This window comes from Bos mutus, chromosome 4 (genome assembly GCF_027580195.1).
Source record: "Bos mutus isolate GX-2022 chromosome 4, NWIPB_WYAK_1.1, whole genome shotgun sequence".
NCBI lineage: Eukaryota > Metazoa > Chordata > Mammalia > Artiodactyla > Bovidae > Bos > Bos mutus.
In genome coordinates, this window is record NC_091620.1 from 18,496,063 (window position 1) to 18,603,969 (window position 107,907).

The 107,907-nt window shown below is 40.4% G+C and overlaps 1 protein-coding gene across 1 annotated transcript; it reads right to left on the bottom strand.

Annotated features, from left to right (window-relative positions):
* Window positions 1-3,512: 3,512 nt before the first annotated feature.
* MGAM2 (maltase-glucoamylase 2 (putative)) lies at window positions 3,513-100,686 on the bottom strand. Its single transcript, XM_070368840.1, has 50 exons — window positions 100,581-100,686; window positions 97,966-98,045; window positions 85,204-85,327; window positions 84,990-85,099; window positions 84,529-84,683; window positions 83,547-83,718; window positions 80,590-80,689; window positions 78,921-79,033; window positions 77,369-77,494; window positions 76,506-76,637; window positions 76,316-76,414; window positions 74,730-74,843; window positions 74,065-74,149; window positions 70,723-70,840; window positions 66,585-66,756; window positions 65,694-65,810; window positions 61,448-61,605; window positions 61,218-61,302; window positions 60,281-60,337; window positions 59,716-59,840; window positions 58,798-58,886; window positions 57,201-57,250; window positions 52,585-52,752; window positions 50,093-50,248; window positions 48,712-48,804; window positions 48,523-48,645; window positions 45,809-45,963; window positions 44,074-44,242; window positions 43,428-43,524; window positions 42,852-42,964; window positions 42,267-42,392; window positions 40,583-40,711; window positions 38,784-38,891; window positions 35,333-35,395; window positions 34,380-34,514; window positions 32,523-32,607; window positions 31,125-31,263; window positions 29,674-29,807; window positions 29,361-29,395; window positions 29,140-29,256; window positions 27,834-27,982; window positions 27,644-27,728; window positions 26,854-26,910; window positions 26,326-26,450; window positions 25,172-25,260; window positions 20,314-20,363; window positions 8,076-8,249; window positions 7,418-7,730; window positions 6,489-7,297; window positions 3,513-3,530 (listed from the first exon to the last, which is right to left on the bottom strand). The coding sequence occupies exons 1-50, from the start codon at window positions 100,684-100,686 to the stop codon at window positions 3,513-3,515; spliced, it is 6,501 nt and encodes a 2,166-aa protein (XP_070224941.1).
* Window positions 100,687-107,907: the final 7,221 nt, after the last annotated feature.

Here is a 107,907-nt window from a genome sequence, read left to right on the forward strand (position 1 = left end):
GTCTTGATAACTGTGGCTTTGTAGTAGAGCCTGAAGTCAGGTAGGTTGATTCCTCCAGTTCCATTTTTCTTTCTCAAGATCGCTTTGGCTATTCGAGGTTTTTTGTATTTCCATACAAATTGTGAAATTATTTGTTCTAGCTCTGTGAAGAATACTGTTGGTAGCTTGATAGGGATTGCATTGAATCTATAAATTGCTTTGGGTAGTATACTCATTTTCACTATATTGATTCTTCCAATCCATGAACAAGAGCTAGACTTTTAATTGCTAGATTGTGAGGGCGTATGGGGATCTCAGAGAAGGGGTGCATGTGGGGGACTCAGGGAAGTGGCTACTTACTAAACATCACTCAAAAAATAAATAGCACTGAAACATGTATACTATCATATGTGAAACAGATCACCAGCCCAGGTTCGATGCATGAGACAGGGTGCTCAGGGCTGGTGCACTGGGATGACCCTGAGGGATGAGATGAGGAGGGAGGTGGGAGGGGGGTTCAGGATGGGGAATACATGTATACCCATGGCTGATTCATGTCAATGTATGGCAAAAACCACTACAGTGTTGTAAAGTAATTAGCCTCCAATTAAAATAAATAAATTAATTAAAAAAATAAATAGCAAAGAAAGAAGAGCCCTTATAATGCCAAGTAACAAATACAGAAAAAAATGTGAAGTTAGAAAATCACCATTTAATAAATTCATAGTAATAATTGAATCAGATAAGAATCATCAATAGATGGTGATAAAAACTACTAGAAGAGGAACCAGATAGCTACATAGCCTCAAAGTATCTCCACATAATATAGCTATTCATTATGATGAGAAAAAGTTGTAACTTTCCCATGGAGAGGACTGAGAGTCACCACTTCCACCAAGTCAGCCAGCTGGCATCACCAATCATGGACAAACATCACTTACCTCCTGACAGGAATACCAGCAAGGACATAACATCAATCCTATGTTATATCTGTCCAAGAAATATACAACCTCAATATAATCATGAGAAAGTATTAGACAAACCCCCAGTGAGGAATATTCTACAAAGATCTGACTTGTAATCATCAAAATCAAAGAAGAAAAAGAGGGGCTGATGAATAGTTCCACAGTAGAGAAGACTGAAAAACAAAAAAAATTCTATTAGGCAAATGCAACATGTGTGCCTTGTCATTATTCTTGTTTAGGTTTTTTTCCTTTCTTTTTCAAAATGTTTTTGGCTGTGCCACAAGACATGCAGGATCTTAGTTTCCCAACCAGGGATTGAACCCATGTCCACGTCAGTGGACACCCACTGGACCGCCAGGGAAGTCCGTGTGTAGTGTTCTTTATAAAGAACATTATTGGGGTGATTGGCAAAATTTGACTAATGTCTCTGCATCATATGGTGGCACTGTATGAATATCAACCTTCTGACTTGTCTGATTGTATTGTGATTATGTGAGAATATGTCCTTGTGTTTTAGGAAATTTATACCAAAGCATTTTGTGATGTTGAGACATTGTGTCTACAACTCTCAAATTACACAGGTGTGTGTGTGTCTAAGTATGTGTGTGTGTGAGAGAGAGTAAACATGGTACATAATTTACAATTTGTGGATGATATTTGGGAAAACCGGGTGAAGAGGATAGTGAAGGTCTTTAGCTATTTTTGCAACTTTTCTCCAAGCTTATTTCAAAACAAAAATGTTAATTTTTAAAAAAAGAAATAAGCATGAGATCTACACAAAGAGAGTATGAAAATGGAGCAAAAGAAAATTTTAAAGACACATAAAGCGTTAGCTAGAAAAAAATTCAATTTAGAAAAATGCCAGCTTTTCTAAGCAAGAGATTTTGACTACTGTGAGAAAAAGTTTAAATAGATATAAGAAGACTCAAGGGATTATATAATCATCATAATAAAACTTTGTATAGTGTGTTACAGAATGAAAATGCATTTCCAATGTTGACTCAACCTTGTAGATGAGGAAACTGAGACAAGTAAAAGACAGTGGTGTCCACCTGAAGCAGTCGTCCCTGGACCAGTCTGTACAGGTGGTGTTTCTAGAACTGGTCCAATGAAGGGTTCCGTGCATTTTAGAAGTAAGCATAGGTGTCATCTTAAGACCATGACGACTAAGGCGTCGTCAAAGCCTAAGGCTCAGAAGCAGCAAGCTAATGCCTTTTCACCCCTTGCGTCTCCCAGCTTTCTGAACCTGGTTCCAGGACCACATCTTGTACATGGACTGGAGTTTCAATTCTCAAGTTTCTTCAAATGTCTGAAGTAAGGCCAGATTGTCTTTTTTTTTTTTTTTTTTGTTTTTTGTTGTTGTTGCTTATGTGATCATGATTTTTTATTTTATTAAAAACTTTATTTTTTATTGGAGTCTAGTTGATTAACAATAGTATGTTAATTTCCAGTATAGTGCAAAGTGATTCAATTATACATATGCATGTATCTATTCTTTTTAAAATTCTTTTCCCATTCAGGTTATTAAAGAATATTGAGCAGAGTTCCCTTTGCTGTACAGTAGGACTTGTTGGTTGTCTGTTCTAAATATAGCTCTGTATTTGTTGGTTTTGGCTGTTGTTCTTTTTTCAGGAGCACTTACCTTTTCAAAATTCCATGTTTATAATTACAATCCATTTATATACACAATGGGATTGAAGTCCAGTAACTAGAGAACTATGGTTGTTTGAACAAATTCCTCTTTCAAGTCCCAAGGGCTTCAAAAAAAAAAGTGAGGCCTTTGGCCAATGAATCTGCCCCGTGTGGCAGCCTGGCCATAGGGTCCTGTATGCCATGGGACACAGAGCTCTTTGTCCAGGATCAGGTTTCATGGTGCCAACAAGAGAAATGTCTTGGAGCTCCCTCAATAAACATACACGTGAGGGAGCCTGGGAGCAAATCCCTTGACACAGTTTAGAATGATGAGTTTTGCTTGGTTTTGTTTTCACACTATGTGTGACCAGGACCCGACAGTGAAGCTGGGACACTATTGTCCTAGAGAAGTGATTCTCAAACTTCTTGGTCTCAGGATCTCTTTACTTTCAAATTTAGTGAAGACCCTGTGCTTTGTTTGGGTGGATTATATCTCCAAACATTTGCTGCATTAAGAAAAATGGAGTCATTTGTAAAATGTTTTGTGAAATATTTATTTCTTCATTCATTAAAAATAACAATATATCAAATACATGTTGACATAAATAATATATTTTTAATGAAAGACCACTATATTTTCCAAAGCAAAAACAGTTAGTGAGAAGAATGACATTGTTGTATAATTTGTAAATCTGTTTAATGTCTGGCTTAATAGAAGACAGCTGGATTCCTGCATCAGTTTCCGTATTCATCTATTGTGACACCACAGAGCACAGTCTCTGGAAAGTGGCACTGTATATCAATGAGAGGATGAGTGAAAATGTCAAAAACAACAGAGTATTTATGTGAGAAGAGGCTTGACCTTGTAGACCCCAGAAAGAGTTCTGGGGTCTCCCCTGGTTCCCCAAACTACATTTTCAAAATACTGTCCTAGGGTTAAGCCTTCAATAGCACCTAAATGGCAATATTTGGTTATGACCATGAGCCTATGCACAGGGGTGATCTTAGAAAATAATAGACCAGGAATAAATGGTGATTGTGGGTATGAAAGTCCAAGAACATGCTGAAAGTCTTAGCACACTGAAGGAGAGTCTAGATAGTAAAACAAGAAGGGAAAAGCTGGTAAGAAGAAGACAAAGCAAACAAAACTATGAACTCTGATCCCAGGGTAGAGATTGTCTCCCCTATGTCATATCTTTACACACTTATCTCTGTCTGGGTGATTTCTGGTCTGTAGAAGAGTTAGCACTTTGTAAGTTAATTCAACCATTAGAGGGAACAGCAACAATCTAGTATTATCTCATAAATAAGTACTAATAGCATCAGTACTTGGAGAAGAAAGAGTACTCATCAGGAATTATATTACCATTGCTGGCAGCCCCCCTACATACAGAAAAAAAGTAGTCACAGGAGAAGGAGTATTAGTGCAAACGGCAAGAGTTTATGAAGGGTAAGTAGTCATTGTAGAAAAAGCATTACTAGTACTATTGTCCCCAGATGTTGTAGGGGAAGGATAATTTGTAATCAGAGCATCATTACCAAGGCTGGCAGTTGGAGAAGTGGTTACTGTAGGAGGAGAGGTTACTGTAGCAAAAGTAGTGTTCTTATCATAAATACTTTCAGAGAAACTAGTCACAATAGAAAACTATTGCTAGTAGTATCAGCAGCAGTATCTGTAGGAATACAGTGGTAATGGGTGAGTGTTATTAGTGCTAGTAGCAGTAGTATTTGTTGAAGAATGAGTAGTGGTAATAAGAGAGTAGTACCAGTGCTAGTATCAGTAGTACTTGTGGGAAAGAAGTAGCTGTGATAGAAAGAGTAGCACTAGTTCTAGCAGTAGTAGTATTTGCAGGGAAAGGCACAGTAGAATTAGGAACATTAGTGTTAATAACTTCAATAGCACTTGCTGGGAAAGGCATGATTGTGACAGGAAGAAAACTATTAGTGCTAGACAGTACTGTTTGTAGGGGAAGATACAGTAGTATTAGAGACAGCAGTACTAGTTGAAACTTCAGTACTACTTGTTGGGAAAGGCATGGTTGTGACCGGAAGAGTAACATTAGTGCTATCAATAGTAGTATTTATAGTGGAAGATATAGTGGTATTATTAGAGGCAGTAGTACTAGCTGAAACTTGAGTAGCACTTGTGTATGGCGTGTCTGTGATAGGAAGAGTGATGTCAGTGCTATCCATAGAAGCATTTATAGGGGAAGACATAGTAGCATTAGGGAAAGTAGTAGTAGTTGAAACTTCAGCAGTACTTGTTGTATAAGGCATGGTTGTGACTGGAAGAGTAACATTAGTGCTATCAGTAGTAGTATTTATAGGGGAAGATATAGTGGCATTAGGGACAGTAGTACTAGTTGAAATTTGAGTAGCACTTGTTGTGTATGGCGTGTCCGTGATAGGAAGAGTAATATCAGTGGTATCAGTAGTAGTATTTATAGGGGAAGATATAGTGGCATTAGGGACAGTAGTACTTGTTGAAACTTGAGAAGCAGTTGTTGTGTATGGCGTGTCCGTGATAGGAAAAGTAATATCAGTGGTACCAGTAGTAGTATTTATAGGGGAAGATATAGTGGCATTAGGGACAGTAGTACTTGTTGAAACTTGAGAAGCACTTGTTGTGTATAGCATGTCTGTGACTGGAAGAGTAACATTAGTGCCATCAGTAGTAGTATTTATAGGGGAAGATATAGTGGCATTAGGGACAGTAGTACTAGTTGAAACTTCAGTAGCACTTGTTGGGTAAAGCATGGTTGTGACAGAAAGAGTAAGAATAGTGCTATCGGTCGTAGTATTAATAGGGGAAGATATAGTGGCATTAAGGACAGTAGTACTAGCTGAAACTTGAGTAGCACTTGTTGTGTATGGCATGTCTGTGATAGGAAGAGTAATATCTGTGCTATCCATAGTAGTATTTATAGGGGAAGATATAGTGGCATTAGGGACAGTAGTACTAGTTGAAACTTGAGTAGCACTTGTTGTGTATGGCGTGTCCGTGATAGGAAGAGTAATATCAGTGGTATCAGTAGTAGTATTTATAGGGGAAGATATAGTGGCATTAGGGACAGTAGTACTTGTTGAAACTTGAGAAGCAGTTGTTGTGTATGGCGTGTCCGTGATAGGAAAAGTAATATCAGTGGTACCAGTAGCAGTATTTATAGGGGAAGATATAGTGGCATTAGGGACAGTAGTACTTGTTGAAACTTGAGAAGCACTTGTTGTGTATAGCATGTCTGTGACTGGAAGAGTAACATTAGTGCCATCAGTAGTAGTATTTATAGGGGAAGATATAGTGGCATTAGGGACAGTAGTACTAGTTGAAACTTCAGTAGCACTTGTTGGGTAAAGCATGGTTGTGACAGAAAGAGTAAGAATAGTGCTATCGGTCGTAGTATTAATAGGGGAAGATATAGTGGCATTAAGGACAGTAGTACTAGCTGAAACTTGAGTAGCACTTGTTGTGTATGGCATGTCCGTGATAGGAAGAGTAATATCTGTGCTATCCATAGAAGTATTTATAGGGGAAGATATAGTGGCATTAGGGACAGTAGTACTAGTTGAAACTTGAGTAGCACTTGTTGTGTATGGGGTGTCCGTGATATGAAGAGTAACATTAGTGCTATCCAGAGTAGTATAAATAGGAGAAGATATAGTGGCATTAAGGAAAGTAGTAGTAGTTGAAACTTCAGCAGTACTTGTTGTATAAGGCATGGTTGTGACTGGAAGAGTAACATTAGTGCTATCAGCAGTAGTATTTATAGGGGAAGATACAGTGGCATTAGGGACAGTAGTACTAGTTGAAACTTCAGCAGTAGTTGTTATGTAAGGCATGGTTGTGACTGGAAGAGTAACATTAGTGCTATGAGTAGTAGTATTTATAGGGGAAGATATAGTGGCATTAGGGACAGTAGTACTCATTGAAACTTCAGCAGTAGTTGTTATGTAAGGCATGGTTGTGACTGGAAGAGTAACATTAGTGCTATGAGTAGTAGTATTTATAGGGGAAGATATAGTGGCATTAGGGACAGTAGTACTCGTTGAAACTTCAGCAGTAGTTGTTATGTAAGACATGGTTGTGACTGGAAGAGTAACATTAGTGCTATGAGTAGTAGTATTTATAGGGGAAGATATAGTGGCATTAGGGACAGTAGTACTCATTGAAACTTCAGCAGTAGTTGTTATGTAAGGCATGGTTGTGACTGGAAGAGTAACATTAGTGCTATGAGTAGTAGTATTTATAGGGGAAGATATAGTGGCATTAGGGACAGTAGTACTCGTTGAAACTTCAGCAGTAGTTGTTATGTAAGACATGGTTGTGACTGGAAGAGTAACATTAGTGCTATCAGTAGTAGTATTTATAGGGGAAGATATAGTGGCATTAGGGACAGTAGTACTCGTTGAAACTTCAGCAGTACTTGTTAGGTAAGGCATGGTTGTGACTGGAAGAGTAACATTAGTGCTATGAGTAGTAGTATTTATAGGGGAAGATATAGTGGCATTAGGGACAGTAGTACTCGTTGAAACTTCAGCAGTACTTGTTAGGTAAGGCATGGTTGTGACTGGAAGAGTAACATTAGTGCTATGAGTAGTAGTATTTATAGGGGAAGATATAGTGGCATTAGGGACAGTAGTACTAGTTGAAACTTGAGTAGCACTTGTTGTGTATGGCGTGTCTGTGATAGGAAGAGTACTATCAGTGCTATCCAGAGTCGTATGTATAGGGGAAGATATAGTGGTATTAGGGACAGTAACACTAGTTGAAACTTCAGTAGCACTTGTCGGGTAATGCATGGTTGTGATGGGAAGAATAACACTAGTGCTATCAGTAGCAGTATTTGTAGGGAAAGATGTACTGGTATTGGGAACGGTAGTACCAGTTGAAACCTCAGTGGCACTTGTTGGAAAAGAAGTGGTTGTCATAGGAAGAGCAGCACTACTGCTATCAGTAGTACTAGTGCTACTTGGAGTAGAAGAACTAGTGGTAACAGAAGTAGCAGCAGTAGTAGAAGTTGTAGGAGGATGTAAAGAACTCATTGGGAAGGTACTCGTCATAGTTGTAGTAGAAACTATAGGACCACCGTGAATCCAAGTAATCTCAGTTAACTTTTCCAGGCTGATAATCTTGTCAGTCAGTTGAATATTTAGTGTCTGCCAGAAAAGAAGAGATGAAGTTGGTATTTTAGAATTTGTTAAATATCACATTCAAGTTAAACCTCACATTACAGTATAACAACTGTGCAATGCAACTTATTAAGACCAATCTAACACACAGCACAGTCTCTTTGGGAAACATATGGAGAGGATTCCATCAGATCATTGAGCATTGATCCCTGGACTCTCCTGAAAGGATCACTAATGTGCACTGTACAATATGAGTCAACATTTGCAAATGTATATAACCTTTCAAGTATATGTAAATATAACAATAGTGCTAATAACTTTACAGAAAAATAAAATTACTGTATGATATGATAACATTCCTTTAAGACATACCTGATTGTAAGGGTCACTCTTGAAATTCATCACCATGAATTGTTGATTGTCATAGGAGACAGTCACTTGTATTATATCAGTAGAGTTTATGCCCCAGATTCTAATATATCCAACTTTCAGTGAATTAGTGTCACTCAAATAATTATTATGTATCATTTGGATTTGCAGTACACTCTGCAAAGAATGTATAAAGAGGAAAAGATACATAATACATCTGGTAATAGACTAAATTCTATATTACAATGTTAACAAAAATGCTGGTTTTATTCTTAAATACTTCATGAAGACATACTTCCTGAGTACTTAAGACAATAAATTTGAGGTGCTCAAAACAGGTTTGTGTGTCAACATTATGAAAGTTTTTTTACCTACATTATTACTAATTCTTACAATGATTTTGAAAAGAAAGAATCCCTATGTCTGTTTCTCAGATGAGAAAACTGAGGCTCTGGGAGAGAAAATGAGAAGGTCAAGGTCATATAGCTTAAAGGCATTTATATGGTTGGAATCATGATGAACTTATGTGCATAGCACTGTATGACTTAGCACAGTAAGAATAAACGATTATGGCAACTTGTCCCTAGGCTAAGGATCAGTCATTCAATTCACTCACTCACTCGTGTCCGACTCTTTGTAACCCCATAGACTGCAGCATGCCAGGCTTCCCTGTCCATCACCAACTCCCAGAGCTTGTTAAAACTCATGTCCTTTGAGTCAGTGATGCCATCCAACCATCTCATCCTCTGTCACCCCCTTCTCCCCCTTCCTTCAATCTTTCCTAGCATCAGGGTCTTTTCCAGTGAGTTGGCTCTTGGCATCAGGTGGTCAAAGTATTAGAGCTTCAATTTGAGCATCAGTCCTTCCAATGATTATTCAGGACTGATTTCCTTTAGGATGGAATGGTTTGATCTCCTTGTTGTCCAAGGGACTCCCAAGAGTCTTTTCCAACACCACAATTCAAAAGCATCAATTCTTCGGTGCTCAGCTTTCTTTATATTCCAATTTCCACATCCATACCTGACTACTGGAAAAACCATAGCTCTGACTAGATGGACCTTTGTTGGCAAAGTAATGTCCCTGCTTTTTAGTATGTTGTCTAGGTTTGTTATAGCTTTTCTTCCAAGGAGCAAGCATCTTTTAATTTCTTGGCTGCAGTCATCATCTGCAGTGATTTTGGAGCCCAAAACTATAAAGTCTGTCACTGTTTCCATTGTTTCCCCATCTATTTGGCATGAAGTGATGGGACCGGATGGCATGATCTTAGTTTTCTGAATGTTCAGTTTTAAGCCAGCTGTTTCCCTCTCCTCTGTCATTTTCATCAAGAGGCTCCTTAGTTCTTCTTCTTTTTCTGCCATAAGGGTGGTGTCATCTGCATATCTGAGGTTATTGATATTTCCCCCAGCAATCTTGATTCCAGTTTGAGCTTCATCCAGCCCTGCATTTAGCATGATGTACTCTGCACATACTTTGCCAACAAATCCTGAAAGATGATGCTGTGAAAGTGCTGCACTCAATATGCCAGCAAATTTGGAAAACTCAGCAGTGGCCACAGGACTAGAAAAGGTCAGTTTTCATTCCAATCCCAAAGAAAGGCAATGCCAAAGAATGCTCAAACTACTGCACAATTGCACTCATCTCACACACTAGTAAAGTAATGCTCAAAATTCTCCAAGCCAGGCTTCAGCAATATGTGAACCGTGAGCTTCCTGATGTTCAAGCTGGTTTTAGAAAAGGCAGAGGAACCAGAGATCAAATTGCCAATATCCGCTGGATCGTGGAAAAAGCAATAGAGTTCCAGAAAAACATCTATTTCTGCTTTATTGACTATGCCAAAGCCTTTGACTGTGTGGATCACAATAAACTGTGGAAAATTCTGAAAGAGATGGGAATACCAGACCACCTGATCTGCCTCTTGAGAAATTTGTATGCAGGTCAGGAAGCAACAGTTTGAACTGGACATGGAACAACAGACTGGTTCCAAATAGGAAAAGGAGTACGTCAAGGCTGTATATTGTCATCCTGTTTATTTAACTTATATGCAGAGTACATCATGAGAAACGCTGGACTGGAAGAAGCACAAGCTGGAATCAAGGTTGCCGGGAAAAATATCAATAACCTCAGATATGCAGATGACACCACCCTTATGGCAGAAAGTGAAGAGGAACTCAAAAGCCTCTTGATGAAAGTGAAAGTGGAGAATGAAAAAGTTGGCTTAAAGCTCAACATTCAGAAAAGGAAGATCATGGCATCCGGTCCCATCACTTCATGGGAAATAGATGGGGAAACAGTGGAAACAGTGTCAGACTTTATTTTTCTGGGCTCCAAAATCACTGCAGATGGTGACTGCAGCCATGAAATTAAAAGACGCTTACTCCTTGGAAGGAAAGTTATGACCAACCTAGATAGCATATTCAAAAGCAGAGACATTACTTTGCCAACAAAGGTTCGTCTAGTCAAGGCTATGGTTTTTCCTGTGGTCATGTACGGATGTGAGAGTTGGACTGTGAAGAAGGCTGAGCGCCGAAGAATTGATGCTTTTGAACTGTGGTGTTGGAGAAGACTCTTTTTTTTTTTTTTTAGTGGAGTGCGGTTTATTACACCGGCGGGCCCAAGGCAGAGTCTCCTCTTAGCCAAGGACCCCAACCAGTTTTTGTGAAAACCTTATATACCCTAATTGTACTTGCTCAAATCCACCTCCCCAAATTCCTTGAAACTAGTCTGGACAGGGTGAAAGAGAGATATGATCAAAGGTAACCCATGATTCATGTGTCACAAGACTAGATGAACAGTGGACATTTATCAATACGCCTGTGGTCATATCCCGATGAACATAATGGAATTTACCACTTTGTTCTGTTACAGAGTTAATTAGCATATTCTTTTAGGCAACAGAGAGTCCAAGTACAAGTCCTGACACTCTTTTATGGGGGGGTCTGGTTTTCCACTGGTATGCCACTTCTATAGACACGGGGCACAAAGTTCAGAGTCCTTTGGGAGGGTGACCATGCGTGTAGCCTAATGGTCGCAGCCTGGCCTAAGATGGAGTCCAGCTCTGTCTGTTTCCTCCTTCAGAATGAAGTGTGTTTCTTTTTTTTTTTTTTGAGGTTTAATTTAATTTTTTTAAATTTAATTTTATTTTATTTTTAAACTTTACATAATTGTATTAGTTTTGCCAAATATCAAAATGAATCTGCCACAGGTACACATGTGTTCCCCATCCTGAACCCTCCTCCTTCCTCCCTCCCCATACCATACCTCTGGGTCATCCCAGTGCACTAGCCCCAAGCATCCAGTATTGTGCATCGAACCTGGACTGGCATCTTGTTTCATACATGATATTTTACATGTTTCAATGCCATTCTCCCAAATCTTCCCACCCTCTCCCTCTCCCACAGAGTCCATAAGACTGATCTATACATCAGTGTCTCTTTTGCTGTCTCCTACACAGGGTTATTGTTTCCATCTTTCTAAATTCCATATATATGTGTTATTATACTGTATTGGTGTTTTTTCTTCTGGCTTACTTCACTCTGTATAATAGGCTCCAGTTTCATCCACCTCATTAGAACTGATTCAAATGTTTTCTTTTTAATGGCTGAGTAGTACTCCATTGTGTATATGTACCACAGCTTTCTTATCCATTCATCTGCTGATGGACATCTAGGTTGCTTCCATGTCCTGGCTATTATAAACAGTGCTGCGATGAACATTGGGGTACACGTGTCTCTTTCCCTTCTGGTTTCCTCAGTGTGTATGCCCAGCAGTGGGATTGCTGGATCATAAGGCAGTTCTATTTCCAGTTTTTTAAGGAATCTCCACACTGTTCTCCAGAGTGGCTGTACTAGTTTGCATTCCCACCAACAGTGTAAGAGGGTTCCCTTTTCTCCACACCCTCTCCAGCATTTATTATTTGTAGACTTTTGGATCTCAGCCATTCTGACTGGTGTGAAATGGTACCTCATAGTAGTTTTGATTTGCATTTCTCTGATAATGAGTGACGTTGAGCATCTTTTCATGTGTTTGTTAGCCCTCTGTATGTCTTCTTTGGAGAAATGTCTATTTAGTTCTTTGGCCCATTTTTTGATTGGGTCATTTATTTTTCTGGAGTTGAGCTGTAGGAGTTGCTTGTATATTTTTGAGATTAGTTGTTTGTCGGTTGCTTCATTTGCTATTATTTTCTCCCATTCTGAAGGCTGTCTTTTCACCTTGCTAATAGTTTCCTTTGATGTGCAGAAGCTTTTAAGGTTAATTAGGTCCCATTTGTTTATTTTTGCTTTTATTTCCAATATTCTGGGAGGTGGGTCATAGAGGATCCTGCTGTGACGTATGTCAGAGAGTGTCTTGCCTATGTTCTCCTCTAGGAGTTTTATAGTTTCTGGTCTTATGTTGAGATCTTTAATCCATTTTGAGTTTATTTTTGTATATGGTGTTAGAAAGTGTTCTAGTTTCATTCTTTTACAAGTGGTTGACCAGATTTCCCAGCACCACTTGTTAAAGAGATTGTCTTTAATCCATTGTATATTCTTGTTTCCTTTGTCAAAGATAAGGTGTCCATATGTGCGTGGATTTATCTCTGGGCTTTCTATTTTGTTCCATTGATCTATATTTCTGTCTTTGTGCCAGTACTATACTGTCTTGATAACTGTGGCTTTGTAGTAGAGCCTGAAGTCAGGTAGGTTGATTCCTCCAGTTCCATTCTTCTTTCTCAAGATTGCTTTGGCTATTCGAGGTTTTTTGTATTTCCATACAAATTGTGAAATTATTTGTTCTAGCTCTGTGAAGAATACTGTTGGTAGCTTGATAGGGATTGCATTGAATCTATAAATTGCTTTGGGTAGTATACTCATTTTCACTATATTGATTCTTCCAATCCATGAACATGGTATATTTCTCCATCTATTAGTGTCCTCTTTGATTTCTTTCACCAGTGTTTTATAGTTTTCTATATATAGGTCTTTAGTTTCTTTAGGTAGATATATTCCTAAGTATTTTATTCTTTTCGTTGCAATGGTGAATGGAATTGTTTCTTTAATTTCTTTCTGTTTTCTCATTATTAGTGTATAGGAATGCAAGGGATTTCTGTGTGTTGATTTTATATCCTGCAACTTTACTATAGTCATTGATTAGTTCTAGTAATTTTCTGGTGGAGTCTTTAGGGTTTTCTATGTAGAGGATCATGTCATCTGCAAATAGTGAGAGTTTTACTTCTTCTTTTCCAACTTGGATTCCTTTTATTTCTTTTTCTGCTCTGATTGCTGTGGCCAAAACTTCCAAGTCCCTTGGACTGCAAGGAGATCCAACCAGTCCATTCTAAAGGAGATCAGCCCTGGGATTTCTTTGGAAGGAATGATGCTAAAGCTGAAACTCCAGTACTTTGGCCACCTCAGGTGAAGAGTTGACTCATTGGAAAAGACTCTGATGCTGGGAAGGATTGGGGGCAAGAGGAGAAGGGGATGACAGAGGATGAGATGGCTGGATGGCATCACTGACTCGATGGACGTGAGTCTGAGTGAACTCTGGGAGTTGGTGATGGACAGGGAGGCCTGGCGTGCTGCAATTCATGGGGTCACAAAGAGTCGGACACGACTGAGCGACTGATCTGATCTGATCTGATCTGACTCTGCACATAAGTTAAATAAGCAGGGTGACAGTATACAGCCTTGACATACTCCTTTCCCAATTTGGAACCAGTCTGTTGTTCCATGCCTGGTTCTAACTGTTGCTTCTTGACCTGCATACAGATTTCTCAAGAGGCAGGTCAGGTGGTCTGGTATTCCCAAGTCTTAAAGAATTTTCCCATAGTTTGTTATGATCCACACAGTCAAAGACTTTAGCATAGACTAAGGACGGTTTGCAACAAATCTAAATTATGAACTATTTTAAGTATCAACACAAGGGTTACAATAATATTAGTGAGTGAAGTCATGCGATGTTGGAAGATTAAAGCCTAAATGAAAATCATTATGAATATTTGTTATGGGTGTTAAAAGAAAAAAAGAATCACCATGGGAATAGGGTTGTCAAGAAAGGACTTAGGAAAGACGTGGAATGTGAGAAGTCCTGGGAGGATGGATAGAGCTGATGAAGACAAAATGAACAGGAAAGGGAATGGGGTGGAGGGAGGCAGAGATACTCCTGACAAAGGCAGAGAACAAAGGCGCTGAGTTCATTGGCTTCTGTAGCTGGCACTAAGCAGAGAAATTACTGGTTAAGTACGTAAGATGATGACTTGATGCAATCAGTTAAGGAGACAGCTGCAGTAGAGTGAAACTATAAACTCCTAGACTCTGATAGCAACAGTAGAAAGAAAATGATGTTCAGTTGGCATTATGGAGAATTAACCAGACTTTTGTGACTGATTGAGCAACAAGAATCAAGAGAAAATTAAGAAAAAGGAATATAACATGAAGTAAATGGATGTTTTGGAGCTAACTCTTATGATTTAGGAGAGCCTATTTTTAAGTTGTCTGGGATTTTGAAAGCCAGTTGATAGCTTGAAATTGACTAACGTGATGGGAGATTTCGCACACAGAAATTAACAAATGCTGCAAATCAGCCACCAACCCCCATAACCTCATACCAGCCAGAACACCACTGATAAAAATTACTCCCAGGGGAAGCTCTCTTTCATGTCAAAGCACTGATCCTTAGGAAAAACTGCATCAAACATCACATAGAAATAAGAATCCATTTATCACTACCTTGGAATAACAGAAGAATGGAATTTTAACATTAGAAGATATTAACATTTATGAGAAACCTAGTATGTTATAATCAAGAAACAGGAGAACTATCTTCCCTAGCTTAAATAACTATTTAGCAGTAGGAAGAGAACTAAAATCCAGGACTTCTGGATGAACAGCTTCATTAAAAAGCAATATTTTCAGTCTGTATGTGTCCCCTGTTTTGAGGTGGGTCTCCTGTAGACAACATATGTAGGGGTCTTGTTTTTGTATCCATTCAGCCAGTCTTTGTCTTTTGGTTGGGGCATTCAACCCATTTACGTTTAAGGTAATTACTGATAAGTATGATCCCATTGCCATTTACTTTATTGTTTGGGGTTCGAATTTATACACCATTTTTGTGTTTCCTGTCTAGAGAATATCCTTTAGTATTTGTTGGAGAGCTGTTTTGGTGGTGCAGAATTCTCTCAGCTTTTGCTTGTCTGAGAAGCTTTTGATTTCTCCTTCATACTTGAATGAAATCCTTGCTGGGTACAATAATCTGGGCTGTAGGTTATTTTCTTTCATCATTTTAAGTATGTCTTGCCATTCCCTCCTGGCTTGAAGAGTTTCTATTGAAAGATCAGCTGTTATCCTTATGGGAATTCCCTTGTGTGTTATTTGTTGTTTTTCCCTTGCTGCTTTTAATATTTGTTCTTTGTGTTTGATCTTTGTTAATTTGATTAATATGTGTCTTGGGGTGTTTCGCCTTGGGTTTATCCTGTCTGGGATTCTCTGGGTTTCTTGGACTTGGGTGATTATTTCCTTCCCCAGTTTAGGGAAGTTTTCCACTATTATCTCCTCAAGTATTTTCTCATGGTCTTTCTTTTTGTCTTCTTCTTCTGGAACCCCTATGATTCGAATGTTGTAGCGTTTAATATTGTCCTGGAGGTCTCTGAGATTGTCCTCATTTCTTTTAATTCGTTTTTCTTTTATTCTCTCTGATTCATTTATTTCTACCATTCTATCTTCTAATTCACTAACCCTATCTTCTGCCTCTGTTAGGCCACCATCACCCTAATACCAAAACCTGACAAAGATCCTACAAAAAAAGAAAACTACAGGCCAATATCACTGATGAACATAGATGCAAAAATCCTAAACAAAATTCTAGCAATCAGAATTCAACAACATATTAAAAAGATCATACACCATGACCAAGTGGGCTTTATCCCAGGGATGCAAGGATTCTTCAATATCCGCAAATCAATCAATGTAATACACCACATTAACAAATTGAAAAATAAAAACCATATGATTATCTCAATAGATGCAGAGAAAGCCTTTGACAAAATTCAACACCCATTTATGATAAAAACTCTCCAGAAAGCAGGAATAGAAGGAACATACCTCAACATAATAAAAGCTATATATGACAAACCCACAGCAAACATTATCCTCAATAGTGAAAAATTGAAAGCATCTCCTCTAAAGTCAGGAACAAGACAAGGGTGCCCACTTTCACCATTACTATTCAACATCGTTTTGGAAGTTTTGGCCACAGCAATCAGAGCAGAAAAAGAAATAAAAGGAATCCAAATTGGAAAAGAAGAAGTAAAACTCTCACTATTTGCAGATGACATGATCCTCTACATAGAAAACCCTAAAGACTCCACCAGAAAATTACTAGAATTAATCAATGATTATAGTAAAGTTGCAGGATATAAAATCAACACACAGAAATCCCTTGCATTCCTATACACTAATAATGAGAAAACAGAAAGAGAAATTAAGGAAACAATTCCATTCACCATTGCAACGAAAAGAATAAAATACTTAGGAATATATCTACCTAAAGAAACTAAAGACCTATATATAGAAAACTATAAAACACTGGTGAAAGAAATCAAAGAGGACACTAATAGATGGAGAAATATACCATGTTCATGGATTGGAAGAATCAATATAGTGAAAATGAGTATACTACCCAAAGCAATTTATAGATTCAATGCAATCCCTATCAAGCTACCAACAGTATTCTTCACAGAGCTAGAACAAATAATTTCACAATTTGTATGGAAATACAAAAAACCTCGAATAGCCAAAGCGATCTTGAGAAAGAAAAATGGAACTGGAGGAATCAACCTACCTGACTTCAGGCTCTACTACAAAGCCACAGTTATCAAGACAGTATAGTACTGGCACAAAGACAGAAATATAGATCAATGGAACAAAATAGAAAGCCCAGAGATAAATCCACGCACATGTGGACACCTTATCTTTGACAAAGGAGGCAAGAATATACAATGGATTAAAGACAATCTCTTTAACAAGTGGTGCTGGGAAATCTGGTCAACCACTTGTAAAAGAATGAAACTAGAACACTTTCTAACACCATATACAAAAATAAACTCAAAATGGATTAAAGATCTCAACGTAAGACCAGAAACTATAAAACTCCTAGAGGAGAACATAGGCAAAACACTCTCTGACATACGTCACAGCAGGATCCTCTATGACCCACCTCCCAGAATATTGGAAATAAAAGCAAAAATAAACAAATGGGACCTAATTAACCTTAAAAGCTTCTGCACATCAAAGGAAACTATTAGCAAGGTGAAAAGACAGCCTTCAGAATGGGAGAAAATAATAGCAAATGAAGCAACCGACAAACAACTAATCTCAAAAATATACAAGCAACTCCTCCAGCTCAACTCCAGAAAAATAAATGACCCAATCAAAAATGGGCCAAAGATCTAAATAGACATTTCTCCAAAGAAGACATACAGATGGCTAACAAACACATGAAAAGATGCTCAACATCACTCATTATCAGAGAAATGCAAATCAAAACCACTATGAGATACCATTTCACACCAGTCAGAATGGCTTCGATCCAAAAGTCTACAAATAATAAATGCTGGAGAGGGTGTGGAGAAAAGGGAACCCTCTTACACTGTTGGTGGGAATGCAAACTAGTACAGCCACTATGGAGAACAGTGTGAGATTCCTTAAAACTGGAAATAGAACTGCCTTATGATCCAGCAATCCCACTGCTGGGCATACACACTGAGGAAACCAGAAGGGAAAGAGACACGTGTACCCCAATGTTCATCGCAGCACTGTTTATAATAGCCAGGACATGGAAGCAACCTAGATGTCCATCAGCAGATGAATGGATAAGAAAGCTGTGGTACATATACACAATGGAGTATTACTCAGCCATTAAAAAGAATACATTTGAATCAGTTCTAATGAGGTGGATGAAACTGGAGCCTATTATACAGAGTGAAGTAAGCCAGAAGGACAAACACCAATACAGTATACTAATGCATATATATGGAATTTAGAAAGATGGTAACGATAACCCTGTATACGAGACAGCAAAAGAGACACTGATGTATAGAACAGGCTTATGGACTCTGTGGGAGAGGGAGAGGGTGGCAAGATTTGGGAGAATGGCATTGAAACATGTGAAATGTCATGTATGAAACGAGATGCCAGTCCAGGTTCAATGCACGATGCTGGATGCTTGGGACTGATGCACTGGGACGACCCAGAGGGATGGTATGGGGAGGGAGGAGGGAGGAGGGTTCAGGATGGATTTTCTTTTAAAAAAAGAAAAAAAAAATTGAAATGGAAAAAAAAAAAGCAATATTTTCAGAGGAAAATGATATAATCTTTTCTTAAACTAAGAACAGAGAAGTTACATGCTTAATTAGTATACAAAGTCTTGCATTTTGTTTCAGAAGGGCAAACACAGGATGTCAACACCATGACCCAATAACAATGTCTATGAAGATAATTTGATACATGTGTTTAAAAAAATACATAGTGTGATGCAATAACAGTAAGAAAACAGTTTAGCTAAAAGGAGCTAAGAGTTAGGTAATGAACTAAATAAGTATTTATTGTTGCATACCACTAAGGTTTTGAGTTTTTTATTTTGTTTTTTTTTTGGAATAGAAAGTCCATGCTGTCTTATAGACTATAATGCAAACCACATATGTAATTTAACAAGAGAAAAAGGAAAAAATGCTTTGATGATGTTTTCTTTAACCCAATACATCCAAAATAGTGGGCTTCCCTGGTGGCTCAGATGGTAAAGAATATGCCTGTAATGAGGGAGACCCAGGTATGATCCCTGGGTCAGGAAGATTCCCTGGAGGAGGGAATGATTACCCATTCCAGTATTATTGCCTGGGAAATCCCATGGACAGAGGAGCCTGGCAAGCTACCGTCCATGGGGTCACAGAGATTTGGACATGACTGAGTGACTAACACACATTTAAAGCATTATTATTTTAACATACATTTAACATAAAATATTAATGTGACATTTTATAATCTTTTTAAATATTTAAAATTAAGATAGCCATATTTCAAATGCTTGATTGCCACATGAGACTAGTGACTATCATTGCATACTAGAGTGCAGCTCTAAGATAATCTCTCAATCCTGGGACCACGCTTTAAGAGAAATCTAGACTAATTGTAGTCCAAAGAGAATAAGCTTATCTGGAAACCAGTGTAGGCACAAAACAGAGGAAGTATGACGTTAGCCTGGAGATATATAATTCCAAGAAGACAGAAGGAATATGTGACAGATACCTTCAAACACTTGAAGCACTGTTATGTAGAAAAAACACAATAGACTTATGTTATACTATTCCTTAGTTAAGTCCACAAGTAAAAATTAGAGAGAAGCAGATTATAGGTTTGATAGAGAATGATCCTCCTACTGTAATTAAAACTATGTGGATTATCCATGGAATCATTTAACATGCCTAGTAGATTGATTGTCTTATGACCTCCAGTCTATACTCTTTTCCATGCAATTGTGCAATGACCTCCCTCTCTGGATGAGGCATTGTATCCCACCTCTGTGGGGGTTAGCCATATGACTTTGCCTATTGACAACTTAATACAAATGGAGATTTCAGAAAGCCCTCACACAGGTTTTTCCACCTCTATTTTTGCCCTCTTTCATAATCATGGAAATGTCATGCCCAGACCTGCCTGTAAGACCATCTTAGATCATCCAAGAGCAGCTGACCTCCAACATGTGACCACCCCCTCCAGATATGTGATCACCGGAGCAAACTGACATTCCCATGACTGATTGTAGATGAATGTGAGCCAGCCAAGATCAGCCAAGCCCAGCTTAGATCACCTAAGCACTGCAAAGTTATAAGCTAAATAAGCATTAATTACTACATGCTGCTGAAGTTATGAGGTTGTTTTTTATGCACCATTTTTGTGCAACAGATAGCCATCTAGGATTTATCCTTCAAATTTTTATCAGCCAGAAAGTGTCTCATTTCCTATAAATATGTCATATATTCAAGGACTCATTTTTTTCCCCATTAAAAAAATGAATAACAATTTTTTTAATAGAGTGATGGTATACTGGGCAATTGTCAAAATAAGAACTGTTTCTTCCTTATTTTAATGTCAGTAGATCTGATTTATAAATGTAAAGGCAGGAAGATGTGGGATATGTTACGGTTCACTGATTACATTTACTCTGTAGCTAACTGGGAAAGGATTTATAAAATTCAATAAAACTGTCTTACCTGAGCTGCTGTAAAGTTTACCAAGAAATAGTTTCCATTTTCAAAGGTATCTGCAAGCAAGAAAAAAAGAATAAGCAACTGCTCATTGTTTCAACAATAACAGATAATCTTTCATGCAGTCAGAAAATATTTCATTGGGATCACAAGTACTGATCCATAAATCGTGACCTCTGTAGAGCAGCACTAAAGATAGTAGCTGAGGGAATATTTCGCCCCAGGTTAGTGTGGGGATGTACTTATGGAAGAGGGTATTTTTGAGGTGAGCATCAGGAGATTGCAAATACAAGAGAATCTGGTTAATAGACACCATAGGTGAAAAAGCATGGAGGCTACTGATTGCAACAGCAAAGAATCTGCCTGCAGTACAGGAGACCTGGCTTTGATCCCTGGGTAAGGAAGATCCCCTGGGGAAGGGAATGGCTACCCACTCCCCAGAATTCTTGCCTGGACAGAGGAGCTTGGCAGGCTACAGTCCATGCAGTCGCAAAGAGTGGGACACGACTGAGCAACTAACGCACAGCAAGCACATAGCCATGAGAATTCACATGGCTGTGATGATAAAGGCTTAGAGTTGGGGAGATTGGTTAGGAATTTGTGCTCTCAAGTGAAATTGACATAGATTCAAATTTCCACTTTTGTATTATTGTGAAAACTCTGGCAAATTACTTAACATTTCATCATCTGTAGACTGGAGATGCTAATAATACCCAGCTCAAGGCAATGAGGTCTACAACATGCCACTTGTGTTGATAAGTGCTCAAAATTTGTTGTTTACAATCATCATCGAAGTCATCATCATCTCTACCTTCCTAGTTCCTCTCTCCCTACTCTTAGCTCATCCTTCCACAGTGTTCCAGATCCTAAGGCCTCCGGCCTCAGCTTGTTACATCTGTGTGTTCAACTCGTAATTCAACCGTATATCCACCACTCTTCAGCTCCTGTGTTTCTTTTGTTTTCCCCCACTGAATCTAGTCCTTTCAAAATCACCAGTGATAAAGTATATTAAATTTCAATATCTCATCATGATGTTCAAGATTTTTAGCCTCTTTAGTTGATATCTGCTTTACTCATTCTCCTTATGTGGCTAAACGCCTGTTTCGTAAAAGTCAGTTTCATTTCATGTTTTATTCTTGGCCCTAGTCAACATTTCATCTCTAATTAATATGCCAACATAGTCTCTCCCTGAACCCAATAATAGTCTTTGTTTTTTAAATTAACTCCACTCTTGTGGAAATGAACACTTGTAAACCCGTATTTTAAAACTGAACTTTGGCTAGAAAGTGAGCATAAGAAAACACCATAGCCTATTTTAGCAGTTTTAATATAAAATTTTTAAAGAATGAGATTCTGTTCATATAAGCTATTTAAGATTAACTTTGAGCTAACTATTGAATCTCCTTAAATCTAAGTAAATTTTTAAAAATAATTACAAACAGTTAAGAGAAAAATTAAATTAAATCTATACTTGTATCTTCATATTTTAAATTTTAATTTCTAGGGCTGGCAAAAAAGGGAAAAGTGCTTCTGCATAGACCTTAAACAGTGTAAAAAGTTTAAAACTTGCTGGGAGTATTAATTTTTAACTTTAGGGCTAGAATATATTTGTTGTAGGAACCTAAAGCTTTATTGGAGAAGGACATGGCAACCCACTCCAGTATTCTTGCCCGGGAAATCCCATGGACAGAGGAGCCTGGCGGGCTACAGCCCATAGAGTCACAAAAAGTGTCAGACGTGACTTAGCGACTAAACAACAACAAAGTTTTATATAAAATTGTTTTTTCCCTCCTATTTTGGAAACATATTGCTCATAGTAAGCTGATTTTACATACTAACTTTGGTGCTATAAACCCAATATGATATTAATCATCTAGTCTTAATCAGCTCAAGCGGTATAAAAGGATTCTTGTTGTTTAGTTGCTAAGTCATGTCCGACTCTTTTGCAACCTCGTGGATGGTAGCCTGCCAGGCTCTTCTGTCCACGGGATTTTCCAGGCAAGAATTCTAGAGTGGGTTGCCATGTCCTTCCCAATCCAGGAATCAAGCCCGTGTCTCCTGCACCGGCAGGAGGATTATTTACCACTGAGCCATCAGGGAAGCTGGAAAGGATTCCAGATTCGCTTAAAACATTGGTTCTCAACCAGCAGCAATTCTGCTGGTGAAACATGTAGCAATTATCTAGAGACCCATTGGTTGTTACATTTTGGAGTTGCAAACAGTGTTTTAGCATCTAGTGGGTAAAGGGTGGGGGTGTATCAGATCAGATCAGATCAGTCGCTCAATCACTCAGTCGTGTCCGACTCTTCGCGACCCCATGAATCGCAGCACGCCAGGCCTCCCTGTCCATCACCAACTCCAGGAGTTCACTCAGACTCACGTCCATCGAGTCAGTGATGCCATCCAGCCATCTCATCCTCTGTCATCCCCTTCTTCTCCTGCCCCCAATCCCTCCCAGCATCAGAGTCTTTTCCAATGAGTCAACTCTTCGCATGAGGTGGCCAAAGTACTGAAGTTTCAGCTTTAGCATCATTCCTTCCAAAGAAATCCCAGGGCTGATCTCCTTTCAGAATGGACTGGTTGGATCTCCTTGCAGTCCAAGGGACTCTCAAGAGTCTTCTCCAACACCACAGTTCAAAAGCATCAATTCTTTGGCACTCAGCCTTCTTCACAGTCCAACTCTCACATCCATACATGACCACAGGAAAAACCATAGCCTTGACTAGACGAACCTTTGTTGGCAAAGTAATGTCTCTGCTTTTGAATATGCTATGGCAGGTTATAGGTAATAGTAAAAGATATGAAACAACTAATATGTTTATCAGTAAGTAAATGGATAAATTGTGGTACTCCCACAAGGTGATTATTCAGGAGTCAAAAGTAATGAACTCTTATATGCAATAAAATGGATGAATCCTTAAAAATATTTTGCTAGGTGGGAGAGGCTAAACACAAAGAGGACAAACTGTGGGATTCTATTTATATAAAACCTAGAAAAGACAAATCTAATTCATAACGTCAGAAAGCAGATCAGCGGTTGTCAGAGACTGGAAATATAAACTGGGAGTGGGGGGCAGTTTTCTGGAAAGAAGTAGAAGGGCTTTGTGTTTACGAAAATATTCTACATATTTATTGTGATAGTAGCAAACCACAATTGTATACATTTGTCAAAACATGTATTAATAGAACTGTAAAATGGATACGCTGTGTGTAGGTGTATCAAGTTAATTAGAAAGCAATAATTTTACTTTTAGGAATCTACCCTATGGAACTAATCTGAACTACAAACAAATGTTAATATTCAATTCTGTTATTTTATAACAATAAAAACTGAAAACATCCTGCACAGGGAATAACTACAGAAAGATAAATTATGGAATATCCTTTCAATGCAATGTGATAATCATAAGGTGTGATATTGATAAGGTATATAAAATAATATCTAGACATATTTGTGTCATTATTTTTAAGTGCAAAGAAACAGGATTCACAAATTAAATATGGCAACCCACTCTAGTACTCCTGCCTGTAAAATCCTATGAATGGAGGATCCTGATAGGCTACAGTCCACAGGGTCGCAAAGAGCTGGACACGACTGACCGACTTCACTTCACTTCACTTCACTTCATGTTTTCAACCAGAGGAGGAAATGACAACCCACCCCAGAATTAATGCCTGGAGAATCCCATGGACTGAGGAGTTATGGTCCATAGGGTTGCAAAGAGTTGGATACGACTGAAGCGACTGAGCATGCATAGTTTCAGCATTACTGAAGTTAACCATTATTTTAAGTAAAATGAAAGCAAAAGGTGCTACTGCAAAAATATTAACTGGTTTTAATTTTTTTCTAATTTTTAATCTCTAAAATGTTTTCTTTAATAATAATATGTAATGAATAAAATCAAAAGGAGGAAACCTTTAGAAATATTTTACTTTGTAAATAAAGAAAAAATGTTTTATTTTATTGAAAAAAAAAAACAACTATAAATTCAGTAACTGCTACCTGTTACAAGATTAGAATGTTCTGGTCCACAGTAATAAAGTATTGGAAAACGGACATCAGTTGGTGAGAGATTGTAAATCTACAACAATGCCTGAGGAAGAGGGTATTCCAGTTATAGTGGCAAGCACCAATTATCTAAGATAGAACTATTGTGTTCCTAGACTGGGAAGAAAAAGTACACAAAGCAATATTTCATTGACATAATTATTCTTTTGACAACTTTAATTCCCAAATTCTGAGACACTAAGAAATTTTCTAAGCTCTAATATGTTTCCTGAGTGGGCCTGTGTTAAAAAAGTGTTAGTCACTCAGTCATGTCTGTCTCTTTGAAACCCTGGACTGTAGCCTGCCAGGCTCCTCTGTCTATGGGATTTCCCAGGCAAGGATACTAGAGTGGGTTGCCATTTCCTTCTCCAGGAGGTCTTCCCAACCAAGGGATCAAACCCAGTCTCGTGCATTGCAGGTAGATTCTTTACTGTTTGAGCCACCACTTTGGAGGCAAAGGGTGCCTGGTTCTAGATGTTTGGCCCAAATAGAGGCAGATCTATGAGAGTGGATGGTCAGCTTGATATTTGCAGTAACACTCTTATCAGAGCGAGAAAGTTATAGGGAGATTAAGTCCCCCAGCTGAATCTATAATATCAAATTTATGATCTTACAAAGCTGGGGACCCTATACCCTTCTATTACAATTACAGCATAATATATATGAGAAACAAAAGTTGCAAAAATCCTCCCAACACCACCGCTTTATTAATAGTAGTAATAGAAACAGGTTTTCAGTTCATGCCAATTATATCCTGAGCCTCCATGTATGGCTTTCCTGAATGCTGTATGTGGACCCAGGAAAGTTCCTACTCACCAATGCTTTGTCCATCATCCCAGAACAGCTGACCTTCAGCTCTCCCATTATCATCCAAAGCAACAATCAATCCCATATATTTCTGTCGGCTATTAAAAGAGAAGTTATTTTTCTATAGACTGCAGGTTGTAAGGATGAAGATAGCTTCTTTTGAAAATTTATAGTCATCCAGAAAAAAAGTAAATGCATTAAAAATACACCTAAAATTCTAAAAACAGATGAGATCAAATAAAATATATTTAAAAGCTAACAGAATAAAATGTTTATATTTTAATGAAACATTCAATACAACTTTAATCTCCAAAAATCAAATACATACATGTTACTTACATACATATTATAAGTAATATAAGAAGCTTCTCCCCCCACAGAAAAACAATCATTTAGTAGCTTCCAGATTGCTGTAGAAAACAATGCAGTGCACTTCTCCTGCATTCACAACTTTCCATGGCCTGATACTAACCAGCTTGATTTTTATTTACTTTATCTTCTTTATCAGTGCTCCAGTTAAACTCAGCATGAATGGTTTACTGTCCTCCAAATTAAGCTCATTTTTCACCTTTAGTTCTTTAATCCTCCCAGTATATCCCTTTCTCTTGTTTTCATACATTCAAATTCTATTATTCAAGACTCAGCCCAGAGCTGAAACCATGATTTTTATAGCACAAGAGTGAAAGCTAACTTCCCTCTCTGAGTGGTTACTACTCTTGTTATGTACGTCTCCCTTGACATAACATGTTCTATTTTGTGTAGTGTGTATGTGTGTGTGTGTGTGTGTGTATAATTTCTCTTGAGTTCACCAAAGTAGACCTCAGGGTAAGTACTAAAACTCTGGGTAGACATCACAAATCAAAGAGCTCACTCCTATTCCCGAATTTTTAAATACTGTGGAGAAAGGTACATGATGCTACCCTCGGGAAAACATACCTTAAACCTTTGACACAGAAGCTCTGTAGTTTCTGTAACAGATAAAAGTTCTCCCCAAGACTGACTTCATGAACTCATTCTCCCCCAGATCCCTCTTGGAAGGTACTCTCAGAATCAGATTAATGAAACTGTTCATATTTAGTTTATCCTCCGTTGAGGTGGGCCACTTCCTAAAAGGCTGCCTCATTATGGGAAAGTGAGGCCAACAAACACCACCTCTCCCTTACCTGGAGTAAGTGTTCATCGCAGGTTCTTGCCAAGGCAGGATGTAGCCTCCTCTGATATGAAGGTTGATATGGTCCAGGGGAGCCTCCAGGACTTTCCACTCACCTGTTGATTCATTGCCAGATCCCTAGAAGGGAGAAAATAGGCAAGGAATGATGACCAGAAAAATAGATGAAATCAGTGCCTGCTTTATCACAAATCCTTCCTTTCCAAGAAAATCAGCAAAATACTGCAAATCGAAGCAGGAAATCTCTGGTTTTCAGCTTTGCTAAAACCTCTAAAAATCTAGCCTTTTTCTCTGTATTGTCCAGAAAAGGTAGGTGGTTGGGGAGGAGTCAGTGTAACATAGGCATCAGATTTTCTACTATTTATGGTTTTATGGATACTTTTATTTAAGCAAACTTTGCATGGCTGAAAGACTGAAACTTACTGCCTTAGAAAATATGTGCTTGGAAGTCAGGAGAAAGTTCCAGGCCCCTCTCTCTGCCTGCAGGGACTAACCCAGGTCCAGAAATAACATTAGTTCTTACCGTGCTATAGTCATACCAACGGGCTCTGGGAAAGTAAGCCTGGACCTGAAAAGTATTCTGAAACACAAAATCAACATGTCGTTACGAATATGCCAATAATTTACTTTTAATTTTTAAAATTATCTCTGTAGAAATAAGATTAAAAAGGGAACTTGATTAATGACTTTAAGAGTTGGAAAGGTTTTATTGAGAAAGATCCTAGGAAATTCTTCTTTAAACACAAAGAAACATAACATTTATGAAAAGGTAGATTTTGCAAGGATGCAACATGACAAGACACCAAAATGAGAATCCTTCGTGGGGGTAAAGTTTCCATTAATGGAGATCTTGAAAAACAATCAAGATCTCCCTTAGACGTTCTAGAAATGCATTTGCCTGAAAACAGTGAGCTGGATAAGACAACCTGTAGGGCTACCCTGTGGCTCAGGGATAAGGAATCCAATCCATCTGACAATGCAGGAGACACCGGTTCAATGCCTGGTCAGGGAAGATCCCACTTGCCACTAAGCACAGAGGAACTCAGTCTGTGCGCCACAGCTACTGAGCCCGTGCTCTGGAGCCCAGCTACTAAGCCCACGTGTCCTAAAGCCCGTGCTCCACAAGAGAGGCCAGCACAATGAGAAACCCTCACAGCACAGCTGGAGAGTGGGCGCCGCTCACAACTAGAGAAAAGCCCACATAACAACAATGACCTAGCACAGCCAAAAAAACCCAGAAAGATCATAAAACGCCCTTCCTGTTCTTTAGATGATATGATTGGAGGGTATCTGAGCCACAGTGGAAAACTTACATTTTCCAGCACGGGGCTAATTAAGACGGCAGGGCCCAGCATGAACTGATGGTCTATATCCCATGTTGTACGTTCCTCTGTAAACCTTAGGAAAAAATGTGAAAAGTACGCCTGTTTTGTTATGACGGTTGCAGAGGGTTATTCCCAAGACATCCCAGACTTGTCACTTGGGGAAGCCAGCTCTACTCACTCATGGAGAAGGGGTCGGACCACAGTGCTGCCCTCAGCGTGAGCCTTATGCATCAGAGTATAGAGGTAGGGCAGCAGAGTATATCTGGTCTGGAGAACTTTTCTTGAGAACATCTCAAAGTCTGAGTCCCAGGCCACAGGATCTTGTCTCTAAAAGGGTAAAGGAGCAGGTGGAAGGTTACCTCCTCCTTCCTAGCAGTATGAGAAAAGGACCAGCACACACATATGGGCTTTCCTGGTGGCTCAGTGGTGAAGAATCCCCCTGCCAATACAGGAGACATGAGTTTGATCGCTAATCTGGGAGTAACCCCTGGAGAAGGAAATGGCAACTTACTCCAGTATTCTTGCCTGGGAAATCCCATGGACAGAGAAGCCTGGCAGGCTACAGTCTATGGGCTCATAAAGAGTCAGATTTAGTGACTAAGCATGCACTCACAGGCACATATCCCATATGTAGGTTACACATCCTTTTTCCTCTAACTTCTAGCTTCCTCTTTCCCTCCATCTGCCATCTTTATAAACTGGAGTTTCTTGCTTCCTTTTTTTTTTTCATGAACCCTTCAGGATGGGGTCTAGCCTTGGCCCTGCACATGTGTAGAGAGAAATGGGTCTCCATGCAGCACTGACATAACTCAGTGAGATTTAAGTAAAATACAAACCCATCATTTCTAAAAGCAAAGGGAGCCTCTTTTTATTTCGGTTCCATAGGGAGCCATAAACATTTCTCCTCATAGGCATTAATAACCCAAGAGATGGGAACAAGTATATTCTTGAAAAATGGTTGGTACTCTGGGCTTTTGAACTCTGTGGATTTTCCAAGCAATGGAGTTGCTGGTGATTTTATAATTTTTCATCATACAAATAAGTACGATGTTCTTGAGCATTAAGAAGTGGTGGGGTTTCCCTGATGGTTCAGTGGTAAAGAATCTACATGCCAGTTTGGGAGACACAATTCAATCCCTGATCTGGGAAGATCCCATATGCTGCAGAGCATCTGTGCCGGTGCACCACAGCTATTGAGCCCGTGCTCTAGAGCCCGGGAGCCAAGACTTCACAGGCCAAGCTGCTGCACCCACTAATGCCCACAAGCCCTAGAGCCCGTGCTCCACAACAACAGAAGCCACCGCAATGAGAAGCCTGCACACGGCAACTAGAGACTAGGCCCTCCTCGCCGCAACTAGAGGAAAAGTCCACACGGCAATGAGGGCCCAGTACAGCCAAAAATAAACAAATACACAAATAAAATTATAAGAGGAAGTTGTGATGTGAGGACACGAAACACCCACACCGTAACCCGCTTCCCTCACCCTGGTCCCGAATGTGTTGTGGTTCCTGGAAAATGGATAAAATGCCCCCAGCTGCATCCAGCGAACACACATCTCATACTCAGCATCTCCAAAGAATCCACAGATGTCTGCTCCTGTCTGAGAAGATGCAAAATCAGAGCATATTTTAGGTGGGACTTTGTGGGTTTCAGACACACTGAAATCTGAACTAGGGGATTCATCATAGCCTCAGTAGGACTTACATAAGAGATTCCAAAGAGACTGAATTCCATCATGCCTGTAGGGAGAAGATACAGCTGCATTGGACACAGGAGAGCAGACCGTGGGAAGGGTAGGTTTGACCTGTCTCTTCTGTTCCACATTTGGAAGCTCTGAGCCCCTCGTGGTGAAAACGTCAAAAGACGGGTGTGCATTAAAACTCACACACACAGAGAGCACTCAGCTCCCGTGGCTTTCACTGACTGCATGGACGATGATTAGACATGACCAACCCCACTGAAGAGCACTCCAGTCCCCTCCCCACCTGGAGAGGCCCCAGGATGAGAGCCCACACACCAATGATTGACTTCTTCAGCTGGTCCCATGCGGCCCTGTTGTCGCCCAGCCAGTGTCCTCCCCAGCGGCCAGAAGAAGGGAAAGTGGAGCGAGTGATGACGATCCCTCGCTGTCCCGTCACCTCCTGCACAGCTCTGCTCAGAGAGGGACAAGGGGGTGAGCTGAGGGTGAATTTGAGGCTGGACAGTTGAGGAACTTTAGCATAAAGAGTAGCTGCAGCCTGGAGTGTAAGGCAGCAGAGTGCTGCTCCATTTTGAACCAGAAAGCATCTGCTATTTAAGTAATGCTGAGTCCCAATCAACTTCCCAGCAGAACAACTGCAGATAGAGCGTCAACTAAAATATGGATTCCTTTTTCTTTTAAAAAAATTTTTTAATTAAAAAATGTTATCTTATTTTGGAATATAGTTGATTAACAATATGTGGATTTCTTTTCTTTAAAAAAATTAATTAGCTGTCTATTTCTAGGTATGAGGAGGGCTGGGGTGTAAGGTATTCATAGAACAATTACTCTACCCCAGGTATTGTACCGGTCATGTTCACGTGTGCAGTCTCACAACCCTGGCCTCCTTTTACTGTCAGGAAACTGAGACTCAAAGAAGAGAGATAATTTGTCAGTCATTTAAAGAGCAAAGAGGTAGATCTGGCACCCAAATAAAAGTATATACAACTACAGCTCCCTTTGGTAATATGCTGTCTACTAGGCTAATCCTCAAAACGCAAGAAAAACTTTGCATAGAGGGACAAATACACATAAAAGATGTTTAAATATTTATCAATGGAAGGTCAGTCTTCTGTAAAATGCTTTAGCCCAAAAATGAAAACAAGGTATGAGAGAAAAATCAGTGGAACAAAAGAGAAAATCTATTGATAGATGCTGATGTGTGATGTAATCCAAATATTTGCTAAAGAAAGCATCACATCAATAGGCAGAGATAAAGTATTCAGTAAGTGATGCCAGGAAAAGAAGCTAGCTATAGGGGAAACGAATCCATTTAGGTTACTGCCAATATTTCACACGAGTCCAAAAGTGGACAGGGATGTGTGGGCATGCATGGGCACACACACACACACACACACACCCCAGTGAGAGGTAATGAAGGCAAGAAATAAGGCAGGGGTATCCCCAGTGGCTCAGTGGTAAAGAATCCTCCTGCAATGCAGGAGTCATAGAAGATGCAGGTTCTATGAAGATCCCGGGGAGGGGGACATGGCAACCACTCCAGTCTTCCTGCCTGGAGAATCCCCATGGACAGAGGAGCCTGGCAGGCTACAGTCCATAGGGTTGCAGAGTCGGACATGACTGAGGTGACTTAGCACATACACATAGAATAAGGGTGGATGCCCGAGATGCAAAGAACTTTGTCTCTGACTGTGTCAGAACTCTAGACATTTACAGCCATGGGAAGAAATGAAAATTGTCTTGCTGGCCAATGACAGAAGCACACTCACTCGTACGTGGGTCTGGTCTGGGCCCAGCCATAAAGGCTGTGCACATCGTAGTGGCGCACCGGTGAGCCATCGGGCAGCACCTGCTGGCTCTCCATGCACAGGGTCCTGCTGCTCAGGCCCCGGTCCCGGGACTCCAAGTCTGGGAGGAAATGCAGAGTTAATTCTTACAAAACCTGATTTGCACATTCACCAGAAATGCCCATCATCTTCATATTTCTCGACTTCAGCCAACAACCTTGTTACCAATAACAGCTCCAGTTTTAAGAATTTTTTGTTATCAGGGTCCTGTGGCTGCTTAATTAATGAAAGGTAAGGACAGGGTATGGAGCCAGGAAGGGCACTCTTCTGTTCGCTCCGACTCCAATAGCTACAGGGGGCTGCCATAGCCCAGTTAGGACACAATAAACCCCTCTGTGGTTATGATCGTCTCTTCCACTAGATGGTAATGTTCTCAAGGGAACAGATCCTATTTCATCACTGCACTAATACGGCTAAAGCTTTCTGATTTGTCATCACTTATCTGATACACAGATACTAAATTAAGGAAAGAAGGAGAAAAAGGCAGAAAGGAAGAAAGGAGAAAAGAAGGGAGGGAGGGAGAGAGGAAGGAAGGAAGGAGCTAGTGAGCCATAGGAAGCCTAGCAGTGACCCACAATTCAGGAAATGTGGAGTCCACGAATTACTGGGACAGTGCTCATGTCCCAATAAAGTGAGTCACTTCCTCCCCTAGGCAAGAGTTCAAGTAAGGTACGAGTTCAAGGTAAGCAAAGAGTTCAACCTGTAAGGTGTTCAACTCCTAAGACACCTTTAAACCCAAGGTCCATTGATATTCTGTTTCTGGTTTTACCACGGGACAAACAAGGAATATCTTTCATGTAGGTTCTGTGAACACGGGCAGAAGGAGTGACAGAACTAGATTTCCATCATCTAATCAAAAGAGGGAAGTGTGTATGTCGGGTGTGTGTGTGTGTGTGTGTGGTATGTGTATATGTGTGTCTTTGCGGTGTATGTGTAGTATGTTGCAGTGTGTGTGATGTGCGTGGTGTGTGACATGTCTGTATGTGTGCATGTGTGGTGTGTGTGCAGTGTAATGTGTGGTATGTATGTATGGTGTGTGTGGTGTGCAGGGGGTGATTTGGAGTTTCAGTTACCAGTTCATATTCATCACTATAATCAGATGCACATCATTGCTTGGTTTTTTTCATACCACATCATGCTATTATTGCTATGCTTGATTAGTTGTTTATTTGCACTTATTCAAAGTTATTCTATTTGGGATTTTATGTCAGATTTAAAAGTGTTTTCTTGCCAAAATTAGGCTTTACTTTGACAATAACAGGAAAATTTGCAAGGCTTTTGAGCAGAGAAGTAATTTGGTGAAGACATCATTTTACATACATGGCACATAGGGTGGATTATTAAGAATTTCATCACTGCAGCCCCTGACAGATCCATTTACAAAGTTCGATGGTTCATTCATGTTCTGCAATGAGATAGCAAAAAAAAAAAAAAAATTCTGTGGGTCAGAGGCAGCATGGACCTTCCTACAGATGACACTGACCTCACGGAGACGAGGTCAAATTTACGACAGCTAGTTGCATCACTGACTCTGTGTAATCCCAACCCAAAAGGATTCTAAGAAATCATTTTTGTTTAAGAAGAGTGTTAAACCTCTTGTTTACTTGGCATTTTTAGACTTGTGAGGATTGCCTTATAGTGACAAAATACTGAAATTGGGCTGGAATCATGACCTAAGTAAATCTCCTTTTGATTCATCTCCCCACACAAGCCCATCTTTTCTATGTGTGGATGACTCACTTTTTATCCATGGCTAATGGTTATCATAATCTCCTCATTATCAATAGTTTAGATTATTGATTCTGACATCAGCATAGACCTAAAACCAGGAGAAAGCTCTAACTTTCTACAGTAGATACCGTCCTAAAAAGTTAACTCAGAAACAAATCTAGAAATCAAATAATACTTGTAGGGATCTATTACTTAAATGCAAGAAATAGCAGTTCCGGAGGTGAATATTCACAGCCTACATTACCAATGGAAAACTTAAAATATTGTATATTAGGTGATCTTAAGTGAAAGTGAAAATGAAGTCGTGTCCGACTCTTTGTGACCCCATGGACTGTAGCCCACCAGGCTCCTCCATCCATGGGATTTTCCAGGCAAGAGTACTGGAGTGGGTTGCCATTTCCTTCTCCAGGGGATCTTCCTGACCCAGGGATCGAACCCAGGTCTCCACATTGCAGGCAGACACTTTTACTGTCTGAGCCACCAGGGAAGCCCCTGGTGATCTTAAGTAGGACACACTAAAATGCAAAGGCAAGCTGTTTGGGAGGACTCTTGGCTACTGGAGTTATTCAGCTACACCTTTCTCGCAGTGGAACAAATACCACACAGCTGTTGGGATCTGTGTTCCTCAGGGCTCCCCCCATCTCTTCACAGTTTAGGTTAATCTGTGTCCTTTTGTGCACCTGCTCTGGGTCTGCCTATCCTGGTGGTGGCCAGGGAAGCCCCAGGGCCACCAGTGGGCTGAGAGGTTTGTCTCTGGGTCAATGGCAAACTTCTTTCAGCCTGGCTCAGACTGGAGAAGCTCTGCTCCAGGTCACCTCCAGCTCCAGAGATGACCTGGAATATGCACAGTGGAGGAGGAAACTGGGGCACTGATATGCTTCCCACTCCTAGAAAAATACCAATAGAGGAGCCTTTGAATGTGTGTCCCAGAGACATCTCAGGAAGCCCTGCTCTTAAGCCCAACCAACAAGCATAGCAAGCATTGGAATGGACCTTTGAAGCCAGAGTTTTCCCAGCCCTGTGATGAATATCTGTTGCCTCTGATCCATGCCTTGCCCACCCCTGGCCCTGCCCTGTATCACATGATGGGCTCTTGGGCTCCTTTAGCACTGGCCTCTGTGTAGGTCTGGCCAATGGAAAGCACTGGCAAGAGGTTAGAGGGTGGGAGCTAAGAGAAGTCAGGTATGTGTCCCTCTTTCTTTTTCAGGCAGCAACTTGAGCGGTGGCTCATTGCCTTCAGGGACTCCAACTTCCACCAGGCAGGATGTCCCTGGGCAGACGTACAATTCTCTCTGCTCTTCCTGGTGGTCCCAGCACCTCAGCTCTGTAGCAGCATCCCTCTCCTCCACTCCTCCAGCCCTAGCTTGCTGCTTTAGTAGGTTCTGAGTTATCTCCCTGTGTTTTGACTGCTAATATTTTCAAAGAAAGGCATGAAAGATGACTTACAATCCACAGTCCATCAAACTTCAAGCTCTTCTCTGGCTCTCGAGGGTTTCTGTAGAGCTCTTCTATTTCCCTCTTCCACCAGGCAGCAGTGCTCTTCCGCAAGAAGTCAGGAAAGGCAACGTGGGCTTTGTACAACTGTAAGGATGACACGTGCTCTTATGGGGGGTCTCAGCCTGTCTGGGAAGGGGGGTCCACGAGGACCGGGAAGGGGAGACAAGCAGGTATTTGTGCAAGGCTTTGCTCACTCGGTGTTCCCCCTAATCTCATATCAGTGGCTGCAGCTGCACCGAGTTTACTGTGGACACACACACACCAGGGAAGGTGACTCCATTCTCTCTTTTCCTAGTAGGTTAAATAGTCTTTAAGTCCCATTTTAAACATGGGATTCGCTTTACGATTAGGCATGTCATCATACAAACAGGAAAATTAACCGTCAGTGTCTAAAGAGTCAAACTTCAGAGCACAGTGCTTTTTCCCCATTGGTCAAATCAAGGAGATCAGCCATGCAGGGAAGTGTGAGCTGCAGTGTGGATGGGATGCTGGAAGCCCAAGACTGATGCGGCATCAAGTGCTGAGTCAAGGCCATTGCTCCTTTCAACCGGCCAGCACTTTCTTCTATATGTAGACGATTCGTTAAAACCCAATCTGTTCATAACCTTGCCAGTGGAAAGATTCCAGACTTTCCTTCATTATTTTTCAAGCAACACTAAGTTCAAACAAAATACAACCCGTTGAAGGTGCACATGTAAAGGTATTTTCATACATGATTCCCTTCTATACAATTCCAGTTTAGCTACCTGTTGGGTTTTCCATTTGGGGAAAATTTTGCTTCCAGAAAATTACCTGTTGACAAGTATACTCAACTCAGAGCTACTTAACCAAACAACAAGGTAAAACTCATAAGTTTCCAGATGTTTAGAACCATGTAGACAAAAATCCATGTGTTACTGTACCTTAACCTGAGTTTCGTGATCAAGGGACCCATCCACATTCACGTTGGGCAGATCTGGCCAAACCTAGAAAAAAAAAGAAAAAGAAAAATTAAAACCTTTAAAAGGCATTGCACACAGACCATGAGATGTTTCATATGTTAGACTCTAATGACATGCTCCTGCTGCTGCTGCTAAGTCACGTCAGTTGTGTCCAACTCTGTGCGACCCCATAGACAGTAGCCCACCAGGCTCCTCCGTCCCTGGGATTCTCCAGGCAAGAACACTGGAGTGGGTTGCCATTTCCTTCTCCAATGCATGAAAGTGAAAAGTGAAAGTGAAGTCACTCAGTCGTGTCCGACTCTCAGCGACCCCATGGACTGTAGCCTACCAGGCTCCTCCATCCATGGGATTTCCCAGGCAAGAGTACTGGAGTGGGGTGCCATTGCCTTCTCCCTAATGACACGCAGCTCCATATAATTCTGGGGGATATTTGCCATTAATTAAATTGCAAAGTCTGAATATATGAAATTTTGTTAGGTGAATATAGGTTGGGATCTCTTGATTCATTCCATCAGTTTTCAAAATTTTACTTTTGAATGTTATTAACTAAATCCCTTCTAAGCACATCCTCTGTACAATCACTTTGCAAATGATGATTTTTTTCGCTGATCTGCCTATCACAGGCTTACAACAAATTTCCCCTTATAAAAAATACATATTAAGTGTATGTACTCTAAAGGAATAAGATTGATTTCTGTTCACAACCCATACGCTTAGCCTCAATGCTTTTAAGCAGTATCACAACTTACTAGGGATCCCAAGTATACACAGCATTAAAAAATTCATAGTATCAACCAATTTCATCCATAATTAGAAGGACATTAACTATATACAGTTTGGACTTCCTTAATGGCTCAAATGATAAAGCGTCAGCCTACAATGAGGGAGACCCAGGTTCAATCCCTGGGTCGGGAAGATATCCTGGGGAAGGAAATGGCAACTCACTCCAGTATTCTTGCCTGAAATATCCCATGGACAGAGGAACCTGATAGGCTCTAGTCCATGGTGTCACGAAGAGTCAAACACAACTGAGTGACTTCACTTTCACTTTTCAACTATATACATTGATTCATTCATTCCACAAATACTGAACATTTACTATATGCCAGGCTCACTTCTATAATCTGTATCTGCTGAGCCTTAAGTAAGAAACAGTCCTTGTTTTCTCCAAGTTCACAGATGGAACATAAGCACTAGGTTGTATGTTACACTTCCTGAGAGTTGCAATATAGAAAAGGGAGAACAAAGCTGGTCTTTGAATGCTTCCTAAGAGTGAATATTTAAGTTGGCCTTGAAGTGCAGGTATTATTTGGGTAAGTTAGGAAGGAAACATTCAAAGGCACTTGAACAGGGCATTAACCCAGAGCAGGAGTGTTGCAGCAAAACAGAAACAAGTGAACAGCCTTTGGCACATACCAGCCAAACAGGCCTACAATCGTTTTGGTTATTCTTTAGCCGTTACTACTAACAGACTCTCGAGAAACCTGTACGCAGATCAGGAAGCAATAGTTAGAATTGGACATGGAACAACAGACTGGCTCCAAATAGGGAAAGGAGTATGTCAAGGCTGTATATTGTCACCCTGTTTATTTAACTTAAATGCAGAGTACATCATGAGAAACGCTGGACTGGATGAAGCACAAGCTGAAATCAAGATTGCTGGGAGAAATATCAGTAACCTCAGATGCAGATGACACTACACTTATGGCAGAAAGTGAAGAAGAACTAAAGAGCCTCATGATGAAAGTGAAAGAGGAGAATGAAAAAGTTGGCTTAAAACTCAACATTCAGAAAACTAAGATCATGGCATCTGGTCCCATCACTTCATGACAAACAGATGGGGAAACAATGGAAACTGATAGACTTTACTTTAGGGGGCTCCAAAATCACTGCAGATGGTGACTGCAGCCATGAAATTAAAAGACACTTACTCCTTGCAAGAAAAGTTATGACCAACCTAGACAGCATATTAAAAAGCAGAGACCTTACTTTGCCAACAAAGGTCTGTCTAGTCAAAGCTATGGTTTTTCCAGTAGTCATGTATGGATGTGAGAGTTGGACTATAAAGAAAGCTGAGCACTGAAAAATTGATGCTTTTGAACTGTGGTGTTGGAGAAGACTCCTGAGAGTCCCTTGGACTGCAATGAGATCCAACCAGTCCATCCTAAAGGAAACCAGTCCTGAATAGTCATTGGCAGGACTGATGCTGAAGCTGAAATGCCAATACTTTGGCCACCTGATGTGAAGAACTGACTCATTGGAAAAGACCCTGATGCTGGGAAAGATTGAAAGCAGGAGGACAAGGGGACGACAGAGGATGAGATGGTTGGATGGCATCACCAACTCAATGGACATGCATTTGAGTAAACCCTGGGAGTTGGTGATGGACAGAGAGGCCTGGTGTGCTGCAGTCCATGGGGTTGCAGAGTCAGATACAACTGAGAGACTGAACTGAACTGAACTAACAGACACTTGTAGCTGGACTTGTCCTTCACAAAGCTAATTACTCTCTGACTCCATATAGATTATACACTTGGCATTCTTCTCCTCCAAAACTCCCTGTAGCATTCTCCATTTCAGAAAGAAGGTCCTGGGCTGATAACTTCAGGGACACCAGACTTGGCTGCTGAGTTGCCTGATGCCAGCTGTGGCCATTTTGAAACTTTGCAGCAGAAAAAAAAAAAAATTTAAGACATTCAAGAAGATATAAAACCTCTCCCTATTCCTAAGAGAGCAGGGCACAATTGTTGAGTCACTGGTCCGCTGTTTTTCCCTTTTGCCTGGTAAAAATAATAAAGCTAATCTTTTCTATTTCCTCCAAATGTTGTCTCTGTATTTCTATTCAGCATCGGTAGACAAGGAGCCAAGATTTTGGCAACAAGATGAAGCAGCATGGGATATTTACAGAGCAACCCTGGCTAAGAGCTACTGTCATCCAGAGTCAGGAAGTCCACTTAAAATCTTGTTGCTAAGAATCGAACAATGAGTTTGAGGATTGAGGCCACAAAAGGGAATGAAAGGAGATAAGAGAAGGAGATTAATTCATAGCATTCAGTGATTTATTTAGATACAGATTAAGCATCCTGGGTCAAAGATGAGAGTGGGTGACTGAGAGACAGATTTCAAAGTCCTTTTCAAAGGGATTCTTTATCTTTGTTAAACGACCAGTTGGCATATATAAGGGGTGGGTCATTGGAATACTTCCAGACAATAAAACAAGGCTCACTGATATTTTAGAGGATTAGACCTGAAACCTCAGCCTTATTAATGTTTATTGAGCTAATCAGTATCAGACAGATTTCTACTCATTCATAATTTATAAATTACCCAATATATTTTTCCAAGAGTTATTGCATCTCTCTTAATCAATTGTGATACTGATTAATTACAGGCACCTTATCCAAAATCTTACCTTTCCCCAGACAATATCGCTGTTGTCTGGCCATTTGATGAACACATCACTTTCCTTCCCTCTGGTGAATGTGAGATACTGGGTCTCATTGCCAGAAATGGCTGGGTCCTGCAGCGAAAGGGTTCAAAACAGCAGACATGAGAAAAACATCACCAAGAAATCTCCTCTCTAAATTTTTAGCAATTCACAGTACAGAAAGAAATGGTGAGAAATACAACACACCACACACACACACAGACACACACACACACAGACACACACACACAGACACACACACACACAGACACACACACACACACATCCCATGGATAATTGAGAGCAAAAAACTATATTGATGTTTCTCTATAACATTATTCTGTTATTTTTTTGGCTGGCATGTGGGATCTTAGTTCTCCAACCAGGGATCAAACCCATGCCCCCTGCATTGAAGTGTGGAGTCTTAACCACTGGACCACCAGTGGTCCCTCTCTATAACATTCTTGAGGAAAAAAGTATGCTAAAGTTTGAAAACCATTCCTGGAGATAAACCAGGCTAATAAAACATTACTCTCAAGTGGAGAAGTCTAACTGTGTTTCCACGATGTAATGGCAATAGTCCTTAAGAACATGAAATTCCTTTCTTCTATTCTGTGACCCAGCTTGTCTATCTCAAGTTCCCTTCCCAGTTCAATCTATCTCATACCTGCCTCAACTGCTCTCTAAATAGCATCATATTTCACAACTGTCATAGAAATTGTCACTACCTATCGGAAACTATCTTTTTTTTAATGTTTATTTATTGGGGGTCTCCCTCCAAAAGAATAAAATCTCTGTAAGAAAAAGGACATCTTATTCGCTTAGATTATAAATACATTTTTTAGTAGAGTGATTTTCAAAGACCCAATGTTTAGTCAATACTTGAATGAATGAATGAACAAAAGTCAGAAAATAAAGCTGTAATTTCTGGAAGCTAGAAGGAAGGATCATTTGTAGGTAACTAGTTCTGTGTTTGACAAGATACAGCTTGCAATGTAAAATGTGTGCTCACTTGCTCAGTCAAGCCCAACTCTTTGTGACCCCAGGGACTGTAGCCTTCCAGGCTCCTTCTGCCCATGGGATTTCCCAGGCAAGAATACTGGAGTGAGTTGCCGTTTCCTCTTCCAGGGGATCTTCCCAATCCAGGGATCAAATCATTGCCTCTTGTCTCCTGCATTAGCAGGCAGATTCTTTATCACTGTACCACCTGGTAAGCCCCCAATATGAAATAATAAACTGATATTCTGGATCTTAAATCAGTTGTTTGTGAATTTAATTAAGAAGAAATAAGTCCCTTAAATCTCACCATTGTTGAGTATTGGTAATGGTAACTTAAAAGGTTTTTGAGCACCTAAGGGAAAAATGAAATTAAGATACAGCTATTTTCTCTGAGGCATAGTCTGAAACAGTGAGACACACTCTCTTTCTTCTTTACTTTTTTTTTTTTTTTTTTGGAGGCTATATCTAGTGTTACACACTCTATTGTATTTTTGGCTATTAACTAGTATTTCAGTTTTCTAACTCTACCAAAAGAATGTAATAATAAATTACCTCCCAATAACACAGTTATGAAAAATAAATATTGCAATCCATCACCTTTAAAAGCCATTGTCATTCATTCTGCCTTTGCTTATTTGCTTTTTAATACTTTAAAAAATTATAGATTCATAAGTTACAAAAAATGTTTAGGGAAGTCTTCTGTATTTTTCATCCAGATTCCCTCAACGGTACTAGTTTTGAACTATAGAAGCAGAAAACAGGATCTAATCTTTCTAAACACCTACCAGAACAAGAACAAATCTTGTGCCATTTTTCTTCATTTGCTCAATCAGGAGGCCAAGATGTTGAAAGCTGGGGCTGAGAGTGAAGTCCAGCTTCCGGTCCATGTAGTCGATGTCGACATGCTGGACATCCTGTAGAAGGAAGCAAGCAGGATACTTGGGCCCGTGCAGCAGGAGCTCCTCAGGGGACACAAACTGCTTGGCCAGGCTCTGGCCCTGCTGCCTGCAGACTCCAGACCAGGCCTCCATGAAATCTTTCTCTGTTACTCTCCTAGACTGACTTTTCAATTCTGCTGATTGAAATTGCTTTCTGATCCCTACATCCAGCTCACCGGTCCCCATTCTTTCTCATTCTGCTCCTCCAACTGTATTTCCTCCCTCTCCTTCCCTCAATTTATGTCTTTTCCAGTCTTCAGATCTCAAACTCAGTGAGACTATTAAACAAAATGCTGGTTGAATGTTCAAGGGTAGAAAGCCATACTTGCCTGAGAAACATATCTGTGTCTTTCCCCCTCCCCTCCAGTAAACTTGACTGAATTTATTCACATTTAGAACTACATTATTTTCTAGTTTTCTAGAATGTATTTATTTCTGCCACTTTCATTTGACTGGATGAGCCTTGGAGTGAGAACCTTGTCTTCTCTCTTCTCTATAAAGCGCCAACTCAGGTTTCGGCACATGAAATTGACTTAATCCTTGATTGTTGGATAATGATGTCAAGTGGTTAATATTCAGTTCCTGGTGGGGAGATGAAAGTGATAACCACCTGTATTGCCTTAAGACTTTAAGTAAAACTTCTTCAAGGGAGGAGAGATTTTTTTCATAGGCCAAAACTCAGAAAGAATGAATCAATACATTATTAACATTAATTGTCTCTGTGAGGTAAATCCATGGATTTTTAAAAATCTTTTAATTTTCCCATCTTTTCTAATTTATGTTTAATAAGTATCTAAAATAGCAGTCTATAAAAAGAAAAATTAAGCCTGGATGAATGTTTCAAATTATCTTTGATGAGAATATCGTAATGCTTTATTTTATTCTCAGCTGCCAATCATTAATTGTCCTCCAAAACCTTAGGAGGTGAATTGAGAGCAAAACAACTGCGTGATGAGAAACTGATCATTACAAGAGGATAAAGAGCACGCTATTTATGGAATTCTGCCTGTTGACAGCAAATGACTACACTTCCAGAGTTTTATCTAGGGGGTAGATTGTAGTTGTAGGATATGCTTATGTGTATGTGTGTGTTTAAGAAAAAGTGAACGCTTAGTATTAACTGGTTTCATTCACATTGTCCTTTTATATCCACTCTCTCCAAGAATAGCCCCAGTACAATTTCCTAAAATGGCTATAATCTTGAGATGATTTTCAGGTCCCAAAAGTCATGTCTCAAAGCCCAGCCATGGCTACTGCAGGATATTCCTGGCAAGAGGCAGGAACAGTATCCCCCAAGCATCCCTCAAACTGCTGAAGGATTTATGCAACTCTGAGTTTGCAACCCTTGATTTTAAAGGGTTGCCTGAAATGAATTTAAAAGGTAATGTTTTCTAGCTCCACAGCTACATTTTTTCTTCATGCTAAAGTAGTCATCACTACTTGAATGAATTTCTATGAAGATTTTCCAATCTATACTTAGCCACAAATTCCCACCACTAATTAAACCACAGACTGAATGAGGGTATCATACGTAGGGAATCTGAGCAGCCATCATTGCAACATACAAACTGGAGATTTCATAATCATCCTGGTATCCATAGCGACTCAGTTGGAATCCCAAGGCCCAGTAGGGAATCATTGCTGGCCGACCAATCAACTAAAATAAAAAAGAAAAATAGACTCAAGTACATTTCTTTGGGAAGAAAAGATGATTGGCTTCTACTTGAAGCAACTTGAGCTCTTCTATGAAGCTATCTCATCTAAGAGGCCTCACTCAAGAAAAATAAGAAAGTCAAATAAATATGGATTAACCATAGAGATGCAGAATGATAGAAAGTCTCTCTGTAAACAGTATCCACTCTAGGAAACCTGAGAACTCAGTGATTATCACTGATTTGAAATTCTCAGAAAGGCAAATAGTTAAGAGAAGTATGGCATATCAATATGTCTGTAGAGCCCCTAAACACTAAATCCTGACTTTCAGAAAAGACAGCAATAATGTACTAGGGACATCTAAGAGTCTTAAGTGGGGGGAAATGGCCTTTCTCAGTGCTAAGAACATGGCAATACCCAGCAAACATTGGATGATATATTGATGGGTAGAATAACTTCCAACCTCAGTGTATTGCTGAGTTACAAGCTCAGGGGTTGGCCCCAAAACCATATAAAAGTCCAAAATGCCTCCTGTGGTGCGGTATGTCAGGGCAGGAGTAGGCTGGAATGTCACATCTGTTAAAAAGAAAGAAAAAAGAAGATGAGGAGTATCCTGGAACTATAAATCACCCAGTCAGGGACTCTGCCCTACATTTTGCTATTTTCACTTTCTTATGTTCTTATTTTAATGCCCACCTCCTCTAATAAGCTGTTTCCCATGCAGTGGAATCAGAGAGGGATACTCAGGTACCTCAAACATAATCTCAGTCTCAACATCTTACATCACTTTGTGAAAAAGAGCTAAAGTGTACAGTAAAACAAGGTCATACAAGATAGGCCCTGTGTTTAGTAAAAATTGTACCCCTTAAACCTGGCCTAGTGCTCTTAGTAAAACTTGAATAAATGAATGAATGGTAGATGAGTTTATCTGTCTCATTTCTCTTGCCCTTGACTTTCCTTATTTCTGTTGATATTCCAGATCACCACAAGTGGTCACAGATGTTTCTGGTGGTACACAGGGATTGTGTATCTGTCTTACCCATGGCATTGCTGTTCAGCAGGAGCACTCCATGGGCACTGCCATCCTCCTCCAGTGCCATATAGTAGGGGTGGACACCATAGGAGTTCTTCTTATACTAGGAGAGTTGTGGGAAGAGCAGGTGGATAATCAAGAAGAGAAAATCCAAGAAATCATTTTCACATCATAACCCAAACAGCAAACTCCTGCGCAGTATTGAAGATTCAGTACAATGTCATGTCTCTTGTGAAGACTTCCTTGACCCTTCCTTCCATCCCAAGTGAAAACCCAAGTGCCCTCTCCTCCTCTGCCTTCCTTGTTTATTACTATACAAACCTATTGTAGCACTGGTTACACTGCATTACCATTGTTTCTGCCTCTCTCTCTTTCTCTCTTTTACTAGTTTATAAGCATCTGGAGAAAAAGACAGTATCTTAATAAGACACTGTCTCATTCTATGTGTGCCTGACATGTAGAACATACTAAATAAAAGTTTATGAAATACAAAAAATCCATAGTCCACAGGAAATATATATAAATAGGTAGTTTAGACAGAGAAAGGAAAGAAAACCTTAAATATGGTGTATTTCATTTGAGAGCAGAATATACAGGGATTAAACTAAATTTATATACAGTAAAAATATTGATGATCTTAGTCTGTGCTTACCGCTGGTGGCTCATCTCGGGCAAACATTCCCCATGTGTGCCAGCTTATGTTTCTTCTGAAAGTTGTGTGCTCAGTTTCCCCAAAGCCATAGAGGTACTGAGAGGGGAGGCGTGTGGAGATGGAAAGGAACATGTCCCTGAAGGTGAAGCCAGGGAGCTGAGAGTCCCAACTGCAACATGAGAGCAGACCTTGGTTCAGAGTTGGACACAGGCCAGCACAAACACGAGCTCCATGGGGATCAATTCTGAAGCCTCCTGAGTGGCTGAATATCTGGATCCATGTTCAAATACTGTGAGACGACTCAGGTGATAACAAGGGCCATAATTTGCTTCCAAGCTTCTGTGCTGGCATGTTTATTTGTTATCTGTCTTTTGCAAGGCTGAGAATTCCTTTACTTGGTCCTGAGTTCCTGGACAACAAGGACCACATCCCCCTCCTCTCTGTATTTCTACTTCTCCTTGCCCAACATATCAGCTTGAATAAATGCATGAATGAATGGATAAGATAGAAGCACATTTTTCTGCAGAAAATGTGAACTCTTAGAATGGTTTTCTGGATTGGCCAAAGAACTTCTTACTGTTAAGTAGTTAGAATAGGAAACACGAGTCCAAAATGGTGGTGGCTAAAAGACAAGGAAGGGAAAAGCCAGCAAAAATAGAACAAAGGAAGGTCAAAGGAAGGTCCGAGGACCAGAGTGAGGACTTCAGGGAGAACAAACAGCACTTCTGGCTAGCCCAATTTGCATAGGGCAGGCCCAGGGGGAGGAAAAAACATATAAAAAGAGGAGCCAAAGGGCTCTCTCTCTCTCTCTCTTCCTCCTGCGTGCTGGGGCGTTCTTCTCTTCACGTCTTTGGGTCAACATGCCTTTACGCCTCGAAGATGGATTTTCCTGCTATTATTTAATTAAAATAGAGCTGTAACACGGAGCTGTAACACTGATTTGTCTAAGAGCTATAACACAGTCCGTTTGAGACCTGAGAGCTGTAACCCGGTCTGTCCAAGACCCAAGAGCTGTGACATGCTGAGGGCTTTAACGTCTGTCACTCCAAATCTTTGTTGTGGACGAGACAGAAACCGAGGAGCATACACTCGCCTGACATTACCAAATAAGGGAACAGACATAAAGTCAGACATACAGAGAGAGCTGAAAGAACACGTGCACACCCAGGTCACAGTTTCTACATGGATGGGGAACCTCAGCCCCAGGCAAAATCTAGACCTTCACTCCATTCCACTCAGCAGCAGGGCAAGGGATGAGAGACGACAACTCCTTTCATGCTTAACACTGTGAAGAGGCTTTGAGTCTCAAGTGTCAATAGAGGCAAAGACTGTAAGAAGCCATTTTGCCCTCCACAGTAACCTTTGTCCTTCTCTCCTGACTCTTCTGTTATTTCTTAATGAGGGTATATAGAACTGATTTCTATCACAGGTTATGCCATACTTATTAAATAGAGTTTCCCGTCCTACTTAACAGGAACAAAAAATAGAACATGTATTTTCCTTTCTCTAAAAGCAAGCACCACTTAATTAGCTTTTGCAAACCTTTGGTTGATTCATTTTTCTTGTTAAGGTCTAGTGGAAAATAAAATCCTTATTGAAGTAGGGGCAATAGATACATTCTTCATTGAACATATTGACATAGAGTCTCTAAAATTAATATTTCACTTGCATTCATGAGAGCCACTACAATTAGATCTAGAACCACTCTAATTAGAACCAAATAAAGAGTGCTTACATCACAGTGCTGGAGCTCTTTCTTCGAATCTGGATCCCAAAAGGATTGTTCTGAATCTTGACATCATACAGACAGTTTTCAGGGGAGCCCACTGGAGACGAAGGGGTGTTCAGAGGCACTGGGACCTCGTACCTTTTATTAGTGGGATCATAGATCTGCCAAGAAGAGAGAAGGAAGCTTCTTCATGGAATCTCGGGCCTACAATTCCTTGTGCCAGCTTATATCAAATACAATTCAGTTTCCATATTTTCTGGCTGGTCTGAATCATATCAGGAGGCATCAAATATCCTGAAACAAACAGCTGTGAGGCCTACACACCTACTGTGCCCAAGAGGGAGCCTGAACTCCAAAAATGCCTCAATATGACCTATTCAAAGCCAGCAAGGGCACTTCTAAAAAATTTGTGATATAAGGATATAGAATCTCATGGACAGAATGTGTGTGTGTGTGTGTGTGTGTATTTATGAGGGTGTGGTATGGGAACATGCATGTGTATACAGTACCTTATGTGTGAGCACATGAATATATGTTAGAAATTAGAGAATTGAATTTACTTATGGACACTGAGGACTTCTTACTGGTGGAACTTCCAGATGTTGTACAGTTTTTCCATCCCTAAGATGGCTCTCTTGTACTCACTGCTTGTTCCTATCTACCTGACAGGTAGGAAAATCAGAGAAATATGTGTGGGAAAAATGAGAGAAGGGAAGAGTGTTGTTGGAAGCCCTGGAGTATTGCCAGGATGAGCAAGCATCCTCTTCCTTATCATATTATTAGTCAACTTTTTACACTTCAGACAAGTCTCTTTTCTTGATAGGTAAGAAGTGGATTTATTTAGAGAGAAACACACTTTACAGACAGAGTGTGGGCCACCTCAGAAGGCAAGAACCACCTCAAAATATGGCATGGTTAGTTTTTATGGGCTGGGTAATTTCATAGGTTAATGAGTGGGAGGATTATTCCAACTATTTCAGGGAATGGGCAGGGATTTCCATGAATTGAGCCACCGCCCACTTTTCAGCCCTTTATAGTCAGCCTCAGAATTGTCATGGTGCCTGTGGGTGTCATTTAGCTTGCTGATGTGTTACAAGGGTCCTATATTGAGGCTCAAAGTCTAGTGGAAATTGCCTTGTCTGCCATTTTGGACCCATTTGGATCTAATCAGTTTATGTCCTGTCCGAAGGTTTTGTTATTGTCTTATGCCCTGTCCTCTTCCCTCCTGTTTCAGACAAGTTTTCTCTAAAGCTTTGCTTCTCAATATTGTGTTTGTCAAGCCAAAAGCAGCTTTCACAATGTTTCACAATGTTAAACGGGATCACCAGGGAACTTGTTAAGACCACAGAATCTCAGCCTCACCCCAGACTTTCTGAATCTGGCTCTTCATTTTTGTAAGATCTCTGAGGTGACTCATCAAACACTAAAGTGTGAAAAGCAACATATAGAGCTGACCTGTCCAAGGCGGTACCCACCACATGTGGCCTTGAAGCACTTGAATGTGCTGTCTGAATTGAGACTCACTATGAGTACAAAACACACAGCAAATTTTGAAGACGTAATGTGGTTAAAATGTATTTGGAGTACATGGTGATGTGATAATATTTTAGTATATTGGTTAAATAAAATGTCACTAAAATAAATTTCATTAATTTTTTTCCAAATATATTTTTAAAACTATAGTTATTAGAAAACATGTGGGGACTTCCCTGGTGGTCCAGTGGTTAAGAATCTGCCTTGCAATGCAGGGGATGTGGGTTCCTTCCTTGGTCATGGAACCAAGCCCCTGTACCACAACTAGAGAGTCCATGTACTACAACAAAAGACCCCACATGTGGCAATGAAGACCCGTGGTTCAGACTGCATTTCTATTAGAGCAGAGAGAAGGCTCTTGAGAGTCTCTTGGACTGCAAGGAGATCAAACCAGTCAATCCTAAAGGAGATCAACCCTGAATATTCATTGGAAGGACTGATGTTAAAGCTGAAGTTCCAATACTTTGGCCACCTGATTCGAAGAACTGACTCATTGGAAAAGAGCCTGATGCTGGGAAAGATTGAAGGCAGGAGAAGGGGATCACAGAGGATGACATGGCTGGATGGCATTACCAGCTAATGGACATGAGTTTGAGCAAGCTCCAGGAGTTGGTGATGGACAGGGAAGCCTGGCATGCTGCAGTCCATGGGGTCACAAAGAGTTAGACATGACTGAGCAACTGAACTGAGCTGAGTAGGTCTCCAAGAGTGGCCTCTTAACTTACAGCATCAGCACCACCTGGAAACTTGCTAGCAGTGCAGATCCTCAGGTTGGAAACTCTGGGGGGTCAGGCCAGCCATCTTTTAACAAGATCTGCAGGTGATTCTGATATAGGTACAGGTGCTAAAGCTTAAGAACCACAGCTAGAGAAATAACTCTGATGTCAGAAGAGGGTTGTTGCCACTTATATGACTTACCACACAGCAGACACACTTTTCTCAGGGCTAAAGAAGGACTCTTTAAGGATGTTCATGACTTAGAGTACTCACTGTTATAAGAAATTACCACCCCCAGTGATCTAAGGTTACATCCCACCCCAACTCTCTCCTAACTTTCTGATCTTCACTTCTTGGGGCCTCAGCAGCCCCACTTGTAGAATGAGGGATTTGGATTAAAGATGTTTCAATGTCTTCCAACTGCATGGAGCTGTCAGCTAAGAATTCCAACCATGGAGACATAGGATTACCTTGAACTGCAGCATGTTCTCTGTGTGGTAGGTCACGCTCAGGCGGAGAAAGCCGATGGTTGCAGAGAGAGTGTCAGAGGCAGAGGCGGCCTTCGCTGCGGCTGCAGGTGGGGATAGCTTGTCCTGTAATGATGGTGCTGGCACCATAGCTTGTCCAGCTTCTGAGGCTGTCAGGTGGGTGAGGTCTACAGTGATGCCCGTAGGCAGGTACTGAATGTTGCTGGCAGCATAATTAGGGATGGTGTCATAGAAACAGGTGGGCACCCCAGGAACAGTCGTTGGCTGGAACAAGAGGAGGACTTCAAGGTCAGCCTCTGACACCACGCTTTGAGACTCTAATTACAGAAGAAAGTGGTTAAACCAGACTCAGTCTCTTACCCTATGTCCATTGCTATGAGTTGAACTATATTCCCCAAAGACATGGTAAGGCCTAACCCCTGGTACCTGTGAACAAGGTACCTGGTGCCTTGTTTGGAACTAGGATCTTTGCAGGTGATCAAGTTCAATGAGGTCATTGGGACGGAGCTAGCCAATATGACTAGTGTCCTTAGTAAAAGGGGAAACTGAACACAGACATGCACCTGGGGAGAACATCATGTGAAGATGAAGAGGTCAGGGTGATGTTTGTACAAACCAAAGAACACTGCAGATTGCCAGCAAACCACCAGAGCCCAGGAAAGGGACACAAAACAGATTTTCCCTCTTGGCCCCTAGAAAGCACCAACTCTGTAGACAGTTTGATATCAGACTTCCAGCTCCCAGATGCTGAGATAATAAATATCTGTTGTTCTAAGTCACCCAGTTTGTTGTACTTGGCTATGGCAGCCCTAGCAAATGAATATATCCATTTAAACATACACAGGGACTTCCTTGGTAGTCCAGTGGCTAAGACTCCAAGCGCCCAATACAGGGGGCCTGGGTTTGATCCCTGGTCAGAGAAACTGATCCCACATGCCACAGCTAAAAGTCCCACGGGCCACGACTAAGACCCGGCACAACCAAATAAACAAATAAAAATAAAGAAAATAAACACATACACACACACACAGGCCTCATCTAATGGTGAAGGGCTGGCATGAGACCTATCTGGAAACTGAGTCCTAAGGCAGGGCTCTGTTCCCCATGTCCTTACTGTCCCTTATTGTGATCTCGAGGAAATCAATGATTTTCTCTGGCCTTCATTCTCTCTATTTCTCAAAGGGAGAGAAACAGCATTACCTTACCTTTCTGCTTGGACTCTCCAATAGATGGGGGGAAAATCACTTAAAATACTCAGTGCATTCCCACTGCATTACAGCCATGTTCAGAACAAAGTGGGATTTGAAATGCTGTGATTGTAGGAAAGAGTCAGTGAGTTGATCCTTATTCAGATCTCTGAATGAAACACTGATCGCCTATCACATGTAACTGATAAAAACACCTCATCAGCTGCCATAGCATCATTTGCTTCCTGAAGATGATTACAGTTTAATCTATGGACATTTGGAAAGTGTTTCCTGGGTGCCCAATTACCCGTGGGACACTTTTTACAGCTTCCTGCTCACTGAGGCAGTCTGCTCCTGGTTCTTACCTCCCAAAGGCACCCCCGCTCCCTGCAACTCTCCTCGGAGACAGCAGGCTGCTCAGGAAAGCAGTTGAACTTCTGCAGGTCACTGACTGGAAGATCCCACTGAATGGAGAATGCTTGTCCCAGTACCAGTCCCTCAAGGTCAGTGATGTTCACCACCTGAGGAAAGAGAAAGGGCCATGATGACACACGAGAGGAGGTGCAGCTGCCTGGATAATGTCATTCTCTGATGGTCATGTAGTTAGGACAGGGGAAACCAGCCCTTTGACTAACACCACTTTGATGTGAAAAATTCGTAATCCTCTTTTTTCTCCTCTGGGTCTTTCGACCTCTCTGTCAGGAAAATGAATCTGACTTCCTCCAGACCTTTCTGATCTCATGGAGCCAATGTGGGATATTGAATTGAAAGAGCTTCAGTCATGTTAAGGAACACATATCACAGGCAGGGCGGGCATTTCAGATTCATTGCCCCCTGAGTACGGTGCTCAGACATTTTACTAACAATGGCAGTAATAACCAGAGCTAAACTTTACTGAGTCTGTCAAGCACTATGATAACCACTTCATATGCATTATCTCTATGAGTCCTGTAAAACAATCCTATGCTATGAATAATAATATATTTGACTATATATATTATAGTCAGTACTATATATATAATATATATAATATATATATTATATATACTATTATAATATACAAATAATAATATATTATATATACTATTATATATATTCAATATAATACAACTATCTCAGTTTTACAAATCAGAACACTGAAGTTCAGAGAGGTTTACTGTTTTCCTCAAGATCTCACAGCTAGGGCTCAGCAGAGCTAGGATTAGAACCCTGTTCTGCCTAATCCTAAAAAGCAAGCTGTTGTCCCTTTCTATATGTGTTGTCAAAGTGGAAGGGGGCAGGGAGTTCCCTGGTGGTCCAGTGGTTAGATTCTGCACTCCCAATGCAGGGGGCAAGGGTTTGATCCCCCATCAAGGAACTAAGATCATGCATGCTACACTGTGCGGCCAAAAGAAGTTTTAAAAAATAAAATTAAGAGGGTTCCCTTTTCTCCACACCCTCTCCAGCATTTATTATTTGTAGACTTTTGGATTGCAGCCATTCTGACTGGTGTGAAATGGGAATGCAAACTAGTACAGCCACTATGGAGAACAGTGTGGAGATTCCTTAAAAAACTGGAAATAGAACTGCCTTATGATCCAGCAACCCCACTGCTGGGCATACATACTGAGGAAACCAGAAGGGAAAGAGACACGTGTACCCCAATGTTCATCGCAGCACTGTTTATAATAGCCAAGACATGGAAGCAACCTAGATGTCCATCAGCAGATGAATGGATAAGAAAGCTGTGGTACATATACACAATGGAGTATTACTCAGCCATTAAAAAGAATACATTTGAATCAGTTCTAATGAGGTGGATGAAACTGGAGCCTATTATACAGAGTGAAGTAAGCCAGAAGGAAAAACATAAATACAGTATACTAACGCACATATATGGAATTTAGAAAGATGGTAACAATTACCCGTGTGTACGAGACAGCAAAAGAGACACTGATGTATAGAACAGTCTTATGGGCTCTGTGGGAGAGGAGAGGGTGGGAAGATTTGAGAGAATGGCAATGAAACATGTAAAATATCATGTAGGAAACGAGTTGCCAGTCCAGGTTCGATGCATGATGCTGGATGCTTGGGGCTGGTGCACTGGGACGGCCCAGAGGGATGGTATGGGGAGGGAGGAGGGAGGGGGTTCGGGATGGGAACACATGTATACCTGTATGGGATTCATTTTGATATTTGGCAAAACTAATACAATTATGTAAAGTTTAAAAATAAAATAAAATTGGAAGAATAAAAAAAAAAAAAAACAAACAAAAATAAATAAATAAAATTAAAAAAGGTCTGCCATAAGGAACAGTGAATTTCCCAGTGCTTGAAATATTAGCTAATGATTGGGACTTTTCTTTTTCAAAGATTATCGTGTAAGGGAAGCATTCCATAAGAACAAAAGCATAAGAACAAAAAGAATAAAAACTCCTTGTGTTTAAGTTATCATTTTCTGAAATGGTATAAAAATAGTTTAGAATAGGAAGGAAAAATAGCAACTGTCTCAAAGAAAGTCCTTAATGTGAATGAGAGAACACAGATGTCAATATTCTCCAGAACGAGGCCAATGCATTGAATCATATTTTCTCTATCACATCTGACATTAGCACAACTACTTTTAAATAGCCCAGAGAAGAACTGCCTTCTTCAAGGGTATCAACTCCTACCACCTGCCTCAGAATCCCAATGCAAGCAAAACTCCAGGGTCCATATCGAGCATGCACAGATTTCTCCTTCTACATTCTCCCCATGGTTCCCCAGCAAGCCAGTTGTCTCTGTGCCCACCCAAAGTCAACAGAGCAAGAACAAGCTGGCTATCAGAAGCTCAGGCGAGGGCTGTTGACGGGCACCACAGCAAGGAACAATATCCCACCTTTGTTGATTCTGTGTAGACAACATTTGAAATGGAGGTGGTCACATCATTTAGGGAGACAGTAAAATTAGTAGGTTCCTTGTCCATTCCCAAGATCATGATATCTGTAAATGTGAGTTTGTCAGGGTCTGTATAATTAGCATGTATAATCGTTGCCTGTAGACGGTTCTGTGGGGAAAAGAAGTCAGTTTAGAGAGCAGGTATATCTCATTCTGATTGTGTCCAAATACCGTTCCATATCTTTCTGAGATCCCAAGAGATCCCTTACCTCTGAGGTTCTAAATGGTGCCAGGTGGTCATCCCCAGGGAATTTTTCAAGTAAGACTCGTAACAGTCTTTAAGTAATCTTTTAGTAATATTATGTATTTGTTTTAGTTTACTGGTTCTTTATTGATTCTATTGCTCAGAAAATATGTTGCTGACACCATGGAATTCTCAAACAGACAAGATGACACACGTACAAAAGGAGACCCATAGTCACGCAAAGATATACACATTCATACACATACAAAATAATGCCCAAATAATTATTTTTTCTTTTAATGATAATGATGATAGCTAAAATTTATGAATGTTCACTGTGTGCCAGACCTTGTGCTAAGCATTTTACAGGTATCATCTCATTTAATTCTCACAGCAAACTATGAGGGTGAGGCTCGAATGATCCCCGCTCTTCAGATGAGGAGCCTAAAGCCAGGATCATGTAGAAAACCTATCCAGGGAACCACAGTTCAAAAGTGACAAAGTTGAGCTATGACAAAGAAGGTAGAACCGATGACTGAAGAAAAAAAGGGACACTTTGATGTTTAAAAAAATTAAGCATCCCACAGATTCATGTCCAAATGATTTTTTACAAAAGCAATGTAATGGAGAAAGGACAGGCTTTTCAACAGATGATGCTGGTGCAATTGGACATCCATAGGCAAAACGTGAAATTCAACCTAAACCTCATGTCTCATATAAAAATTACCTCAAAATTTGCAATTCCTGGGGGTCTAGTGGTTAGGACTTGGCACTTTCACTGTCATGGCCTGGATTCAGTCCCTGATCAGGGAACTAAAGTCCTGCAAGACCTGCAGTGTGGCCCAAAGTTTTCTTTTAAATTTAATCTAAAAAATTACCTCAAAATAGGTAATAAACTTAAATATAAAGGGCAGAACTACAAAAATTTTAGGAAAAAATGGAAGTATTGAAGAACTATAAAGAGTTCTTATACTAGACACCAAAAACACGATCTACAAATGGAAAAAATGATAAATTAGGACCTTTGAAAATTAAAAATTTTTCCTCTGAGAAAGACTGTTAAGAAGATGAAAAGAGCAGCCTACAGACTGAAAGAAAAAAAAATTTTGCAAACCATGTAGCCAAGAAGGGAACTCTCAAAGCTGAATAGAAAAATAAGTTAAACAAGCCAATTAGAAAATAGGCAAAAGAACTGAAACATTTTATCTTAGAGAGTATACAGTTGGCTAATGAAAAGATACATGAAAAGATGGTCAACATCATTAAATGCCAGAGAAAAACAAATTGAAACCATAATGAGCTATCACTGCTGCTGCTACTAAGTTGCTTCAGTCGTGTCCGACTCTGGGCAACCCCATAGACGGCAGCCCACCAGGCTCACCCGTCCCTGGGATTCTCCAGGCAAGAACACTGGAGTGGGTTGCCATTTCCTTCTCCAATGCATGAAAGTGAAAAGTGAAAGTGAAGTTGCTCAGTTGTGTCCAACTCTTAGCAACCTCATGGACTGCAGCCCACCAGGCTCCTCCGTCCATGGGATTTTCCAGGCAAGAGTGCTGGAGTGGGGTGCCATTGCCTTCTCCAGAGCTATCACTACACCTTTATCAAAATGGCTATTTTTTTTTTTTTAATGTGACAACATCAAATGCTGGTTACAATGCAGAGGAACTGGGTGACATACATCGGTGGTGGAAATGTAAAATAGTATAGCCATTCTGAAAAAGAATTTGGCAGTTTATTATAAAACTAAACATATACTTACATAATACCCAGCAACTGCACTCTTGAGCATTTATCCCAGACAATTGAAAACTTGTGTTCACATAAAAATCTGTTCCTAGCAGCTTTATCTGTAATAACCCATGACTGGAAACACTCCCAGATGCCCTTACTTAAGGGCATAGTTAAACATATCTTGGAATGCTGCTCAGCAATAAAAACAAACTGACCTTTGACATGGAAAAGCTTGGATGAATTTCGAGGAAATTATGTTGAATTTAAAAAGCCAGTCCCCAAGGCTGCATGCTGTATGATTACATTTACATAATATTTTTGAAAGGACAAAATTATAGAAATAGAGAGCAAATTAGTGGTTTCCAAGAACTAAGGATGAGGTTGAGGCTTGGGGCAAGTGGAGTCAAGGAGATTGGACAACAGGAGGGATCCTCCTGGCCATGGAAATATTCTGCATCTTGATAGTGAGAGGGTAACATGCATGAAGGCTAGGGGTCTCCAAAGGGAGGAAATAGGCTGCAAGTGTCAGATGTTTTTTTCTCTCTATATATACAAAATTAAAAGGAGGTGTCTCTTAAAATTCTGTGTTGCCATGACAACACCTGGTTCCACCTGAAGTTGACTTTTCTCAAACCTTGAGGTAACCAATGAGGTTTTTCTTATGGAAATGTTTTTCTTAAGCTATGTTAATGAACTACGTATGTACCCTAGACTCTGTCTTTCTTCAAGTTGGTTCTGCCTAAGACTCAACCGACTTGACAAACCAGTGTGTTTTACTCATGCAAATGTTGTCTTAAGTTATGTTAATGAGACTATGTATTTGCTTGAAAACCTGACTTTCTTCAAGATTCATGTTAATCATTTTATGGCCTGGGATGACTCACCTGTGCCAATGTTATCTCAAAATACATGTTGTGGGTGAGGGGCCTGGTGCCATTCTCTTGAGTTTTGAGACATTTCTTTTCTCTAATTAGCAGACTGCTAGTAGCTGGCACCCCACTCCAGTACTCTTGCCTGGAAAATCCCATGGACGGAGGAGCCTGGTGGGCTCAGTCCATGGGGTCACTAAGAGTCGGACACGACTCAGTGACTTCCCTTTCACTTTTCACTTTCATGCACTGGAGAAGGAAATGGCAACCCACTGCAGTGTTCTTGCCTGGAGAATCCCAGGGACGGGGAAGCCTGGTTGGCTGCCCTCTATGGGGTTGCACAGAGTCGGACACGACTGAAGCGACTTAGCAGCAGCAGCAGTAGCTATATAACTCCTTGCTAAAGACTATCGGGGGGGGAACTCTTTCTGCCCCCTTCTGATATCTATGTCAGAAGCTTTCTGTATATCTTTCATACTTTTATAAAACTTTAATACACAAAAGCTCTAAGTGATCAAGCCTCGAATTGGCCCCAGATTGAATTCCTTTCCTCTGGAGGCCAAGAATCCCGGCATCTTTCACAGCTCAGCAACAATCTTGCAATAATATAGACGTCAATATTCTTGTTGTAAAATTGTACTATAGTCTTATAAGATGTTCCAATTAGGGAAACTTGGTAAAGAGTACAAGAGAACTCTGTATTATTTCTTATAAAATGGGGCTCTATAATTATGTCAACATAAAAAGTATCATTTAAAAAGCAATATGGAACTTCCCAGACTTCCCTGGTGGCTCAGATGGTAAAGAATCCACCTGCAATGCAGGAGACCTGGGTTCGATCCCTGAGTTGGGAAGATCCCCTGGTGGAGGGCATGGCAACCCACTCCAGTATTCTCACCTGGAGAATCTCCATGGAGAGAGGAGTCTGGTGGGCTAGAGTCCATGGGGTCACAAAGAGTCAGACAGGACTGAGTAACTCAGCACGTGGGACTTCCCTGGTGGTCCAGTTATTAAGAATCTGTTTTGCAATGCAAGGGATGAGGGCTTGATTCCTGGTCAGGGAACCAAGATCCCACATGCCATGGAGCAACTAAGCCCATGCATGGCAACTAGGGCCAAATGCAGCCAAATAAATAAACATTTAAAAAATAAAAGGCAATATGAATTTAAAAGAAAGAAGAAATAAGGGTGCGAGAGTCCCACACAAGAAAGTTCTGCCCATGCACAAACAGACATCTAAGAAAACCAATTCAGGGTTCTCCCATCCCCTTCCAGCCTTACTGCCATTCTTCCTCTTGGTCCCCTTGGGAAGCAGACACCAGGCAAGTAATGCACTGCATCTCCCAATCTCTCAAAACCACCACTTAATACCTGTGCCCAAGGCCAAGCTTTAGGGGCTAGAAAGGAAGTTCCTTGATGGAACAACTTCAAAAAGGCTCTACATACCTCATCACCCCCCATCCACACCCCCACCCACTTGTACTCTCTCAAATAAGGACACATCTTGGAAGCCCAGACTCATCATATAAAACTCAAAAACAGTGATTTTTTTTTCCCCAGAAAAACAGACAATTTCTTCACCAAACTCATGCTGATTTTCTATTGGTTAATGTTTCTAACACAGATTAAAAATTTTCATTTTAATGCTAATCCTTTCTGGGCTGTGGCAATGAGGCACTGCCCACAAAAGCAAGCAACTCAGAAAACCCAAAACTCAAAAAAGCAGTCACAAAAAAGAGCATGCACTGTGGGTTCCCCCCAAACAGTACTTACAGAGGTGATGGAAAACTTATACAGAATAGAATTATTTCCAGTTACAGCATCTGAAAGAGAAAGATGGAGGAGGGACAGTTACTACAGGAAGCAGAACAGTTGGGTATCCTCTTCTCTCCACTGGGAACACCTCTGCCAACTAGCTCTGCTCACCCAAGTTCTACCTGGTTTTTTGCAGACTCCACAGAGGTCTCCTGGACCACTCCAACCGCCAGTAACTACTCCCTCCTCTGAACTCCATGGCATAGGTGGAAACATTTTGTCAGGTTTAAAGCATTTGGGGGGCTTCTCTGGTGGTTCAGTGGTAAAGAATCTGCTTGCCAGTGCAGGAGATCCGGGTTCAATCCTTGGTCCCAGAAGACCCCACATGCCATGGGGCAACTAAGCCCATGCACCACAACTGCTAAGCCTGTGCTCTAGAGCCTGGGAGCCACAACTACTGAAGCCCACGTGCCCTAGAGCCTGTGCTCCCCCGCCATGAGAAGCCCATGCACCGCAACTAGAGAGTAACCCTCGTTTGTCACAAGAGAAAAAGCCCACACAGCAATGATGACCCAGCACAGCCAAAAATAAACAGTACAATAAATAAACAAATAATTAAAAAAAAAAAAACATTTGACTTGTATCTGTAGTTATCTACATGCCCTCCCTCTCTCTGGACCAGGACTTCCTCAAGGGCAATGGCTATGTCTTGTGTGCTAAGTCATTTCAGTCGTGTCTGACTCTGTGACCCCATGGATTGTAGCCCACCAGGCGCCTCTGTCCATAGGGATACTCTGGGTAAGAATATTAGAGTGGGTTGCCATGCCCTCCTCCAGGGGATCTTCTCGACCCAGGGATTGCACCTGCATCACGTATATCTCCTGGATTTGCAGGTGGGATCTTTACCCACTGAGTCACCTGGAAGTTTAGGCCCTGCACACAGTGCAATAATAAATAGCCAAGAACTATTAATAAATGCTAATTCTATGTAGGGCATATTTTTATATAATGAGACCCAAAGCTTATGTGAGATACTCATATGTGAAAAAACACCACACAAATTAGATACTTGCCTCTCAATAGCAACCAAGGCAATATTTTACAATCTATTAATAAATTGTAGCTTCCTAGGTGGTGCTAGTGGTAAAAAATCTGCCTGCCAGTGCAGGAGACACCAGAGCCGCAGGTTTGATCCCTGGGTCAGGAAGATCCCCTGGAGTAGGAAATGGCAACCTGTGCCAGTATTCTTGCCTGGGAAATTCTATGGACAGGGGAGCCTGGCAGGCTACAGGCCATGGGGTCACAAAGAGTCAGATGCAACTGAGCACATATACACATTAATGTAATGTATAATTTTGACATTAATAATGACATCCAGAGAAAGGAAGAAACTAAATCCAATCATATCTTTTGTTTTGGTAGAGTCAATAACACACAAGTCGCTCATTTGAAGTCTATTTTAATGTATGTGCTTGGCTAGTGGAACTTTAAGAATGCATTGATTCTAAGCTACAGAAATGAGCATCAGTGATAACAAAGCTCGTGCCATACTGGGCAGTCTGCCGAGATGAACTGCCATGGAGAAGCGCAGTGATGGTACCATAAGGAAGTCTACCTTTAGAGACACCATCATCCCAGTACAGCTCTCCCTTTGCTTCTCGCTTAGAGTCCAAGGCAATGATGAGTCCCAGAGAGTTCTTCCGGCTGTAAAGGAGCAATTCTCAGTTTCAGAGAATGAAGAAAAGATAGAATGGTCTTAAGCCAGCCCCCTTCGTGCCCCAGGGACAGACCATTTTGGAGTCAATCTCAGATATTAAGTAAATACTGATGCTGTCTGAAAACACGAAAGCAGGGTGTGGGTAGACAGCAGAGGCGAGTAGTGAATGAGCTTAAGAAGAACAGTAGATGGAGGCAGTTCCTGCTGAGAACCGCACTTGTGATAATACTAACAATTAGTACTTACTGGATGCTCTCCACATGGCAGGCAATCTTCTAAGCATCCTATATGCCTTAAACCATATCTATTATTTCATCTGAGCCTCTTAATAACTCTAAGAAGTTGAAGTACCATCATCTCCAGTTTACTAATGATGAGCAGAGATGCACAAAGTAAGTTGCCTGTGGTAACGCTTCTTGTATGTAGCAGAGCTGAGGCTCGAACCCAAATTTTCTGGCTCTTGACCTTAAACCTATGTTGACTTTCATATGGTATCTCTTACCTTCCATTAACCTGCATTGTCTCATGCCTAAGGAAATCTACTTGAGGATACTTTCTGACCTGGGGAATCCTCATGAGTGATTATTTTGACCATCCTTACAATTTGATGCAATTTACAAGTGAAAGACAATGGGAACGTAAAGGAACTGAGGCTACAGCTATCCCCTGCTAAATGAAGATGCCAATTTTGGGCTGACCTTGAGAGGAAGTGAGAAAGATGAGTTACTGAAGCTATTTTCCCTTAGTTGATACACTTTCAGTTCCAATTTTTCTTTCCTGTAACACTCTGCACCCTCAGAAGAGTGAGGAGCTTACCTGGTCTCTGTGGTCGTGTTTGGCTGCTGGATGGGAAAGATGTAGCCCCCTCGGAGGTGAAGTCCTATCCTATCACCTGGCAGCAGCATCTCCACAAATTGTTTCCTCCATTCTATGGCTACTTGCTAGCCAACAAAAGGGGAAAAGACCAGAAAATACGTTGTTTGGGCTACAAGTGACATTGGAATTATCTAGTTCCGTTGCTTCATTTTAAGCCCCGCCACCACACCTCCCAAAGTGAAGTGACTTCCCCAAAGCACATAGGAAATAGCAGAGCCAAGACTCCAGCCTATCCTATTTCCTTATACTACACTATGCTGTGTGTGATTTCCCACTCGGGTTTTAATTCTATAGATCATCACAACCTAAGGCCCACTACTAGTCCACATAGCTGCAGAATAGCCAGTCAAATCGACTGAAAATTTCCATAAACCTACTCTAGTTATTCAAATTATTTCATTGTACCCCAGGAAAGGCCTTCTTCCCAGGAACATACCTATAAGCAACAAAATGTAAAACTTTGTTTTATTAGCCTACCCCAAGCACCCAGGACTCACTCACTCACCGTTTCATAGTCGTACCAGATGGCGTCGGGTATGTATGCTCTTGCATAGTTCAAACCCTGGGGAAACATAACGGTGAGCAACACTGGCACAACCCTTTACAGTTTACACAACACCCTCACCCATGGTGGCACGTCCTCATCGCAACACTCCTGAGAGAAAGCTGCCTCAGAAAAACTGGGCAGATTAACCAAAACAGAGCTGTTCCTAGAAGTGAAGATTGTTTTGCTTGGAGACTGCTGAGAAAAGCAGAGAAAGTGTATTCCCTGAGTCCCTTGTGTAATCTGATAGGAGGAGAAGGAAGCAGCTAGGCCCTCCGAAGAGCTTTGCAGGAGGACTACTTGTGAGCCAGCAGGACCTACCATGAGATGCTGGGGCTAAAATGTCAGCTCCAAGGGCCTTTGACTTGAGTCCATGAGCCATCTCTCATGTTTATAAACAGATCAGCATAATCCTGACCCCTCTCCTATTCTTCCCTACTCACCCCTGCCCTTGATTCTACTTGGTCCTTCCTACAGGGACTCTAGAATAACACTGTCCCCGTACCCAGCACCCCTCTCTCCCTCCACACTCCTCTCCCCACCTTTTCTCTTCCCCCACCCTGACTTTAAGAAACACACCCCCTGTGGTGAACAGGAAGCACAGACAGATGATCGGCCTGAACTCTCAGATATTCAAAGCCCCCATCAGTACCAAGGCCACATGCTTAAGGAAACAAGCTTTAAGGTAATTTTGCAAAATGGAGATTGTTTGGCTTGGCAAATTGAGGGTGAGATCAATAATTACTATTTTTCTAATTTCCAAATTTTTGTGCTCTCTCCCTCCTATTTGTAGTCGGATTTATCTTTAAACACAGACACTCGGGCCCCAGCTTATTCAGCTGTAAATCCACGAGAACAAGTGGGAGAGTCCACCCCATTGTTCAGATTATAAACACACTTCATATAAAACAGGCGTGATGAGGAGTCCAGGCCCCCAGAGGAACTGCTCGTGCACCTCCCAGGTGGCTGGGTCCTGGTAGAACCTGGAAAACAGAGAAGGCAGGTAAAGCCTGAATACAAAGCAGCCGCACATGGTGGGGCAGCAGGGTCCTAGCTGACCTTGCTGCTACTAGCAAGGCCAGTGACGCTATGATCCGAAGGGGAGTCTTTGCAGGTCAGGGGGCTTACTCGTGGACGAGGGGCCTTGCTACGGTCTCCCCCAGGGTATGAGCTCGGTAGAAAAGGGTGTAGAGATAGGGCAGCAGGGTGTAGCGGATGTTCAGATAGTATCTGGAGGATTCCAACAGCATAGCGTTGTTTTCACTGAAGGCAGCAGGATCCTGGTCCTAGAAGGAAATGTAAGCAATTACTAAATATTTCCATCAAATCTCTGAAGCGCTCTTGGGATAAGAAGCTTTCTCAAGTGAAAGTAGTCATGTTTCCCAATTCAGAGGATGTCAAAGCATTTCTAGAACTGCAAGGATCTTGGTTCTCCTTCTTCATTTTATAGATGGAAAAATAGAATCAACGATTACATGACTTCCCCAATGTCAAATTGTAAGCGAGTGGCAGAGTTTAAATTTGATAGATCTGCCAATCTATGACGCATCTGCAGCCTCAGGGTAATCGAGAGGTCCTCAAAGTGGCCATGGAGATAAAGGGGCTATAGTGGGCCCTGCTCCCCTAGAGCTGTTGCTCTAATGTATGTTATTTATTAAGGTTTCTGATAATACTTCATTTGGCATATAATGCAATAAAGTTGTGAAAAGTGAAAGTGTAGTTGCTCAGTCATGACTGACTCTTTGTGACCCCATGGACTATAGCCTGCCAGGCTGATCAGTCCATGGAGTTTTCCAGGCAAGAATACTGGAGTGGATTGCCATTCTCTTTTCCAGAAGATCTTCCCAACCCAGGGATTGAACCCAAGTCCCCCACATTGCAGGTAGATTCTTTCCCATCTGAGCCACTCCTACTAAAATACTATTTGAAACCAACGGCCTTAAGCCACACTGCCTACCACCATGATGTGCAATCCTTCTCTCCCCTTCCTTACAGTTTTAGAAATTTGCAATTTTAAACTTTATGCCTGGTTTTGTCTGTAATGTTTTCACCATCAAAATATGTTTTATTTTCTCTATTCCAAAGACAGTGACCTCTGTTTGTTCTTCAATATACAATGTGTTAAAAAAAAATCATGAGTACAGCTTTTACTAGATATTGTTGTCTTTTAGTCACTAAGTCATGTCCAACTCTTCATGATCCCATGGACTGAAGCCTGCCAGGCTCCTGTCCATGGGATTTCTCAGGCAAGAGCAATGGAGTAGGTTGCCATTTCCTTCTCCAGGGATCTTCCAGACCCAGGGATCGAACCCATGTCTCCTGCTGAGCAGGCGAGCTCATTGAGCCACCTGGGAAGCCCCTAGTAGATTTTATCCAAGAACAGACCAAAAAAAAAAAACCAAAAACAAAAAACCCTTTAGATGAAAAATCTAATTTGCTTCCCAGAAACAGAAATTTTCCATTAATGATGAGCAGTCGTTATGTTCATTCTCACTATAACTAGAAAGATGTGAAAGATATGAGTGCCATATTTAGATCAGTCATCTTGCTTTAGAGAAAATTGTTTAAATTTTTTCTTTTGTCCCTAAGATGCCCATTTCACTCCTTCCGCATAGAACTATTCCGTGAGACCTCTGTGTGGTTGCCCCAGTGTGTGACTCATGAAAATCCTAAGGCGAAACACCAAAGAAAACAACACTCCATAGCCTCTATCAGTTTGGTCTCCAACAGAGAAAGTCCAGAGCTGCACCATCCACTATGGTGGCTACATGGTACATGGGGCTACTCCACACTTGCGATGTGGTTAGTAAGACTGAGGAATAGAACTTTTCATTTTATTTTATTTTAACCCATTTAAATATAAACCTAAAAATGGAATCAACATAAAATATTTTTTCCATTAAACATTATTATTTTGGTAGGATTATGCTTAACTCCAACTACTGAAAAGTTAGCATCCTAATTGATATGCACTGTCAAATGTAAAATGCACACTTAAATTTGAAGACTTAGTAGAAAAAAAAGAATATAAAATAGCTCATTAATATTATGTGTCAAATCCAGATTGAAATTATGATGTTAGGGATATATTGAATTATATAAAATATATTAAGAATAATTGACCCTATTTCTTCTCATTTAAAAAAAATTTACACTTAAAGGTAGCTGTATGGCTCTCATTATTATTCTATGGAACAGCACTAGTTGAGAGGAAAGGAAAAAGGCTCTGGAACCCATAAACCTAAGAGCTCTGAGTGCACTTGTCTGTATTAAGTGCTTCCAGGCCATCTCTTCAGAAAGTGAGCCCACCCTACCTGCTCCCAGCCCCTTACTTAGAAGTCCAGAAATAGTCTATCTCTCTATGGATCACCAATAGCTAGGAAAGGCCAGGGATAAAATACTTGGCTGTGAGTCTTTCCCAGGTTAGAGACATGTCATTGGATAAAATAGAGAATGGAAACTAAAGTGACCATCAATACGTTACTCTAATTAGTCTATTAAGAGCTAACCCACTCAAATGAAAACTGCGGATGAGGTCATTAAAAGAAAGAGCATCCCACAGTACTCATCCTTAGCATCACCAAAGACATCTCCTTAAGGGGCACTTGGAGTAATGTCCATCGACAGAGCAGTGGATAAAGATGTGGTGCATATACACAGTAGAATATTACTCAGCCATGAAACAGAGCAAAATGAAATAATGCCATTTGGAGCAATATGGATGGACCTAGGGATTGTCACAGGGAATGAAGTGCATCAGAAAGAGAAAGACAAATATATGATACTGCTTATATGTAGATTCTAAGCAAATGGTACCAGAGAATGTATTTACAAAACAGAAATAGAGTCACAGATGTAGAAAACAAACTTATGATTATGAGAGGGGAAGGGGTGGGGACAGGGATAAGCTGGGAGATTGGAACTGACATATACACATCACTGTATATAAAATAGACAACTAGTAAGGACCTCCTGAGGAGAAGGCTATGGCACCCCACTCCAGCACGCCTGCCTGGAAAATCCCATGGATGGAGGAGCCTGGTAGCCTGCAGTCCATGGGGTTGCTGAGGGTCGGACTCGACTGAGTGACTTCACTTTCACTTTTCACTTTCATGCATTGGAGAAGGAAATGGCAACCCACTCCAGTGTTCTTGCCTGGAGAATCCCAGGGATGGGGGAGCCTGGTGGGCTGCCGTCTATGGGGTCGCACAGAGTTGGACACGACTGAAGTGACTTAGCAGCAGCAGCAGCAGCAGCAAGGACCTCCTGTATAGCACGGGAAACTCTACTCAATACTCTGTAATGACCTATATGGGAAAAGATTCTAGAAAGAGTGGGTATATGAATATGTATAATAGATCCACTTTGCTGGGCACCTGAAACTAATACCACATCGTAAATCAAATGTACTCCACCTTTAAAAAAGACAAAAGTGGAATGTAGGGGGAAAGGAGACACACTACTAGGTGAAATGTCAATTTTACAGTCATTCCGGAAAACAGTCTAGCAACATATAATGGCAACATATAATAATAATAATATATAATGATATTATATTATATTATTTATAATAATATTATATTATAAAATTTAATATACTTTTAAAAAAGGACTTCAAACCTATAGCTATACTTGCCCATCAAAAATAGGACCTTATATAGAAGAGGCTAAAATTATGATGAGTCATGAGAAGCAGTGGGGGTGGTCTCACGAACCATTCGTAGAAAGACAGAATGTATAACAAGGTGAAAACAAAGTTCAAGTCCCTGGCCTGTCCTTCCCTAAATCCTTCCTCCCCAGTGTCCCTTATCTTGGAGGAGTTTCCCTTGTATTAACGAAGAAAAACCCAGTGGACTCTGTCTCAACTTATATAAGGTAGTAACAGAAGCAATAGGGCTTCCCTGGTGGCTCAGGGGTAAAGAATCTGCAGGCCAATGTAGGAGATGTGGGTTTGATCCCTGGGTCTGAAAAATCCTCTGGAGAAGGAAATGGCAACTCACTCCAGTATTCTTGCCTGGGAAATCCCACGGACCGAAGAGCCTGGAGGGCTACAGCCTATGGGGTCGAAAGAGAGTCAGACGAGACTTAGAGACAAAACAGCAACAAACAGCAGAAGCAATAGAAGCGCCATGGACACGTTCACGATGCTTCTCACCTTACTGGTGAGTCTCCAGCAATGGAACCATTTAGTTACATACATTCTATTCCCCACATACCCTCATCCCCACACCCTGTTTTTGAAGCCTATTACCTAAGGTTTATCTATTCTGCCTCTGCATGTAGGGCCACCCTGTAGGATTTTCTTCAATCTCTCTTTGAGTATAAGTAGATCATAAAATTCAAGAAGTCTCCATCATTTCTCTTGGAACCTTACCCTGAACCCAGGCCCGTTGTGATTCCTCGACAGTGGATAAAATGCTCCCAGCTGCATCCACCGTCTGCAAAGCTCCTCTGTGACATTCTCTCTATAACCACAGATGTTGGCACCTACCTGGAGAATTAACACACACACAAGCACATGGTCAGTGAGAGAAGAGAGAGCATTGGCTGGGTACCTATATGATAGGGAAAAATAGCATCTCTTATTTCCATCCTTCCATGCATAAGGAAGTCCCATTTGGCTCCAGCCAAATGGGAGAAAGAAACAAGTATGCATGGCAAATCTACTAACAAGAAGAAACTGTCTTATTAAGGGCTCTTCCTCAACATTCAGCTTTCACTTTCAAGGTTTGGCATTCATAGATGCTCTGCTGATGGGATTTTCTGTGACACTAATATGTGTTACGTTTACCATTCTACCTTCCGAAGACAGCTCACAAGGCACATAAAAATTGGTTTTCCCAGGCTTCCCTGGTGGTCTAGTGGTTAAGAATCTGCCTGCCAATGCAGGAGACGTGGGTTTGCTCCCTGGTCCAGGAAGATCGCACATGCCGTGGAGCAATGAAGCCTGTGCGCCACAGCTATTGAGCCTGAAAGCCACAAATACCGAAGCCTGCGGGCCTAGAGTCTGTGCTCTGCAATGAGAAACCACTGAGATGAGAAGCCCGAGCACCGCAACTAGAGAGTAGCCTCTACTCATGGCAACTAGAGAAAGCCCATACACAGCAATGAAGAGGCAGCACAGCCAAAAAACAAATTGATTTTTCCCAATACATATGACAGTGAAATACATGCTCCTTGGTTTTCAGACACCCTCAAAGTCTGGCGATGAAAACAATGTCAAAGGACAAATGGTGAAAGCTCCTTGTTTCAGAATGGAACTCACCATGGGGATGCCGAATAGGTTGAACTCCAGGATACCAGGGATAGACCATCGGAGATCGTCCCATCTGGCTGCATTGTCCCCCAACCAATGAGCAGCAAATTTGCCAGATCCCGCAAAAGTAGAACGTGATAAGATGAAGCGTCTCTTATTGCGGAAGATATTCTCCATGGCCCTTAAAAGGAATACAGGTAAGTAAACTGGAATGACTAGGACTCCCCTACCCCCAGGGCAGTAATGGGCTTTCCAATCAAACTCAGAAAAACACCAAAGTGTCAGGAATCAGGAAAGCAAACTAGTTTAGTGTGTTTAAGAGCTTCTTTCTCTCTTCTGGATAAAGTTTCAGATCTCACATGACATTACAAACCTCTACAGATCAGCCCCCCACCAAGGAATTTCTCTAAGCTCCTATCCTCTTGATTATGTTTTCTCTATCTTGTTGGAACTCATTGTGCTCTGCCTTTTGGGTCAAAACTACCCTGGCGCCATGTTTGGGGTTCTTGGCCCTATCTCCTCCCTCTAGACAAGGTTTCTTCAGTGTTCCTTGGCCCCATGCCTTGCTGCCCATCAGTAATCCTGTTCAGGACAACACCAGCTCAGGCTGGAACCCTGTACCCACTGCTGGCCCAAGAAGAGAGTGTGTACACCAGCTGGGGTCCAAGCACCTGGTTCCTCTGAAGCTTCACAACTTATCATTAGCAATGTCCAGTACAAGAAATTTGTAATCTATACAAAATAATAATTGAAACAAAATAATAATTGAAACAAAATAATAATTGAAACAAATGAACTGACAAGTGAAATGATATATGGCACTCTTTATAACGTTAAAAACAACTAAAATATAAAGTATTTTCCTTGTATTACACATAAACTATTACATATCAAATAAAGCTATATAGAAAAGAGAGCAAAGGAATTAAAAACAGAATTCAGAAAGATAATTGCATATAGTTAATATTATTAACTATATATTATCCCACCCTAAATCCTGAAGCTATTATCTTTGAATTCTGTTTTTAATTCCTTTGCTGTCTTTTCTATATAGTTTCATTTGATATGTAATATTTTATTACATGTTTTATATGTAATACAAGGAAAATATTTATATATTTTTTAGATGTAGGCTATTTTCTTAGCTTCTATTCCGCATACTTTCTTACGTAGGTGCTTTACTAAAAGGCCTCTGCCATCTTTCTTCTTTCACACTAAATAGTTCACACCTTCCTTTAGACTCCAAAAAGGAACAATAATACAACTGTAAGACAGTAACACTTGATAGAAACACAATTGCTGCTAACTCTTTGCAGGCCAGTTCTTTTATCTTTCCTTTCAACACATGGTCCGAGAAAAAGTTATCACCAGGCATCAAGTAATTCCTCATAGACACCAACACAACCACCAATGCTTCCTTACTTCACATTCCTAAGGATTTTATGGAGAGTCTCTACATGCAGAATGACTTATAATGACAACAGGAGGAAAATTCTGAATTAGGAGGCTGATTCATGAAAAAGACGTGTTCCATCCTGACAATTCAATGACCAAAAGATGGGAGTAGGTTGGAGGAGAGGACACACTCTTCAATTCTCGTCCTTGTCTCTCTTTTGATCTAGATTGGCGGACACTTTGCCCTTATTGCTGTTGGTCAGAGGGATTATTGCCTTCTGCAGTCATCAGTCATGAAAGAAACACATTCAGCTTTATAGAGTGAAACTCAAACAGGGATGACATTATCTGCAGTTAGTTTACTTAAGCTGGGCCATTAAGGTAACACAGAGGAGATAACTGTTTTTTCCCAGCTCAGAGATCTTTTCATTTCTCTTTCCCACCATTCAAGTTTGACTTATTTATGATCAGGTTCTGATCTCTGAGAGAATCTGGTCTTCTGCTTTCAGCCTATATGGAAGTGAATTTCCTCCTTTGGGTATATCAGCAAACACATTCCCCAGACTGGACTGCCAGCTAAGATGGAGCCAAATACTCATTATATCTAAGACTTAGTGTGGAAGTCAAAGTGTTAGTCGCTTAGTTGTATCCAACTCTTTGTGACCCCATGGACTGCAGCCCACCAGGCTCCTCTGTCCATGGAATTCTCCAGGCAAGAGTACTGGAGTGGGTAGCCATTCCCTTTTCCAGCGGATCTTCCCAACTCAGGGATCTAACTCAGGTCTCCTGCACTGCAGGCAGATTCTTTACCTTCTGAGCCACCAGGGAAGCCACAAGACTTAAGTTCTCCTGATGCCCAGATCCCATTTGTTTTCCAGACATCTCTGCCCCCAACCTGAAGGCTAAGTTACGGTTATTTCCACAGTTCTCTGGAAATTTAGGTCATTCTGCCTGACATAGGGAAGTTAGAAGGGTGCTTACTCCTTACTCAGTCATAGTTACCTTTTAACTCTCAACCACAGCTAGTAGAATGTTTTAATCAACCCCATCATGATGTTAAAGCACTTTGTCACATGGAGACACTAACAATAATGCAACTTAAAGTCTCTTTCCTTCCTACTACCCTTCCTTACTCTTCCTTTTTGCCCTGGCCATTTATGCCCTCTCCCTCTTGCCTTCCATCCTTAGATTGGCACATCTAAGTGTACAGATAAACTAGGAAGGTGCTATAGGAAACATGGGCTTCCCTGGTGGCTCAGACAGTAAATAAAGAATCTGCCTGAAATGCCGAAGACTCAGGTTCAATCCCTGGGTCTAGAAGATCTCCTGGAGGAGGAAATGGCAACCCCCTCCAATATTCTTGCCTAGAGAATTCTTTGCACAGAGGAGCTTGGTGTGCTGCAGTCCATGGGGTCGCAAAGAGTCGGACATGACTGAGTGACTAACACTATTGCTGCTACAGAAAACATTGATCCAAGTCTCTCATTTCAAAGATGGGGAAACTGAGTCTTATTCATCTAGTTTATTTCTCATGAAAGGTAGAGAAAGAGAAAAAGAAGCCAGAAAAGACAAGACAGAAAATCAGAAATATGTGTCCTTCTTGAAGCGTATCTTTCATTGAAATAAACACTTTTTCATTTACTAGACAAGGATCTACTCTGATCTGGATGATTCAGCATTAATAAAAAGTCATGATGGCAAAATGGTGCTGGAAGACAAAGTCAACACAGACTCTGCCTCTAGAATTGGGTCCCTCAGGGGCCCATCCTGATCTTCTCTTCCTCAGGCCCAGCATTTATTCATTCAACAAATATGTTTTTAGTTTGTACACTAGGGATACATGGGCACCTTTAATCTTAAAAACTGACAGTCCAGCAAGAAAAATATATATATATATAAATAATAAGATTTTGGCACATTAAGCATATTGTAAACCTATGGTTTTTCTAGTAGTCTTGTTCAGATGTAAGAGCTGGACCGTAAAGAAGGCTGAGTGCTGAAGAATTGATACTTTTGAACTGTGTTGCTGGAGAAGACTCTTGAGAGTCCCTTGCAGTCAATCCTAAAGGAAATCAACCCTGAATATTCACTGAAAAGACTGATGGTGAAGCTGAAGCTCCAATACTTTGGCCACCTGATGTGAAGAGTCACTCACTGGAGAAGACCCTGACGTTGGGAAAAATTGAGAGCAGGAAGAGAAGGGATGACAGAAGATGAGATGGTTGGATGGCATCACAGACTCAATGGACATGAGTCTGAGCAAACTCTGGGAGATGGTGAAGAACAGGGAAGCCTGGTGTGCTGTAGTCCATGGGGTCACAGAATCAGAAACGACTGAGCAACTGAATAATAATAACAACAAGTGCAGATTTAACTGGGTAGCCTGTATTTTTATTGGCTGAATCAGGCAACCTTAGAGTGGTGATCTTAGTACATTCAGTAATAGGACCAAAGAAAGTACTAATGTCCAACTGGGACCTCTAAATACCTTGTATGTTATTGCCTTTGAGTGTCTTCAAAATAATGAAGTTCCTGAAATAATGAAGCCAATCTTTGAAATAATGAAGCCAATCAAAAGAAATCCTGCATAAAAACCTGGGATTATGAGGAAAACCTCTTAAGTGTACTGTAAGATCTGAGTTTCCATATGCCTATAACCACAAAAATATTTGAAATATACAATGATGAAAGACAAGAGAAACCCTTCACCTCCCACCTCCCCAGATGGAATTAGGAGGAAACCCATGCTTACGAGTCTGTGGCTTTTGCCATGGTGTAGCCATACAAGCTGTGGACATCGTAGTGAAAGCCCCCATGAAACTCTGTGTCCATGCAGAGGGTTCTTGCGAAAAGCAAGTGATCCAGAACTCCTGTGGGAAAACACCCATCTGTGAGGCATATCCCTGTCCACCAACTGTAACAAAAGAGCTACCCAACCACTTGTTTCCTGGTTACTGACCTTCCCTGACAGTCTCCACCTGAGAAAATCCTTTCCAGATTTTAAATATCCTAAATGGTACTTCCTACCTGGGGCCTGGGCTTCCTAGGTGACTTGGTGCTAAAGAACCTGCCTGCCAGTGCCAGAGACACCAAAGATGTGGGTTCGATCCCTGGGTAAGGAAGATCCTCTGGAGTAGGAAATGGCAACCCACTCCAGTATTCTTGCCTAGAGAATCCCATGGACAGAGGAGCCTGGTGGGCTGCAGTCCATGGGGTCACAGAGTCAGGCACGACTGAGCATACATGCACCGGAGGCCTACCCTGAGCTAGATCATTAAAATTAATCTGCATTTCCATCAGCTCACAAAGAATGCTACTTAGGCAAGTGAGAAAACATGTTCAGAGCAATGGTTCATCTGAGTTTAAATACAAACAAAGCACTTGCATTTATCAACATGTATTTTGTCAAGAAGAATAGAGAACAGGTATGACAGTGTGAACATTTTCACTTTTATATTGTAGACATTCACACCCCAGTTAGATTTTCTTTTAAAAGTGAGATAAGATAGTGGAGTGGTTTCATGAATAAATATTTAGATCTTGCCTCTAGAAACCACTACTATTTCTGTATTTTCCCTTTCTCATGCCTAAGATACTCAGTATTTTCTGCCTTATCTGCAATTGCCTTTTTAAAAAATTTTTCTTTATTAGCTTTTATTGAATATAGTTGATTTATGATGTTGTATTCATTTCTAGTACACAGCAAAGTGATTCAGATATATATATGTGTATATGTGTGTATATATATATGTATGTATATGTGTGTATATATATATTCCTTTCCATTATGGTTTATTACAAGATATTGAATCTAACTCCCCGTTATTCAGTAGGACTTTGTTGGCTACCTATTTTATACAAAGTAATTTGTATCTGCTAATCCCAAACTCCTAATTTATGCACCTGCTTCTTTTCCCTTCTCCTTGAAGACTGATGACTGGGGACCCTCCTTCATGAAGCCTTGTCTGCACATAGGACCTCAATATGAGGCACAGTTTCAGAAAGTTTTTTTCAGAAATAAAGAAAATTCTGTTTCTGGCACAGTTCAGATCGTGGAATGAGATTCACGACGACTTCAATTATAAAAAACGACCCTAAAATTTTCCCAGGGTCAAAGTTAATTTACCTAAATCTTTATCACACTAATATATACTGTCCAGTCCTGAAAATCCAAGAAGCAAACCAGCTATGAGACAAAGCAGCTGGTTATACACATAGGGCGACTAAGCTCCAGCCGGTAGAGAACGCGGTGCTCAACAGAAGCAGGTAGAAGGCGATAGGACTGCCATTTCCTGTAGAGGAAAACACTCGGTTTTGGCCAAGAAAAAAATTAAGAGATTAAAAGGGAAACATGATAAGCTGATTCAGAGTGGGAAGAAAAATTGAGGGAACATAGACTGAGCAAAGTAGGATGAAGATGAGATTAGGGAGAAGTGAGACTTCCCGGGTGGTCCAGTGGTTAAGAATCTGCCTGCCAATGCAGAGGACGCAGGTTTGATCCCTGGTCTGGGGAGACCTCACTTACTTAGTGTGGCAACCAAGCCTGTACGCCACAGCTCCTGCACCCACACCCTACAACTACTGAAGCCCGCCTGCCTGGAGCCCCTGCTCTGCAACAGGAGAAGCATCACAATGAGAAACCCATTGAAAGGCACTCAACAGTAGACCCCACTCACCGCACCTAGAGAAAGCCCGAGAGCAGCAATGCAGACCCAGCATGGCTAAAAAAATTTTTAATTAAGGAAAAATAATAAGTGAGAGAAGCAAACAGTAGATTTTACAAAAAGTTAAATGGTTGAAAGTCAAGACTCTGCCTGAAAACTTCTCCACTCCTGCAGTGACCAAAAGGGACTAACGAAACGGCTAAACCCTGGTGCGAGGGTGCACACGAAGTGGACAAATCAGAATCAAGTGGCAGAAGTTGGCCAGCGGCTCAGCAGGCCTGCATTCTCTTCCTGGGAGAATATTTCACGCTTTCACTTGACATTAAGCTGAGACTATGTTATTGGAGTCTGGCCAAAGGAATGTGAGCATATTAAATACACCCCACTTCCAGGAGTGTCCATAAGAGTCCCTCTACCCTCTCTTTCACCCAGTAAGTTGGAAGCAAAGGACCCTGGGATGGGAGACAGACTGTGGAAATAACTAGATCCCTGAACCATTGCTGGATGAGAGTCACACGTCCCACATGAGAGTATTACGTGAATAAACTTGTGTTTATCCACTGAGATGTTCACTTGTTTCCAGATTCCAGCATAATCTGTTAAACACTGTTTCTCCCTCTTCATCTCTCTCACACACTTACACTCTTTCAAAATCAGAGATTGGAAAACTCATTAGGAAAAGGCCTTAAAAATAGGAAGGACCTAAAAGGAATCATACTCTAAACTGTTGCTAATGAGCTTTTTTTTTTTTTTTTTAAAGGCTTTCCTGGTAGCTCAGTGGTAAAGAATCTGTCTGCCAACGTAGGAGACAAGGATTCAGTTCCTAGTCCAAGAAGCTCCCACATACAATGGGGCAACTGAGCCCAGTGTGCCACAGCTACCGAGCCTGAACTCATAGAGCCTGAGTTCTGCAAGAAGGGTAACCACAGCGATTGAAAGCCCATGCACCACAACTGGAGAGCAGCCTCTGCTCCCACAACTAGAGAAAACCCGCACGCAGCGGTGAAGACCAAAAATAAATAAACAACTTTTAAAAAAAGAAAAAAGTTAACAAAATAAAGATTTACTTTAATGGCAGTTAATCTGTACCTTAATGTATTCTGATATTCTCTGATTATAAAGTTTAACATTGAACCACTTGCATGAAGGGTTTGGAGACAATGAACAGGGTGGAAGTATGCAAAACTCTACAACTACAGGAGGTATGGCTTCCACCGTGTGCTTGCCCTTGGATTATGGCAATGAAAAGGTAATCAGAGACCAAACAATGAAGTAAGGTCCCCAGCAAAAGAGTGGTCAGGGTGGTCAGGGTGTTTGGATGGGGAGTCCCTTGAACAGGAAGTAGATTGCTCTTGGCCACACCAAGTACTATTGAGGTTCTTTTAAACACCTCTCATCCCTCCATCACTAGGAAACAAGTTGAAACTTACGAGGTTTGAAAGGAGGAAAGTTGAAGTTGTTTACTTCACAGTCTTGATCAGAACTTTGTAGAAAGCTAGATACTTCATCCATTTCCTACAAAAACACAAAATACACAAAATGGAAAAGGTTACTGATGCACAGTTAGCTGTTGAGTAATGCTTACTGAATTAGAAGCTCCAAATTTTCTATCTACTTCTTTAAATATGGACTAAAAGTAGGTGATGCCTGATTTTATAAACAGTTAATTTTTTATATTTCAAAGAACTATCCCCACCAGCTATCCCCACCTAAAAAATAAAAGATGCTCGTGAAATAATTCTCTAATAATTAATTTTAAATTTTAATGAATCAGTGTGACAATAATTATATTAATAGCTTCTCATAAAACAGTATTTTTTAAGTTAAAATACAGTTAATGGAGGTAAAAGCTGAAGCCACGAGAAAACAAAGGACTTTCTCAAAAAGAAATAACCAGTTAGTGGCAGATCCAGAGTTAAACTTCCCAGAGTTTTGAGGAGTCTAACTTACTGCATATAAATTCAGCATTAAGTAAAAGGATTTTAAATACCACTAGGTCAAGCAAACTATTTTATTACAGATCAGAGTCAAAGTTTATCTCACAATTTGGAATATTTGTTCCCAAAATAAGTTTGATCCTGAAATAACAACTTACAATCCACACTCCATCAAACTCCAGAGTTTTATAAAATTCACTGAACTGCTCTTTCCACCACTCAGTACAATCTGGATTAGTAAAATCAGGAAAAACTGTCCAGCCAGGATATGCCTAGAGAAGAAAGAAGGCTGTGGCAATTAGTCTGTTCAATGGTTCACTTTGGATTTATTTCTGGCTACCATTTCTTCTACAAGAAGCCCATGCATCTTATCACTTAAGAATCAAAATTTGTGACTCTCTTCCTAAAATTTAATAGTAAAATAGGAGCAAAGAGCCAAGGAAAGAAAAAAGAAAAGGAAAAATAAGTCATTAAATAGATAAGAAGCCATCAAATGTCTTTTTCCTATTAAAAAAAAAGGTAAAATTTCATTATGTCAGGCCAGTTGGGAGAAAAACTGTTTAAAATACTGGAAATCTAACTAGACAATATTTTAGGAGAGAATGATTAAATTTCTCTAATGTGTTATTAATACACTGGTTTCAGCATATAAGCAATCTTTTTTAAGTGGTTAAGTGAACTTCATGCTTCTTACTCAGGCCCAGTTATTTCTCACCCTATCTTCTCTTCCTATCTATTCCTATCAAAGTGTAGCTTTGAACCTTTTCTACAAGTAGCACAAAGATACAGCTATAGCCAAATTATTGTAAATTATGAATTTATGAGATATAAGCTTTTGTGCATACTTTCTTGCTCATTTCCCCAGCAAATGTATAGATTGTAATTTAGGGACAATTTTATGCTCAAGTAATATAATGTATACAATTAATATATATTTATAATGCAGAAGCTTCTTAAAACTCAAGATAAGAGCTTGAAGTCCTTCCTTTAAGTGGACTGAACTCCTGGTCCTTTGTTTTAGGTGATGACAGCAGATCATAATTAGAGATAATTTTGGACCTCAGGGGACAGACATGAGGCAAAGAAGTCTCTTGCAGCAACATTCCACCCAGAGCAGGGCCAGCAATCTTTATTCTAACTGAATGCCTTTATAATGAACCCAACCACCCCCACTATGACTACCTCTGCCAACATCCTAGATCAAATGATTCGTGTTATTTGTTGGTCAGTGGAAGTCACACCGCAACAAAGAGTAGCCCCAACTCACTGCAACTAAAGTCTGTGCAAAGCTACGAAGACTCACCACAGCCAAAAAATAGAATAAACAAATAAATCCTAAAAAGTATTTCTTCTCAATCATCTGTAGTATTGGAGAGTCAGGATATAGCTTTTTAATTAAACTAGCTCTGCTTTTCCCACCACAATAAAAAAATCATAATATATGAAGTGATAGAAATACTAATTATTACTACAACAGCAGTCACATTGCACTATATAAATGGATCAAATCAACCTGTTATATACTTTAAACTTATACATATTATTTATATATATATATTTCAACTAAAAAATCCTTCAGAATGTTAATCATTCTATTATTCCATCTACTGATCTAAAAGTAATAATAAAAAAACCACTAAAACAGTAATGATACTGTAACTTGTTTTCTATCTACTCATCTTCATACCAAAAGTACAAACTTCCCAAAATGATTATAATTACTCCAATTTTCTTGAGAAATTACCTGCCCAACAACAAAGCCTTTGTCCCCCAAGATCCACACTCTCTTTCTGCTTCCATTCACATAAGGCTGGTAGTCAGAGTTATTTAAGATGCCAGGATTCTAATAAGTGAATATAATAACAAGTACTGTTTAGTAACTTTTTCCACTTTGAAAGGAAAAATTAGGCAACAGAATAAGTGTTTGAACGTACCATAATAATTACATATTTCAGTCCATTTTCATGTAACTTTTTGGCAAAATCTGAGAGACCATGGAAAGCCACTCCATCAATAGTGAAATCCTTCTTTTCATCCATGTAGTCTATGTCAGAGTACTGGACATCCTGAAAGACAGGGCTGGCCAACTGAGAAATAGGATCATGCTGATGGAAGATATTATAGCTCTGGTTCTTGATGATTAAAACTGAAGCCATAGTTCTTAACGATTCCAGAACTGTCCAGACTTGGCTATATTCTAGGAGTAAAGAAACTCTTTCTGAAAGATTACCAGCACTCTCAGATTGCAGGTTTGCCTTTTCATACCAATAGAAGCGTGTCATGAGGAATTGAGAAGAACTTGAGGTAGGGACTGGGTCTTGTTCATCCTTGTAACTTGAGAACTTGGATGCTTGACATAAAACAAGTTCTCTTTAAAGTGTGTTTGAATGAGTATATTAGTAATGTTATAACCATGTTCTAACTTGGAGCCTAAACATAGAACTAGAATAGATGATAAGAGGAGAAACTGGTCTTCTTGCCCTAAAACTGCCAGAGTAATAATTAACAAAGATAAATAACAAAAGCATAGAACTTTAATTAACCAAACTCTCATGCGTGTGTATGTTTTGTGTTTGCATACCATCCTATGAGAAATAGGTGTTATTCTTAATGAGAAGATTGAAATGTGAAGGGGTTAAGTGACATTTCCCAAAGTCATGGGTGCATGAGCCTGTGGGGGTCGACTGGGGCTTTGTTGATAGGCTCTTGGATTCCAGATGCTATTTTTTCTCCAACCTACTACATACTCCAAAACATATGAAGTTCTTCTAAGTTGATAAGAGAAGTTCCAACTTACATAAGGGATCTCAGCTTCACGAGTTCGGTTTACAACATTTTTCAATCCATCAATACCACCATAATTCCTGCGACTAAGCTGGAACCCAAGACTCCAGTAGGGAGGCAAGAATGGTCGTCCAACAAGCTGCAAAGATAAATAAAGAAGTGTCTAAGCATTTAGAATACACACTGTAGCACCACATCTGACACAGAAAATACTCCCTTCACTTCATTTTCTCTTAAGCCCTCAGATCTAAAAATGTTGAAGCCAAGAGTAACCTCCTAGGGCAATTTGCAAAATTCTACAGCTCACCTAACTGCCTAAATGTATTCCTGACAACAGCAACATCAGAAAACAGTGGGATTTGCAGGTAATGCTTGAATCACAGTATAATATTGGGGGAAAGAAAGAAGCAACATTTATTCACTCAGTGAATCTTTTCTAAGTGTTGATATTGTGGCAAAGGATTGACAAGGCACTTGGGATATAGTGGCATACAGCAAAAGTGATTCCTGCTCTCACATCAGTGTCTAATTTCAGACAGCGATAAGTGCTAGGCATAAAGCATCAGGACTAATATTGAATGGGATGGATGAAGAAATAATGGACTGTGTTTAAAATCCAATTCTGTAAGTTGCTCAAGCCAACATTCTGAGAAGATCTCACATACAGCTCTGTCTTAAATGTTCCCTGAGAGCCACTGTCTTGTCCTTCCTTATGAGAGTCACCTCAGCAGGGAGGCTCTCTCACGCTGAGTCCCCATGCAGTGTATATGCATCTTATTAGTAGCACTAATTATAAGGTGTTTCCTATTACTATTATTTCAGCCTTTGTTATATTTCTCCTCTGTTATTATAAATTGTGCCGTTTTGAACAAATCACTTCATTTTTCTGTACCTGATGCTTTTTGTCTGTAGCATAGAAAGTTTAGGCTAAATGGTGTCTAAAGTTCCTTCCTGCCCTACAGTTTGAACCAAAAGTAAGTAGCACAGTTCCTTTTACACAGTTTCTTTTCACTAATTTTTTTTTATTTGTTGAATGAATGAATAGATTTTGCTGATCTGTGGCCTTAGATCTTATCTTTGGAATGATTCATCATACAAAGATGGACTCTGAGCTCCTTGAAAACAGGAACAGGATGGCAGCTAACTTAGTTTTGCATTTCTCAAGGCTTGCACAGTGCCTCTTCAGCATGTAGAAGGCACTCAATAAATGTGCATCAAAATAAATGAAGAGCTGGGACTTTCCCGGTGATCCCACGGCTAAGACGCTGAGCTCCCAGTGCAGAAGACCCAAGCTCAACCCCTGGTCAGGGACCTAGATTCCACATTACACAACTGAGATCTGGTACAGCCAAACAAATGAACATGCTTCCATCTAATGAAAGACTCGCAGTCCCAGCTTTCGAAATCCATAATTCACTCACAATTTTAATTGTTCTCCTGTTAATTTATAATGAATGTATGAGATAACAGCAATAAAGATTGTGCGTGCATGTGGGCGTGCTATGTTGCTGCAGTCGTGTCCAACTCCATGCGACCTTCTAATTATCTAAACACCAAGCCCGTACCTCCAGGTATTCCTGAACCACTTGTTCTGGAGTATTTCCCAGGAACACATAGAAGTCAAGAATACCCCCGATCGTGCGGTAAGTGACAGCAGGAGCGGGCTGAAGGGTGACCTCTGAAAGCAGTAAGATAAGAGTTCTTAGAATGTTATAGTTGGAAATATACCCATCTCTGGAATATGAATGCCTGAGTTATCCAAAACAGGCTCAGTCTCATTTTTAAAGAGTTGAAAATCACACATGTTCTTTTCTTTGGATGATTGCTGAAGTTTACCAAAATACTCAGTTCAGTTCAGCCACTCAGTCTAACAACTCTTTGCAACCCCATGGAATGCTGCACACCAGGCTTCCCTGTCCATCACCAACTCCCGGAGCTTGCTCAAACCCACACCCATCGAGTCGGTGATACCATCCAACCATTTCATCCTCTGTTGTCCCCTTCTCCCCCTGCCTTCAATCTTTCTTAGCATCAGGGTCTTTTCCACTGAGTCAGTTCTTCACATCACTTGGCCAAAGTATTGGACTTTCAGCTTCAGCATCAGTCCTTCCAATGAATATTCAGAACTGATTTCCTTTAGGATGGACTGGTTGGATCTCCTTTCAGTCCAAGGGACTCTCAAGAGTCTTCTCCAACATCACAGTTCAAAAGCATCAATTTTTCAAGGTTCAGCTTTCTTTATAGTCCAATTCTTACATCCATTCATGACTACTAGAAAAACCACAGCTTTGACCAGATGGACCTTTGTTGGCAAAATAATATCTTTATTGTTTAATATGCAATCTAGGTTTGTCATAGCTTTTCTTCCAAGGAACAAGTGTCTTTTAATTTCATGGCTGCAGTCACCATCTGCAGTGATTTTGAAGTCCAAGAAAATGAAGTCTGTCACTGTTTCCATTGTTTCTCCATCTATTTGCCATGAAGTGATGGGACTGGATGCCACAATCTTCGCTTTTGGAATGTTGAGTTTTAAGCCAGCTTTTTCACTTCCCTTTCACTTTCATCAAGAGGCTCTTCAGTTCATCAAAATATTCATCATCAAAATATCATTCATCAGTTCATCAAAATATTCAGTTCACCAGAATATCAAAATATTAAATGAATAAAATACTAATGAATTTATTTTTTAAGAGAAAGAAGGACAAAATCTGTTCTTATCTGACCATATAAAAATACAAATGCCTGGGATCTGTGAGTGATTTAGCCTGAAGGAAAAGTTTTTAAAACCTTATTAGATGAGCTTACAGTTAAAAAATAAAAATGAACTCTTATTCTAGTACCATTAGTGCAGAAACTAGAGACAGATGGGGTGGCCTATGAGAAACCCTACCAAACACAGCCTTGTTGTATACAAACAGACAGCATGGTTTGATGTTGAAATCCACAGGTATCTTTGGAAGGTGTTTATCAGTGGAGTCTATTATCTATAAAATATTATGGGTAACTTGCATCAGTAGAGAATACTGAATCAGTTTTCAATGAAAATAGCTTCCAGCTTGAACTGGATTTGTAAACAGGTTAATCTATGTTTGAGTTTCAGTTTCTATAGAAATATATTATAGGTCTAGTATATTAATACCTTCAACTTTAAAGAATGATCTCACTATGAAAACCATTTTTATAAAAGCAGCATTCCAAGACATATTGCTGCTAAGATAAAGAGATGTTTCCTACCCATGGCGTTACTGTTCATCAGAAAAACCCCGAAAGAGAAGCCGCTGGTGTCTTCTAGGCACAAGAAGAATGTGTGAGCTCCATATAGATTAATCATGCCCTGACAACAAAAACAAAAAGAAATAATGGTAGTACCTGTTGAAAGCATTTTTACTCATCCTAAAATAAAATCAAAAGCCATGCACAATAGATACTCTGTCAACATTTGATGTAGTTTAATACTGTACCAAAAAGGTTTTGCGATGGTAACGTCAACAGGCAAATGGATAGACAAAATATGGTATGTCCATCCAATGGAATGCTATTAGTAATAAATAAGAACTGAAATACTGATTCATGATACAAGTGTCAACCTCATAAATGGTTTTTTTTTTTTTTTGTTTTCTTTTTGACCGAGCCAGGCCAAACTAATTTTCTGAAAGAATTTTTTAAATTTAATTTTACTTATTTGACCACATTGTGCAGCATGTGGGATCTTAGTTCCCCAATCAGGGATTGAACTTGTGCCTCCTGCAGTGGACGTGCAGAGTCCTAACCACGGGACCACCTGGGAAGTCTCATCAACCTCGTAAACGCTATGGTAAGTGAAAAGAACAGACACAAAAGACCACATATTACACAATTCTATTCATGTAAAACATCAAACAAAGTCAAATCTATCCAGACAGAAAGCAGATTAGTGACTGGGGCTGGAGCAGGCAACTGGGATAGGGATGGGATTAAATCTAAAAGAGAAGGAGGATCCTACTGGGATAACGAAAATGTTCTGAAACTGGATTATGATGACGGTTGCACAACTCAGTAAATTATTAAACTGTACACTGAAACTAAAACTATTATATTATAAAGTTATTAAACCGTACACTCAACAGATAAATATGTTATAAATCGTATCTCGAGGAAATCAACCTGAATATTCATTGGAAGGGCTAACGCTAAAGCTAAAGCTTCAGTACTTTGGCCACCTGATTCAAAGAGCCGACTCATTAGAAAAGAACCCTGATGCTGGGAAAGATAGAAGGCAGGAGGAGAAGGGGACGACAGAGGATGAGACGGTTGGATGGCATCACTGACTCAACGGGCATGAGTTTGAGCAAACTCCAGGAGATGGTGAAGGCCAGGGAAGCCTGGTGAAGGCGAAGGAAGCCTGGTGTGCTGCAGTCCATGGGGTCTCAAAGAGCAGAACACGACTGAGCAACTAAACAACAACAACCACTAAATTATTTTTTAATTGGAAAATACTGGCAACAAAACACAATAAAATGCTGGCAGAAGAAGAGAATATGATGAGCAATTTTGAATTTCTTCTTTATGTCTATTTTCCAATTTTTCTATAAATAACATACAAAAGTTTAAAATTTTAAAAAGGATACTGTATCACTCACAAGGCTGTGATGAGCACTGATATAAAAAGAGAGACTGTGTATAAATGTAAGTGCTATAAGAATAGAAGATATTGAGATTATAACACACAGAAAGCTTAATGAAAGCTCCCGGTATGATGTGGCAAACTTAGCCCCTGGTACAGAACTGATTACAGTAAATTCCAGGAAATGAGGAGAAAGAGAGTGAGCATGATATGCAAAGGACGGAAGGCCAGCAGGCCTATGCAAAATTAGGCTGGTTTTGAAATTATAGCCAGGAAGACTCACGACATCAGTGCTTGGATAGAAAGAAAGTGAAAGTGTTAGTCACTCAGTCATGTCTGACTCTTTGTGACCCCATGGACTGCAGCCCACCAGGCTCCTCTGTCCATGGGATTCTCCAGGCAAGAATGGGAGTGGGTTGCCATTTCCTTTTCCAGGGGATCTTCCCCACCCAGGGATCGAACCTGGGTCTCCCACACTACAGGCAGACTTTTTACCAACTGAGCCATCAGGGAAGCTTCACTTGGAGAGAAAACAGGCTATGTTTTTGAAAATATTAAGAAGAAAGAAGGAGAGGTGGAGGGGATGAGGGAAGATAAGAAAGAGAAAAGAAAGGGAAGGGGAGAGAGGGAGGAGAAAGGAAGGGAGAGAGGGATGGAGGAAGGGAGAGAGGGATGGAGGAAGGGCTCCTGTACTACAAATAAGTTACTGCTCTAAACCAGCTTTTCTCCCATTCTAATGTGCATGTGATTCACTTGTGGGTCTTGTTGAAATGCAGGTTCTGCTTCGTAGGTCTGGACTAAGGCCTGAGGTTCTGCATTTCTCTAACAAGCTCCCAGGTGATGCCAACCTCACTGTCTCTGGAATACACGTCAATCAGCATAACAAAGCAGCCAAAAGAGGCATTTTTTTTTTAGTCTACAAAGTTCTACTGAGAATGGCCCCTGCTGAAGCTTTTCCCTAGACACTACTCAGTTACTGAAGACAAACAAAGGTATTTTGCAGATGTTTTTTCTAGTATACATTAGGCTATAATATAATCATTAAATTATATTTTCCTTTAGGACTTCCCTGGCAGTCCAGTGGTTAAGATTCCAAGCTTCCATTGCAGGGGTACAGGTTTGACCCCTGGTGGGGAAACTAAGATCCCACATACCATGCAGTGCTGCTACTGCTGCTGCTAAGTCGCTTCAGTCATGTCCGACTCTGTGCGACCCCGTAGACAGCAGCCCACCAGGCTCCCCCGTCCCTGGGATTCTCCAGGCCAGAACACTGGAGTGGGTTGTCATTTCCTTCACCAATGCCATGCAGTGCAGCCATAAATAAGTAAGAAAACTTTCTCATAAAAAACTACATTTTCCTTTAAAAGTGAGATGCTTTCCAAAATCTGTATATGACTGATTGTGAGTTTATAAACCTTATGAACAAATATTCTTCAACACAAACAGATCTATATAAACTGGGCAAAATATCAATGTAACTTCGTAGGTTACATCACTTGATGGTCTACTTTACTTTGTAGGTTACTTCCTGGAAAGAAGAGCAAGCACTGCTTGCTGTGAGCCATCGGCAGGAGGCTGGGAGCCTCACCTCGGTAGGGGTGGCATCCCTGGTGAAGATGGGCCAGGTCTTCCAGGTCATGTTGTGGCGGTACTGCTGGTGCACGTGTTCGCCCAGCCCGTACACGTTGGCACTGGGCAGTCGCATGGAGAGCTGCAGGTACTGCTGGGCAAACTGGAGGGGCCCAATGCTGGTGTCCAACCTGGAGAAAGGGCCATGGAGTAAGAGCTGTCTGTGCCAGCAATCTCTCTGCTTCCCTGCCTGTCCACTCGGGGAACAGCCGTTTCAGGTGTTACCATCATCTGCTTATATGCTACCTTTGAAGGCCCTTCTAGGGTGTCTCCGATTCTTTGATTCTCAAGGAGCACAGCCCTGGAGATATGAGGCCAGCTATTCAATGCAACCCCACCCATCTACTTCCATCAGCGCCCTGCCAGGCACCACTCTGGATGCTTTATAAATAGCACCTCAGCACACACAGCAGCAGTGGCTGTTTTGATTCCAAGGAAACGGAGACTGAGGAGGTGAGGTAATTTGCCTAGGATCACACAGCTGAGTGGTAATTCACGTGTGACAAGATTGCATAGATTTCACTGACATTATTATCCTTATATTTTCTCCAGTACATTTTCTGGTTTAAGTTTAAGCTGCTGATAGGTGCTCATTGGTAAATTTTTCAGGAAATAATACTTTGGAATGATAAATAGTGAAGTTGAGTTCCAGTGTAAATGGTAATCTAAAAGAATAATGTTAGCACTTTTAAAACATACATGAATCACAAGGGTATTTACATAACTGAGCAAATGAGCACATTACATTTCAGTATTCTTTGTTCTGCGATCATGACAGATTACCAGTGTTAATGATTTACGGTAAGAGCTTTGACATTTTTGAGGTTCAAACATTTTCCCAAGTCATACTCATCTCTTCAACTACCTGCAATTAATTCAGAATGAATTGCACTCACTGGGAGGTATATTCAAAGGTACACAAAGAAGGTTGAAAAGCTCACAAGACTCTTTTGTTGCTAGTCCTCATTATCTTGATGCTGAAGGGTTTGTGAATGACTTCTAGATGATAGCTCAAATTGGAAGCATCAGCATTCCCATCAAAGAGCTTAACATTTTCATGGGGGACTTCATAGCGCATGTTATTGAAATCAGTGATCTGTCAGACGGAAAACAGAAAGGAGACTTCCTTTTAGAGCTTCTACAAAAATTTTCACTCTCAAATAACCCCCAGTAATGACAACTTCTAATTCTTGACCCTTGGTTTCCTGATTTGAAAAGGAAATAAAAAAATCACGAGTCCCCCATCAAATAAACATCAGTCTGCCCATCCTATCAGGAAATTCCTGCAGACAGAATCAATGGCACCTCCTGCCTTCAGAGCTTATAAAGGAGAATGATCTGAACACAGCATGGAGGCTCCACTCTCTGCAGAGATGTCTTCAGTGATAACTATCGAGCTAACCTTAAAATGGAAACGATTGGATGTCTGATATTCAGCTGTGAAGAGGGTGTCGATTACATCATATCCAAACAGAGATGGTGATGGCAGCCTTCTCAACTGGGCCTCATACTCTAGAGGTCAAGGAAGGAGAGAGAAGTATTTGGTCTTTATTTTGCAGTTAACTTATCTGGTCCATATAAAGAGATCCCGGGGGCAACATTAGAGCAGTGCTCACCTGTGCTTGTATTTTTAACCAAATTGCTGATTTCGTAGCCCCAGTTCCTGGGGAAGAAGCACCAGGGGATGGCAGTATCTGGCACAGGTTTCCAGCAGCACTTATATCTCTGTCGGCAGACATCCTATAACAACATCACAGAATGAGCATTACGTGAAATGAAGGAAAATACTAGTCATCTATTTATTTGTAACAAATTTTACGCCAAGAAGAATTTCTGATGGGGCACAATTCCATTCAGTCATGTATTTATTCTTCTTTTATTCATACATTTATCCAGCCATCCAATATACATGTATTACCTACTCAACAAGGAGCTATTAATAATAATACAGATAAATAAGACCCAGTTCTTGCCTTTAGCAAACTTACAATCTTCTTGTAAATCCAGGTACTTACAATATGATGAGTGCTGCAATGGTGTGCCTAGGGGCTGAGGGGACACACACACCAGCCACAATGTCCAGCCTAGAAGACTGGGGTGGGGATGGGTGTAGGGTGGGATTCCAGGTAAGTGAAAGGAAAGTCCAGCCCTAATTCACTAGGAGGGGTTAGACACGTGACCAGCAGAGCAGGACTCCAAGCAGAGAAAGGAGCATTGCGCAAGAGACTCAGTAAATCTGTAAGTTCATTGTGCCAAGAATACCAAGGGAGAGAAATGAGACTGGAGGCTCACAGTATCCATACCAACAGTGAGTTGAATGCTGGACCAAGCACTATGGACTTTCTCACGAGGAAGAGTCACGGAAATAGCTAACAATATGTGGATTCCCAAGTGGCGCTAGTTAGTGGTAAACAACCTGCCTGCCAATGCAGGTGAGACATAAGAGATTGGGTTGGATCCCAGGGTTGGGAAAATCCCCTGGAGGAGGGCACGGCAACCCACTCCAGTATTCTTGGCTGGAGAATCCCATGGATGGAGGAGACTGGCGGGCTATAGTCCATGAGATCGCAAAGAGTTGGACACAGTTGAAGTGACTTAGCATGCACACGGCATGAAGAAATGCATTTCTAAGAAGTAAGAAAAGGAAAGCAAATGAACACAGAGAAAGTTAAGATCAAACTAGGATAGACAGTGATGTCAAACAAATTTACAGTGTCCACAAGATAAAAAATAAACCACACTTGGTCTTTCACAGTGCCTTGATTATAGATTTTTTAAAAATTACTATCATTTGGTGAGATGTATTTTCTAAAGTTCCTACAAATTTTCTTTTTCATGTGTTGCCCATCCTGAACCCCCCTCCCACCTCCTTCCCCATCCCATCCCTCAGGGTCATCCCAGTGCACCAGCCCTGAGCACCCTGGCTCATGCATCAAACCTGGATTGGCAATCTGTTTCACATATGATAATATACATGTTTCAATGATAGATTAATTTACATAAAAATTTGTTTTGTTATAATAAATTAAATGGATGGCAGGTTGAACCAAAATGTTGAAATAAGCACAGGTATTCACCTCTCCACCCAACTGATTCTACATGAATTGACAGAAGTATCATTAAGAAAGAAATTACAATTCCATTGTAAAACAGCAAAATATAGTTCAGTACAGCAGACCAGAAAAGTTATGAAATTCCTGAAACACAGAAAATCAACTTTATCAGCTCTAGGGAAAACACATATTTATAGCTTAAAACACAAGAGAAGAAAAAGAACTGCTCCAAGCTGGGTAGGTGTGAAGAAGTGGAAGAGAAACCTGGGATGTAGCCCTGGATGATTAATTGGGAAGCTCTCACAGCTACTGGTTAGCTCCTGCTAATGGGTGGGCATCTGAAAGTGTTTATTCATAGGTTAAGGGACTGAGGGAGCTTCCCAGGTGGCTCAGTGGTAAGAATCTGCCTGCCAATCTACGATGTGCTGGAGACATAGGTTTGGATCAGGAAGATCCCCCTGGAGGAGGAAATGACAACCACTGCAGTATTCTTGCCTGGAAAATTCCATAGACAGAGGAGCCTGGTGGCCTATAGTCCATGGGGTCACAAAGGGTCAGACATAACTGAGCGACTGAGTAAGGGAGTGAGGAGACATGCTGGGAGCCAGAAGGTATGGCAACGCAGCAGCTAATAAACTGCCCCCACACAGGCCACCAGCACCACCCCAAGATAAGTATCCATTTTTCTCTCCAGCAGCCCTCTCCTCCTCAATTCTCAGCAAAAGCTAAGGCAAATAGGGCAGGCAGTCATAGATAATGAAATACAAAGATGACAGTCAAGCCACCCAACATTTGAGAGAAACTAACATCATAATCCATACATGACTACTGGAAAAACCATAGCTTTGACTAGACAGACTTTTGTTGGCAAAGTAATGTCTTTGCTTTTTAATATGCTGTCTAGGTTGGTCATAACTTTTCTTCCAAGGAGCAAGCATCTTTTAATTTCATGGCTGCAGTCACCATCTGCAGTGATTTTGGAGCCCAAAAAAGAACACTGAAGAATTGATGCTTTTGAACTGTGCTGTTGGAGAAGACTCTTAAGAGTCCCTTGGACTTCAAGGAGATGCAACCAATCTATCCTAAGGGAAATCAGTCCTGAATATTCATTGGAAGGATTGATGCTGAAGCTGAAACTGCAATACTTTGGCCACATCATGCGAAGAACAGACTCATTTGAAAACACCCTGATGCTGGGAAAGATTGAAGGCAGGAGGAGAAGGGACGACAGAGGATGAGATGGTTGGATGTCATCACCAACTCAATGGACGTGAGTTTGAGTAAGCTCTGGGAATTGGTGATGGACAGGGAAGCCTAGCATGCTGCAGTCCATGGAGTTGCAAAGAGTCGGACACAACTGAGTGACTGAACTGAACATCATGATAGGAAGGGACCAAACTTAATAAACAAATTGGAGGAAGCAGTTGATAGAAAAAATATTATTAGCCTTCAAAATAAATGTAATTACTACCTTCAGACACAGGCACACAGCAGTTGCTTCCATTAAGAAAAGCAATAAATAGTGCTGAAAGTGAAGATATCTAACAGCAAGGTTTAAAATTCAGTATTTGTACTGAATAACAAAAAGGAAACAATAAAAGAAAGAAGCATCAAGGCAAGAAAATAGTTTTAATTCAAGATTATCCAAGAACATAATACACAAAGATAAATAAATGGAAGTAGAAAGGGTAAGTCAAGTGACCAATGGACTCACAGAGCAACATTCAGCTAGAAGATTCCAAAAGGGGTGAAAAGAGAAATAGAGGAGGAAAGGGGGAACCAAGGAAAGAGAGAAAGTAATGTTATATATCACGAGCAACTTAATATACAACACAGGAAACTGGAAAAGAACAAAATAAAGCCATAAAAGCTACATGAAAAACTAATAAGTAAAAGCAGTAATTAATGAAAGAGAAAAGAAGCAAGTACCTACAGTCAATTCAAAACATGAAATTTTTTTTCCAGGTAATAATCTAAGAATATGTGCTACTGTGTTGTCAGCGAGCATTGTAAAGTAAGCCAGACATCCCCATGAAATAGACCTAGCTTCTACTATTGCTTTGAAATTCTATTTTTATTATAAACTAAATTTAAGTGTACAAATATGAGAATATGAATATGTGTTTAGGGACTTCTTATTATATTCTAATGGTGTACATATCAATTCCTGCTATAATTCCACACTGATAATTATTATAGTGTGAAGACATGTTTTGGTATTAGTTTGGCAGATCAATAAACCTAAAGGAGACTCTTTGAAAAGATCTAAGAATATGAAAACATTATCAAGTCCTATTTTGACAAAGAGGGAGGGGAGCAAACAAGATTAGGAACAAAAAAAATGCAGAATGACACCAGATACTAGGATTTCTTAACATAAATAAGAATTAAGAGAAAACTGTTTGCACAAATATTTACCAATGAATGGGAAACTGTAATTTGAATCTTAAAATAGTGAAACATTAGATAATCAAGATTAGATTAGAAGAGATAAAAAATCAAATGACCATTAACCATGAAAATTGTAAAAAGTAGTCAAAGGCCTTTCCCTAAAACAATTATATTTTGCCCTTATGATTTAAGGAATAGAATATTCTCATGTGTGTATATATATATATATATATATATATGTATGTATGTATATATTAAGAACAAGGTAAAAAAGCATTCTGATTAATTTTATTAAACTAGAATAATCCTGGCAACAAACTAGATAAGGAGAGGCCAAGCAAACAATCAAATAAAAATATAAAAGCCAGTTTCACTTTAAAAAGATAGATATGTAAAATTTTAATAAAATGTTAGCAATCTGAATTCATTAGGGTATTAAAAGAATTAACTCGTAATAGTCAAGAGAGGATTCTCAAGAGAATGCTACAGTGGTTCAAAATTAAAAAATCTTTTTAGTATAATTCACAACATTGACAAAAAAAAATTATATAATCATCTCAAGCACTTTTTAATATATAAAAATGACCCAAATTTTAAAAGCAAGTTATTAAATAAGATATAGAGAACAAGTAAATTCAGGTGAAAACAAAACCAAAAATATATAAATATATGTACAAAATATATAAATACCTGTGTTAACATAGGCAAAAGCTTAGAAAGTTCAAGGGAAGGCTACATACAAAGCTCTTGACCTGATTCTGGGGAGGTGATTTGGAAATAAAGAGAAAGCATTACAAATATGGACTTTCCTATTTTTATTTTGTACATAACTATAATGTCTGAATCTTTCATACTAAAGGAATATATCCAAGTATAGATTTTGTGATTTAAAAAACAAAAGAATATGTCACAATACTACTCATTTAGCAAGTATTTTAGATGCTGGTCTCTAAGATTCAGACACGACTGAGCAACTTCATTCTCACTTTTCACTTTCATGCATTGGAGAAGGAAATGGAAGCCCACTCCAGTCGTCTTGCCTGGAGAATCCCAGGGACAGGGGAGCCTGGTGGGAGTCGAGCAGAGTTGGACACGACTGAAGCGACTTAGCAGCAGCAGCAGCAACAACATCTACTATAATTGCTCTGAAAAATCACAGTATAAATGTGTATGCCTGTGACTGATTCATGTTGATGTATGGCAGAAACCAATGCAATATTGTAAGCAAGTATTCTCCAATGGTTTTTCCTGTGGTCATGTATGGGTGTGAGAGTTGGACTGTGAAGAAGGCTGAGTGCCGAAGAATTGATGCTTTTGAACTGTGATGTTGGAGAAGACTCTTGAGAGTCACTTGGACTGCAAGGAGATCCAACCAGTCCATTCTAAAGGAGATCAGCCCTGGGATTTCTTTGGAAGGAATGATGCTAAAGCTGAAACTCCAGTACTTTGGCCACCTCATGCGAAGAGTTGACTCACTGGAAAAGACTCTGATGCTGGGAGGGATTGGGGGCAGGAGGAGAAGGGGACAACAGAAGATGAGATGGCTGGATGGCATCACTGAGTCAATGGACATGAGTCTGAGTGAACTCTGGGAGTTGGTGATGGACAGGGAGGCCTGGCGTGCTTCGATTCATGAGGTTGCAAAGAGTCGGACACGACTGAGCGACTGAACTGAACTGAACTGATCCTCCAATTAAAAGTTAATTAAATTAAAATAACTAAGTAAATATAACAGATCAATCTTTCACGCTTATTATAAACAAAGCAATTACAGGGAAGGACAAGGAAGCCTGGCATGCTACAGTCCATGGGCTCACAAAGACTCAGACACAACTTCAGTTCTTCAGTTCAGTCGCTCAGTCGTGTCCGACTCTTTTCGACCCCATGAATCGCAGCACTTCAGGCCTCCCTGTCGATCACCAACTCCCAGAGTTTACCCAAACTCACATCCATCGAGTCAGTGATGCCATCCAGCCATCTCATCCTCTGTCGTCCCCTTCTCCTCCTGCCCCCAATCCCTCCCAGCATCAGAGTCTTTTCCAATGAGTCAACTCTTCACATGAGGTAGCCAAAGTATTGGAGTTTCAGCCTCAGCATCAGTCCTTCCAATGAACACCCAGGGCTGATCTCCTTTAGAATGGACTGGTTGGATCTCCTTGCAGTCCAAGGGACTCTCAAGAGTCTTCTTCAACATCACAGTTCAAAAGCATAAATTCTTCGACGCTCAGCTTTCTTCACAGTCCAGCTCTCACATCCATACATGACCACTGGAAAAACTATAGCCTTGACTAGATGGACCTTTGTTGGCAAAGTAATTTCTCTGCTTTTGAATATGCTATCTAGGTTGGTCATAACTTTCCTTCCAAGGAGTAAGCATCTTTTAATTTCATGGCTGCAATCACCATCTGCAGTGATTTTGGAGCCCAAAAATATAAAGTCTGACACTGTTTCCACTGTTTCCCCATCTATTTCCCATGAAGTGATGGGACCGGATGCCATGATCTTCATTTTCTGAATGTTGAGCTTTAAGCCAAATTTTTCACTCTCCTCTTTCACTTTCATCAAGAGGCTTTTTAGTTCCTCTTCACTTTCTGCCATAAGGGTGGTGTCATCTGCATATCTGAGATTATTGGTATTTCTCTCGCAATCTTCATTCCAGCTTGTGCTTCTTCCAGCCCAGTGTTTCTCATGACGTACTCTGCATATAAGTTAAATAAGCAGGGTGACAGTATACAGCCTTGACATACTCCTTTTCCTATTTGGAACCAGTCTGTTGTTCCATGTCCAGTTCTAACTGTTGCTTCCTGACCTGCATACAGATTTCTCAAGAGGCAGATCAAGTGGTCTGGTATTCCCATCTCTTTCAGAATTTTCCACAGTTTATTGTGATCCACACAGTCAAAGGCTTTGGCATAGTCAATAAAGCAGAAATAGATGTTTTTCTGGAACTCTCTTGCTTGTTCCATGATCCAGCAGATGTTGGCAATTTGATCTCTGGTTCCTCTGCCTTTTCTAAAACCAGCTTGAACATCTGAAAGTACACAGTTCACATATCACTGAAGCCTGGCTTGGAGAACTTTGAGCATTACTAGCGTGTGAGATGAATGCAATTGTGCAGTAGTTTGAGCATTCTTTGGCATTGCCTTTCTTTGGGATTGGAATGAAAACTGACCTTTTCTAGTCCTGTGGCCACTGCTGAGTTTTCCAAATTTGCTGGCATATTGAGTGCAGCAGTTTCACAGCATCATCTTCCAGGATTTGAAATAGCTTAACTGGAATTCCATCACCTCCACTAGCTTTGTTCGTCGTGATGCTTTCTAAGGCCCACTTGACTTCACATTCCAGGATGTCTGGCTCTAGGTGAATGATCACACCATTGTGATTATCCGGGTCGTGAAGATCTTTTTTGCACAGTTCTGTGTATTCTTGCCACCTCTTCTTAATATCTTCTGCTTCTGTTAGCTCCATACCATTTCTGCCTTTATTGAGCCCATCTTTGCATGAGATGTTCCCTTGGTATCTCTAATTTTCTTGAAGTAGGAAGTAAAAAAACACCTGGAGTAACAGGCAAATTTGGCCTTGGAGTATGGAATGAAGCAGGGCAAAGGCTAATAGAGTTTTGCCAAGAGAACACACTGGTCATAGCAAACACCCTCTTCCAACAACACAAGAGAAGACTCTACACATGGACATCACCAGATGGTGAACACCAAAATCAGATTGATTATATTCTTTGCAGCCAAAGATGGAGAAGCTCTATACAGTCAGCAAAAACAAGACTGGCAGCTGACTGTGGCTCAGATCATGAACTCCTTATTGCCAAATTCAGACTTAAATTGAAGAAAGTAGGGAAAACCACTAGACTATTCAGGTATGACCTAAATCAAATCCCTTATGATTATACAGTAGAAGTGAGAAATAGATTTAAGGGACTAGATCTGATAGACAGAGTGCCTGATGAACTATGGATGGAGGTTTGTGACATTGTACAGGAGACAGGGATCAAGACCATCCCCATGGAAAAGAAATGCAAAAAAGCAAAATGGCTGTCTGAGGAGGCCTTAGCTGTGAAAAGAAGAGAAGCCAAAAGCAAAGGAGAAAAGGAAAGATATAAGCATCTGAATGCAGAGTTCCAAAGAGTAGCAAGGAGAGATAAGAAAGCCTTCCTCAGGGATCAATGCAAAGAAATAGAGGAAAACAACAGAATGGGAAAGACTAGAGGTCTCTTCAAGAAAATTAGAGATACCAAGGGAACATTTCATGCAAAGATGGGCTCAATAAAGGACAGACACAACTTAGATGGAACAAAAATTAGATTATAGCCATACAATCTCCTTAAAAGTACTTACTAATTCTCCAAATATATAACCGATATTCCTGCTTCATCCTCTTTAAATACAAAATAGGTTGGAAGGGATCAGTGGAGAAGTTTGGGAATTTTGGGTAACTTCTAGGCTGTTGAGTTTCCTAAATCTGAGACAGATATTTAAGTAGCCCTGCTACCTCTGAGGCTGAGATCTTTAGAGTTCAAAAGATCAGTTACATTGCCATAAATCATTCCAAAGTCTACCAACCTCTATTAAAAAAAGAAAAAAAAACAGGTAAGACAAGAAATCCAATACAGTCAGATAAACACAGCACTTTTGCATGAAGTCTGCCCTAACATTCCTGTCTCAGTTTTAAGGCACTTCCTGTATCCCAGACACCAGAAGTGAAGTGAAACCTTTGAGATATACATATGGCCTTTTTGGTTTCCATAGTTATGCAATAACACAGATCCTCGTAAACTCACACCTGGATTATGGCAACTGACTCATAACAAATCTATCTCTATGCTTTCCTTAGCACCAAACTTTTCTAAAGAGTACTCTTCAGTTGTCTTTCTCATAGACTTTTATGTCATTTTGCCCTTAGAAATTACTGACTAATGGAACTTGAGAACTGAAAATAGGCTTGGAAATTATCTTATTCAACTTCCATTTGAGGCAAGGATTTTTTTTTTCAGTAGAGTCTCTGATGGATGCTTTAATTCTGTGAATGATCTGTAGCCAACTTCTTTCAAAATCAGAGATTCCTCTTTAGAGTTAACATTTTACTTTTAGTTTTAATGTTTACTGAAATGTTATTTCTTATATTATTTAAAATCAGTCTCCATTTTCTAAAACCTACTATAGCTGCATATCCCAAAGTATACAGAAAAATTAGAATGAAAAAGTATCCTTAGTGTTACAAGGAGAAAAATGTACATTTGAAAAAATCTTAAATGGTCATTATTTGCAGGTAACACTGTTGTAAAAGGAAAATCCAAGAGGCCATAGACAAACTAGGAGAATTAATAAGTAAATTTAGTGTGATTTCTGTTTTAAGATCAGCAAATATTTAAAAAATCAACTTTAAATCTATATGCCAACAACAGCTAAATGGAAAATTAAAAATAATATTTAAATAAAATCAAACATAAAGTACTTAGAAAAATTTTGGAAAAAACATGTCTTCTGTACCAAAAATCTCAAAACCAAAATCTTAATAAATAAGTAGAAAAATATATTGCATTCATGGATTAGAATATTCACTTATAAAGATGTCAATTCTCCCAAAATTAATCTATGAATTTTATGTGATCAGAATCAAATTTATGGTGGGTTTTGAGAGGAAGCTGACAGGCTGATTCTAAAATTAATTCAGAAATCTAAAGGGTCAAAAATAAGCAGGGCAATCTTAAAGAAAAATAATGATTTGGAGAACTTACTCAACTACATGTCAAGCCTTACTATGTTGCTGTTGTTCAGTTACTTAGTCTGGTCTGACTCTTTTGTGACCCCATGGACTATAGCCCACTAAGCTCCTCTGTCCATGGGATTTTTCAGGCAAGAAAAGTGGAATGGATAGCCATTTCCTTCTCCAGGGGATCTTCCTGACCTAGGATCGAGCCGCATCTCTGCTGATCCCACATTGCAGACAAATTCTTTACCGTTAGAGCCATCAGGGAAGCTCCAAGATTTACTATAAAGCTATAATAAAGAGCTTTTCTGGTGTCTTAGAAGGTTAAGAATCTGCCTGCAATGCAGGAGACCTGGGTTTTATCCCTGGATCCAGAAGATCCCCTGGAGAAGGGAATGGCAACCCACTTCAGTATTCTTGCCTGGAGAATCCCATGGACAAGGAGCCTGGAGGGCAACAGTCCATGGAGTTACAAAGAGTCGGACACGACTGACTAACAGTAATGAAGGTAATGTGAAATTAGCAAAACAGCAGACAGACTAACACTGGAACAAAATAAGAGACTCTAGAAATAGATCAACATAAACAAAGATATATGATTTATAGTAAAGGTGGCATTACAATGCAGAGGGTGAAAGATGGTAATTTCAGTAAGCAGTGATGGGTCTATTAGAAATTCAAGGAAAAAAATATTCTGGACTCCTACCTGACACCATACACAAAAGTCAACTCTAGACTTATTTTAAGATCTCAGTGTGGAAGATAAAAACAACAATGCCTTTAGAGAAAAAAAAAATAGAAATACATTTTTCTAACCTTGGAGTAAGCAAGAATTTTTAAGTAGAATACAAAATTCACTAACTATAAAGTAGGTTTGTTAAAATTAAAAACTTTTTCATCAAAAGTCACCATGAAGAGTGTTAAAAGTCAAACCACAGTGTAAGGAAATACTTAAAATTTATATGACAAAAGATTTGCATCCAAAATATGTAAATACTACAAAGTGATAAGAAAAATATGAACATCCCAATAGAAAAAACTAGACAAAAACAAGAAATGGAAAAGACCCTTCACAAATATGATTATCCATCTAGCCAATCAGGGTATGAAAGTGTCTAACTTCATTAGTCATGAGGAACAAACAAATTAAAGCCACAGAACAGTTATATTGAAAAAGAAAAACATACAAAGAGTAGGTTAGGATATAGAGCAAATGAACTCATGAGGGAATGTAAACTGGTACAAATACTTTGAGAAAACATTTTTGTATTATCATGGAAGATAATAAAGATAAAAATCCTATGAACTGGATTTTTCATTGTTTAATTATTTGCCTAGGGTATAACTATAAGGGTTGCTGTATTAGTCTCTCAGTTATGTCTGACTCTTTGCGACCCCATGGACTATAGCCAGCCAGGCTCCTCTGTCCATGGGATTATCCAGGAAAGAATACTGGAGTGGATAGCCATTTCTTCTCCAGGGGATCTCCCCGACTCAGGGGAGAATCCAGGTCTACTACATTGGCAGGCAGATTCTTTACATCTAAATCACCAGGGAAGCCCATATAAATATATACTCAATGACAATAAAATGAGCTATATAAACCACTTTAGAAACAATGAGAAATTTAAGTTGGTCAAATTGTATAATTAATATAATATGTTATAGCATAATATATCAATATAATATATAATAAAATTTAATAAATATAATATTTACTATAAATAATATTTGATAAAAATAAAATAATCTTTAGTAATAAAAGAAGCACCAGTTAGCAAATATAATAAACTATATTTACAACAAAAACCTTGTATATGCAACATCTAGGAAAAATATTTCATAATACATCTGTAATGAAATATATCTTTCCCATTCTGTTGTTTTCCTGTTTCCTTGCATTGATCCCTGAGGAAGGCTTTCTTATCTCTCCTTGCTATTCTTCGGAACTCTGCATTCAGATGCTTATATCTTTCCTTTTCTCCTTTGTTTTTGTTTCTCTTCTTTTCTCAGCTATTTGTAAGGCCTCCTCAGACAGCTATTTTACTTTTTTGCATTTCTTTTCCATGGTGATGGTCTTGATCCCTGTCTCCAAAGGAGATCAGTCCTGAGTGTTCATTGGAAGGAATGATGCTAAAGCTGAAACTCCAGTAATTTGGCCACCCCATGGGAAGAGTTGACTCATTGGAAAAGACCCTGATGCTGGGAGGAATTGGGGTCAGGAGGAGAAGGGAATGACAGAGGATGAGATGGCTGGATGGCATCACTGACTCGATGGACAGGAGTCTGAGTGAACTCCAGGAGTTGGTGATGGACAGGGAGGCCTGGCATGCTGGGATTCATGGGGTCGCAAAGAGTTGGACACGACTGAGCGACTGAACTGAACTGAACGAAATATATATGAAAACAGTTGAGAAATATGCATATATGTATAAAAGAGTTGAAATGAAAAGAGGTTGTATTGAATATGTTTTTAAAATGAGAAGGTTTAAAATTATGTCACTGTTACCTAAATTAAACCTAAAATTTAATGCAGTCCTAATTATGGGATGTAGAATATAGAATATGAGATAAAGAAATACAGTCTAAATATCTATACCTTTATGATAAAGTCATTAAGTTACAATTAAGAAGGCTTCCAATAGTTGACATTCTTATGGAAACTACTCAAGTAGAAAATCTATGTTTTCTAACATATGTTCTTTGGGATGACTTGCCAATAACATGATTTCAGAAGATTCTTATTATAACAAGTCATTTGGGCTCTACAACAACTCAGTCATTTATATATGCTTGATGGCCTCTATTCTCAAGGAATGTGAATTCAAGCCCTCAAACATTAACCTTTCCATGACTCCTTGGAATCACGGTAGGATACATTCAGCAACATGGAGAACTCTCCCTCTACTCTGGACTTCAGACCCCATGGCCAACCCTTTTGTTAGTTCCTCCTCCTCTTCCTTTTACCCCTGGCTGCTTCCCTGATTTCCTTGGTGTTGCCTGGTGGGCTGCTGGGGTCGCACAGAGTTGGACACGACTGAAGCAACTTAGCAGCAGCAGCAACAGCTGTTCATTTCATCAGGCAAGAAAGAAAGTACTCCAAATAAGTCAAGAGGCCCATAATCCACTCTATCACCACCCTCTCCCCAGGGCACATACTCCTCTTTTCAATAAAACCCAGCAGGCCCACAGCAAGGACCATTTTTCTCTGACCTCTGTCACCTCCTGGCCAGGGGCACAGTCTATCCTTTCCGATTCGGGGATTTCTGGGCACTCTGGAACAAATGAAGCACCTGCAGAGAAATTAAAGGACAAAACTGAAAATGTGGTGTGTACTCACAGTCCTAGGGAAGAAACAGTCCTAGACTTTAGTCAATTCTCCAGTCACTAATCGCTAGTAACTGGGATCTACATTTGCATAGAATGTTTAACACTTCTCCAAGGGTTCAACACGTTTACTTTTTGTTTTGCTGGGAGTTTTTTGAGACATAATTCACATACCATAAAATTCACGTGTTTAAAGTGTGCGATTCAACGGCTTATAATATTTTACAAAGTTGTCCCACCATGACCATCTAATGCCAGAACATTTTCATCACTCCAAAAGAAACCACATACTCATTAGTAGTCACTTCCCATTTCTCTCTTCTCCCAGTTCCTGGTAAACATGAATCTACTTTCTGTCTCTATGGATTTGCCTATTCTGAACATTTCATATAAACAGAATCATAAAATATGTGGCCTTTTACATCTGGCTTCTACCTGGTGTAATATTTTCAAGGTTCATTCATGTTGCAGCATTTAACAGTACTTTATTCTTTTTTGTGGCTGGATCATATTTCATGATATGAATATAACACTTCTTAAAATCTATGCTACGGTATGCTATGCTAAGTTGCTTCAGTCGTGTCTGACTCTTAGCGACCCTATGGACTGCAGCCTACCAGGCTCCTCTGTCTATGGGATTTTCCAGGCAAGAGTACTGGAGTGGGGTGCCATTTCTTTCTCTGCCTTAAAATCTACTCATCAGTTAATGTACATTTGGGTTGTTTTCAACTTACTGACTGTTCCCTTCCACAAGGGAAGGGGCTTCCTTTGCAGCTCAGCTGGTAAAGAATCTGCCTGCAATGCAGGAGACCTGGGTTTGATCCCTGGGTTGGGAAGATCCCCTGGAGAAGGGAATGGCAACCCATTCCAGTACTCTTGCCTGGAGAATTCCATGGACTGTGTAGTCCATGGGGCCGCAAAGAGTTGGACACAACTGAGCAACTTGCACTTTCATTTTAGTGGGTGTAAAGGATATTTCATTTGACTTGAATTTCCCAAACAACTGATGATATTGACTGTCATTTTCATGGCTTATTGGCCATTTATAGACCTTCCATGAAGAAATGTCTGCTAACTCCTGTGCTCATTTTAGAAATTTGATTATTTTTCTTCTAATTTTGAATCATAAGATTTACGTATTCTGAACGCTAGATCATTTTCATGCACATCATTCACAAATATGTTCCTCCTTTAGAGGATTGTCATTTCACTTCCTTGATAGTGTTCTTTGAAGCACAAAATTTTTTTATTTTGAAGTCCAATTTGCTCTTTTTTTTTTCTTTTGGATGCTATGATTTTTTTTTTGAGTATCATATCTAAGAAACTGTTGCCTAACCCAAGGTCACAAATATTGGTATTTATGCCTATGTTTTTCTTAGAATTTTATAGTTTTGGCTGTTACATTTTGAACTTTGATCCATTTTGAGTTATAGTTTTCATGTGCTAGTTGCTACAGTCGTGTCCGACTCTTTTCGAGCCCACACACTGTAGGCTGCCAGGCTCCTCTGTCCATGGGAGTTTTCAGACAAGAATACTGGAGTAGGTTGCCGTTTCCTCCTCCATAGGATCTTCCTGACCCTGGGATCAAACCCTCGTCTCTTATGTCTCCTGCATGGGCAGGCAGATTCTTTACCATTAGTGCCACCTTGGAAGGGGGAACTTTCATGTATAAGGTGAATGTGATAACCACTACACCATGGAAAGAAGGCCTGTATATATTTTCATATCATCTCACAAAATCATAGTTGTTCCTAGAAAATACCTCAATGTTTACTGTGAAGAGTGGTGAAAAGAATGAATAGGTAGGATTACGCTGTGGGTACAGGTTCTTTTCACTACACACTAAATCTATATTGATATAGTGAGCTTTATCAAGCAGAGTAAACCTCAAACTCATTTTAAGAAAAGATTTTTGTATTGTGTATATTATTATTTGGAGTACAATGTGTGCAGGGAAGGCTTCCCTGGTGGCTCAGATGAAGGAAAGAAGGCATTCTGTGGGATGTTTCTATGAGAGAAGAATTTCAAAGGTATCCATGAAGAAATCATAGGCATTTATCAGAACATGGGCTGGAGGCGAATTGTAATTGACATATTTAGGTCAAGTTAATCAGTCCCTAACTCTACTGGAGCCCAATTTCTTTCTCCATAATGTAAAGGGACTGGGCACTGTTAACTATTCTTCTTGAAGACTTTTTTATTTCATTCATGACTCTAGGTTGAAGGACAGGCTTCTGATGAGTCTCATTTTGCATTTTGCTAAAATTACATCAAATGGGACTTGGAAGACCTTGAATATTACTAGCATTTCATTTTAGGTATAGTTGTAGAACAAGAACACAGCATTTGGAAATTTATCTAAATTAATTGTGGATATAGACTGTGAATAATGCCATGTGGTGGCATGCTGAGGAATAAAGAAATAAAAGGATGTCTTTGGCATCCTGAGGGGACTTCTGTTTCACTCCTTCCAATCCAATAGCCACAAGCATCTCCCTTACCTGAAGGCTTCTCCAACAGAAGCATCAGAAAGAGGATATCTACAGCAAGTACAATTATGATGAAGATGATCAGGAGGATTTCCAATGCACTAAGCTTCCTCGCCATCTAGATGAACACAGGCAACAGGATTAAAGTAAACTGCAAAACCCCATCATTCCAAAAAATAGGTAGGCATCCTGATTAGTCTCCAACTCCTTGCCAGCTGACATGATTATCAGCATTCCTCTTTATGCAATCCAGAAGTATCTGTTCCAGCTCATCACAGTGTCTCCAAGAAACTCTGGTCAGTGCATCCAACACATGTAGGACTCTTGTCCTTTTTGTCTGCAAAGGGATCGATTACTGTCTAAGGAAAAATACATCAGACATAAAGAATTGAAGGGAGGGAAGGAGGAGTGGAACAGAGCATGGGAGAGACAGGAAGGGTTGAGATGGCTCCAAAAGCCACTTTGATCTTCACACCCTCCCTGGGCAGAGAAACAAAGGTCCACTCAGGGAGGGGGAAGGTAACAAAACCTGAATCCAGGTCTTCTTATTCCAATTCCTATGCCGGTGATGCTGAGGTGTTTAACTGTTTAGAGCTCACTAAGCCTTTTAAGAATAGGGTAACAGAAATGAAACTAGTCCTGATCTTCAATATAATGCTTACTTGTATGGTCAGGGCACACAAATCCATGTAAATGTAGTGGCTCACAGTAGCTCTAAATATTGAGCCCAGACCCAAGTTCTAAACATCAGGCATAGATACAACTTTTAAAATATTTGGTATTTTAGAGGGTATGAACTGAACTAGGAATCAAAGAACTTCACATTCTTATCCTAGTTTTCATACTGACTGACGGGTATTTCAACTATTTGGATGTGTATTTCCCATATTATCTCCAACATTCCAGACAAGATAACTATTTTGCAGCAACTATTTTATCTCCCTGCTTCTCAACTCGAGCTTTTCTATAAAAATTATCCATATTTGGGTAAGTTCTGGTCCTTTTCTCTCTCTTTGCAATGAAAGAGTTTTTCCTCTTCTTGTCTCAGTATAATCCTAGTATCTATTCCCTAGATCTCAGAGCCTTTGAATTTTTCAAACTTCTTATTCTACCAGGTACGCGTCTTCCCTCTTATATTATCCACCTCTCCTTCTGAATTTGCTCTTTCCTCTCATAAATATTAGGCTGGGCAAAAAGTTCACCTTAAACTCTGTTGATGACTCTGTATTCTTCTCTAGACCATTATAGCTTTCTTTTTCCTTTCTTGGCAACTTTCCAAAACGATAATTCCACACATTCTGCATTACCTTCCTCTCATATTAATGGCATGAATTCTGTTTCTCACATTTCACTAAAACTGCTCCTGCCAAGATCACTAGGGGTTTAACTGCTGAATACAAAGAGCCCTGTCTTAATCACCCAGCCCTCCCAACCACTTCCTCCTCTGTAAAATTCTTCGGCTTTGGATCGTTTGATATCACTCAATCTTAATTTCCTACCTACTCTTCTGGCTTCTCTTCAATTTTCTTTGTAGTCTCCTATTTTGTGAAATGCGACATTCCCTGTATTTCATCGTGGAGCCACTGCTCACTCTCCTTTAGTGATTTTCATTGCTCCTGTGACTTTGTATAATATCTGAGGACAATCCAACCTGTATTTCTAGCTCAGAGATTTGGATTCATATATTCAGCTGTTTGTTAGATGTCTCATTTGGATTTCCCACAAGCTTAAATTCAAGTTGTTTAAACATGAAATCATCTCTCCCCATAGCCCAGTCCTAGCTTCACCAATTCTGCCAATTGGCTCCTTCTCAAACAGTTAATACCTTAAGGAACAGAATCACAACATCTTCAAAAACCTGGAAACATTTTCTGACTCCTCTCCCGTTAGTTCTCCCAACCAGCTACAAGTTCAGTCAAATACTTTACCGATATCTTTCAAATATCCCTTCCTTTCCATTCCTACTGGGAACACTCTATTCAGACCATCATTTCTGGCCTGAACTGTCACCACCACTTTCCCCATAGCCCCCTACTTTCACTCTCCCTGCTTCTGAAATCCGTTGAACACACTGCAGCCGGACTGATCTTTCTAGAGCATGAACAAGATCATTTTATTCTCTTGTATTCAAGTCTTCAGTGATTCTCCAGAAAACAATACAAATTCTTTAGCTGTGTAACCAAAGGTCTTCATGACACCTCCCATGCCCAGCCCCCCAGCCTCTTCATTCCCTGGGTTTCAGCTGCACCAAACCAACATTTATGCAGTGACAATCTATAAATTGATAGAGATAAAGAATTCTCTCTTTTTAACTTTGCCTCTCCTTTAACTTTCCATTCCCTCGCACCCCTGCTCTTCTCAACCCCAGCCCAATGCCATGACCATTTCTGCAAGCACTTTCTTATGCGTATAGCTTCACTTTTCATCTGAGTCTACCTTTAGGTTAATAGTTAATAAGCCAAGAAAAGAAGCACCTTAACTGTGAAATGGGAGTGAGGAGCAAAGATCTACAGCCAACTTGCCAACATGGAGTTGAGGACTGGGGTTTGGGATTGAAGCTGGGGTTTATTAACGATTCTTTATTCTCCATTCTTTCCTAGTTGCCTAGATCTGTCAGGTGTCTGCCACTGGCCTAAATTATTCAAAGAGTTACTCTCAGTCCCATAAGATATATCTCCTATGACTATGTTTCCATAAAATTCTTATGTCAAGGTTGATCAGGCAGGCGTCATGACTCCTATTTTATAAGGGAAAGTTAAGGAACTTTGTCTAATCACAGTTAGTTGTGGAACTGATGTAAAAACTGAAATGCCCCACTTCTTAAATTAGAATTTGAATATTCTTACTCTCAGACTTCCCAGCTGGCTCAGTGGTAAAGAATCCACCTACCAATGCAGAAGACAGAGGAGACTTGGGTTAGATCCCTGGGTCAGGAAGATCCCCTGGAGAAGAAAATGGCCACCCACTCCAGTAATCTGGCCTGGAAAGCTCCAGGGATGGAGGAGCCTGCCAGGCTGCAGTCCATGGGTTGCAAAGAGTCAGACACAACCAAGAGCGCAGACGCACAGTCTTACTCTCTCCACAATGTCTCCTAGGCTGAAGAGCTTGAAGTTCTAGAGGCCAACTCTCCGATGGTGGAATTTCAGGCAGGAAGAGAAATTTGAATGACCCAGCCCACATGTTCACAATAACCTGACTAGTTCCCCCTCCATTCCGCCCAGGACTCACTACCACAGTGAACACACTATCCATCAGTTAGCCTCTTCCTCCAAATCTCTCTTAATTCTCTCCATGGGGAGATTTTTCTCTCCAGCCTCCTCAAACCAAAAGCAAGCACCTCTTCCATAGCTCCTTAATCCTTGTGGAGAAGCAGTTTCAGCACCTGTAATTCCCAGAGGTTCAGACACTCTGGGGACAACCCTGGGAATTTTCCAGCTATTGGAACCATTGTCATCCACGCAGAGGGTAGGAGTAGGGATTCCTGAAGGTAGAAATTCTTCCCTGCTTAGATACCCTCCCAGCCCAAAGTTACTTTTCTGTATCAAACAACGTTTTAGAATAATAAAAATCCTGGCTATTTTCCCAAAACCCTTAAGGATTGAATAACCATCTCCCTCTCTGCCCAAAGAGACAAGTTCACCTTTCTCCCAATCCACACCACATTCAGCTAGAGACCAGAAGGAGCCCATCTGTTTATCCTTTCTTTGGTTTCTCTCCAGGAGAGAGGACCCTCTCACACGAGACTCTCCCCCAACACACACACACACACACACACACACACACACACACATACAGACTCTCACACACAGCTCTCCTCTCCAGCCAGTACAAGAAGAAAGGGACACTGCTTGTTCAAAGAATGACCTGCATAGGGAAAAGCACTCACCTCATAGCCGTATCTTTTATGTGCTGTGTCTGTCCTTCAGTGGTTCTTGAGGAGCACTGAGCAAAGGTGATCAGTCTGATGTAGTCAGCTTCTGCCAAGATCGATTTATTGCCCTATAAAGTGAGTGGCAATTGGAGGAGATGAGCGCAGTTGCCAAAAGACCATAAAAAGTCCCTCATTTTCCTTGTGACAGGAGGAAAGCTCCCTTTGCAAATAAAAGGGGGAAGGCGGGGTTTCTTCCAGTAGTTTGTCTTTTCTGTGTTCCTGTTCATATCCGATTTCCTGCTTGTCACCTTCTATTATACTCGCTTGTCTGTCCATGTAGCCTAAGAGCTGGGGTCTCAATCATCCTCTTCAGCTCTCTATCTCCTGTATTTAGCATTCAACCCAATGTCCACTGATATTTTTAAATATACAGCTCTTTGTTGAGTAAGGAAGCGAAAGAATGAATAATACTTGGTTCATCAGTTTCTCTCTCCATTTTTATCTCTCCAGCTTCTCATGGTATAACTCAGTTTTTCATTAATTCAAGTGGGAAGGCACTGCTACTAGATATCTGTTATGCTCTCTGACTGCTCAGCATCTTTATAAGCCTAGTCAAGAGATCTGGCCCTGGTGGTCCAGTGGTTAAGACTCAGTACTTCTACTGCAGGGACACAGGTTCGATCCTTGGTCAGGGAACTGCTGCTGCTGCTGCTGCTGCTAAGTTGCTTCAGTCGTGTCCGACTCTGTGTGACACCATAGATGGCAGTCCACCAGACTTCCCCGCCCCTGGGATTCTCCAGGCAAGAACACTGGAGTGGGTTGCTATTTCCTTCTCCAATGCATGAAAGTGAAAAGTAAAAGTGAAGTCGCTCAGTTGTACCCGACTCTTAGTGACCCATGGACTGCAGCCTACCAGGCTCCTCTGTCCATGGGTTTTCCAGGCAAGAGTACTGGAGTGGGGTGCCATTGCTTTCTCCGGTCAGGGAACTAAGATCCCACAAACCATGCAGCATGGTAAAAAATAAAATAATAATAATATATTTTTAAAAAGCTTCTGTATCATTTCAGGAGCTTCCCATCTTGAGAAGATGCTAGACAATCTCTTTCACAGTCTTCCTTCTAGCCAAGGTAGAGGTGAGGAGCCTAGGGGTGGCAAATGGTCTATGCCTGTGATCTGAAGAAAGTAGAGGGAAGAGGGAAGTGTCATGTGGAATCCAAGATGGTGGAGAGACACATTTCAGAGTCAGCAGGAACAGGGACCTAGTAGAATCCTATGCCCAGATCCGGGGTACAAATTTCCAGACATGTGGTAAGAGAAATGGCAATAGAGTATCCCACTAGGTAATTGTGGCTGTTTTCTGACCACATAGCTTATAGACATGATACTCTAGCCCTCCTGGAGCGTCAATGAGTCACTAATATCTTTTTAAAAATTTGTTTCTTCTTACACTAACTAGTTTTTTTTTTTTTTAATTTGAAATATAATTTGCATACCATGACACTCATCCTTTTAAAGTGCACAGTTCAGTGATTTTTTAGAATATTCACAAAGTTGTGCAATCATCACAACTATGTAATTCCAGAACATTTGCTCATACCGAAAAGAAGCCTTATCCTTCCCTCTCCTGTGTTCCTGCAACTGCCAGTCTGCTTCCTGTTTTGATGGATCTGCCTATTCTGAATAGTTCATGTAAGCGGACTCATACAGTACGTGGCCAATTTGACTTCACTTAGTATAACTTTTTCAAAGTTTATTCATGTTGTTACAGATATCAGTACCTGCAGGTATCAGTACTTTATTATTATTTTTTTTTATTCTTTTGGCTACACTATGCAGCATATGGGATATTAGTCCCTGACCAGGGATGGAACCCATGCCCCCAGCATTGGCAGCATGGAGTCTTAACCACTGGACCACCAAGGAAGTCCCCTTCACTCCTTCTTATGGCCGGATGATACAGATTGTAGCGACATTCTGTTTATTTACTCATCAGTTGATGTACATTTGGGTTGGTTATACTTTTTAGCTATTATGAACAATGCTACTGTGAATATACATGTACAAGTTTTGTGTAAATGTGTATTTTCAGTTCTCTTGGGGTTATACTTAGGAGTGGAACTTCTGAGTCATATGGCAACTCTAGCTTTAACTTTTTGAAGAATTCCAGAAGTTTTTCAAAGTCGTGGCAACATTTTACCTTTACACCAGCAACATATGAGGCTATTGCATATTCTATATGTAGCAATATACAGGGGTATACCATCTTTTGAGGGCATCCAAGTAATATAACTAAGGGCTTCCCAGGTGGCACTACAGGTAAAGAATCTGCCTGATAATGCAGAAGGCACAAGAGACATGAGTTTGATTCCTGGGTCAGGAAGATTCCCCTGGAGAAGGAAATGGCACCCCACTCCAGTGTTCTTGCCTGGAAAATCTCATGGAGAGAGGAGCTTGGTGGAGTACAGCTCCTGGAGTTGCAAAGAGTGAACACACACAACACACAAGTAATATAGTACCCATAGCAGTTTATTTGCTTCAAATGTTCAGTGTATGACCACTACACACCCACATACACACACACACACACAGAAACTTGGTTGGTTTCTGCCTCTATAAATTCCTGAAATGACGTATACACCTTATCTTTTGCTTTAAAACAGGAGAGCCTTTGTTAGAGGAAATAGCACCTGGATCCCATTTCAAATTGGGACAATATCCTGGCAAAAGATCAAGCCAAGAGATTTATTGTTACGCAAGATCTTTCTATTCTTTGTGTGGTCATTTACACTTCACTCCCCACGTCCCATGCCCACTGGTGACATCTTTCATGCTAAACATTAACTGATGATCCCAGCTATCATCTGTTCCTAAAGGGCAGAAAACAACGAGCTTTGCCATCCCTTTTTGCTAACTAGCAACCGCAAGATCCTGGGTCACATGCTTGTGCTGACCAATGAAAAAGTAACAAACATTTTGAAGGGAAGAGACAAATTTGTTAGCCAACATCTTCCCATTGCTTATTAATAAGAAGGCATGGGAAAGTGAATACTGGCAGAACTCTTTTCTCTCAGAAAGAGATAAAAGCAAACCGATGGTGGGAATCTTCAGATCAGAAACCAACAATATGTATGACCCCATCCTCCAAGGCCAGATGCCAAACTCTCAGTGACATTGCTGCCAAGACAAGGAGGGGATAGATGTTGGTGAGATCCAGACCATACCTGCCAAGGTCAACACAAGCTTGTCTTTGTAGGTATCCACAGTCACTGATGTTATAACAAGGATGCTCTTAATAGAAAAGAATGACTTTCTTCCTCTTTAAGTAAAAATATTTGGGATTGTTATTTTTAATTTTGGCATACATGAAAAGATGAAATTATATGACCTGTAGAAGACAGAATATGTCAAAAGGACCCCAGACTTTTCCCTCATAGCTGACCGGAGTCATAAGCATAGGGCCATGTTTG

Excerpts from the sequence above, each read along its gene's own strand:
- MGAM2 (XM_070368840.1), bottom strand. The coding sequence starts at position 100,686 with ATGGCGAGGAAGCTTAGTGCATTGGAAATCCTCCTGATCATCTTCATC. Across the intron at positions 74,844-76,315 it reads AAGGCTTTGTTGTTGGGCAG|GCATATCCTGGCTGGACAGT; the intron begins GTAATTTCTCAA and ends TTTCTTCTCTAG. Across the intron at positions 66,757-70,722 it reads ATGGCAAAAGCCACAGACTC|GGCCATGGAGAATATCTTCC; the intron begins GTAAGCATGGGT and ends ATTCCTTTTAAG.